Below are 144,179 nucleotides of genomic sequence, written 5' to 3'. Positions count from 1 at the left end.
TCAACAGAATATATGACACCCCTTTCTTACTCTGGGTGATACTTCCAAAGCAGCCAACACATCACACCCCAACAACAACACACCCTGAACCCAGCACTGCACACAAAAAACGCTGAAATTTAAGTTTGGTAAAGAGGAATGAATATAATTAACATTAGTAATTGCCTTTGTTTGAAGTGAGAGCTTTCCTACTGCTCATACTGTGATGATGGCTGTGTAGTCATTCATCTGTTGTAATGTGTTTCGCTAGTGTGTACTCTTGAAAAACAAATCTACATATAGCCTGACATATTGTAGGAACAAATAGCACTGTTGATCAATGCCTTTGTCCAGGGGGATCAATGGCAACCATGCTGGGTGATTTGCACTGGCTGTGTTTCCCATTTTTATTTCCGGCATATAAAGCTTACAGCCACATAAACATACCAGAGGGGAGGACTGCCTGCTGTATCGTCTACAGCAGATGGGTTTAGCTGACTGGCCTTGATGACTCTCCTGCAACATAACTATTACTCCGTACAACTCTAAAATGCAGAGGAGTAAGCAACATTTTAGATTATTAACCGGCATATTGGCTTTCTAAATCCCCTGGTCTGTGCTGGGCCCTCTGTGTCAGCTCTCTGAGAAGAACCCCACTTGAAAGTGGAGAAATCTCACATCCAGTGCTGGCCAGGAGCAGATATGAGGGAATACAGGGTAGCGTACAAACACAGACTAAAAAATAATGGCACACAACACTAGTGACTTATGTTACAGTGGTTCAAGCTGCAAATACCAGGAATTCTAAGAGGACAACTCAAAGACACCTACCTGCCTCCTTAGAAGAATGAGTCAGTGGAGGAGTGAATCCAAAGTATAAAAACTGCAACTACTGTGCACCACTGAAGAGGAAGAAAAGCCCCTGAGAAATTTGAGTGTGTTTGTGGGGAATAATCACTGACCTCCAAGAAGTCAGAGCTAGATCTGGGATGGAAAGATGAGTCAAACTGAAAAGTACATTTCCACTGAGAAGGACAATCTGATGTACTGCTGTAGCTGGAAGGTAAATGGTGTATCTGTGCACTCTGGCACTCATCACAGTGTCCAGTTGCGCAGGAAGCGGTTTAGTCATTCTGGCCACATGACCCAGAAAGCTATCTGGAGACAAACACCAGCTCCTTCAGCCTGAAACGAAATGAGCACCACAACCCATAGTCAAGTATTAAGGTAAAGGTAAAGGACTCTGCCCAGGAATCCTTTACCTTTACCTTCATAATTATACGGTACTGCACATTTTCTCTAAAGAGCTCAGTGTGATTTATATGGTTCTCTTCCTCTGTTTTATCTTCATAACAGCCCTTTGAGGTAGGCTAGACTCTCATGGTGTTTCATGACCATGTGGGAACTTGAACCGTGGGCTCTCAGTCATGGTTGGACACTCAGCACCACTGCCCCTGAGATGCTACAGCAACCAGCTCTTTCTGAATAGCTTATACACATAAGAGGACAAAACTACTATAACACTGAACTATTGGAAAGAGACATTTTGACATCAATGTTTTTGTCCCGAAAGGGATCTAACACATGACAGCAATTTACTCACACCAGCTCTGTTACAAAAGGGAGCCATTCAACATTACTTGGGTGACTTGGGCATACTCAAATTTCCAGAGGGATGGCCTTTTTAGTCTTTCACAGGAAAATCAGCCAAGAGTTAGTGTCATATTAAAGACTAACAAACTGTGTTATGGCAGCTCATGAAGTTAACTGTAGTCCATGAAATCTCATATCATAATCAAATTTGTTAGTTTTTAAGATGCCACAACAAGGCTGTTTTGTTGATTTTTGGTATATCTAGAGATGGGGTACATCTCTAGATCCATGAATTTCAGCACCCAGTGTTGGACAAACAGGCAATGAGACAATAATGGTCACTTTCTAAGCCCTTGATATTATGATATGTAAACACAGCTGTATATATTCTGAAATTATCTGCTAGCCTGCACACTGTTCATGTTTTTGAAGGCACATTTCTAGTTCATTTCATTTCTATTTGTAAAGACTACCTGAAGAATATGGGCAAGCTTGGCATAAAATTTAAATATGTTTTTGCCACAATGCATGCATCGTCCTGTCTATAGCTGCAGTGAAATCCCTAAAGCACCTGTAGAGTTATTTCCTGCGGAAATAATATTTATTAGTTTGGGACTACCTCTCATGTCCAGGGTAGTATGCATTTGATTACCAGTTGCTGGGGAGAGTGTTGTTTTGCTCATCTCTTGCTTGTAGGCTTCCCATGGGCATCTGGTTGGCCATTGTGAGAACTGGACTAGGTGGGCCTTTGGAGAGGTCCAGCAAGACACTTCTTATGTTCCTATGACTAATTCAGAGTGAGTGGTTTCAGGAATAAATCCTACATGTGCAAATAAAATATTTGATTCCCTCTCTATCTCCCCCCCCTTTAAAGTAGCTAGAATAAGTGGCAATTTAGTGCTTAACCCTTTTCTGCTCAAAAATTCTCTGCTCCCCTGTCCTTCCCACCACTGTATTTTGTATTTTGAATGCCAATGGAAGAAAATGCATGGAGGGGAAGTTGGGGTAGCCAAGCAGCAGATGTGGAAAGGATTGGAGATCTCTATGTGCTTTAATTTCCTCTTACTGCCTTTCCTTTTTTAAAAAACAACGGAGCACCACATGTAGTTAACTCCTAAGAATTCAACAAAAGGATAACCAACTGGGCTTAACTTTTAAGTAAGCCCTATTACTGAAAACACAGGCTGATTGACTGTTTAACATTCTGTGTAGGCAAGTTCTTAAGCATTGTTAATTTGTATATCAATGTGATCTCTAGGAGGCCCTTGTATTATTGATTATCTCCACAGGAAGCTTGCTCAGATTGGAGCCTGCTCCACTACCTGGTTGGCTTTTGGATGAATCTGGTTTGTGCTGAAAATATAGGCTTTTACTGTGAGAGATTATGAAAGAATTTGAGGCAGAGATAGACAGAGGGAGGGAGGGAGGGAGGGAGGGAGGGAGGGAGGGAGAGAGAGAGAGAGAGAGAGAGAGAGAGAGAGAGAGAGAGAGATTGATTCAGTTAATTCTCCAGAAATTCTGTTTCAGCATTCTGGATATTTTTTCCATCTCTAGTTAGTTCAGCTCCTACCCCTGACCATTTGACGAAGTCCCTGGTGCAAGAGACAGGCGTTATTGTTATGATGTCTTAGCTTGCCCATTCCTGAAAGTTATCAAACGCTAACATTGATGGTGGTTATGAAAAAGTTAGCTGCAAAAACAAGCAAACAAACAAACAAAATAAACCCCAGAACAAAATAATGACCCTCAATCTAAAGTCCCAGGTGAAAATCCCACCAATTTCACTTTAAAACTTTTAATCCAAAATGGGAAGAGGTGCTGAGTTCATCCAACGTGATTTGCAAGCAGAACATTCACACGAGAAACAACCATAATCTGGGATCTACTCCTGACTCCGCAGAAAAAGTCTCTCGTCCAAGTGCTACTTGAGGATGCTGGAAATGGACCATGGGACCTTCTGCCTGCAAAGCACATGGTCTACCAATGGGCTGCATCTCCTTTTCATACCTGCATATCTGAACTATCTCTGTCTCCAGTATCCCTGCATTGAGCACAGATGTATGAAAAGGAACCCAAACATGCAAGCAGCTGTTCATGCATGGGTGTTTCTTTGCATAGGTCCATGCTCAAGGTGAAACATCAGGAACTGGTGGTAGTCCAGGGATGAGATGTCAGGGACAGAACCACCTTACAGCCCCACTCCTGATTCACAAACAAGCAACCTACATGTGAGTAATGTGTCAATAGGGCTTGACTCATCACTCTTCCAAGAGGGCTCTAGCCCTCCTGGTCATGCCTTTGTCCACCCCCCTGCCTTTCCTTACTCACAGTTATGATGCCTATAAATCAAACCCAGTGTCTCATTCCTGTCACCCTCAATTAAGCTCTCCACACTTACTAGTTATTAAGAACTTGGCATGAAAGCAAGGTGAACGGGGTGGCTAGGCCACTTTTTTGTCTAGTCAATGGCATCCCTGGAAGGTAAACAACCCTATGACCTCAGATATTTTTACCCATGCTTGCCCAGGATCGATCACTGTATTTTAAAAAATGGAAACCATGTGCTCTAGCACCGTGCAATTGACCCTCATCAAAGGCAAGTCTTGGCATGGGTTGTGAAGATGCCGTTCCATCAACCAGACCGCTAAAGGCCACATACACGACATGACCTGTATACCCTGTGGTAGCCAGGGACTCTGCATGATTGCACCTCTTTGAGCATGAGTTAATGAATGGCTGTCTTCATCCAGTGCTAGCTGGGCCAAACTACATGTTACATTACATGTGTGGCTTGGATTTGCATTTTTAAAGAAAATAGGAGTGGAGGGTCTAACTATCGGGCATCTTCCTATGATTTTTTGATTTCCTTCTGATTCTTTGTCTTTTCTCATGCTTCAGTGCATTTGTCTCTTATCTGTCCCAATGACAACACCATTCTCTGGCAGTGCTAAGCACCTTCCTTTTAAAACACCAACAGCAGCAGCAGCAACAACAACAACAACAACAACAACAACAACAACAACAACCCAGCAGAAGTTCAGGCCAGAGAGCCAGCGTGGTGTAGTGGTTAAGAGTGGTGGACTCGTAATCTGGTGAACAAGGTTCGTTTCCCCGCTCCTCCACATGCAGCTGCTGGGTGACCTTGGGCCAGTCACACTTCTCTTAAGTCTCTCAGCCCCACTCACCTCACAGAGTGTTTGTTGTGGGGGAGGAAGGGAAAGGAGATTGTTAGCTGCTTTGAGACTCCTTAAGGGGAGTGAAAGGTGGGATATCAAATCCAAACTCTTCTTCTTCTTCTTCTTCTCATTCTTCCTTCGCTCTGAACCTCACTGATCTGATGAACATTTTGTTGTCAGCCAACGGGCATAAGGGAAGGCTGTGCTCCTGTCGGCGTCTCTCCTTTGAAGCGAAATTAAATCCTAAATCTTTCATTTAGCTAGTGAAAACCTCTGCTAAAAAGGTCCCCTATGGCTTATTCCATATGGAGCATCATCATCGAGGTTTTGGTTTGGGACACCAGATGCTGGCTCGGCATGAAAGTACTCATCCAAATTTGGATCCAGTGCTAATTATCGGGAAGGAAAATAGCTGCTTAGTCCAAAAAGAATTTTCCTGCTCTCATTAGGTATCATCAAGGTATAGGTTGTCACTGTAGCCTACTGATACAGGAAGGGTCCTATATTCCCATCACTACTCCCATTTGGCAAGAGTGAACATTTTGCAAGTCCCTAATTGTCAAGAAAAAAGTCACTTTTATTTTCTTCTTTTTGCATATTTTATCATGAAACAAAAGCCCAGTCCCCCTTTTTTGGGATGCAAATTCTTTAAACAATTACAAGCTGAGCAAGGACAAGAAGGCATGGGTAGGATCACCACAGTTACTTATTTTTTAATTACTGAGACCAGGTGATGGTATGAATTTTAAGGTTAAATGGCAGCTGTAAAAAACAACAGGGGGGGGCTAGCTTATCCAATGAACCACTTTCTCTCATATCATCCTGTTTAAACCTTTAGTTCACAAGTGAGAAGCACTCCAGAATTTTGTTTATGGAGTATCCAGGTCAGAACTTTTAGTGTGGTTACACTCATACTTTAAAATGTACATTCCCACTCCCCCCCCCATCCCCAGAAATTAGGATGGTACTAACAATTTGTTCATTTGGGTACCTCTTTAAGATTTTTTAAAAAAAACTTTAACCTGCGTGTTTGTATAGATGGATTTAATCTACTATTGTTTTAAGTTTGTAGATGATTTTCAATTCTTTATTCGTACACCACTACCCTATTTTTGAATAGTGAAGTGTTTAAACATTTTATATGTTGTTGTTTAGTCTTCTAAGTTGTGTTCGACTCTCTGTGACCCCATGAACCAGAGCATGCCTTGGAAACTCTCACTTTCTTCTCAAAGATTCTCCTTTTTTATGTCCATAGAGTTTTCTTGGCAAAATACTGGAGTGGTTTGCCAGTTCCTTCTTCATGTGGATCACATTTAGTCTAAACTCTCAGCTATGACCTGTCCATCTTGGGTGGCCCTGCATGGCATAGCTCATAGGTTCTTGGAGATATTCAAGCCCCTTCGCCATGACAAGGCAGTGATCCATGAAGGGGAAACATTTTATAAATGAAATGAAATACATAGCATCGATCTGTTTTCACATTTCTGGCCTTGACATGAATCCAGATGCCTTTCGTTCTTTTGTGCATGTATACATTTTTATCTCATTAAACAAAATAAATAAGGTTCTGAGCTATATGCTACACTTTTTTCAGGCACTCTTGTCCCCTCTGGTTATGTAATGCTGGGGCCTGAAAGTACCATTTGTAGCTGGCCAGACACGTTGGTGCAAGGAGGACGTTTGCATCTGTGTTGGTGTGTGTAGCTGTAGAGTTTATAAGCACAAGACATGCCCCCACTGACCTTTTAGGCTCACTTAAGGCACCCCTATTGAGATTAGCACCCCACACTGTGCATTCTTCCTACAGAAGTTGTGTTGATAAAAGTGGGTGTACTTCAACACATTTTACATGTCTTGTCTATTTAACTCTGGATCCGCTCACAGTATAAACCATTCCAGGTGGCAATGCCTTTTGTGTGTAAATGTGCCCTTTGTAAATGTGCAGAATGGCTGGGTTCAGGGTCAGAAGGTAGAGGAGGACGTTTTTCAAATGCCACCATGTTAACAAAAAGCCTTTAAATAAACACCATGCCAGCAGGAATGAAGAAATCATGCCACTAAGGCAAGGATTTAAGTAAATTTGCACACAAGCTCTGCGTGAGAGTGAGGATTGCAGCGGGAAACGAAGGTTAGTGTCAAAGAAGAAATGTGTAGTATGCAAATTATGATGGCATAAGAGAGTGTCTAATTTTTAGGTTTTTTCAATAAATTTGGGTGGGGGGGGCACAGAAGCAGAAAGGGCAGTGAGTATATTTGGATCATAACAACATAAAGAAGTCCTGCTACAGAAATACTCAGAAGTAGGTCCCATTTAGTTCTATGGGGCTTACTGCTTGGTCAGTGCATCTAGGATTTTAGCCATACTAACCTTGAAATAATGAATATTCTTCTCTACAGTCAGCTATGTATAAACTTTGGTTAGATAATTTCTCCTGGCTGTAGCACAACTTGTTATATTTTTGCTTTTCTTCTGCCCATACTGTATATCTTTGGGGTATATAAATTTTTGTTATATGTGTGCACACACACACACAGAGAGAGAGAGAGAGAGAGAGAGAGAGAGAGAGAGAGAGAGAGAGAGAGAAATTCTCAGCTACAAAATATCCAGAGCTCTTCAGTGCTTTGCAGGCAACATTTCTGACAGTCTCATTTCTTGCAAAGGCCATGGACCTCGAGAAACACAGACAGAGATATTATATATTGCTGTGTTTGTATTTATTTATATCCTGCAGTACAGAAACAGAACACTCTGTGGCTCTGTGAGGCCCCTGATTCAAGTCGGGATGTTTATTGACATAGCACTTTGATTGGGTGTGAGAAGATTCCCTAAAACAACCTGATTTGCCTTGTCATTCAGTCTCCACACCAAACCAATGCATGCTTCTAGAGTTTAGTGTGCTGCTCTTTTTCCCTCTGCAGAAAAAATATTTCTGCCCTCTGCCTGATTTTGGATGTTCTCCAATGTTCATTTTCCATGTGTGTGTTTTAAGTAATAAATATTACTTAACTATTACGGTTTCAACCTGATATTTCTGGAACACTGTATTTGAGTCAGTCTTCACAAAGAGAAAGCAGGTCTTCGGCAATAAGGATGCCCCATTTAGATCTAATGGTGTCCTTTATCAAAGGCTAGCACTAGTGTTTCAGTAGACTGTGGCAGAGGATGGATTTCTGATGTCCCTGAACAGTCATGACCAATTTACAATGTGTGTTTAAAACATACATATACCTCTCACCCACTCTGATGGGCACACATATATAAAATTAAGCATTCACCCATTTCAGAAGCATCATAGTGGGAGGGTTATTCTTCCATGGCTACCACTTCACAGCCTTTTAAAGAGATGTGTGCCAAATTTCACACATGTAACCCTTCCAATCTGACAAGAGGTGTATATATTTAGTACTTAGGTATCCATTCCTGAAAGGAAATTTTGGCACGAGCGTCTCAGTCCTCAGCTGGCTACTACAGGAATCATAGAGCTCTGTGCTGATTGTGCTCAAGCACTGGGTAATGTCACCATGGCAATCAACTCTGAAGAAAGGAAAAGAACCAATTCTGATGCAAAAAGAAGGGGAAAGGAGCCCAGCTAATCCTTGTAGCATCCATTAGCTGAGTTTTTTTGGAACAAGTATAAATGAGTGAAAAGGAGAAGAAACCACCCTCTTATCAACTGTTGTTCTCAGCCTGTTTTAATAATTTCATTCTTTGTTATTGCATACACAACATCAATTATGCATATGAAGTGGATATAATTGTCTGCTTATAGGTCTTGCCTAAGGGAAGTTTAATATTATCTCTAAGCTACTGCAGAATTCAATTGATGCAGTACAAATTAATGGTCAATACTAATAATACCATGTTTATGAGATTTGGCTGCAAGACAAAGGCTTTTGCAAGCAGCATCCAGCTATTAGTTGAGATATTTTTGTGAGTGCTTCTGGTGATCTTTAATAAACACAAATAGGATTATAATGAGTAATTCTACAAGCTGATGATTTCTTGCTCAAGAAAAACAACAACTCTCCAACAGCACTGAGGTTGTTCTAATGTCGTTTATTGATGGCCGTCTAAAGAACTTGCACCGCACACTCTCCGAATTTAATTTAATAGGTTACACATTTCAAATTACACTGGACAAAGGCTATGAGGATGTGCAGAATGATTTATTCAGGCAGCTAAATAAATACTATACAGAACCTAGTTGGGCTGCAATCATTAGGTGCTAAATTAAATTAAATAAATTAAATACTTCCAGTGTGAAAGGGCCCCTTCTCACAATCACTTCTGCATCTCTAATATAGCAGTGACTCACGAGACCGTTCAACCGGAGGACACCAGCATCCTCTCCTGAATGCTGATGCACAAAGAAGGAGACTAAGTATGCTTTTCAGATAGCATCGCAAGAGACCTGGGAGCTATTTGCTGAGCGCTGTGCAGGTGCAGGACTGGCGAGTGGCAAAAGGTGTCCAGTGAAGGTGTGCTCCTTGATATAATAACCCATGCTGGCATCTCCTAGCCATTCAGAACCCACATACCAGCATGAAGAGGCCTCTGTGATCAATCTTTGACATCTCCAGATAAAGCTTGGAGAGAGCCTTAGCTGAAACTCCACAGAGCCACTGACAGTCCAGGTAGACAATATTGAGCTCCATTCTCCCATGGATATTTGTATTGCTCTGATGGAAGTGGTGTATTGTGTATTGCAGTTATGGCTGTGGGTTAAACCACAGAGCCTAGAACTTGCCAATCAGAAGGTCAGCGGTTTGAATCCCCCACAACGGGGTGAGCTCCCGTTGCTCTGTCCCTGCTCCTGCCAACCTAGCAGTTCGAAAGCACATCAAAGTGCAAGTAGATAAATAGGTACCGCTCCGGCGGGAAGGTAAACGGCATTTCCGTGCACTGCTCTGGTTCACCAGAAGCAGCTTAGTCATGCTGGCCACATGACCCGGAAGCTGTACGCCGGCTCCCTCGGTCAATAAAGCGAGATGAGCACCGCAACCGCAAAGTCGGCCACGACTGGACCTAATAGTCAGGGGTCCCTTTACCTTTACATTGATGTTGTAATTGTAAACCGGTTAGAAGCCATTTGGCAGGTAAGCAGTATATTATTTCTTTGTTTTATTAAATTTACATATGGCCCTTTGTCAAAACATCACAGAATAAAATATAAGATAAAACACAAGTGAAACAATGAAACCCAAACAATAACCTCCCCTTCCCACAGGGACATTTAAAAGGCTGTAGGATATTAATCAGCCAAAGGCCTGGTTGAAGAGGAATGTTTTCACCTGGTGCCTAAAATAAATATAATAAAAGCACCAGGTGAACCTCTCTGGGGAGAGCATTCCATCTCCACTACAGAGAAGGCCTGTTCTCATGTTGTCATGCTTCAGACGTGGAGAAGGCACACAAAAAAGGCCACAGATGATGAATGCAAAGTCTGGGATAGTTAATAATAATAATTTATTATTTGTACCCCGCCCATCTGGCTGGGTTTCCCCAGCCACTCTGGGTGGCTTCCAACAAAGATTAAAAATACATTAAAATGTCACACATTAAAAACTTCCCTCGACAGGGCTGCCTTCAGATGTCTTCTAAATGTCAGGTAGTTGTTTATCTCTTTGACATCTGATGGGAGGGTGTTCCACAGGGTGGGCGCCACTACCGAGAAGCCCCTCTGCCTGGTTCTCTGCAACTTTGCTTCTCACAGTGAGGGAACTGCCAGAAGGCCCTTGGCGCTGGACCTCAGCATCTGGGCAGAATGATGGGGGTGGAGACGCTCCTTCAGGTATATTGGGCCAAGGCTGTTTAGGGCTTCAAAGCTCAGCACCAACACATTGAATTGTGCTCAGAAACGTACTGGGAGCCTTGTAGGTCTTTCAAGACTGGTGTTATGTGGTCTTGGCGGCCACCCCCTGTCACCAGTCTAGCTGCCGCATTCTGGATTAATTGTAGTTTCCGGGTCACCTTCAAAGGTAGCCCCACGTAGAGCGCATTGCAGTAGTCCAAGCAGGAGATAACTAGAGCATGCACCACTCTGGCGAGACAGTCTGCAGGCAGGTAGGGTCTCAGCCTGCATACCAGATGGAGCTGGTAGACAGCTGCCCTGGATACAGAATTGACCTAAATATGGGCTATTTAAATTAATTTTAAAACTATGACAATGGTAATGTAAATGAAAATGCCAGGTGATGAGCAGGGACCATAGTTCATTGGCAGGGCATCTGGTAAGCATGCAGAAAGTCTCAAGTTCAATCCCAAATATCTGAAAGTAGCTCTGTAGACGTTCCTGCCTTGAAGCCCTGGAGAAGCACCACCAGTCAGTGAAGACAATACAGTAGTACCTCGGGTTACATACGCTTCAGGTTACATACGCTTCAGGTTACAGAGTCCGCTAACCCAGAAATAGTGCTTCAGGTTAAGAACTTTGCTTCAGGATGAGAACAGAAATTGTGCTCCAGCGGCACAGCAGCAGCGGGAGGCCCCATTAGCTAAAGTGGTGCTTCAGGTTAAGTACAGTTTCAGGTTAAGAACGGACCTCCAGAATGAATTAAGTACTTAACCTGAGGTACCACTGTACTGGGCTAGAAGGACCACTAGCCTGACTGCATAAGTCAGTTTCCTATGATCCTATGATTTTGCTACCTTGTGCCTTAAAATCAGAAGAGCAATGAGGGAATAATGGCCTTTTTTTCTGACCAACATCTTTATTTCCCCTCAAGCCTCTTCTCCTGCAGTTAAAACGTTTGGCTTATTTCTAAGGGGTTCTTTTTTTCTTATTATTTATATGTCATTGTACCTCTGACTGAGCTTAATACTTCCTGACCTCGTAACAGTGAAATAAAGCAGTTTATTACAAATCTCATAGTCAGGGTTTATAGCACAAGGAAAACGTTCCATCGAACTGGCAGGAGTTAAGAAGGTCGGCTGCAGGTAATGTTTAATTTTCAGTCACAGATTTATCATTTGTTAACAAATGAGTTTTAACAACGCAGAATGTTCGGATCTATTATTATGTTAAATTAATTTATGCTGGGCCACTGAGGATTTTATCATTCTGATCCTACGTCCAAAATCACGTTTGGAAAGAGAATAACTCTGGAGCCAGAAAATTAGATCAGCAGACTCCATTGCTGTTTTGAATGGTTTCAGGGGGACTTCTGAAATAAGTGATTTGATATTTCTCGCCACCGCTGCCATTTGAATATGAAGGTGTCTCTTGCATGTGCAGCAGTGAGTCACCCACATCACGGTGTTTTGATAAGTGCCATCATTTTCAAGACATGTTTCCTCAAGACTCTGCTCAAAAAGGTGAAGGCAAAATGATAGGCTTATATTAGCAGGCATTTGAGGAAGATGTGCCTGTAGATAAGATTGCTAAATTTCTTTAGATGACACTGAGGTGTGACATTTGGAACGGAACGATTAATTCTACTTTGCAGCATGCCTGTTCTATTTTCATCATTCCCTTTTCATGTCATATTGACTTTCATATGATTGCGTATTATTCCTAACAGATACAGATATTTATAATACCACAAGGCTGCCTGCCCACTGTGGTCACAAAAATGAGATGAAGCTATCCAGAGATGAAGCTATTCAGCTTACTTAAAACACACACACACACGAGTCAGAAGGACCTAAGTAGGATGTCACACTAGAGATGGGGAAACAATCCCACCAGTTTCAGCCAGCATGGACCTAGGAGATCAGTGTTCGAATCCCCACTCGGTCCTGAAGCTCACTGGGTGACCTTGGGACAGTCACCATCTGTTAGCCTAAGCTACCTCACAGTGCTGTTGTGAGGATGAAATGCGGGGGGGGGGGGGGGAAGAACCATGTACACAACCTTAAGATCCTTGGAAGATAAAGGTAGCATATAACTGTAGTAAAGGTAAAGGTGAAGGGACCCCTGACCATTAGGTCCAGTGGTGGCTGACTCTAGGGTTGTAGCGCTCATCTCGCTTTATTGGCCGAGGGAGCTGGCGTACAGCTTCCAGGTCATGTGGCCAGCATGACTAAGCCGCTTCTGGCGAACCAGAGCAGCGCACGGAAACGCCTTTTACCTTCCCGCCGGAGCGGTACCTATTTATCTACTTGCACTTTGACGTGCTTTCGAACTGCTAGGTTGGCAGGAGCAGGAACCAAGCAACGGGAGCTCACCCCGTTGCGGGGATTCGAACCGCCGACCTTCTGATCGGCAAGTCCTAGGCTCTGTGGTTTAACCCACAGTGCCATCCGCGTCCATAACTGTAGTAAAAATAAATAAATCAATATCAAGGGCGACAGATTTCCCATTCCTCTGTTATGTCCTAACTAGTTTCAGATTCAGTTAGACAAGTTACACCGGGAAGTTTGTTACAAAACTCCAAAAGTTTGAAAAAATAAAATGCGGGGGGCAGGGTGGGGAATACAGAAGATGATGATGATGATGATGATGATGATGATGATTTTAGTATTTATACCCTGCCTATCTGTGAGGTCTTGTGAAGCTTTGTGGACTGGGCTTTGCAAACTCTGAGGATCAGTTGATTGTCAGCACTTTGAAGGTTGAGCTTTGGCCCTTGCAATTGGATTCTTATCTGGCCCCTCTCGCCTGGCAAACTTGGTTTGTGAGGGAGATGAAGTTCCACTCCACCAGCTGGATCCCCTGGTTTTAGGGAGAGCGTGAACTCTGGTCTTTGCAAAGGAATATTTGTTTGTGGATTGAGGGCCCGACCCCCGCTATGTGAAATAAACACACAAGGACACGTGATATAAGGTTAATGGGCAAGAAAAGGCCACAACTTTATTGATTACAGCAGTGAAAAGGTATTGGCTTAGGCATTGGATGACTATAGGAGGTGGGTTTATTCAACAGTAGGTGGAGCCTGTTGATGCTAATCCAACTATAGGCTCACCCCTGATGTCACCGAGGGTCGTGCCATGGCCTCCCGCCAAGCAGGCATCGGACGGAATACACGACCACCAGATTCCTTTAACGGAATAACCCACGGTAGATAGCATAGGCGATGGCCACACCTAGCCCTTGACACACATGAATCCAATGCCTAACCGCCACCCGAGCCGCAAAGGGGCTCGCCGCCAATACCCTCACAGCTGCAACCAATCCCTAATGCTACTAATGATGCTATCCAAGCAGATGTCATTCCCAATGTCTGTTAGATGAACTCCGTCATTCCGGTACATGGCTTGGTCGCCGATCCGGATACAGTCATGATAAATGACTCGGACAGACTGAGGAGGAGGCGGAGCTGGAGCCGCAGCATTAACCTGCTAAACACGCCCCCCGTGGACACCTGGTTGGCTGCCTCCGGTGGGCGTGGGCGCCAGCCACGTGAGGAGGGGCGGGGGCTAAGGCCCCCGGCCAGGGGCGGAGCTCGGGCTCCCGCCCACAACCACTCCCCTCTCTTCCAGGGAGGAGAGTCTTTCTCTGAGAGAACCTGGTATTTTAGGGATATGGCTGGTAAAAAAAAAATAACAACGTAAGAAAAAAAGTTAAACTATGCACAAAACAAAATTACTCTTGTTCCCTCCTATGAACTAGATATACGATACTTTTGCTTGTTTGCTTTTGCTTATGTTAATATGGAAATGTGTCATTGTTTTACTCTGATGCTGTTGAGAATATCTAATCTTCTTTGTTTAGTGATGCTAGCATTTGTATTAGCCGTGCAATGTCCAAGCTTCCATTTCACTTGCTCCTAATAAGATCCTGGAAGCAGAAAATTGTAACAGCTATTATTATTTTTTCCTATGGGAGATTTTTCACATTAGTATTATGGGCAGGTTATATCAGCCATCATCACAATCTTATTATCCATACATACCTCTCTTATCTTTTTTTGTATAGAGTTCCTTGCTCCTTTCCCCATCATTCTGTTTCTTTGTGGAGCTCTGTGGCATTGATCCTATTACAGTCCTTTAATCCCACGGTCTACTAACAGGGGTTTTAAAGGGATGCTATTCTCAAAATGGTTCTGAGCCTAACACTGCCTAATTTATTTTATCTGGCAGAAAACTGTGAAACTTAGCCTACATTTTAACTGTGCACTATAACACAATATCAAAGCAGATAAGGATATCATTTCATCCAAGTTTTAATTATCAACATGTTTTAAATGTCCATTAGTGAATTATAAACAAGCTACAATTATCTTTGTTTCCTTGGATGAAGCAATTGTATTTTGTGAACTTTTCAAATGTATCCAACTGAAATTTAGCTATTAGTGCTTCCAGAATATTAGGTAAGTGTGTTAGTAAGCAGGGATGCACATCAACCACAAAGATTTAGATTCCAATTCCATACTTTGGAAAGAAGCCCACATTGGTCCAAAGTCCTTTGGATGCTGCCCAGTTTGGCCCATTATTTCATTTTGGGGAAATGAATGGAATTGTTATAACTAGGGCTTTTCCCCCCAGCCGGATCTCACCAAAACTCAGTTCTGGCATGACTCAGGTGGGCACAATAGCCATTAATATAAGAGGACAAGGGAGGAGTTTATGATGGGTTCCAGCACCTCTTTTTCTAGAAAAATAGCCTGGGTTATAACTTTTTCCTTTTGACAGAATTGGATGAAATGAGCATGGGTATTGGCACCTTCATAATGGATAAAGCTCACTAAATTACAGGCAGATAATTTTTTATTTTTTTACTTTAGAGTTTTATTATTAAAATTGTTCCTTCATTTTAAAAAGGGAACCACTTTCCCCTGTTTTGGCCATTTTTCCTGATTTGCAGGCACGGTCCTTTTTGAGGAAAGAAAGACTGCCAAATTTCAGAAGTTGCTCCCTCATCTAATGCATTGAGATTGGAGTCATTCCCTTTGGTTACAAGCTAGACTCGGCAGAAACAATGAGAGTGTTTCCATTGTACCCTCTCCCTACTCTGGTTTTGCTTTTCTGTCCCGCCTCTTCCCACGCTGGCATTATAGCAAACGCAACACCATTTTTCATCAGACGCTTGTCGGTAGCATTATTTTGAGGACTGGGTTGCCGAGATACCACCATCTGTTTCTGAGATCATGTTGCGTCCTGCTTAACCTCTAATAAACCCAACATAATTCTGAGGCATCCTGCTTTGACTTGGGATTCATCAGATGTGATGCACATCCTGAAAGCAAACGTGCCTAAACCATAACATCTGAAGGTCTAGTACGTGAAGAAAGGTAATATAAAAAGACACAGGTATGCCTTCATAAAGCAAACATCAGAAGAGACTGCTGCATCAGGTCAATGGCCACTTGAGTTCAGCATCTTATTCTCGGCCAGACACCTGTGGGAAACCTACAAGCAGGACCTCAGAAGCAGAGTCCTCATCCCCTCCTATCGTTTCCAGCAACCAGTATCCAGGAGAATCCTATCTCCAACTGTGGAGGCAGAGTGTAACCATTATGGCTACTAGCCATGGATAGACATACCCTCCATGAATTCACGCTGCAAAGTTACACCGCGTTGAGGAAGGTTTCTCACCTCAGGTCAGTAATTCACACAACTCCGTAGAATTACAAGGACTCAAAACAAGTCCTAAGGCTGGCAATTATAACTGGAAGAAATTTAAAAGATTAAACACCACCCAGAGCACTTCTACATGTGTTCCCCAAGTCATAGGATCATAGAATCATAAAGTTGGAAGGAAACCTGAGGAACATCTAGCCTAAGTCCCTGAAATGTAGGAATATGCAGCTGTCCCATACAGGGACCTTGGCATTATCAGCACCATGCTTTAACCAACTGAGCTACAAGGCTTTTAACAACGGAATCTTCCATTCAATTTTTCCCTCACCCCACTGAATGAAATATTTTTTTACCACCACCCCAAGCCTGAAATGGCACCCATGGATTTGCATCCCTTCGACACTATTGCAACCCTTGTTTTGTTCAGTGAGTCTATTGTTGAAGTAAGTCTGTGAAATATTCACGTAGCCTCAAGTTGGGAGGGAACAATAACGAATGCAATTATTTCTCCCCCCTCCCCACATCTCCATTCAGACAGACACAGGGAGTAGCCTTGCTTTCCTGATTGTAACAGTCTTCCCTATTAACCAGTTGTCTATAGCAATATCACAGCTGAGCATAGTACAGAATAGCTCACTGACCATTTTACAGAGGGTGTTCATTCATTATTTCATGTATTTTTTTTAAAAAAGGATCCATTGTCTAGAATGTGGGGGTGGAGTAGGGAGGATACTATCATGACCAGTATATAAGCATTATTAATTTTTTGCAAGATGTCTCACATATTCTGAAGTCTGAATTTCCCATTATTCTACTCCTGAGATATTACTTCAGCAATTACCTCAATAATGTATTAAGAGGGAAATTCTACAATGACTATTATCTTGTCTACCAAAGATAAGTGCTACTCATCTCTTTCTCTTTAATTAGTGTTATAGCAGGCATTCCAACCAAGTAAAATCTGCCAGTTGGTAGTGAAGTGGGTTTGGGGTTGTTGTTGTTTTGTCTTTTTGAAACACACACACACACACACACACACACACACACACACACATATATAGCCTTAAACGGATCAGGACCGCAATACCTCAAGGACTGCCTCTTTCCATATGAACCTACCCAGACCCTGAGATCATCTTCTGAGCTCCTTCTTCTCAAGAGGTCCAGAGGGTGGCAACACGAGAACGGGTCTTCTCTGCAGTGTCTCCCCATCTGTGGAATGCTCTCCCCAGGGAAGTTCGCCTGGCGCCTTCATTATACAACTTTAGGCACCAGGCAAAAACGTTCCATAAAAAAAGGTTATGAAGGTGGTGGATGAAACCACTCCAAACTGCACCGATTTGGTCACCTGTGAAGATACCGTCACCAAATTTAGCATGATGGTTCCTAAGATTGAAGAGCAGGTTTTCATCTATGCTTGGATACCATTGGACACAATTTTGAATCAAGATGGCCGACTGAACCTTTCAAAACTGCACTGGTTTTAAGCACTTACTTCAAAACTGTGCTGATTTTCTTGGTTTTATTTATTTATTTATTTTTACAATTAATGAGCAATGCCAAGTATGAGGCTGCCAAAATAGATAATTAGATAGATATGGTAGTGAGGTGCACCACAAAGCTCAGTACTGGAGAAACCCCACTCAACACCATCATCATAATTTCCTACAGGCACTGATACCTAACAATTATCCTATTCAGATTTGTGTCATGAGCCTATAGCCTAACTCCTTTAAGTAGCTAGTAATGCCTCAGCAAAATGGACTGCATCATGTCTACATACTTCCTCTCAGTGAAGGTTTGTGGGAAAAACAGTGGGCTTCCACCAGCCAAAATTAAAGTTACATTCAGATTAATGGGCAATTTAAGAGGATGTGTAAGTATTTCCTGTTGAATTGGACTCAAAAGCACTTAATGTTGGCTGCCTCTTGCCCATGCTGTTTACAATATGCACTGGAAAGGATGGAAAGCCTTGCTGAGCATTTAAAACAGAGTAGGAAAAAGAAGAAGAAGAAGAAGCCTTCTGTGCCATGAATATTGATTTTCATTTTTAAATAGAGAACCAAGTTGAGGCAAGATTAGAAAAGCACACTTTTAATAATGAGGAAGTGACTCAGTCAGCACACCAGCAGCTGCACAAACTTCATAAATTTCATTTGGGGTTAAATGGAAGGTGTTCCGTGAAGCTGCTGAGTTATTGAGAGTCATCATTCTGGGGATGGCAATAATCAGTTTCATCTGACCCACCACTTCAGAGGGCTGGAAATTGAGATCCTCAGTAAACAAAGCCTGTCAGTACATTCCTTGGAGATAATTCACAAGAGAACAGCAATTCACAAACTCCCCCACCCCCCACCCCTTAGTGGTGACAACATCTTCATAAAAAAAAGTTGCCCCATGGATATGTACCTTCTGGTTCAGAGGAATACTGCCAAGACATTTATAACAAGGGTTTCTGAGGGAAGTCAATATATGCTACACAGGAGGGGCTATTAAACAGATACCATCCTCTTATCATGGGGATAGAGAAAGGGGGAAATCATAACCATCTCTTCCTCAAATGTCATAGGAGAAAGATAGAGTGAAGGTTTCTGGCATGTTGGACACCAGGAACTAGGCCTGGCCATTTAGCTTTAGATTTTGCTATGCAAGTCGAAAAATCTACACCTCAGTTCCTTTTACCCTGATCTAACTGTCTTCACAGTTTGGAAATAATGCACAGGTGTTCAGTGGGTGTTGAAGAAGTACAGTGGTGCCCCGCAAGACGAATGCCTCGCAAGACGGAAAACTCGCTAGACGAAAGAGTTTTCCGTTTTGGAGGTGCTTCGCAAAACGAATTTCCTATGGGCATGCTTCGCAAGATGAAAATGTCTTGCGAGTTCCTGCGGGTTTTTTCCCCTCCCCCCTTTTTCTAAGCCGCTAAGCCGCTTATCCGCTAAGCCGCTAAGCCGCTAAAAGCCGCTAAAAGCCACTAAAAGCCGCTAATAGCGCTAATAGCGCTAATCCGCTAATCCGTCAATGGGCTTGCTTCGCAAGACGAAAAAACCGCTAGACAAAGAGACTCGCAGAACGGATTCTTTTCGTCTTGCGAGGCACCACTGTACTGCCTACCATAATACAACATTACAGAACTATCCTAGTTAGTGAGTATGAAAATCTCTAAATCTGACACATTAGGACTTAATGTGAACTTAATGTGAACTTAATGTGAACTTTCTGGGTGCTGACAAGCAGACCCCCATTATCCATGCATTGAAATACACACAGAGGTGCCAGCTTCTTCAGAGGATTGAGGGGGCCCAACACGATGTTGTGAGGGGCCAAGGGGTGGAGCCGAACACCCTCTGAAAATTGAGGTGGGCCAGCCCCTTCAAAAATGCATTGGGGGTGCCAAAACTGCCTCAGCCCCTAGGAGTCGATGTCTGTAAACACTCATTTGCTACATGCATCCTGGCACACAAATATCCACATGTAAGTAGGACTCAAAGTGACTGAGATGCTGGCTCTTTCATTGGAAGCATGAAGAAGCATCCCATCATGAAGAGGGTATCCCAGGGTTTCCCAAACCTGGGTCTCCAGCTTTTGCTGGACTTCAACTCCCATCATCACTAGTTAGCAGGACCAGTAGTCAGGGATGATGGGAGTTGTAGTCCAGCAATAGCTGGAGACCTAAGTTTCAGGAACCCTGAGGTACACAGATAGTGTGTTTCTTTTCTCCTATACGATGAGCCTTGATTCCTCTTGCTTTTGCACTGCTAAGATTCGGTATGTCCACTTCCAAATTTGATTAAGCCTTCAAAATTCTACTCCTTTGTAGCATACTATTTTTGCTATGTCACAGATAGTCTATCTCCTGTTTCTGCCATTGAAAACACCAACTGTACATTTTTGCATTGAAAAGTTCATTAGCAGAACATGTGAGGTTTTTTTCAGGGGGGACCCAATTTGTAAATCAGTTTACAATTCAAAAACCTTCCACTGGTTAGTGGAAACAACTAACAAAGTAATGTAGAGTAGTCAAGGGCACCATGATAAGCAGTGCAAATTAAAAACACCACTGCCTTAGCTATGGAAAGGATTTGTGAGACCATCATATATTGAACTTCGTCAGCAAAAATTGGGTGTTGTCTTATACATGGATAGTAAATGCAGAGAGGGGACGTGCGATTAATGGCAGCAGCAAGCAGGAGATTGGCAGCGGCAATTGGCTGGGTGATTGGCGGCTCTGGCAAATGGGCATGTGGGCTGTTGGTGGCGGTTGAGCGGGCAGACAATTGGTGGCTGCAGTGAGGTATGCGATTGGCAGTGGCTGTGGCAAGCGATTGGCAGTGACGGGCAGGTGGGTGAGCGATTGGCGGAAGTGACATCCCCCCCAAAGCTAAATAACTTAATTTCTTAATTTTGGGTTAAAAAAATAGGGGTTGTCTTATACATGGGGGCGTCTTATACACGGAAAAATACGGTAAACACATACTTATTCAGTTCTTTTCAGTTCTGCCTTAACTACCACTATTACTCAGTGTGATATCTCTTTTGAGGTTCTCTAGTTTATATGCTACAGATAGGGAATCTGTGGCTCTCCAGATGTTACCACAGGTTTCTCCTCCTCCTCCTCTCCTCCTCGTCCTCCTCACTTTGGGAAAGCTGGTTGCCATTAACATCTCTTGTTTGATTCACTGTAAAACTAGGCCAAGGTCTTTGGGTCTTTTCACAGCAGGTCTCATCATTGATGTGCTGTGGTTTCCTCCTGCTATTAGAAGGGACGTTTCTCTAGTGGTAGCACACACAGATCTGCTCAATTATCACAGGAATGTACTTGTCCTTCCACTGAATGCCTTCTCCATTTCGCCAAAGCCTATGAGTTGAAGAGTCTTTCTAAGAGTGCTGGCACAATTATGGGAGAATAGTATTCCCGAAAGAAAGAGACTCTAGAATTGTGTTTACAGCTCTCTAGATTCTTCCTCTTTCTCACACACATGCACACAAAGCACTTGGTGTGCAATATGACAATACATCAGAATCTGTTCCCTTTGTATTCTCACAGTAAATAAATGTTTAGTTCAGAATGGAAATACCTCTTGCGTATCAATGATTTAATATTTAGTAGCAACATACATGATATTTCAGCGTAATACAAAGTGTTTATGTTTCACTTAAATGTCAGTGTTTGAAATGCAAGAACTAGGATGTGACAGTCATGTTTTTAAAAGAACCAGACACATGTCTTCAGATGAACAATTTATGTATTTTTTATTTATTAGATTTATATATCGCCCTTCGTCATAAGATCTCAGGATGGTTCACAGAATAAAATACAGGATAAAAACAAGTAAATAAGTAAAACTAAACAGCAAAACAATAAGCCCCCCTCCCCACAGACACATTTAAAAGGCTGTAGAATATGAAGCTGAGGCTCCAGTACTTTGGCCACCTCATGAGAAGAGAAGACTCCCTGGAGAAGACACTGATGCTGGGAAAGATGGAGGGCACAAGGAGAAGGGGGTGACAGAGGACGAGATGGTTGGATAGTGTTTTCAAGGTTACCAGCATGAGTTTGACCAAACTGCGGGAGGCAGTGGAGGACAGAGGTGCCTGGCGTGCTCTGGTCCATGGGGTTACGAAGAGTCGGACACAACTAAACGACTAAACAACAACAGAATATTAATCAGTTGAAGGTCTGCTTTAAGAGGAACATTTTCTATTGGCATCTAAAATAGTGAAGGTGCCAAGCGAACCTCCCTGGGGAGAGCATTCCACAAACAGGGAGCCACTACAGAGAAGTCCTGTTCTTGTGTTGCCACGTGGAACAGGCACACAAAGAAGGGCCTCGGATGATGAAGACAGAGTCTGGGACAGTTTATATGTGGAGAGGTGGTCCTTGAGGTATTGCGGTCCTGAGCCATTTAAGACTTTATAGATCAAAACCAGCATTTCGAATTGAGCCCCAAAACTGGCAGCCAGCACAGTCAGGCCAGGATTACTGTAATATGCTCAAACTATTCAGAAAGCCTTCATATAGTGGGGTATTGTTTATTTATTGTATTTGTAGCCCATCTTTTTGTCAAAAGAACTCAAGGTGGCATACACAGTTCTCCCACCTCCTTCACTGAAGAATAGTGACTGGCCCAAGCTCATCCACTGAACTCTGGTCTCCAACACTCTAACCACTAGTCTAGCTATGAAACCACTATACCGCACTGACCTCAGTATTGGAACTGTGTCTTTGAAATACGTGGGCAATTAAGCATTTCCTGTTTTGTTCCTATTGAACAATTTACTAGTCTATGAATATCAGTATAAGACATAGTCTGGTTTGGGACCAACTGTAGCACAGGAAAAATAAAATATTATTAAGAAGCACAGATATTGCTTGCATGATTTTTTTTAAAATAACTACTTAACTATACGTATATTTTAATCAGTTTATTTGGAAGATTAATCAGCCAGTTTTAATGGGTGGGGGACATATTCTAATTTTAGTCTTTATTTTTCGCAAGCTTGAACAACCCGTGACCCATCAGGCTGAACACAGTCTGTCAGTCATGCATGTTAGATTTTATGGGTTCAGTATAATGACTGTTGCTTGTTGCCCATCTGGGGCTGTAGTCTGTTTCAGTATAAGGCAGTTTTATGTGTACTTGTGACTTCAAAAATGAAGGGGTTGTCAATGTCTTGCTAGGTCCTTATTCCTGGTTGTTGGGTGACAAGTTAGACGGGGCTGTTTTAATCAATTATATTCCACTTGCTTCCGTATCTCCCAAAAAACCTGTATTAAGTTTTTTGTAACTATTGTTCAATTTAAGCAATTATTGATTCGTTAACTTGTTAGCAGAAAACAGAATAGCAACTGCATGTTCTCAAATAGTTGGCAACCCCATGCATGATAATTTTATGATTCTAACGGAGTCAGATCAACACAAATAAACAACTAAATTGCTTCAGTTCTGCCTGATGTGAGGCTTTGTTTTCTTTGAGAGAGGGTTTGCCAATTTTCCAAACTGTTCTGTTGACTGAAAATGTGCATCCATTCTTAGCATCACAGTATTAAGGCGCAATTTTGAAACTCGGATCATACGATGACTTGCATTAAGTAATTAAAGAAATTGTGCATCGTCTCACTTGGGTTTATACCCAGAGTACATATGTATTGCATGTACTGTATACCAGATATCGGAATCTATTTTTGTATTCCCCCAGCTCAGAAATGCAAACGATGGGTTCATTTTGTACGTGAGTAGTAATGGTGAGGTTCTTCCCTCGCCCAGGATATTTTTTTGTCAAGCTTTGTCCAGTGGTATGAATGGCAAGCAGTGGCATTGCAATGCATACGGTGCCTGGGAGAAAAAATGGGACTGTGTCCAGTTGTGTCCCTTATGCCCCAGTTGCGTACATAGAAAGGTTGTGGCAGGGATGTGCACCCCAACCCCTTTACTCTTTAATCTTGTACGTTTCCTTTTTAACCCCAGATTTGCTCTGAAAGCCTGAAGAAGGCTCATGCCTGTTTTATAAATGAAACCATTTGTGTTCATACTTTTCCTGTTTCTCACAGTACAAATTATAATGACACGTTGCTGTGTGAACAATGATGCTTATCTAAAGATGTGAATTTTGCATTCAGAAACCATGCTATACCTTTGTTGCTCCTGTTATGCCCTCGCCTTACCTCAGCCTTGGAACAGATTTTTTTATATTCCTCCAGCTCATAACAACGAGCCAGAGAATTCTTCTATGAGTAATTTTGCTGACATCAAGGAGACTGCTTGTGGAGTAAGGTGTTGTTTTATCTATAGCTTGGCTCGGCTGTGGGCTTCGAGCATATGACTATCTCTGGGTTACCCAAGTGGTCCAGCTGATTTCACAGCTGTCTCGTATTTGCACCTCGAACATCTTGGAGGAGGAGGAGGAGGAGAAAGTTGCCCTTAAACTTCTGTACAAGACATAGCAAGACGAAAACAAAATCTTTGTGCGGGCATCAAGGATGTCACTTTATATTCACTGTTACATTGTTATTTTCCTGTGTTGCCCTTTGGCTCATGCCGCTGTGTCTGTGGCATTATCATAACAACTGTTATTCGTTGTTCAAGGTGATTCGTGTAAAAAAACAAAGCAGCAGTAGCAGCAGCGATGATGCATTCTCACTACATAGCAGCTGGATCTTAATAACCGCCATCTTAAAGGGTGATTGAAGGGGGATTTTCCTTTAAAGTTCAGCTATGTACACTCAAATCTAGTCTCAACCTGAGGCTTAGAAGAGGAGGCCCGTAAATTTCAGTTAGAAGGAAATTAATTAAGGACCTTTCTTGGTGTTAGCTGCTATTTTACCAAGCTAAATGTGCAAGGACCCCAGACATCTTCTACCTCAGGGGAATCACATTTTCACCGCACTCAAGAACATCAAGCAATTCTTCTCTGGCTTTGTTGGGGCAGGAACTGAGCCAACATTTATTAGAAAACATTTGTTCTTTGTTCCCTCCCCTTAGGGGGAAAAAAGGAGACTACTTATCTTAATATTCTCCACTGCTTTATGTGTGGCAGCTGCCATCTTACCCCCTTCCCCCCTGCCACATAGTGCTAAATCCAAGGGATTGTGGAAGATACAAAATGGCGGTTAGGGTGCTGTGCCGTTTGCTGCTGCCACTGTCATTTCTGGTCAGAGGAGCAGGAAGCCCTTGAGAAAAATGAAAGAAGCTATTCTACTACCATTGCTAATGGTGAGCCCCAGCCCTCAGAAACTTTTGGAGAAATTATTCTCTGCACACCGAGGAGCAATTCAGAGAAATGGTCTCCCCAGTTTCTCTGCTGACAAATGGGGTGGATATTTTTGAGATGCCATTTGTTCACAGTTCTAGTCAGGAAATGATGGGGTGAGCACAGCTTCATGGAAGTCCACTCCTGTGTTACTTCAGAGGAATAACTTGGTGGTTAATAGAATGTCCAAATTGTCCAGGCTAATCTCACTTAAGCACTCTTTCTTCAGGCAGCAGGCCCAGGTTTCTCCTTGTTTTATGCCACAGCTATGGAATAGGAAGATGCCAAGCAGAAAAAGCTTGATTGCTGATGGAGAGAAAATAAGACTGAATCTGTCCAAAATAGTTTAAACAAATGCTGTTTTGCATTCATTTTAAACATAATGAGGGCAACGAAGAATCCATTGTTTCCTCCCCTAGATAATATCTGCTGGATGCTATCTAGGAAAGGTTTTATTTTTTTAATGTGAAAGGGTAGTTCCACCCCAGTTTCAGAAATTTATGTCCCCCATGACCCACCCCCATGACTAAGTTGCTAAACATTTTGCAGATAAAATCTTGCAGCCATTTCAACATGGATTCCTCAGTTTTTGCAGATCAAGAAAGGATTCCAAAACGTTTGCTTGTTCTGTTTTGTGTCCTCAGGATACATTTAAATTGTTGTTGCTGGAGGCTATGTGGACAAAATCCTTGAATATTTGAAACCCACCCCTTGCTGCCTCTATCCTTGCCTTGGAAAGTCTCCTTCTTTTAGTGATGGATATTTACCATGGCTGTTAACAGCAATTCAACTTAGGCTGAGTTGTTTTAACAATGCCATGGCTGCTTGTTAAAACAACTCAGGCTAAGTTGAATTTGTTGTTAACAGCCTGGGTAAATAAGTCACTGGAGGAAGGGGCACTTGCTGGTAATTTAAAGGAAGCTGTGATCCAACCATTTCTCTTTTAAAAATAGCTCTCGTGTGACCTACTGACTTAAATAAAGCAGGGTAATTTCACATCTTCCTTCTGGGGTCAAAAACAAACAAACCAACCCAGAGAGGCCAGTGATGTGGCAGCTTCAGGTATTCTTGGGTGAGATGGAAGTTATGGACACATGCTAATCAGAATTTAGGGAAGGTTTTGGCACTGAAACCATCTTGATTGCCTGCTCAGCAATCTTCATCTAGGAAAGAGAGTGAACTGCGGCTCATTCTTCTACACCTCTTGAAGACATTTAGCAGTAAAGACCAACAAATTCTTCTCTGTCACCTGAGATCAATGGGTATTGGAGGGACAGAGTGGGAGCGATCCTATTTTTACTTGACTCATTGATGCCAAAGTGGATGGCTGAATGAACTTTGAGGTATGGCAAGAGTCTTTCTTCTCTCCAGTGCATTTTAACTATCTATATTTAATAGCCGAGAGAGATCGTTTGGCATTAAGGAATGCGGTATCAGCCCTATTTGTTATGTGCACCCACCTCAGGAACAGCGGTTTAGACCTTGGATGCTTGGAGATGGTTACAGGTTAGATATGGGAAGCTAGTGGTACTTAATCCAGACAAGACAGAGGTTATGATAGTAGGGTGATTTAAAACTGGAGGACAAGGAGGACAACTTGGAGGAAGGCGTGATGCTAGATCCTGCTCTAGTCCATGCTGGGATCTGCAATTTGTTCACAGGGTCCTGAGTAGCCGGAGTGTACTCGCATCTAGTATTACTTTGGATGGTGATGGAGAGGAGAGAGGGAAAGAGACAGAAGGAGCGGGGAATCCCTTTTGCCACTCTGATCTTGTTGCTACTTCTAAGAAAATAAAATGGAAGGGAAATGACCAATACTTTGGTCACCTCATGAGAAGAGAAGACTCCCTGGAAAAGACCCTTCTCCTTGTGCCTTTCACAACATCAGGGTCTTTTCCAGGGAGTCTTCTCTTCTCATGAGGTGACCAAAGTATTGGAGCCTCAGCTTCACTGAGAGCCAGTGTGGTGTAGTGGTTAAGAGCGGTAGTCACGTAATCTGGGGAACCGGGTTCGCGTCTCTGCTCCTCCACATGCAGCTGCTGGGTGACCTTGGGCCAGTCACACTTCTTTGAAGTCTCTCAGCCCCACTCACCTCACAGAGTGTTTGTTGTGGGGGAGGAAGGGAAAGGAGATTGTTAGCCGCTTTGAGACTCCTGAAGGGGAGTGAAAGGCGGGATATTAAATCCAAACTCCTCCTCTTCTTCTTCTTCTTCTTCTTCTTCTTCTTCTTCTTCTTCTTCTTCTTCTGGACCTGTCCTTCCAGTGAGCACTCACAGCTGATTTCCTTCAGAATGGAGAGGTTTGATCTTCTTGCAGTCCATGGGACTCTCAAGAGTCTCCTCCAACACCATAATTCAAAAGCATCTAGCATTCAGTTCCTTTTGTGGGTTTTTTGATTTTTTTCTTTTGGTGGTGGTGGGTGGGGAACTCGGGAAAAGTCCAAGCCAGATCTTAGGAGAGTCAGCCATCCCTAGGTCAATCAGCTGGTTGAACAGTGAGCACATGGGGATGAATAATCTCTTGGGGAGAAATCCTGTACATTTGAAACTAGCATATCCAAGAGAATAGGAGTCTAGCAACGTTATCTTTCTTTTCTTTTTGATATGAAAGGGCATTCAGTCATGGGATCCCATACCTGCAAACTGAAATTGTACAATGACCAAACAGTTTTACCACTTCATCTGTTGCTTTAGAACATGGCTGATATCAGCTATAGCTCAGTCAGTAGAGCATGAGACTCTTAATCTGAGGGTCCTGTGTTTGAGCCCCATGTTGAGCAAGAGATTCCTGCATTGCAGGGGGTTGAACTAGATGATCTTCACGGTCCCTTTCCGCTCTGAAATTCTATGATTCTCCTGTTCCTTTCCTCCTGGCATTCTCTGCAGGCATAATAAGGGGCCCTTCCACTCTCCTTCTCTTGCATCAAGAAAGGCCTTTCATCTTCTACTTCTTTAATCACAGTTGTCTCTGGCACTAATGCTTCTATCTTTGTCTTATCACTTTGTGGGCTGGTGGATAAGCCCTTGTTTAATAGAAGAAAGGGTTAATCAGGCCAGGCAAAAAGTAAGCTACTGGCAACTGAGTTATTGAATAGCTGTTGTTTTCAATAATGTATGAACTGGCAGAGTTGTGTCAAGCATGCACATCTTCAATACTTGGTGTAGCTACTTTAGAAGTACAGAATGTGTTCTTTTGAAATACATAATGAACAAAGGAGAGAGCAAACTAAAGCTGTGGTTTGCACCCTAAGTTCCCATGAGTGGAAAATTCCACCTCCACGCTGCAGGGATGTGGAAGATCTCAGCTTGTTGCACATAACACCAGTTCTGAGAGATCTGCATTGGCTCCCAGTACGTTTCCGAGCACAATTCAAAGTGTTGGTGCTGACCTTTAAAGTCCTAAACGGCCTCGGTCCAGTATACCTGAAGGAGCGTCTCCACCCCCATCGTTCAGCCCGGACACTGAGATCCAGCGCTGAGGGCCTTCTTGCAGTTTCCTCATTGCAAGAAGTGAGGTTACCAGACAGAGGGCCTTCTCGGTAGTGGCACCCACCCTGTGGAACACCCTCCCTTCAGATGTGAAGGAAATAAGCAGCTATCCTATCTTTAAAAGACATCTGAAGGCAGCCCTATGCAGGGAAGTTTTTAATATTTAACGCTGTGTTGTTTTTAACACTTGATTGGGAGCCACCTAGAGTGGCTGGGGAAACTCAGCCAGATGGGCGGGGTATAAATTAATAATAATAATAATAATAATAATAATAATAATAATAATAATAATAATTCATGAGTGCTCTGCCAAAAATCATGTAGGATTGGGGGTGCTGCACGCGTGCATGCAAAGGGCACCCTCAATTTGATGTGGAGAGCAGTCATTGTGGCATAAGCTCTACAGACTAGAGACCACTACAGTTATAAACCTTATATTACAATTGCAAAAGGCCAATACCAGCCTGGTTCTGTAACTAAGGGGAGTAAAGCATTCTGCCCAGAAAATATTTGTAAAAGGAATGCAGTAATATGAGTTAGTGAAGTGGGGTTGGTGATGCGAGACTGGGTTCTCTGGCATTTAGCAGATAACTAGAACAGTCAGTTTCATTCACCTTTCTTTTCTCTGTCTTCATTTTTCATTCATTTTCCCACGAGAAATACAGCACCTACACACCCTTCAACATGCCAAAGAGGAAAATCGGGATGCACATCTTTTGGGGTCATGCTCCTGCACAAGTCACATGACTGGTGGGAGAACACAATCTCATGGGAGCCAAAGCAGGACATCCCGGGATCCAATCAGAAGCCAGAATTGCTTCTATAATTCTGGGAAGTACCCAGTATTTTAGAAGTACCCAAAGCAGTGTGCACAAAGTGAAGCCTGACATACAGCAGGGGAGTGTACAAAGCACGTATTACTTTCTGCTGAAACGGGTAGTGCTAGATGTTTCCAGCACTTCTGTAGACCAATTTCTGGCACAACGTCCAACAACCTCTGTTCAGCGCTGACATTCTTACAAAGTAGTTGTTATAAGGCTCACACTAATGCAAGCACTCTTCCTACTGCAACGACTTGGGAACCACGTATAGTGTCTTTGCCTTAGCAGGATTCAGCTTCAGTCTATTGACCATCACTTATAAAAACTTATTGTCTAGCAGCATTCTCTGGAATTAATCTCTGCCTTGTAAACTCTAGATCTGCACTTCCCTGATGCTTTGATAGGCCCTGAACACCCCTGCAAGCATTTGCAAACACCGGTCTAAATGCTCTTACTCAGTTTTCTATTTCCATTCAAAGAGCTTTAATCCCTGCCCATTAAATTCGTTTGTATGAGGCTCATCATTCCTCACAGGCACTGTGTCACTCATAAAAGGATGAATGCTGCAGTGTGCTCCTTGCATGACAGAGCTTAAAAATGACACTCAACAGACTACTACTGACCCAGCAGAATAGGGGGGGAACATTGATCTGGCAACCTCTGGCCGTTCCGCCAAGCAATAAACATTTTCTAGCTTCTTGCAGTGACTTGCACACAACACTGTTTTCTATATTAAATTTAGCTTTGGGGCATTATTACTTTGAAAGCAATCCAAATATTGTGTTTATATTGGAAGATCTAAATGAGGCACAGTCAGCTGTGCACAGAATTCAAAACAATAACCCTGGGAAAAGAACATTCTCTTTGGTTGCAACCTCATGGGCTATTGTATCAATGGGTATATCAAATCACCCAAGGAATCTGGTTCTCTGAATTCAAACTGATGAAGAAGATGAAGAGTTTGGATTTGATATCCCGCTTTATCACTACCTGAAGGAGTCTCAAAGCGGCTAACATTCTCCTTTCCCTTCCTCCCCCACAACAAACACTTTGTGAGGTGAGAGACTTCAAAGAAGTGTGACTAGCCCAAGGTCACCCAGCAGCTGCATGTGGAGGAGTGGGGAATCCAGTGTGGAGACTTCTGTCTGTTGTTGGCACATACTGGCCAGTGCCAAAGGGCTTCTTTTCAGTGGTGATTACCAGTTTGTGGGCAGTAGTGGAAGAAAGATTTTCATTAGGTATGGCTGCTACTGCTTTCCAAAAAGTTCTGAAGCTGTGCTTCCCTATTTTCCCCCTTTTCTATTTCATTAAGCCCCACTAAACCCCAGGGGACTTCCTTCTGAATAAATGTATTCACAGCAAGGCATGGATGAGTCTGTCAATTTCAGTTTCTGTTTCTCACTTTTCTAGACTTAAATTCAGTTATCCATATTTCCACAACAGTTTGTGAATTTGCTTTTAAGGATCCTCATAAAAATTCATCAGCAATTTACCATGCATTAACACCTTTCTGCAGGCAATTTAACCCACTAGATTTTTTTTGGTAAAGTCTAATTTCCTCTAATATATTTTTGTATGCTGTCTTCACTAATATATGCATTTTAATGCACACCTTACCTTATTATGTGCATTTTTGGTACACGTGACTTGTCTGGCTGGACAACTGTGTTGAAAGATTCAAAACTGTAAATTTCAAAGGATGTCTGCCTTATGGTTCATATATTGTCTTGGAAAGTGCCAATTAGTTACATTTGCCTTTAAATGTGTATGGAATTCAATTTCTCCTCCCTCCCTATTTATGGCACAGCTAGGGATGGAGGAGAAATACAATTTAGTATACATTTAATGCTGAATCTATCAATTCCACACTTTTCAAAACAATACACAAACCATAACACAGCCTTCGAAATTCACACTTCTCTGAACATTGCAATGGAGTTCTCCAACTGAATTGAGTTTAGAAAACTACATGTATTAAGAGAAAGTGTCCAAAAAAATGAAGTTATTGGTGTAACTAAGCAGAAATGCATTCTATTATGAACACTGCTCGCAGAAATGTGCGCAATAGTCGAAACTGCATATGAAATAAATTTTATAAATTTCTGCAAAATGTGGAAAACTGAATTTAAGACTGGAAAAGTAAGAACCCGAGAGAACCAAAATTGACATTTCCTTCCATCACTGAGCACAACCCACCTCTGCACTGACTGCCTTGCCAGTTTTTCTGTCGCTCCCGCAGATGATTCACCAACTTTTCAACCCCAAAGACACACTTTACACAAGCACTTTGAAAAGGGGTCTTAGTATGTCTTATCAACTCATTAAAAAAATGTGGCATTGGAAAAAGGAAAACCAGGTATTTTGAACTTTGGGAAATAAGGAGAGACTGTAACAAACTTAGATCCCATCCCTCAGAGCTGTAGGTTTCAGCTGCCTTCTCCGGCATATGTTGATGTAAAAGAGATGGTTGCACTTTTAGCTTTGAATATTTCTCACCAATTGATTCCCCCTGGCTGCATGCCCAGAGTCTCTGAGTATCATACTCTCCTAATGAAGGCTATAGAGCATTTCTTTGAATAGACTCCTGCCAATATCAAAGTGGGGAAGCAAAAACAAAAATGCTACTGTGATGTGCAATTGTTAACTTTGAAAAGGAACCTTGGTATGCAGGTTAGAACAATATTCAAGGAGGAGATGGAGAAAATCATGGCAAACCCCAGTAACAAATGCAATGGTCACTGGGGAGTCAAAACCTTTATGCTTCAGGCCCTATTTAGACAGCAGAGAATGGTTTTCAATGCAAGAATGTTGTATTTAATAGCATTTGCTCCATGCTGAGGCAGGATGTAGAAATAGCCAAGGAAAGAGACGAGTTTTAAATACATACTTGGTGAGCCAGGCGGTTATTTCACCAAATGAGTAGTGCCGCAGCTGGGACCACACTGTGACAAAATTTAAAAAAGCAAGGGGGAAGAAATGGACTCTCTTTTCTCGAAGGGAAAATGTTTCACCACCGGCTAGACAAAATGTTGTGCCGCTGTATATAGCTTTAGCTTCCTCATTGTCTCAGCAGTGTTTCCAAATACTGTTTAAGCCATGGAAAGAGAACCCATAGCCTGTTGTTGGGGTAGATGTTACTGAACCAGAAGTTCCATCAGCATTAGCTGGCATGCCCAATGTTCAGCAATGATCAGCACTGTAGTCCGCTGACATATAAAATATTAAAAGTTCCCCATCCCTGGTTCAACAAGATCTCAAGATTTTGATTATATTTGGAATTGGAGGCATTAAGGCTTGGTATATAAAACAAAGACCAGCAGGGACTTCTTTCTGCAGCTATCTGCAAACAATGAGTGGTCCATAGTCCAAAATGAGTGGTCCACAGTCTGAAGCAGAAGCAGGAGAGGAGGGAGGCCAAGAGGCAGAGATGAGTCAGGCTGGTGAAGAAGCCCCTCCTGCTGTGACAAGCTCCTCTTCCCCCCAGTCTTTCATAACCAGAAGAGGTATGAAGAGGGGTCAGCAAAGACAGGCACACAAACATAGTCTCTGATTGCTTGGGAAGGACCTGGGAGAGGAGACGGCTTAGGTAGCTATGGGAAGATGGAGGCCAACTGCCTCATATGGGCAAGATCTACCAAGAAGAATTGCTGTACTCACTGGGCCTTCCCCCCTGAGCAGGCCTTGTTTCTTCACTTACTCCATGTGGTTTATTGCTGGCCTGTTCCTGTCAGTAGATGACCCTTTGAGTCCCTTCCATCTCTACAATGCTGTTCTCAGACCTGAATTTCCTCACCCCACCACATAGTCTCGTGTTAAACTCATGAATAGATCTAGCATTGGATTTTCTCCTGACATCTGTAAACTCCCTGACACTTGATATGATCACATATATCAATTCTAGACCTTTACAGGTCCCAGTCCAACAGTTTGGATTGTGTTGCCTCTCCAATTTAAGTATTCCAGTTCAATGGGGACTCCCTTCATGTCTTGTTCCACATACTTGCTTCAGAAGCCTTCATTTCTGGAATCTTGTTTTTAGGCCCCGTTGATGTCATTTTATCATCATAAAAAATATCCATGTCCTTTAAAGTTTGCCATTTGCCTGATTATTCTACCACACACAGAATGCCACTTAATTCAGGGAAAGTTGTTTTGGACGTGCAATTTCAAGAGGCAAGAAACAGAACAGGCTTTCTTTTCTGCAGTGCGGTGGTGGGGGAGCAGTTAAATTATTCGAGGACCTTCAATAGGGTAAATGTAAATGTAAATCCTATGGGCAAGCTAAACAAGCACCACTTGGATGCTTATTCACTTCAGTCTTTTGGCGTTCACTCTGCTGGGTTTGTACTATGAAATGGCTCCTGTGGCTTTGATGTGGAAAATGAGAATGTTCTTTAACAGCTGATGTGGGAATAAAGAAGTAAATACAAGGAAACTCTTACCAGCTCTTTGTATTAAGTGCACTAAGTAAGTGTAACTAACTGCATTATGTTATTGATTTATCAGGATTTGACCAAGAGTATTTCCCTTTGCCCTTTCCTCCCCCCCTTTTTTTGTTTAAGGACAAGGACACACACCACCAAAAGCGCAAAATAAGGGAAACGAGCCAGCCACTAACTGGGTTACTGATAAATGATACTGATTACACTTCCAGCTGTCTCCATGAAGTATCCAAGGAACGCTTAATAATGACCTGAAATTGACTGGGGCTCATTGACCCTAGTGATTTAATTATTAGATATGAAATAAAATATACTTTCCGGGATGAGTCTATAATTTTAAATAAGGCTGTCTACTTAAAGAACCACAACTATAATGAGACCCCAAAATGTGGACCAAATTGCTCAAATAATGGGAATTTAGGCAACTGATTGTGAGAAAATAAGGGAATTACAGGTGATACAATTTTATTTTTATTTTTATTGCATTGCATGGTGATCTAGGCAGCCTGAGAATGCCTTAAGGGATGACAATTGCAACTTATAAAACTGTTTCTTTCATGGAGAGCTCACTGCTTTCAATGGGATTACCCCAGAGTAGCAGCAGCACTCTGGTCTAAATTTTTTTCTTTTCTTCAGGTAGTCCAAAATGAAGAATTGTTTTAAGGGTCCCACATAAAATCCTGGGCAACCTAGTACCTCTTTCTTGATCATCATACTTGCACTATAAGCAATCTGTGAGTGTTCGTCATTGGGCTGCAACCTTGGGTTCTTGAAAATAGTGAGATTTAAACAGAAGAGCATAGCTGAAGTCAGAAGTAACCCATGGTGGGCTGAATGTAGGGAGCTAGAGGGAACGAAACTGCAGCTATCCTTTCAAATGGCTCTGAATTCTGCAGGTTTTGTTTATTTATTGATCTGTCAAGATGTGCATATTGCTTAATCATCAAAACGTCTAAGCCGTTTACATACAGTTTAAAATATACATGAAAATCACTGATAAAATCAGATGTTAAAAATAAGTTCGCCTTAAAAAATGTAACAATAAAATAAAATCATGCATTAAAATAGATGTCAAATTTACACGTCTGTGTAGGCTTGCTTATATTTATTCATTCATTCAGCTGCATTTTTACAATCATGAAATGCATATTTTGGGAGGGAAATAACATTAAAATACGTAGTGTATGCTTATGAAAACAATGAACACTAGGAACACATGAATCACATAACTGTAAAGGTGGAAGGTGTCTGAGGGTCATCTAATCCATACCCCCTGCAATTCACTGAGGTTGGGGTCTAGACTGCAATCCTGTAAACATTACATTAGGGGAAATGGCCTGCACTTCTATGGCAAAAAAGTAACCTCTCTCTCTCTCTCTCTCTCTCTCTCTCTCTCTCTCTCTCTCTCTGTCTCTCTCTCCTTTCCTGTCTCAGCTGCTATAACAATCGCCCTTTGCTGCCTAATCTGTCTTTCCTTGCCCCATCATGCCTACCACATTGCCTGTCTTACACTCACAGAGTCGTCATCCCCCCTCCCCACAACCCGGTTATTATTATCATGCCCATTACTATTATTCAAATCAGGTAGGGGGCATGAGTGATATTAGCTGCTGCAAAAACCTTAATAATGATAGCCAGTCCCCATCTTTCAGCCTTTCCCCCCCCTGTTTTGGTCTGTTGAGGGAAGGCAAGGCAAGGTTTCCAGCTGAGTTGCAATAATAAAACTGTTATCTCAGGCTAGCAAAAAGCATTGACACTCGTCTGTTTATCAGGAGGTTTCCTTTTGATGGATGGCACCTCGGTTGCATCCGGTAGCACTACGGCTCGCCAGGCTGAGGTGTGGCTGCTGTACATAGACCTGTAGAGCATGCAAGACTAGGCCCCAGAGGAGCACCCATGGTCAACTTTCCCCTCTTCTGATTTTCCTTTTTTCATTATGTTTGACATTTCTGAGTATGAGCTTTGTTCCAGGCTATTAGCCTATGGCAGTGGGCTGGTGAGGTGAGACTTGCAACTGACAGAACTAAGAGAGAGGTGAGCTCTTTCTCCTAGTCTCCCTTTTTAAAGAAAGATATTAAATTGGAAGATTGTCTCTCCCCCTCCCTCTTCTAACCTGTGGTGCTGAGAAATGAATTCTGTTTTGCCTAGACAGTAACAACCCTCACAAAACTGAGACTCCCTCTCGTTTTGAATTAACACATATATACGTTTAAAGAGAACATTAATTTGTTCTCAGAGCTTTACACAAAAACAATAAATGTCACCTACCCAAGGCCCAGATTTTCCACTACATTTCTCCGCAAACAGGGAGGGGGGAAATGGGACTCAAACGTATGGCGATCACTTGTAGTATGAAAAAATAGCAAAATAAGGCAGGTTAAATGTTTCCTTTGTCAAATGCTGTGATTTAGCATGTGTGTCAGGGGGTGAGGAATTATGTACTAATAACACTCAGGCCCCCAGCCACCCTCGATTTTCATGTCTCTTTCTCTCCCTTGTTATGCAAACATCACCCCCATCCCCAGTATGAACTTGGAGCAAATAATGTAAATCTATAAAGAGGCACTTAAAATACTTTTCAAGGCATAATATTTTTAAAATATGTGCAATTTTATGACAAAATGGCTGTGCTCTGCCTTGTGTCAACTGTGAAATCAGTATTAAATGTGCAGTACACACTGAAATGCTTTATACATAGGGGAAAAACAACAACAATAACGTCCAACAACGTAGTAGAATGGTTGAGTGGTACTTATAATGACATGATGACATGTAGCAATCCTGAATGTTGCCGGATCATTTACTACCTCGTGTTTGTAGCCGTTCCAGAATTCAGGTGGCTGGCTGGGAGTCATTCTTCAGGAACAGACAGGAAGGATTTCCCCCTCCCTCCCCGTCTTAAATAGTAAGTCTGATCCAAACCATAACCCCCTATAGATATGAGCCTGGATTTGTTTAGGTGAACAAAACAGAGCCTTGTTCGCCAGACCTTGGATCTAACGTACTGCAGCTCTAACATTTACATATCATTTAGTAATACCGTCTGCTTTGAGTAACTTATTGACTGAAGTCAGAAACATATGGGGCAAGGTAATGAAAGACACATAATTGACTCTGAAAGAAGGAAGAGATCATTTCTGCTGATCGGCTATGAAACGGTTTTGTTTTTTTCCAAAATCACAGTTCGTTTTGTCCTGTCTGAAGCGGATTGCTAGCCAGTCGAAAACTGGACTGTTTGGGGAAATTAGTACAGATGTGTAGAATCTAAAATGATTTTAGATATTTCTTAGCAGAACATTTTGGTAAAATACATGCATTAAGTGTGGGGAAATGCTATATGTTCACATTTGAGTCATGTCTTGTAGGGCTTGGGTTTCTCTAGGTAATGGCTGTGTTTTAAATGTGTCAAAGCATTTATGTTGACAGGTTAATGCACAGCTCAGTCAAGACTAGCTGTGATTTGGAAAACATCTCCACTTATTTTTGGCGCTGTCCTAATGAAATGCACGAGTGCCAGTAGTTTTTGGGTTCCGGTCACAACACGGCAGTCTAGAAAAAGGTAGGTGTTTCTTGAAAAGCCACTGGGCCCAAACACACAACGAAGGCTACAGTTCTTATAGCACTCTTCTCCGCTGCAAATTGTATTCAAGCGCAACTTTTCTGGGTGGTGCCATCATTCTGATTCAGGACACACAAAAGAATGGCTGCTCACCCTTCTGAGGTGGGCAGTGGTTGTGGACCTCCGACCCATCAACCACCCCCCAGCAGCAGAAGTCATGTGTTGGTTGGCCATTAAGGGAACTCCCTGGCCAGAATTGAGCAGGATTTCCTGCCAGAAAATCAAGATAAAAATGGGCCAGTCAGGGTCCCCACTGTAGGGGCAATGCCTTGCCGCCTGGCTGGGCATTGTGTCCTGAACCAGCGGCATATACAGGGTACCCTGTTAGAGGGGTCTCGGTGGAAGTCTCTGTCTAGAAACCAAGAGGGAGGCAGATACAACTTCCAGCAGCAACTTTAGGATGACCACCTCCATAGATAAACATCTTGGGGGAGGCTCACATGACCCTGATGCAGCTTCAGTCCTCCAGCTGGAGGCTGGAATGGATATGCACCCAATGCCTGTGCCAAAATTCAACCTACACCTGTAGTCAATAAAGTTGTGGCCATTTTTAATCCAGATCGTTGTCTGTTTGTGTTTGTTCTGTTACACCTATTGGTACTCACTGCCTGGGGGAGGGTTGCACTGCAACTGGTGCCGCGAAGGGGAATTAGACAAATCCATGGCATATAAACCTTTCAATGGCTACCAGCCATGATGTCTACATTCCATTTCCACTGTTGGAAGTAGGGAGGTTGCTGTCATGCTCAGATTCTGCTTGCGGGCTTCCCATGGGCATCTGGTTGGCTACTGTATCTGGTTGACCACTGTTAGACAAGGATGCTGGACTAAATGGGCCTTCGAAGAGAGCTTTTATGTTCCTATGCTTTATCAAATACAGTGGTACCTCGGGTTATAGATGCTTCAGGTTACAGACGCTTCAGGTTACAGACTCCACTAACCCAGAAATAGTACCTCGGGTTAAGAACTTTGTTTCAGGATGAGAACAGAAATCGTGCAGCAGCAGTGGGAGGCCCCATTAGCTAAAGTGGTACGTCAGGTTAAGAACGGACCTCCAGAACGAATTAAGTTCTTAACCAGAGGTACCACTGTATTTGGAAACTCAGGTGGCCAGAAGGAACCGTCAGAAGCAGCTTCTAATTCTATGCCAACAAAACACAACTGAAAAACACAACAGCTCCCCTGCCCAAGGCACATGTTTGGTGCATGCAGCGGCGGGCAAGAAGTCCGCCTTGAGTGATGTTCTAATGCAAACCTATCTAATTGCTGCTCCCAGAAACAATACGCAAAAAGGAGAAACACACAGGAAAGTGCTGATGACTTTCATGAGGTGTTTGCTAAAGGAAAAAAGTACGAACTGATGTAGAAATGTGAAGAGCAGAACTTAAGATTGCAGCCCCTAACGGACTTAGCTGAGATGATGAAATTGACATGTTTAATCAGAGAAAAGTCATTGTTAACATTTGTTAGAGATTGGGAACCTCTTGTGGACTTTTTGCATGAAAAAGAAAAAAATGATATCTGGATTTGAGGATAGAAGATAATGTTTGTTTATAGAAAGTAGCTTTGCTGGGTGTTATGTTGGATTGGACGAAGTGAATATTGTTTTTATACAGCAGACAGATGAAGAATCGGAAGTTCTTTACTTTCTGAATCTTATTTTTTCTATCTCTTTTAACCTTGTTTCTATTCTTCTTTTATTTCTTTTTCTATTTCTTTCTCTCCCTCCTTTGTGTGTTTTTATTGTATCTAGATAAAAGTCTTGGTTTGTTTTAAAAAGGGGAAATATTAAGCTTTATATTTTTCTCTATAAACCTTAATAAAATTTATTTTAAAAATAAAATAAAACTGCAACCCCTAATAGGAGCTACAAAGCCTTCCCTAAGATCTGATGAGTTTGGCAAAACACAGGAAGCTGAGTTAGATAGTAAGCTCACCTAGTTCAGTATGGTTGAAACCAGTTGGCAGTGGCTGTCCAGCAGTTTTCCCCCAGCCCTACCTGGAAATGTCAAGGACTGAACTTGGAACCTCTTGGATGCAAAACATGTGTTCTATGTACCGTTCTTTCCCTCAGACACGGTGCACAAATAAAAGGGGGGGGGGATATTTTGTTACCTAGGTTACAGGCTGCTCACCACCTACTGTCACTTTCTGTATGTTGCAACATTACATACTATTATTTCCACTGCAGCTAGTATGAAACAAACAATACTTTTATTTGCAGTTAAGCTATTGAGGGGGGCGGGGAGTCCACTGACAAAAATAACAAAAATTGAAGTGTCATGTTCTTCCCACACACAACAAACCATTCCATACTTTGAGACTTCTGCATTTAGATTAAGTTGCCGGAGGGGGGGGGGCAAACATGCTGAAAGGAAAATAAGTTCCGTTTCAGGTTGGAGGAAGCCGTCTTGGAACCAAATGCAAAATGACAACAGACTCCAACAGACTAAGGTTATCTGGAACTATAAAAGCAGTATAAACTACAAGGAAACCAAACTAGGCTAGGTGGGCCATTTGAATCCAAACGAGTATTTGGGATGAACTAGTTCATTTGACCAAAGTTCACAAAATGAGTTTTTTTAAAAAAAATCTTTGAACTATACATGACAATCTGTCCCACCATTGAACTCGTTTTGTTTAATTACTTTTGTTCATTTTGGAATAGAACTTGGGACGGCTTCTTGTCTGACTTCACATTCATCTTCCCCACAAAGAATCTTGTCACTCCATGTTGAATTTCATGCAGAATGAGACCCTGGGTGATGGTCACTGAATCATCAGGTATGTGCTGTTTGGGGCCAAGGCAGATAAAATTTTAGGCATCTCAACCTACTCTTTACTCCTTAGCAACACACGGATGGGTATGCAACACTACATTTAAATAATCAGTTTAGGTAAACCTGTGTTTACATATATCCTCTTCTAAAGAAAAGGCAACTTTCGTCAGAGTGATCTGTGTGAACATCTGTAACTGGGATGAGCCACTCACAATGTGCACCAGATAATGTGGGAACCTATCAAGAGTATTTGCACAGCTTATATCTTTGGCACTCTCAGTAATCCCATCTCTGGAATAGCATTTAATTGAAGATAAGTTCAGGTAGCTATAAAATGCTTTCTCGGGTTCTGCAAAACCTCTGGGTCAGGTGTTATTTTATTAGCACTCCAAGCCGTGTCAGGGTCAAATTTGCTCTCCAGAGATTTTCAAATTTCAAAGATATTTCGTGTGGCCCACTAGTTTGGTTCATAATCTATGCTCCTCGATACCACTGCAGCCATTTCGTTGTCCCAGAGTTCTGCTGCCTATAATGGAACAGCCACAGCTAGTATAGGACTATATATATGTGCAGAGAGTGAGCCACCATTTCCATGACTATATCTGCAGCTACAGTCATGGAGATGGTTGCTGGCTCCTGTGGTAAGCACTTGGAGTATTACTTCTTGATAAAGAAGCATGTATTGATTTTAAAAGGTACAGAGTTTCAAAATAATCATACAACATGGTTTACAAAAATATTAAAGGCACTTAGTTACAAACTATATAATACGTAATTATGCAATAAACCAATAAAAGGTCAGGATGGGGAGGGGAAGGGTATCAATTAGTAGCTTATTTATACATTTCTTCACAGTAAATAGAAAAGAAGGTCTACGTTGGTGTAAATACAGAGGATATAGGAAAGGTTGTTATCTATAATTTCCTAAAAGCAACCATAGACTTCTGAATGCTGGATGTGGGTTCAAATTGTGCAAATCACCATGCTTTACATAATAAAATCATGCCTTATTACAGAGAATTTGTTTTTGTTTTGTCCTCTTGCTACTTTTAATCTATAAGTAATTTCCCCCCAATATGGTTGTCTCCCACACTTTGTTGTACCATGCTAAGAGGATAGCTCCATTTAAACCTTTCCAGTGTCTGGTGATAATAGCCCTGGAGGCCAGTAATAAATGGGGCACCATCTCTCTGCCATGCGTAGGTACAACTCCAGTTTCAAATAAATGTATAAGTGACATCTGGGGGAAGGCAGCAATCATACGGTTCTTGAAAAAAATGAGTCCCAGAAGGGTTGTACTTTGGCACTGGAGCAATACTTTTCCATACAGTCATGATGTACCTGCTTCTCTTGTATAGGTGGATTAAGCCCCCCCCCTTATCCCAGAACAATGCTCCCTCCCTAATCACAGGAAGGGGCGATAGGGCAAGGAGGATGTGCTGAACTGAAACCATGCAGACCCTCCAAGTGTCCTTGATTTCCAGGGATGTCCCTGATTTAGAGAAGCCGTCTCGGTTTCTGATTTGATCCTAGAATCTACCCTATTTTCATTGGAGAAATGTTGGAGGGTATGGAGTTATCTGACCCCCGAGCCATCTGAAGGCAATTCTGTATAGGAGAGTTTTATTAAATATTTAATGTTTTATTATGTTTTTATTGTCAGTTTGCATATCTTAGTACAGAAAGTATTGATCTGATGTGTAGAGATCTTTCCAATTCTAATTAATTCAAGAAGGTTCTGGAAGCTTCTCTGTGTGAAAGAAACAAACAGAAGGTTCATGATGTTTGGGTTATTCCTTCAGAGAAGCTGAGTACAGCTGGCTTAAACTGCTTCTCTTATCTCTTCTGTCAAGGTCATGCTGACTATAAAAGTAAGGCCAGAAGGAACCTGGGTTTCACTTTCTCTTTCTATCTCTTTTCCTTCTGGTGTGGTGTTCTGCACATAGTATGCATAGTGTTAAGGTTTGGACTTACTATAAGTTAGTGTAAGTTTAAGTTAAGTCTGCTGCAACTGGGTTTCTTATGGACAGTGCCAATCCTGAATGTATTGGATTTGTGACCATTATGCTCATTTGCCTTCAGTAGCAGTAAAGCTCTGCTGGATGAAATACAATTACCTCTGGTCTATTTTGTGGGAATCCTGCAATGTGTTTCTGTTTGTACTCTGCTAACTATACATTGGAGTTCTGCTCTGGATCAATATTGAATAGAATTTCATGAGTGGCTGGGGCAACCCAGTAAGATGTGTGGGATACAAATAGTAAAATTAGCTTTATGGAATGGGACGTCCCTATTTTCTTTGGAGAAATGTTGGAGGGTATGACCATGCAGCTTCCCGCCTGACCATATTATTACAGCTTCCTATGTGGATGGGGCTAGGTGGGGTGGAGCAGGCAGTAGTGAGATTCAGGCCATTCACAATGTTCACTGGCAGGAACATTGGATCGGCAGTGGGCTAAATCTCAGTCCCACCCCAGCCTTGTCCAGGTAAGCCTGGGAGGGCAGCTGTGCCCCTAACACTGTATCAGTCAGGTGACATTCTGCATTCTCTACCATGTGGAGGAAAAAGCACAACCACAGTATTAGTTACAAAATTCATAATACTGCAATTATCAGGTTTCTGATCCATATGCTTCAGAAGATAGGCTTAAAGGCAAACACAATACCTGTGGACTATCTCGAAACCTTCAAGGTACTCTGGAGGCTGCAGGAGAAAACATAATCAGATAAGCTCATAGCAATGGATTCTTTGCTCCCCTTTCTCTGTGTACAAAGAAAGTAAATTTGTACAACAGTCTCTCTTAGATGCACCATTATATCAATCAGTCAACAGCTTTAGTTTCCATGGTAATCTTCTCTTTTCCCAGATCCAAAACATTTGACACAATCTGATTTGATCACAATGGAATAATTACACATGCAGGAAACCTTTTGCCTGCATATGCAGGGAACTTTTTTCATTCAGCTTACGAAACAAAAAACGGAATGAGTTTCTGACCGTGCCATACATCATAGATTTGTACCTTCTGGATGTTTCATTGTTTGTGGTTGGATACATCAGGACTATTGGCTGTTCTTGGTGGCTAGAAGGCTCAGTAGAAACTGGCCCAGCTTGGTTGTTCCACCTCTCCCAATTTTGTTACTAAAATATTATTTAAAAACCACAGCGATCCATTGTAATGTTCCATACAGTCTTTCAGTACTGAACAAATGCTAGCATTCCTGATTCTGCTGTCATCAATCATGTTGTAAAGTCTCATTTTGAAATAATTACCGTACATAACATATTTTGAACCCTGGCAGCATAGTCTAAATCAGGAGTGGCCTTCCAGATGCTGTTGAACTACAACTCCCATTATCCCTGACCTTTGGCCATGCAGGCTGGGGCTGATGGGAACAACGTCAGAAGGGATCCCATTTACTATACCTGGTCTACATAAACACGCAGGTAGCATTCTTTCTAAAATCTTTATCAAGTTGTGTTGTAAATCAATGAGCCATAATATCATCATACCTATGCTAATACTTGTGGGATTAAAAGATCAATTTGGTGAACAAAAACAATACCAATTAGAAGTTCTTTCTGAAAGTTTAATGTTCATGTTTGTAAATTTTGCTATCATTAAAACTGTTACAAATAATTGGCATTTTGATTATTTCAGATGTTTACTTTCCCTTGACAGACATTGTTTAGTCTGATTGAGCTTTCTTTCTTTCTTTCTTTCTTTCTTTCTTTCTTTCTTTCTTTCTGCTTGAATTTATAAGTTAGCAAAATGCATTTATTTCTTTTCTGGTAAAATTACATTAACCAGATTTTATGAAGGCACCTCTATTCAGCCTCTGCTTTATTAGTAAAATTGGAGCCTTTTCTTTCCCTTTAAAATCCCCATTCCTGGTCAGTAGTAAATAGTTGTGCAGAAGTAAAGACTAAACTCAGATGAAAGATTTGGGCTGCATGTGAGCCAAACCACATGATTATATGGATCATATGATGGCCAACCACACAATCATAATGTTATTTTGAAGGCCCCAATCAGGAATTGGCTGTCAGCAGTCCAAGGATGCATCACACTGGGAAATTTGGTCTGCACCTAAACGCCTTATGACTCAACAGTGCTGAATTGGCATCTCCAGTGCAAAAAAATCTCCAACCACCAGGAGAGCAATTTCTGTTGTTTCAGTGAATGAAGCCGGTTATGTAAATTGCCTTTTTAATTTCTTTTACCAAGGGGCTACAGAATTCCATTCTGGTTGCTTCGTTCCAAAACAGCCACCTTTTCAGCTATTCCTACATGGGTGAATTTCTTTTAGACAACATTTGCAATTAGAGAGCACGTGATGCCATGGAGCCTTCATCACATGCCTGCAGAGTTAATGTACCAATGTTGTTATTTTGTACTGCACAGTGCATTTGAGACAAACTCCATCATTAACTTTATGCATAGTTCATAGTCCATTTGCTGGGTTGCTTTGCCCTTCAAGTCAGTTTCTTTAATATTTTACCACCAGGGTACATAACATCACATTAATTTGCATTAGACACAGTTTTGCACATTGTTCTGCTATGATTTTCAGGAATAACTGCAACGTCTGCATCCATAATTCCATCTACCAGTTTAAAACTAAGTTCTGCAGTAGCTTGAGCACTTATTTTATATACACCGAAGCCCCTCCTGTGATTTCAGAGGAGTTTTTGTTTGTTTGTTCCTTTTCTACTTCTTGTGGTCTGGAATCAAAGCAAATAAGGCGGAATAAGTTACTGTAAGCTTAACAGATGCAGATTTATGGTTTTACATGATAGATAAGATTAGATCAGACTACATTGCCCCATTTAAGAATAATTGGACTGTAAGTCTTAACTACATATTCACACAAATGAAACTTCATCCCCAATTCACTGAGTTTTACTATTCCAACATTTTCTACCTTTAAGTCCTCTAAAATCTGCTTGATTATATTGTTTCACTGCTCCCTTAATGATTATTTGAAACCCACTGCCAGAATTTAGAGCCCTGCAAAGTACTTATCTTGGTAACAAGTCCATTAAAAGAAAGAGATCTGATTGCACTAAAGATGCCATATATCTGTTGGGCAGCTGATATATAAAAGAGCACATATAAAATAATAATTAAGTCCTAGGGACATATATTCCTCATGATACCATATGCCCCAAATATCTTTTAGTACAGTTTAGTCTAGAAAGGGTTCAGATTTTGAGAGTAGAACTGTACCAGCAAGGAATCCAGGCACACTCTATTCAGATTTCAGATGCTGTAAAATGAAAGCCCACATTTGGATTTCATGGCTTGTTCCGTATCTATCTTTAATAACAAAATGTTCCATTACTCACAGTGACAAGTGAATGACAGGAGAATCCACTTTATTAGAATATAGGCTATTTGAGCCCTCTTGATCTCCTTTGCACCAATTCTAAACAAATACAGTAACCTCTGGTTACGTACTTAATTCGTTCAGGAGGTCCGTTCTTAACCTGAAACTGTTCTTAACCTGAAGCACCACTTTAGCTAATAGGGTCTCCTGCTGCTGCTGCGCGATTTCTGTTCTCATCCTGAAGCAAACCTGAGGTACTATTTCTGGGTTAGCGGAATCTGTAACCTGAAGTGTATGTAACCTGAAGCGTATGTAACCTGAGGTACCACTGTACAGTGCTTCATTGTGGGTTTCACTGAGGGCTAGGTCATAATCGCAGCTGTGCTTTTGTGACTCTGGTGTTCTTGACACCATCTTGTAAACTTGGCCCCTACTTCACTCAGTCAAGAAGGACTGAGTGAAGTAATGAGCAATGGTGGAAGTCAAATGGTGGAAGTAATGAGCAACCAAAAAACGGAAAGCCATCAATGGTAAAATTATCCACTCATCAACTGCTGCCCAACATTAGGAAGAAGAAATAATATTCAAATTCTCCACTTTCAAAAGTCCACAAAACATGGTGTAGTAATGGGAGAACTGTAGAATTTTTCAGGGGGGGGGACTATTAAATCTTCTTATAACCCTTCCAGGCAATGCCACTACTTGTCAACTTCCTCCTCGTGTTGCCCTTGTAGAACTTAGCTGGGAGGAAGATGGGCACAAAACTAGGATTTGCTGGCTCTGCCTGTACTTGGCTCGGGCTCCACCTACGGTTGGCCTCCCACCCTACCAGTCCCATGGGTACCAGCCACCATTGCCTGTATTGAGCATCTGTTGGGTTAGAATCATAGAATCATAGAATCATAGAGTTGGAAGAGACCACAAGGGCCATCGAGTCCAACCCCCTGCCAAGCAGGAAACACCATCAGCGCACTCCTGACATATGGTTGTCAAGCCTCTGCTTAAAGACCTCCAAAGAAGGAGACTCCACCACACTCCTTGGCAGCAAATTCCACTGTCGAACAGCTCTTACTGTCAGGAAGTTCTTCCTAATGTTTAGGTGGAATCTTCTTTCCTGCAGTTTGGATCCATTGCTCCTTGTCCGCTTCTCTGGAGCAGCAGAAAACAACCTTTCTCCCTCCTCTATGTGACATCCTTTTATATATTTGAACATGGCTATCATATCACCCCTTTACCTCCTCTTCTCCAGGCTAAACATGCCCAGCTCCCTTAGCCGTTCCTCATAAGGCATCGTTTCCAGGCCTTTGACCATTTTGGTTGCCCTCCTCTGGACACGTTCCAGTTTCTCAGTGTCCTTCTTGAACTGTGGTGCCCAGAACTGGACACAGTACTCCAGGTGAGGTCTGACCAGAGCAGAATACAGTGGCACTATTACTTCCCTTGATCTAGATGCTATACTCCTATTGATGCAGCCCAGAATTGCATTGGCTTTTTTAGCTGCCACGTCACACTGTTGGCTCATGTCAAGTTTGTGGTCAACCAAGACTCCTAGATCCTTTTCACATGTACTGCTCTCAAGCCAGGTGTCACCCATCTTGTATTTGTGCCTCTCATTTTTTTTTGCCCAAGTGCAATACTTTACATTTCTCCCTGTTAAAATTCATCTTGTTTGTTTTGGCCCAGTTCTCTAATCTGTCAAGGTCATTTTGAAGTGTGATCCTGTTCTCTGGGGTGTTAGCCACCCCTCCCAGTTTGGTGTCATCTGCAAATTTGATCAGGATGCCCTTGAGTCCATCATCCAAGTCGTTGATAAAGATGTTGAATAAGACCGGGCCCAAGACAGAACCCTGTGGCACCCCACTAGTCACTCTTCACATTTCACAGGCCCATTGTTCTATATTCAGCAGGATCAAGTGCTAAAGGCTTTCTAGGACTGGTTTTCCTGAGGTATGAGGCAGGGGCCACCTGTCTGAATGCTCCCCCAAAGAAAAAAAATGCTTCACAAACCAAACTGGCAAGTCAAGCGGCAGAGTTCATCCTATCTTTGTTCCCAACCATGCTGAGCATTTATTTTATTTTGCAGGGAGGTCTTTCTGATTGTATGAGCATATATTCCGATGTGAAATGTCCACAGATATATGTTCCAGGTAAATATTTACAGCTTAACAGAGCAATCTTATATATGTCTACTCAGGTGTAAGGATCAGTGAATTCTAGGGTTGTCATATTTCAAACAGTGAAAATCTGATCAGAAAAGTTGTTGAGCTTTTTTCGGCAAATTCACAAAAAGGAAAATAAAATGAAGTTTTTGAGCTATTCTTAAGGAAAATTGCCAAAAATGACACTGCCAACATGGGTTGCCATATGTCCAGATTTTGTTGGACATTTTAGCGATTTCCGCCTGGACACTGCTTTTGATGGCAGTATTCTGGATATATTCGGGAAATTACGGATATATGGCAACCCTACAAATTCAATCAAACTTACTCCAGAGCCTAATGTTGCAATCCTATTCCCATTTACCTGGGGGACAGTCCCATTGAGTACACATGCATAGGACTGCAGTGTAAATCGGTCAATGAGTTGCTCTGTTTTTAGAAACTGAAAAATAAAGTTAAGAAGAGCCCAGGCTGCTTTGAACACCTTGCTGAAACCATCGTATCTAACAACGCTCATGTTCATGGAGAACATATGTCTTGCATCTACTTGTTTATTTCTCCATAAACTGATTAAGTCTGTCAATCATTTCAAAGTGTAATGATAAATATAGAGTATAAAGTGCATTATTCACCCACCTGTAATACTTTGATAGCTGCTTGGCACTCTTGACGCTCTTTCCTACTTAAAGTCCTTTTCAAATCCATGTTATAGAAGCATCCTACATTTGGCAAAAAAAAAAAAAAAATCCCCTCCTCTCTTTTTTAATTAAAGGCATTCTGAAAAAGCAAATGCTTTGAGTAATAAACTTGGCAACAAGGATTCATATAGTGCTGATATATTGGGGGTTATTTTTAAATTTATATATTAAAAAGCTTAATGGATAAAATACAGTCTCCTAACAAGAACCTCAGTCTTATGCAAGACTGGAAACCAGATGAAGTCATGATTTTGCAGCTGGCTAGGCTATTCATCTGGAAGTTGAGACCAGCTGCAGTTGGTAAGGCCGCCCCCCCCCACAATAGTTGTTGGAAAGCAACAAAGGAGTCATGATGGGGGGGAAGTATTTTTTCCCTATAACATAAGTCTGAGTTACTGCTTTTTCCTTTTAGATGGTGTATCTCTCTTTGTGTGTGTTCACAAGTATAGATACACTGTATCGAGACAAAGATGCATCTGTCATGTAAAGTCACAGGCAAAATGTAAGTTTCCAACAACTTTATTAACTTGGCTCCATATGTACATAAAGTTACAAAGAGGGGAATGGAAAACCAATTCATTTTAGAATTGACAAAGTTACTTTTTTCCTGCAATTATGAACTATTCAGAAGGCAGCCTTTGCTTTAGTGGAGAGAAGAATGGCTGTGTCTGGATATATATTTGCTGTGTACTGCTAGTTGTTTCTACCAGGCCTAAGATACTTGATGCAAACTTCTGAAACTGCTTTATACAAGTCATAACATTAGCTTATCCTGCTGAATGCTGCCTTTGCTGTCAAGAGTGTGTCTCCCAGGGCTCATGGAAGAGCTTTTGCCTGAGCTCTCGGTTTTAAACCGGGTCCTTGCGCATTCAAAGCACAAATTCTGCCACTAAGTTTGGTGCCCTCACCTCTTTTTCTAATAATGTGTAATAATTATAATTATTCAACTCTTTGTGGAGTTCCAGCTCTACTCATATATAAACCAACATCCCCTTTCCATTATATAAATAGCCATTAGGCTGTGGTTGGTTCGACCTCCATTTAGGCATTCACTATTCAAGTATTGGCTCTGGGAAAACTTAACCAAGGTTTAGTTCATCCATGATGTGAGCATCTTAACCAGGTATAGGCAAACTCGACCCTCCAGATGTTTTGGGACTACAATTCCCATCATCCCTGACCACCAGTCCTGTTAGCTAGGGATCATGGGAGTTGTAGTCCCAAAACATCTGGAGGGCCGAGTTTGCCTATGCCTGATCTTAACTGTTTGATAATAAAGAGGATAACTATTTCTTAGTATTGTTGCTCATAATGGATCCAGTAAAGATTCAAAACACTGGGATTAAGCCAAACGCACAGGGTAATTATTGAGGAACTTTTGGAAGCTCATCAATATATATTTGCAAGGTATGAGTCACTATGAAAAATCTGCTCTTGTATCTCCTTGCTGATAATTCACAAGCCACTGGAATGTGTCAAAATATGTTGGCCAATGTGACTGTAAAATTATCTGCTAACTTCCCCAAGTTCCTTATTAGATTGGTAAGATTCGCCGCCCCGTAAATTTGATGGTCTCCATTTCCCCTTACAAGCTGCTGTCAAGTGGTATTGGCAATTAGTGAGAAAATTCTATGGCATTCTATCCTTATTCGACAAGCAGTGTGCATCTATCTTCTCTGAGAGCCTTTATAGACCATAGGAACCCTGCTTTTTAGACATATGGTTACTGTACCACAATGAAGTTATTCCTTATTTCCTCGTCTTGCCAGGGATGGCTGACCCAAGACATTTACCTGCCTAAAGCAAAGCAACAAATGGCCTTCCCTCCCATCCAAGTCGAGGAACACAGTTCTCCAACAAGTGGCTTTCCCTCTCTTTGGCAGTAAAATACAGTGCTAATAAATTGAATAATTAACCATCTGCTGCCCTTTCATGGTGCTAAAAATCAGCTGCCCCGAAGTGCTGCCTCACTCTGGCCAAACCCTAGAAGTCATAGACAGTGCAGATCTTCTTCATCAGAAGCCACCATATCCCAACACGTGTTCTGCCTCTTGCAACCAAAATATCAATTCAGTCAATAAGGGTTCAAAGCAGTTCAATGCTGAAAAATAGTTTGAGCTTTCTCTGTTGAACACAAATGGAAACATCTTATGCAACTTCTTGAGGAGATAAAGAATGGGAAATATCAAAGCACAAAGAGTTACCCCATTTTAAGATCAACTGAAAAGAGCGGACCCTAATATTTACATAAACTAGCACAGTTGGCTGCTAGACTGCGGAAGATGATGGAAACCTTCCTTTTCTCTTTTGCCTGTCGCTCCAGGTACCTTTGACTGTCAATATTACTGTTCTCCAACACTTTAGAAAACGATCCAGCAGGAGAGCAAGTTTTTTCCCCCAGATTCATTTTTATAAGCATATGAATCATTAAAGTTTCTTTATATTCCAGCTTTTAAAAAGACTTAGTCGTGAAAATCAATAGCACCATTGTAAGGCTGTTCTGAATGCATCCTTGTTAAGGGACAGCTGAGGCACTTAATAGTGTGAGCTGGACGCTAGGTCATCAGTCCAGTAATCACTTGATCTTCCTTTAGTTCCCAGATCCCTGCAAGAGAGCCACAAGGTCACCCATTTTGGTTTCCTGCAGGAGACAGAAAACAATAGAGCTAGCACATAATCCCTTCTATAGGCTATCGTATATTTTTAAGTAGCACCCTCTGAGCACACAACAAGGCTAAATTAATTAATGCTTTGTACATACTCGCAGTTCAAAAGAGCTGTTAAACCGAGTTGCCATTTAGTTATAGTTAAAAGACTGCTACATAAGAGCTCGTTTTAATTTCAGGGTTTGGGACTGATTGTTATAGTTATTATTTATTAAATTGTCCTGAACACCCAAAAGAAAGCTTGGGAGATAGGCAATTTGGAATTAAGATTATTTTTATTAATATAACAATAAGGATTTGCAGCCAGTCATCCTAGATCTAATACGTGGGCAGGTGTGCCAATGTCAAACCAAAATGGAGCGTCCTTTTCCCCACCCAGGGCAAAGTGACCCAATTTGGACTCACCACAGCTATCATACAATGGGAGGCAAGATTCCCTTCTCCACCTAGAGGAGAAGGGTATAGGTTCCAAACCTGTGCACTTCACTCCTGATCTGCACCATTTAGCAGAATACACAGGAGAGACCCTAAGAACACAAACCCAAGGTCCTGCCAAACTGGTTGGCAGGTGAAAATGGTAGGTCACATGCCCTTCACTGCCCAGTGTCAAGGTGTTTAACCTTGGCTCTGTGGGCTATTACCTGCCCACAGAAAATGCCAGCCAATAAAACAATTACCAGTTAACAGCCCACCACCTTAAGACAGTCAAATCAAAACTCAGGACAGCATGAAGCAGGGGGGAAAGGTCCCCTGAATGCCAACTGAGGGCACCCAAAAAAATTCCAACTCATTCTACTGAGTATGGGCGAAGCCCGTATTGCCAAAAGGTGGGATGCAGCAAAGGAATGGAATAAGGTTCTTAGGATGGTGCCCTCCTTATGAGTCAGAGTGTCAGGACCATACTGATCAGCGTACCCAGACCACAGAAGTGTCACACTCAGCATCCAGAAGAGGTATCTCAAGATGTTCTTCAGAAACGGAGTGAGGCAAATCCACCTCACCCTAATGACGATTCGTTTCATTTCAATCCCACTGTTCACTACTAAGGCTGCCAGAGAAATAACCTGCAGAAAGTGTATGAGGTGGAGGGGGTCAAAAGATACAACAGCAGCTGATGAAAGAAGGTTCCAGAAGAGGTGTGATTCAGGAAGCAGGCAGGTTTAGGAAGCTGGCAGCTATGGATCTAAAGCCAGGTTCTTCGGGATGTTGGTCCTGCTAACTCAAGTGAAAACGTCTCTTCAGAAAGACATTTTCATTGTTGCTGAACATCCCATCAGGCTGACATCTGGACCTGAAAGAAGACTTCATCCTATGAATAAGTCCTGTTCTGCGAATGCTGGAAGGGATGGAGGGAGATGAAAGAGGGATTTAACTAGATGGTGACTTCCATATTCTGAGCAACTATACCAAGTTTTAAACAGGACATAACGTCTGAAAATGCAACATTTTCTTCTATCAATATATTACGCTTCAATCTTCAAAATTAATCCCATTTATACATATATTATCCCTACGTGTGTATCTTTCTGGTTCTTTATTTCGGCAGGGGATCAATCTCAAGCTTATGCTATTTTCACTAGGCTACTATAAAAAGAAGTGAAATTATGGTTCTTTATAAGGAATTTATTAGTAGGTTTAAGTTATATATGTTTTCCACAGAGCTATAAATCAGAGATGTGGAACCCATGGCCCTGCTGGCTGGGTCTTCTGGGAGTTGGAGTCCAATAACATTTGTAGGGCCATGGCTTTCCCTTCCTTGCTCCAGGCGAGCAACTGGCAGAAGAACACCATTGCACTAAAAATTTGCTCCAGAGGGTTGGGGGGGACACTCTAGAGCCAGCAGACGAGGGGTGAGGGGTGGGGTGCTGCAAGTAGGGAACTCCACTCATGCAGCCTTAGATACAACCTTAAAGATCCAATCACATTTTGATATAAACGCATACCTTTTTAAAGCAGTAAATCTGCTTGCAAGGCCCCTTACTTTGTAGTCTGCCCTGCACCCACATTTGTCTTTGAGAAGCAGAAAGAATAAATAGCAGCAAAATCCAATGCAGGTTCGCCACATAAGGAGTGTCTCCATCCCTGTTGTTCAGCCCAGACCCTGAGATCTAGCTCCAAGGGCCTTCTGGTGATTCCCTCGCTGCAAGAAATGAAGTTACATGGAACCAGGCAGAGGGCCTTCTCAGTAGTGGTGCCCTCCCTGTGAAATGCCTTCCCACTAGATGTCAAGGAAATAAATAACTATACAACCTTTGGAAGACATCTGAAGGCAGCCCTTTATTGGGAAGTTTTTAATGTTTAATGTTTTATTATGTTTTTGTATATGCTGGAAGCCGCCCCGAGTGGCTGGGGGAACCAAGTCAGATGGGCGGGGTATTATTATTATTATTATTATTATTATTATTATTATTATTATTATTATTATCAATATCCAGGCAACTAGAACACAAACAAATGAGATGGAATGAAATTTTTGAGCTAACTTTCATTGGCAGGGGGTTAGCCAGTCCGTTTAGTACCTATAGCCTAAGCTTGTTGTCTCATTCATTCTCTCAATCCAGAAGAAGGGGATGATTGATCTGTTCCCATGTGAGTTCACCAAGAGCTTTTATTTTGATAAGAAAAAGAGGGCCTCAGCTCTGTAAAAGTAAAGAGAGTAAGGTTCTTAATAAGTAACTCAGAAAATTGAAGCCAGATAATATATTTTGGAAGGAGGAGGTCTAGTCTCCCAATGCACTTTTCAGCTGAATTCCCCCCCCCCCCCCGCCGCCCTCAGATAGCGGGAAATGTTTTGAGTTATATCACTGATGGGCATATGAAAGTTTACAGACACGAAGGCAGGAATATTTGTATCCAAATAACTTATAAGCAAATAGAGCTCGTAACTCCGTGATCTACTAGTAATAATTTATAGACAGATGGAATATCTTTCAAGAAGGGTACTGAAATGCTGATAAACAGTAACTCTGATAGTTAAGCTTCCACCCTAGACATAAGAAGAATGCCAGGAGTGAAGATAATAATCTCCCGGGGCATTAAATATTATTAATTTTTCTTAAAGTTCAGTATGAAGTCGATATCCCCAAACACTTCACACTTTGGAGTGACAGGCCTGCTCAAATTAGCTGATCTGAAATATAATGAACATTTGGACCATATGTTATCACAGGAAGCCAATCCCCCCCTCCCTATAACACATGGAAGAGATATGCTTATTAAAGCTGAAGTAGAACAGGCTGAAATTTGAAAAACAAATCTAAGAAACAAACTCGATGCTAAGTTCTCTTTTCAATCTGCACCTGAAGTGCTTTAAATGTATGGTGCTTTAAATGCATGGGTGTGGGTGCGATCTAAGGCTTTTTGCATCTACCATTCCTTGCTTATGCAGTTAGAATAGTGATATGCAACATTTGATATAGGAATTGTCACATGCAAGGAATTCACTGCTTTTTCATTGCTTTCCAGAATAAAGGATGCTTTTATTAATTTCTTTCCTTATAAAGGTCAAAAGGCCTCAAGAACACAGACCCTCCAAATGTCCCTATTTTCCAGGGACAGTCCCGGATTTACAGAAGCCATCAAGGTTTCTGATTTGATCCCGGAATGTCCTTAGGGCATTTCTATTTTCATTGGATAAATGTTAGAGAGTATGGAGTTATGAGACTCTTTTTTCTTCTTCTTTTCATTCACTTTTTCCAATCAGTATAAAACCAAACTAAAAAGACACGTAGAACAAAAAACCATAATAACAATAATAACACAAATTGACAACACAAAGTTAGATACAGTAATATCCCTATGCATACTCCTTGTTTTTCACCACTCTCTCCCCCCTCTATTTCCCACTGTTATCCGCCTTGTCACTTAGATATTCGTTCCAAATTTCTTCGTATTTATCCATTCTTTTTTTGCGTCGACAAGCAATTTTCCCCCCGTATGTAGCTAATCTATCCAGATTATCAATCCATTGGAGAAATGTTAGAGGGTATGGAGTTATGAGACTCTTGAGCCAAGGAAATAAGTAACTATACAACCTTTAGAAGATATCTGAAGGCAGCCCTGTATAGGGAAGTTTTTAATGTTTAATGTTTAATGTTTTATTCTATTTTTTTATATGTTGTAAGCAACCCAAAGCAGCTGGGGCAACCCAGTCAGATGCGTGGAGTTTTATTATTATCAGTGTGTGTGTTTTCTCCAGGGGGTATTCAAGGGTACACAGTACCAGCACCTCGTTTTGTTGTTAAAAAGTGTGGCACTTACTGTAACAACTTCATGGTGAGTTCTGGCACCTCTTTTTTGCTGTTAAAAAGTGTGGAACAACTTCATGGTGAGTACCTGCACCCATTTTTCGGGGGGGGGGGGAGCACTGATGATGATGATTGAATAGGATATCCCTATTTTCATCAAAGAAATGTTGGAGGATATGCTCACATCAAACTGTATTGATGCCAAGAGATTTGGTCGGTATGAAGGCTGAACAGAATATACGCCAGCAGAACATTTTGGTACAGAAGGAGGTTGTCTAGGTTGGAAAATGTTCCCTGAAAAGACCTTTGGGGGTTGTTTCCAGGGGTCCAAAGTCCCCATCAGCTGCTGTTTCAGCACATTTTTTAAAAAAATAGGTTGTGTTTCTGCTTCCTAGTAATAGTGGCTTAATCACACATCCAATCAGATTTTAGGCAATTTCCCCAATATTTACTGAGTCGTCCCATACACCAGGGCACATTAGGGTCTTTCAAAGACTCTTTGAAGGATGCAGAGGGGAAGATGGGATGTGCAACTTTTATTTGATAAACCTCCTTAAGTTCACTTCCCTTAGGATGCAAGTCAATGTATATTTTAATAGCAGGAGGGGAAATACATCTACTTTTGCTAGTAACTTTAGTCTACACTGCCTTACTTCTGCTCAGTTGATAAGTCAAATTATGTTTGTTGTGGGAAAAGCGGCCCTTACACATTTCCCCCTTAAATACTTTGTCCTTCCTGATGTGGGTGCATACAAGATGATCTTTCAAATACCGCAGGTGCAGATCTAATCCAACTGAAGAACATTCACTGCGTCCCTTGCTCTTATTTGATAAAAGCAAAGTGCCACTTCCGTGCTGCTTCTACAATAGAAAAATACACACTACAGCATTCGCAAATTGTGTATCCTGTCAGACTCAGGAAATGCTAGTGATGCACTTTATAAGTGACAATCTTTCAGGGCCTGTCAGTCAACAAGGAAATGTATTTTCTAGGTGGTGAGGTACAATTAAGTGGGACATCTTGTGATATCAGATGAAAAGTTGAAGATCTCCAGAATTGCAAGTTTAGGGGAGGAAACTGTAGAGTTCTGAAGCAGTTACAGGAAGTAGTAGCTAGTGTTTTTTAGTTTTTAGTTTTAACTATTCAAGAACAACAGTAGATTATAGAAGGAAAGAACTGGAGCAATTATAGGAAGCCATGGGTGTAGACCCTCCAAGCATCCCTATTTTCCAGGGACATCCCTGATTTAGAGAAACCATCCTAGTTTCTGATTTGAATCTGGAATGTCCCACTTTTCCTTAGGATGTACCTATTTTCATTGGAGAAATGTTTGAGGGTATGAAGTTATTCGACTCCCGAGCTGTCTGAAGGCAATTCTGTATAGGGAAGTGTTGTGGTGTTTTTTTTTTAATGTTTAATGTTTAATGATGTTTTTATATATGTTGGAAGCTGAGCAGAGTGGCTGGGGCAACCCACTAAGATGTGTGAACTGCTAGATTGGCAGGAGCTGGGACCGAGCAACAGGAGCTCACCCCATTGCGGGGATTCGAACCGCCAACCTTCTGATCGGCAAGCTCTAGGCTCAGTGGTTTAGACCACAGCACTACCTGTGTCCCTGTATGTTGGACTGTATGTGGGTGCAATTTTAAAAAACAAATTATATCAGACCAAAAACTGACTTTTATCCAGAGGTGACATTTAAGGAAGTAGAAATTTCCAGCATCAGTTCCCACCCAGTTATTTTGTAACAGTACAGGCAAGTCCCTGTTTACATTCCCTCTCTTTGTGTGCAACCATGCAAATGTGCAATGCTGGGATCCCAGAAATGGATGCTGGAAATGGGGAGCACCTTGGAGAGGAATCCTGGCTAGTGAGAAAATCCTTCCAAGAGACCAAAGAGGACGTCCTCTTGAGGCTCCGGGAAGGGTCTCCTTGCAAGCAGGAGGCCTCCCTGCCTAACAGCTGACATGCGGGGCAGTGCAGCAGCAGCAGCAGCCGCTTCCTCACCCATTAGCTGTGTGATAGTCAGGTTGTCCCTCTGCTCACATGCATGCGCCAGAGGAACAGCGCAGCTCTGTGGACCAGCACAGCTGATGGGCAGGCAGGAGCCTTTCCCGAGGGCTGTCCCTTTTCTTGTGCATGTGAACAGAGGGACAGTGTTGTTCTCACACAGTTGACAGATGGGGAAGGTTCTTTCCCGCACATCCACTGAGCTGATACAGGCGACTCCCGATTTTATACGATTTTGCATATGCATGCAGGGGTTCAGAATGTAACCCCCATGGAGAGTTTCTTGCTCTTACTTTTAGAGACTGCTTGGGAATCAGGTAGTCCACTCTGCTGCACCTAGGCTACCAGCTGGAAAAGGCCATTGGGAACACATTTTTCTGGTTCCCCAGCTGTTTCTTTGGCTGCTGCTTCACATCTGGGCACAAGTCAAAACACAGGTGCTGACATTTGTTGATTGAGATCTGTGTTCCTGAAGGACCACATGGACCCAATGAACCTCAAGCCTTCACATTGATCACTTGGAGCCTTCTGAAATAACACTGGTGCTGACGAGGGAAATTAGAACTAGGCTGAAATATATCTCCACCACCATCAATCACGTCTCAGAACAATGCAAAGTCTTGGGCATTGCAGAGGATGCAAAGTAGTGGTTGGGCTGACAGCACAGTTGCTGCAGCAGTGGCAGAACAACAACAACAAAAAACAACAACAACAGTGTAGGGAAGGCTGTGCTATGGGGAAGTGTTTTAGCTCAAGGGTAGAATTGTGCATGTGGAAGGTCCCAGGAACAGGAGCAGCCCCAGACTCTCCCACCTCATCAGGTGGGGGGAGGGGGCTTTGTCGAGAGGGTCTTGCTGCATGGTCTCATCCTGTCCTTCCTCCCATTCCTCAAGTGCCTCCCACTCGTGGTCTAAATCAGTGCAGAGGGAGCCATGACAACAAGGACTGTATGCACTGTGTTACCATGTTATAAATTATATGGCCCATGAGAGTTATACAATGCTTTCCTCCCATTGATCTTTGCCTCTGAGGCAAAGAATGGAAGGAAGAAAGGAAGGAAGGAAGAAGTTAGTATTTAGGACGGCTGAACCTCCACTTCCTTTAATTTACAGCTGGGGTTGCCGCAAAAACCAAGTGTTTTGCAATACTCATTTTTCACTACTGAAAATATTGAGGCATTTATCAGCTGAAAATATAAAATGGGGATCAAACATTTACAGTCATTTATTATTACTATTACTTAGCTGACATGATTGAGGTTGTCATAGCTAGTTAAAATTTGAAAGTCTGTGTGGGATTAATTCCAGCATGTACATCTTCCAAAATCACTACTTGCGTGTTGAGGTCCCCAATCCACCCCCCAAAATAACTCACAACGGACACGTAATTTTTTGTTTAAGATTTTTGGCATGATTTTGGCCACAACTTTATTAAAATACAAACTGTGAGTGGTTGTTTAGGCATTGGTTAAGACTATCTGTCCCCCCGCCTGGGGACAGAACTGACTTCCGGGCACCACCGAAAGACAGTGCGGGGGAAAGCAAGTCGGGAAGAATTGGAGCTGAGACACAGACCCTCAACTCTCACCCGCCTGCTCCCCGAAGGCTTGCCGGCCCTAGTCCCATTCCAGGGATTGGACGAAAAGATGGCAAGCCCCAGGATTCCTTTAACGGAATTCCCTTTCCGCAGCAACCATGGAGGGGCAGGCCCAGCCTATCCTAACCCCTCCTCCACCAGATTTATAACCAATGCCTAACCACAACCTTACAAGTTGTGACGATTTGCTACGCAGTAGGCAAAAACCACCCAGCCAGCCAATTTGCCAGGTGGAAAAATTCCTACCAGGCCCCTGCTCAAAGGCAGACGACCCCATGACAGGCATAGCAAGGTCAACGCAACAACCCCTTATTCTAGGGCGGGTGGGCGGGTGATCCGTTGCACGCAGCAAAAGAGAAAGTAGAAGGCTGCGTGCAGAGTATTTAAACCTTTTACCCCTCCCACCAAAATTGCAACATAACTTTTCCCCCAGCAACTCGGCAATCCAATCAATGCCCCCTGGCCATCTTGGAGAACTTACCCAGCAACAAAGGGGGTGGCTCAGTAGACCCCACCGCAACACGTGCTCTCCCTGACGGAGAACACGCTTTACAGGAATCATTTGCAAAATTGATATACCATCCATCCAATCAAGTAGCTTAGGCAATGTGGAAAGTGTGCAGTAGCAGGTTGAGATATCTGCTTGGGGGGGGGGGAGAGAGAAGAGGTTATCACAAAACTGACTGAAACATACAGGAGCAGAGAAAGGTAATTAGTGAAGTGCCAGAAAAAATCAATATCATTAAAGTACTTTTGTTCAATTTATTTATCACTCACTAGAATGAGAGAGGCTGCTATGAAGTTATTTAATTTGTCAGAGATGCAAAATAAGGTCTGCTTAGATGTCACCTTGATTCACAACACAGGCAGGTTCTTCATGTTGCTGTCTAAATATGTTGGAAAGCAATGAAAGGAAGCTTTTCCAAGGTGTTGTGAAAAGGCCATCAAACAGGAGCTCACATTCAGTCACATCTTCTGGAGAGATATGTTCGCGCATTTCAGTGTACAATCTGTTCACAAATGTACACAAATAGTTGGGCAGTACACTTGTAGAGTTATTCACATGCAGGGTTCAACAAATGTATAGTCTGTGTACACAGCAGCTGAGCTGCACAAATCTACAAGTTTACACCCACACAAAAGCTTGTACATGCACAGAGACATATAGAGGCATTCAGCCAGGCGCACCAACTCTTGGGGGTGCAGCATTAGGCATAAAACTTTGTACTCCATTTCTGAAATCACAAAGCTTGAAAAAACCTATTGCCATACATTTTAATTTAGATGGCCCAAACCTTTTGTTACTGAATGTAGAGGATGAACAACCCATGCTATTGACTTGGAAGATAAAACTTAAACTTTTATTCATGTTGTGTGTATAAGGGAAGAAGTGCATCTTGGAGTAACTAGCAGAGGAAGAGGGGGGTGGGGGGAACGCACTGCCCCTGGCACCACAATCCTGGTGAGGTGCCATCGTGGCTGCCCCCCCTGCACTGGGCGCCACGCCCCTGCAAGTGGCTCACCATGCCCCTGTGAGTTATCTGTTCTGGGCATATATCATTATTTCCTGCTGGGCTGATTGTGGCACTGCAGGGGTAAGGGGTCCCCAAACTATGGTCCAGGGACCACCAGTGATCTTCAAGCTTCACTCAGGTGCTCCACAATGTGTTTGTGGATTTGTGGTTGCATACAGGAGCTAGCAAGGGATGCAGGGGGGGCGCTGTGGTCTAAACCACTAAACCTTGGGCTTGCTGATCAAAAGGTCGGTGGTTCGAATCTCCGCGACAGAGTGAGCTCCCATTGCTCGATCCCAGCTCCTGCCAACCTAGCAGTTCAAAAGCACGCCAAAAGTGGAAGTAGATGAATAGGTACCACTCTGGTGGGAAGGTAAACGGCGTTACTGTGTGCTGCTCCGGTTCGCCAGAAGCGGCTTAGTCATGCTGGCCACATGACCCGGAAAAACTGTCTGCGGAGCGGACAAATGCCGGCTCCCTCGGCCTGTAAAGCGAGATGAGCACCGCAACCCCAGAGTCGTTCGCGACTGGACCTAACTGTCAGGGGTCCCTTTACCTTTTTACAGGAGCAGGCACATCCATTGCATGACCTATTTGTATAGATTTTTCACCTTATTTTTATTACTTCTTTCATTTATTGTGTTGCAGTTATGAAGCTTATTTTAAAATATTTTATTTAGGATTTTCTTGTTTTACAGAAGTGTAATGCCTCGTATTCCCCCCCCCCCATGTAACATTTTTACAAATCCGTTTCATTTGTTGAGGCATTAGGGGGAGAAGAAAAAAAAAAGGAAAAAGAAAGGGGGTGGAGGGAGGGAAGATGGATGGGGGTGGGGTCAGGTGGTGGTGTTTCTATTATGCTTAGTGTATGTAGAGTTTGGTGTCAGCGTTGTTTGTGTTGTTCACTTGTGTTCCTTTGGTGGTGAGAGAGTTTGGGGTTGGCGTAGGGTGTGATTGTTTGTTTGTGATTGGCTTTGGTGATCTTTGTTTTCGTGTGTGAGACAACAACGCCCATTTATGAAGCTTATTTTAAAACGTAACGCTGTGCACCTGAGGTTTCTGATTTTGGCTTTACAGCTTGCCCAGGGTGGTGGTGTTGATGCTGGCTGGCGAAGCCTTGAGGAGGGGCTTGAGGAGGAAATCAGACACATACATTCAAACTGCAGGTGGTGAATTCCAAACAGAAGAAACCGTAGCTATCATAAAGGGTGATATTAATCTTCTATTTAAATTTCATCTGCAGCATGCTCCACATATTGATCCCTAGTAAGTTATTTTACGGCATGAACCCAGTTAAACTTAGTCTGGTGTTTCCAGGAGCTGGATATAATATACCCACTTGGGCCAAAGCATGTTTTAGTATTTTGTCTATCTCCAATAGAAAACACATTCATGTGGCGGAGCAGCCTATGATTCTGAGCATTCTAGGGGTAGTTCAAAGATTGATCATTATAGATTTGAAGCAGCATGTTCAGGTTAGATAGATTAATTAAAACAGCCAGGTACACGCTGTTATCATACCAAATTTACATCTAGTGTTAAGGTTGCTTTAGTGCAATAAAATGAGGTATTACTCCTGAGCTGTGCTAATTAAATCTGAATAAAGGCCACTGTGAACTTTTCCACAGGAGCTTGAAAATGATGCACATGCCAAACAAATTCTGTCCATCACTGATAATGGAGCTTGATTTTTTTAACAGATAAATGCTAATATAAAGCTAGTGAGTAAACAAAGACCCCCCAACCCCCCCCCAAATTAATTGCTTATTATTTTGAGCAGCAAATAATTCATTTTTTGGGATTTAAGGAATGCATTTGCTATTTGCCTGTGCTATATCATTTATTAAACTGGATGCAAAGTTATGTGCGTGCAAGCCCCTTTCAGAAGTGCAGGCAGTGGAGAATGGCCTAGTAGACTGCATGCGGTACTGCCCCACCAACCTACATTTGCTCACTAGCAGACCCCACCTGCCTGCCTTCCTGTTTACAACACAGGTACTCAGCCTGCGTTATCATTGTTGAGCTCAGCAAGGAGGAAGATGGTGGCAAAACTAGAATCAGATAGTTTGGGCTGCATCAATAGGAGTATAGCATCTAGATCAAGGGAAGTAATAGTGCCACTGTATTCTGCTCTGGTCAGACCTCACCTGGAGTACTGTGTCCAGTTCTGGGCACCACAGTTCAAGAAGGACACTGACAAACTGGAACGTGTCCAGAGGAGGGCAACCAAAATGGTCAAAGGCCTGGAAACGATGCCTTATGAGGAACGGCTAAGGGAGCTGGGCATGTTTAGCCTGGAGAAGAGGAGGTAAAGGGGTGATATGATAGCCATGTTCAAATATATAAAAGGATGTCACATAGAGGAGGGAGAAAGGTTGTTTTCTGCTGCTCCAGAGAAGCGGACACGGAGCAATGGATCCAAACTACAAGAAAGAAGATTCCACCTAAACATTAGGAAGAACTTCCTGACAGTAAGAGCTGTTCGACAGTGGAATTTGCTGCCAAGGAGTGTGGTGGAGTCTCCTTCTTTGGAGGTCTTTGAGCAGAGGCTTGACAACCATATGTCAGGAGTGCTCTGATGGTGTTTCCTGCTTGGCAGGGGGTTGGACTCGATGGCCCTTGTGGTCTCTTCCAACTCTATGATTCTATGATTCTATGAGTTTTGTTTCTAATTGACTCTGGTTCCACATACTGTTGGCCTCCCCACCTTCTGCCCTACTAGCCTCAATGGGTCCTTGCATTTTTATGAATGGGCATAGGACACATTGCTACCTGTCATTTCTGTACACATTTCAGCTGCAACCAATGGGCTGGGGCAGGGGAACAATAGGGGCATCTTATGCCCCTAGGATTGACCCAGGAGCCACCCGCCTCTTGGCACAACTATTGCAATCGTGGCCAGAGAACACATATTGTAGCCACCTTAGTGGGACTAAGATTTAGGGTGAGTGTTGGTTAGGTTGAGAGACCTTGGGTTCCATGCATGCACTAAAATGAACTAGCCCTTGAATTGGCAGCAGTAGACTGTTGAGTAGAGTATAAGAGAGCAAACAAACTGTTTGATCTGAGTTTTATATCTCAAATGTTCTAATAATAATAATAATAATAATAATAATAATAATAAATAATATTATTTATATCCTACCCTCCCCAGCTGAAGCTGGGCTCAGAGCGGCTAACAACAGTAAAAGTAACACAGTTTACATAAAATCACAATCAATTAATTAAAAGACATTCTAAAATCAATTCATTCTAAAATAATAATAATACAAAATTGTTCCATCAACAAATGAAGAAAATCATGCATTTCCCAACATTTCTTCCTCTCTGGTACAGGTTTCGCTTGGACTCTCCTGGAACAAGGCCGTTTTCAGTGCAAGCCATGGTAACAATTGGATTTGAGTCAGCAAGGCATCCTCTTGTTCAGCTTGCAGTAGAAAGAAACATGAATCCCCTTGCAGATATTGTACATCTCGAATGAGCCTAGGGCACATGGAAATAACGATAGATGGCGGGAGCCAGTGCCAGCCATAATGGAGGCAGGCGAGGAAAGAGCAGCTTCTCTCAACGCTGCCAATGAATCACAGCCTTGACCTGCAACCTCTTCTGCTGTTCTGGAGCTTGCCCTAGCTTGAGCAGACATTGCCAGGCATGCTGAACTGTGCCAGACTTGGATGGGAACAAAAACCCAGTAGGCTTGAGGATGGACTTTGAGTTAAATATTATTTATGGCTTAGTAATACTGACAGTGAGGAAAGCTCATAATATCCCACTTGGCTAGCAGGCAGGTACTCTCTCCCATGGCGTCTAAATGGAGTGTAGTATTTTTAAAAAGCTATTGTGTACTAGCACAGTTAGTAGACAAATGTTTGTTTGGACACCATTGCTAAATCCAGCTGATGCTCCCATTTTGAGCTTCCCTCGAGAGGCTTTCACATTAACCGAGAGCAGATTTTTGGAAGAATTTATTGGAAAGGAACGGACGCTGCAGAGTGTCTCAAAATACATATTTCATTTAGGTGGCAGAGCTTCTGCCTAGTGCTGTCATTTCAGAAATGTGCTCGCATGCTTGCTTCCACTTCAATCGTTCTTGGAGAGCCTCTCTTTCCAGAACTGGTCAGAAACAAAGCAGGAGAAAGAAAATTAAGTGATGACTTCAAAGTACTTAAGTACAAATCAAAACAACTAGAGATATAGATATATAGATGTGCTTGTCCTCTTCTTCTTCTTCTTCTTCTTCTTCTTCTTCTTCTTCTTCTTCTTCTTCTTCTTCTTCTTCTTCTTAAAAAGCTTCCCCAAAACGGATAATCCACGATAGCTACATCACACAACTAAACTATCCTTTAATGGTTGAAATAGCAGTAGGGTTGAACCAGTTACTTAGCATTTTTTGATCATTTCTAAAAGTACCTCCTTTGTTCAGGACTAGTTTCAGATACTTGTTATGACCGTGTCCATGCTATTATTAATAATAATTATTATTTATTAAATTTGTATACCAACTTATGCGCATAGATCTCAGGGCTGATCACCACATAAAATTACAGTATAAAAACAAAAAACAAAATACATAACAAAAACAAGGGAAATCAATAATCTCCCCTTCCACAACACATTTTAAATGGGCATGGGATGTCAATCAGCCAAAAGCATGCATAGCTGTCAAGTGTCCCTTATTTGAAGGGACAGTCCCTTATTCCAGGGCCGTGTCCCGCTGCTGTCCCTTATTGATGGATGTCCCTTAAATGTCCCTTAAATGATGTCTCTTAAATTTCAAAGGAGGCAGCTCCTCTCCCTCCCTCCCTGCCGGCCAGGGAGGAGGGAGGCTCCAACTGTGTTGCTTGGCTGTGTTGCTCACCCACTAAGAAGTCTAAGAATGACTGGGGGGGTGGAGATTGCATGCCTTGTGTGTGGCTAGTTAATGCAAGCTGAGGGGTTTTTTGAATGCTGGATGCCATTTTGTTGCATGTGCTGCTGCAAACTTTGCAGTGCAAAGCCAGGCCAGGGAGCCATCTTAAGTTGAGGCTGCATAGGCCTTGTGGTGCATGTGATTCAGATTCTATTCAGTTGAACCTCTGGTTACAAAGTTGGTTGGACAGTGTTCTTGGAGCTACCAGCATGAGTTTGACCAGACTGCAGGAGGACAGGAAGACTGGAGTGCCTGGAACAGGTGAGGCTGCAGGTCCCTTATTTTGGCTGCTAGTCCCTTATTTTCAAGGCGGCTGGTCCCTTATTTTCAAATCTGTAAGTTGACAGCTATGAGCATGGTTAAAGAAGAATGTTTTTGCCTGGCGCCTAAAGGTGTATAATGAAGGCACCAGCTGAACCTCCCTGGGGAGATCATTCCACAAGTGGGAAGTCACTGCATAAAAGGCCCATTCTCGTGTTGTCACTCTCCATGCATGATGGGAGTTGTAGTCCAACAGCAACATGTTGGCTATTCCTGAATTGCAACATGAATCCAGACATGTAATTTGAATTAACAGACATTTTGGCTGCATTCACACATCATCCCCCCCCCCCCCAATTCCCATGACTGTTAATTTCTGCATTATATTTGAGCTTCCCTAACTGTTAATTTCTGCATTATATTTGAGCTTTCTCTTGATATATAAAAGCCTCTTCTGGAAATATAGTAGAATATAGCATAAGGTTAGTACTCTTTTCTGTGTTATTTGAGAACAGGTTTCTTTTCCTGGATGTGGACATTAACAATTAGTGAAACATCAGGGAAATGGAAATAGGCTGCTGTTTAAATGCAGCCATTAAGATAACGTACCTTCATTGGGTTTTATTTTTCATATGGATTACAAACTGAAAAGCAAAATGAACAATAAGCCCAAATGTTCCATTACTGTGTGTATTTTCAGAATTGGCCAGCTTATATCCTTAATTGCTCTCTCTTAGCAACTATGATAACCCTTCTACAAGGCAGAAAGTTTAAATATCATTTCTGTGGTGGGTGTCATTCAGTGGTATATCTTGGCTTTCCTTGCAAGGGTTTGTTTGGAGAATTTGACATTTGAATAAAGTTTTTCAATTTGTACAAGCAGTAAAAAATAAAAGTAAAGGTTACATATCTTAGTGTTGTCAAGATTTATAACAATAGCACGTCTTAACTGTGTTTTATAGGTTGCTCGAGCCATTCAAATTAAACCGCGACCTACATGAAAGATGTGATCTTCAGAAAACAGGAGAGTTGTTTGTGAAATTTTGAGAAGCCTGGTGGCATTTTGAATGCCTTGAGAGTCTTGTAAAAGGTAAAGGTTGGCTCAGGTTCTGATTTGCTATACAATTTTTGGTAACATTTTGCATGCAAAACGTAGGACTTGGAAACATTACTCTTGAGCGTCTAGGATCAGGGTTAAAAAAGGGGTTCCTGACAGTTGCCTGCACAATGCCATTATTGGCCGTATTGTGCTTGTGAACAAGATGTCCCTTCAATACAATACTGTACTGTAAAGTGCAGTAGTGGACAGTCACACTGTACTGATATGGGCAGGGAAGAGACAGCATAGTAGGGAAATCTGCTATTTCTGGATCTTCTGATCCTCATTTATCCAACCTTCAGTTCTCCACATTTCTACACAGGGTGTCCCACCCAAAAAAAGCCATTCTGAAAATTAAGCAACATTTTAGTGCACATTTCTTCTTATACACACATGGACGACTCTGGGGTTGCGGTGCTCATCTCGCTTTACTGGCTGAGGGAGCCGGCGTACAGCTTCCGGCCAGCATGACTAAGCCACTTCTGGTGAACCAGAGCAGTGCACAAAAATGCCATTTACCTTCCCGCCAGAGTGGTACCTGTTATGTACTGAAGTTCTCACCCTGGGCCAGCAGGGGGATACTGTAGATAGTTATGCAAATGAAGGATCAAAAGTGACATTCAGTGATTGGATAGTTTGTATGCAAATGAAGGATCGAAAGTGATGTTCAGTGATTGGATAGTTTTAGAAAGTTGCTACAGTTACGTTGTTCTGGACTTCTATATAAGCAGGCTGACTGAGCTCTTCAGTTCAGTTCTGTTCCAGGTAACAAATAAAGAGGTGCTTTGAAGAATCGCTGCGTCATCTGATATGTTCACCCACAACTTAACAGTACCTATTTATCTACTTGCACTTTGACGTGCTTTTGAACTGCTAGGTGGGCAGGAGCAGGGACCGAGCAATGGGAGCTCAACCTGTCGCGGGGATTTAAACCACCGACCTTCTGATCGGCAAGCCCTAGGCTCTGTGGTTTAAACCACAGTGTCACTCCTTAATTAACTGTCTCTCCTCAAATCCTCTCCTTTTAAACTCTCCCTCCTGGAACCACGGCCAATTAGAGGCTGCCATTCATTAACCATTTGCGGGCAGGGAAAGGAAGGAAAAAGAAACACTTGTTCCAACCTGTCCAGCAAAACCAACTTTTTTGTCACAGATGCCAGGGCCAGCACCTGAGATGAAAAGGATGTACTCTACCACTGAACTATATAGATTAAAAAAAAATAATGCAGGTGGCTTAGAACCTTTCAACTCTGAGTCACCACTGCTGGCTGGGTAGCTACTGTTGAAAGCCCCCGATTGCTTTGACATGGAAGTAATCATTCCAGAATGCAAATTTCTGTTCATTCCGATTTGGAGAGATCAATTCCCTCCCCCTCCAGGCTTTAGTGACAGATTTAATTTCTGCTTTTCCTTCCTGTAAGAGTAAATGCATCTTGCAGATATGTTTTCTATCCCTTTCTAAAATGAAAGACATTTCCACTTCCATTGGTCATTCAGGTTTAATTGGCCAATTTCTACTCAGGGTCCAAGTTGCCTGTTTCCTGTGCAAGAGATAATTCAGCTGAATTCCTCTTACTCCCCCCCCCCCGTCCCTTCAGTGTCTCATTGTATTAAAATGCATTTGTGAACTTTGCAAAACATTCCCGCATATGATCCACAGACGTTGATCTAGAAAGACGCAGCCTCCCATGGTTGCCACCGTTGCTCCCACTTTGTGTTGCTAAGGAATTCACAATGGAATAGGAAATGAAATACCTTGAAAAGCCAGCAGGGATGTTCTCACCCCTCCTCTTAAATCTAGAATTAAGCGTACTTCTAAAAGTCTCAAAAAGAGAAAGAAGTGGAACAAATGTAGGCATTGTTCATAATTCAGGAAAAGGCATATTTCTTCCACACACAGACAAAAAAAAGTGTTTTCAAACAAAGATCTGCAGAAAGGCTTTTAAAGAGATTTTCTCCACACATACCATCACGCCCACCCTCCAAACCCCAGCAAAACAGCACTTTGTAGTACCAAGCTGTGTCTGTGCTCTGTAGCATTCAAAAGCAATGTGAGGGGGGGGGTATGTCTGGCATAAGAGAAAGGAAATAAAATAGATTTAATTTTTAATCCAGTGCCAAAATCCATTTGACAATCGCTTGGCCTTTGGCCATTCACAGTTGAGGCTGACATGAAGATTTGTCAAACTAGATTAGCATTAAGGCTACTCTAAACTGTGTATGAATTGGAATCTTTATTTTTTTGGAGAGCAATGGGGGGGCCGGGAGAGAAAGAGACAAGGAAATGTTCCCATTAAAATACTGGCATTTAAGTGGAGTGTAGGTGAAATGCAAATGGTACATCAGGAGACTAAAACTATCCACTTAGAAGGCACCACAGCAAATGCATGTATATATTATGATATTAAGTTAAATTAGCATGTTATGTAAGCATTCTCCCATTGTGCCGGAAGAAGGAAATGATTGTTCCTACACAATTTGGATCTGGGTTCTCCCTTTTGCACAGCGCATTGTAGCATATTTTCAGAATAATGAGCCAAGCATTTTGCATAGACTTTAGCTGAGCTTTTATATTCTACTTATGGTAATGCGAGAAGTATGAGGGTTGCAGATTTGAAAACCCTGTAACTTTTTGGTTGTTCAAAAAGGCTATGCCTGTCTTGGAAGGCCTTTTAGCCATGTCGCCTGATGCAACCAGCTCTACAGTTTGCATGAAGCATGTTCCACAATTGCACAGAACTGTAGTGCTGGAAGGGATCCCAATGGTAATCTAGTCTGACACTTGCAATGCAGGAATTGCAACTGAAGAATTCCTGACAGATGGCCATCCAACCTCTGTTTGAAAACCTCCGATGAACCTACCTTTCAAAGTAGCCTATTGCACTGTTGAACAGCTCTTACTGCTAGAAAGTTCTTCCTAATGTTCATTTAGAATCTCCTTTCTTGTAATTTGAATCCACTGGTTTGGGTCCTACCCTTCTGGAGAAGAAGGAAACAAGCTTGCTCTGCCTTCCATGTAACAGCCCTTTGGATATTTGAAGATGGCTATCATATCACGTCTTGTGTTGGTGGCTGAGGAGGAGGGGGAGCCATGACATCATTGCAGTGATACTGTGCTCTTCTGAACACGGATGAGGCAGGACAGGGTGGGCAGCAGAGAAGTCAGGCAAGATCTGAGCTGGCAGCAGTGGCTTACAGGTGTGCACACACGCCGAGGGCCTTCTGGCAGTTCTCTCATTGTGAGAAGCAAAGCCACAGGGAACCAGGCAGAGGGCCTTCTTGGTAGTGGCGCCCGCCCTGTGGAATGCCCTCCCATCAGATGTCAAGGAAATAAACAACTACCTGACATTCAGAAGACATCTTAAGGCAGCCCTGTTCAGGGAAGTTTTTAATGTATGACATATTAGTGTATTTTTGGCCTTTGTGGAAGCTGCCCAGAGTGTGGCTGGGGAAACCCAGCCAGATGGGCGGGGTACAAATAATAAATTATTATTATTATTATTATTATTATTATTATTATTATTATTATTATTACCTTTCTCCTCAGAGTTTGCACAATTGCTGGGATCAGCCAGTTTCCAGAATTCTGCCAGTGCAAAACGGGAAAGGTGAATCAGTACTCCAATTCAATTTACATATGCAGAAAAACCCACATCGGTACATTTGTGATGCAGCTCTCTTGGGAATATGCCACATTGCCTAGACAGGAAGGGAGTGGAGCAAAAGAATTTGGGAAGAATCACAACTGTTTCAGTATGCTGCACTTCAGCAGTCTTTTAAAACGTCACATGAATGTGGTACTCTCCTGTGGCTCTAATGTTTTTCTTGCCCCTGCTGGCTTTGACATATTTTTTTTAGCAGTTGTTTTGATATGCTGTTTTATTGTTTTTAATTATTCATTGTTATTTGGTAGACACCCTGGGAGCAGAAATCCTGAAAGGCAGAGCATGCATTTTGTAAATGACAGACTAATAAATAGGTAATAAAATTCAAGGAAAACGTGGCAGCCTTAGATTCAAGTTCAGCAGTCTTACAGAGAGAGATTCTAACCCTTTTTTCTACCTCAGTCCGAGCTAAGTGGCAAGAGATTTGGTGGTGTTGTCAGATCCACGAAATAAATCAGAACAGGGTTATTTGTTTCTCTCTGTGTGTGTTTCTCCTTGCCTTTCACACTGTAATCCAGAATCCATTAGAGTATATTTCACATACTTCTAAATGACTCTTTAAAAAAAAGTTTAGATTAGTGCTATGCCAAAAATTCGTCAACGGTTAATGCAAAAAGGGGGCGTGTTAGAAATTCATCAAAGTGAAGAGAAAATGTTGAGGCAGTGCAGGGTAATCATTCTTACCTTACTTTTGAGGTGGCAGAGAGATATTAGTGAGTGTCCTTTCTTTTCATATCCAAATCCTCTCTTCTGTGGTCTGCAGCCTACAGCCATCCCAAGTCCTTCCCTCCCACTACAATTAAAGTGTGGGGAGCATGACTGGTAACTCCTCTCATGGCTTTTTCAGATCAGGAAGTGTGGGCAGCTGGGGAGGCTGCAGAATGCAGGAGAAATGTTAATTTAATTGTCTTCCATAAATTTTCTTCCTTATTTTCCAACCATTTCTCATAAGCACCGATCCAATGATCTACCGACTCTTCCTTTTCCCTATCTCTGCAGGCTATTTCTGAACCAACAAATAAGGTTCCTAGCATCATCGTATATGATATCAGCTTGAGCCATTTTTGCTTAAGCACAGCAATACCTGTGACCACCTATGGTTAGCAAATGCTTGCAAAGGTGAGTCAATAATGGGAATCAGAGTTAGTATATTGATATACTAAGGGCCATATCATTTTTTAAAAAAGACAACTACTGGAGAAACAAAGTGTACAAGTGTATTTCTAGTCAAGATCACATAGTACCTTTTTATTTGTATGTTGTTGTGGTTGTTTTTTTTTAAACTATCTTTAAAACTCACTTCAGAAGAATGCTAACCTTTCTGCCAACATTGGTCATTTACCATGTTGGCATTTAAAGTATTAGATTGGTCATAGCTGAAAGAAGAAAGGTCAACAGAAAGCGAAGAGAAATCTGAGTTCTGACTCACTCGGTTATTCTTCCTGACAACTGGGGTGTGAGACAAGTGAAAGAATGGATAGTTCCACAGCAGGAACCTTAATTTTATGGGGTTCCAAATGTGTGAGGAGATTCTATGCCTACAAGAGCCTCCTTGCTGCAGTCAATTGTCCTGCATCTTCTGGAAGGTGGCAGAAAATGTGATGGAGGTTAAAAGGTAAAGGTACCCCTGCCCGTACGGGCCAGTCTTGCCAGACTCTAGGGTTGTGCGCTCATCTCACTCTATAGGCCGGGAGCCAGCGCTGTCTGCAGACACTTCCGGGTCACGTGGCCAGCGTGACAAGCTGCATCTGGCGAGCCAGCGCAGCACACGGAACGCCGTTTACCTTCCCGCTGGTAAGCGGTCCCTATTTATCTACTTGCACCCAGGGGTGCTTTCGAACTGCTAGGTTGGCAGGCGCTGGGACCGAACGACGGGAGCGCACCCCACCGCGGGGATTCGAACCGCCGACCATGCGATCAGCAAGTCCTAGGCGCTGAGGTTTTACCCACAGTGCCACCCGCGTGCGATGGAGGTTAGAGTGCATTTAAAACACTCATTCTCACAGCTCCCTTCAGGAGGTAACTAACCCATTAGCATAGCGCCTGAAAAGGACTATAGATTTCCACTCTTCCTTGAATCTCTCTGATGTTAGACGATTGGCATTATTGGATTATTTCCTGTTCAGATTTGGTGAATTTCTACTATTCAGCACCAAGTGTTTCCATGTTCCTAACCTCCAGCACTTAGATGTAATCTCTTGCAGCAGAATTGGAAGGAGACATTTTCCAGGGAAACATTTCTAACATATGGGAAGAGTTTTGCCCTTAGATCTGCTGAAGGTGAAACACGACTGGCTACATTCTCCTGAGGTTGGGCTCAACTTACAAAACTTTGGGAAGTCCTGGCTTAGTAGGTTAAGAACAGGGTCGGTAACACTTCTGGTCTGAAAACCACAAGTTCAGTGCTCAATTATGTCTGCAGAGGTTTGAATCTGTCCAAAATAAACCAGAGTTTCCTGGATGATAGTGTGAAGGGAGACTGGGGTTCTTTTTGGTGCAATTTCCTTTACATAGATATTAAGGTCATTAACTTTTTGAAACAGCCAAGATTTCCCCACAGGTTCTAAACTTCCTGATTGCCAGGCATGCTGTTCAGTTTTGCTGCATTTCTGCTTCTGAAACCAGAACAGGAGGATGTTATAAACCAATGTATTTAATATAAAATTTGCTTTCCCAAAACTAACACACTGACATGACATGAAATTTATTACAGTCAGAGACCAGCTTGTGAAACACAAATGGAACTACAATCCCAAAAGCAAAACAAAAATTTAAAACAATATACAACAATGGATTTGCCCGACTGTTTGGATTTGTCAGCATCTGATTGAGGCAGCTTAACGTTGTCGGCACTGTTAGACTCTGCAGTGCTGGTTTTGGTTTCTGGTCTGGCTGACCTAGGTGCTCCTAGAAGCTGTAGAGTGAACTAACACACTGGATATTGTCTGTTTCAAGACAGTCATACGGGAAACATAGCAATAGCCATAGGACATGAAAAAAATAAATACAAGAAATGCATTACACAAATGTAATCTTCAGGTATTATGCAGAGTTTTATTCTACTCATTTGTAGGTATGTGGCAACTGCTCTAAAAGTATGTTCAATCCTTGGCATCTATAGCTAATAAGATGGGGTAGCAGATCCTTACTGAAGATCTTGGAGAGCTGGTGCCAGAAATAATGACCGCTCCCCACATTAAACAGGGGGCGCCCTTTGCATGGACGTGCGCAGCCCCTGGACCCAGTGTGGCTCCATCAGCATAGGCTTGGCTTCGCCTTCTCCCAGGGAGGTCTCCGCCTACCTCAGTCAGTTGTCCAATCCCGCCTGGGGGAAGCGTTGCCAAGGAGACCAGGCCAGGTAGGGGAGGGACTACCTGCCCACACAATAGAGGGAGGATCTTACCTGGGAATCCTCAGTTGGCTCCAGAGCTTCTCCCACCCAACCCACCCTCATTTAAGCCTTATTTTGCAGGTTAACCTTTTCTTCACAGGTATGCGGGCGCTGCTACGTCAGGGTCGCTGTTGAAGGGTCGGAAAGGAATTCCCCTGCATTGGCAGGTTTTGCCTTTCCCATAGCAAAACGTCACAACTTGGGTGGTATCAGTTCCTTGGGCGGAATCCTTTAGTCTATCTTCCTGAATGGTAGGGGCATGCAGCGGTGACCCACACCCCTTTCCTCCTTGCAGCGGTGATACCAGGGTTCCCCGTTAAAGGGGTTTCTGAGGGGAGGCTTTGACTGTACGCTGAGAGGTCGTCATTGCTCTCCCCTGCAATGGCGGCATAATGGGGGCGGCTATCTCTGCTTGAACATATGTTCTCCAGAGCCGGCCCATCCCCCCACACACACTGGATAACCCTGATCTTCCCTAGATCCCCGGCTGGGGACTGGGGAGGGATAACGCCCAATGCCTGAGCCAAGGTCTACCCACATCTAAAATATAATAAAGTTGTGGCCAATTTGTTCCCATAGCACGTTGTCTTGAGTCGTTATTCCACATGGGGGTTTGGGGGACTCCGCCTGTCCACGCAAAGAGACAACATTGGACTATACAGGCAGGGGGAATGCTATGCAGTTGAAGTGACCTCTCCTGTCTCCTGGCATCAACCTACATCACCACATGCCATGGTGCCCTGAGTTGCATATGAGAATGGTAAATTTCATCTAAATGAAAACATAAGATTCTGTAAATGGAGGTATGTTGGGATGCAATGTGATAAACCAAATGCCACAGGCATATCAGGTGTATTAAAATGTATTTGCTCTACTGCTGGTGAACTAGCAGTTTCGATAGATGTCCAGCAAACCAAGATATTTCATGAAAGTTAGGGATTTTGTTCACTTGGCAGGGTCTCCTGCAGAGTTGTTGTTTTTTTAAAGGTACATGTGTTCATATGGCTTGGCTTTGTGACTATAAGCCTTGTTTATGCTGGAATGTTATGCATCTAGAGGTGGTACATCCGGAGGATCGTGGGCAGAAAACCAGGCCTCATAATCCTCAGCCTTGCTCCAGGATATCTGGACATAATCCAAACAAAAACAAAACATTTGCATTTGAAACAAGCAAAAAGGAAGATGGTAATTCCCAAGAAGCGAGAGTTGTTGTTTTTCTTTAGGAGCATAGCATTGCTATATTTCATTATTCAGATGAACCTTTCTCTTTTTTCCTGCTTTGAGATTTGCTGAAGACATTTCATGGTTTGGAAACTGTTTATTCACATCTTCCATATGGAATTGGGAGAGAGGGGGGAGAGAGAGACATGACATGGTCCCTCCCCTCTTTATAAATTCCTTTCAGACAGTTATTAGCTGTTGTAGCAAGCGAGGCTCCTTTTGATTTTAGTTTCTGTAGTTTACATATGTGGAACATCTGGATGATGTCATCTCACACTTTCTTAGCCCTCCAAGCCTGCAGAGACTTTCCTTGCTCATATCTGCATATTTATTTGTATGTTTCTACCATGTTGCCACCTTACCAGTTCGCTGTGCTCCATCTCAGATCAACACAGATTAAGCATCAATTTCATAATTCACATCCTCCTTGTTTTCATTGTTGTATAGTGTTCAGTAATATCTGTATCTGAATTTCTTCTGAGCTGATATATCACAGTGACAGACATTTACAATGTAAAGAGTTATGGGCCTAACTTTGGATACCATTTGGACCAGCCTTTACCGACCTAGGGTTCTCCAGATGTTTTAGATTGCAACTCTCAACAACCCCAGCCAACATAGATGCACTGGCTAGGACTGATAAGGAGTTGTAGCCTAAAACATCTGGAAGGAACCTGGTTGGTGAAGAAGGATTTAGGCCAGTGTTTCCCAAACTTAGGTCTCCAGCTGTTGTTGGACTACAACTCCCAACATCCCTGACCACTGGTCCTGCAAGCTGGGGACAGTGGGAGTTGTAGTCCAACAATAACTGGAGACCCAAGTCTGGGAAACACTGGTTTAGGCTATTACTCCATCTCTTTGAGGCTTTGAGTATAGATAGCCCAGCCAAGGTAGAGAAAATAGCACAGATCCACAGCCATAGAAACACTTATGTCCCAAATCTGCAATTACAGTTTTACATCCACAGTTGTGCAATTTGTTTGCAATGTTTCCTCTGCAGGAAACATTCAATGTTCCACTATAATTTTTATTATTTTACGTAGCAGAGCAAGGGAGCCCTATTGGGGCAAGCATCTAGTAGCACTGCAGCACTGAAACCTAGTCCTGTGGCTCTGAGCACAGAATGAGATATGGAGTTGCAGTGTTCAGTCTCTTCTCAATTGCCCCCCATTTCCCCTGCAACTTACATTGTCACTCCAAGACATCATCACCCTGTGTTGTTCCGTAATGTCGCTCCTCGTCACTGACTGAAGTTCGTGGAGAAAACAAAACACCAGTCGAGTCCTGAGCATTGCAGCCCAAGTTAAGTGAGGAACGTGTTCCTTTTTACAAGTTTGCAGCAACTTTCCTCCCAGAAGAAGAGATGAAGGGCTGACCTGGAAAAAATTTGAGAAGTACTGTGCAGGGTTTTGATTTTAGAGAAGGGATGGCTGCGGAACAGCCTACATCACTTTTAATCCAACTATGTAAGGAGCCCCAAGTGTATTACACAATGTCACAGATATCTTTGAACTTGGGTTGGAGAAATAAGACTCCTGGTTCTATCCATCCTTTCTACAGGAAATCAGCTGCTCTCAATATCAGCCTTTGCAGCTTTCTATAATTTCAATAATCAAAAGCGACTGGTACATCTTTGGTGGTCATGAAAGTCTTTGCTCTTTTTTGAAACTTCAGAGGCAAGGCTGATCTCAAATGGCAATTGTACAACAGTCTCAAAAGTGGTCTATGACAGACACATACCTGCAATATCTCTTTATCTATGTTAACCTGCAAATATTAGATTTTCTCGCGTGCAAGAGTGTATGGCGTTTTCCTCCATTCCCCCTCCTCCCACGCAACTGCATCTTCACCAAATTATGAAATGATGCATCTTGCCTTTATAGTTCAACTTTTTAAAGTTGTCCAACTATATAAAAAAGGTGGACCGAAACTGACATAGTCACCTTTCAAGAAAAAGGATAATCTCGTGAGAGCTCATGGGATTTTCTATTACTCATTCTCCTTGATTTGATGTCTTAGTTTTATCAGAAGATTCCACAAAGCAAAAAGATGAACTTCGGTGTGTGTGGGAAATCTAATCTTATTAAACTGGGATTGTTGTCATTTGTTGGAAAGCTGAACTGCAAGTTCAGATAAATATAGGATTTGAAGCAGCTCACAAGAAGTTTAGCAGATAGACGGATTTTCAAGTATTGTGACTTTTAAAGAGAATTTTTATTATTATTTATTTATTTATTTATTTATTTAAAGTGTCTGACTTCTAATTAATGTGTCTGATTTTTTTAGGGTAGTGTCTTCACAAAATACAGTGGTACCTCGGGTTACATACACTTCAGGTTACATACGCTTTAGGTTACACACTCCGCTAACCCAGAAATAGTGCTTCAGGTTAAGAACTTTGCTTCAGGATAAGAACAGAAATTGGGCTCCGGTGGCGCAGCAGCAGCAGGAGGCCCCATTAGCTAAAGTGGTGCTTCAGGTTAAGAACAGTTTTAGGTTAAGTACAGACCTCCAGAACTAATTAAGTACTTAACCCGAGGTACCACTGTATGTTAAATGTAAAATAAACAAACCAGGAATAAATATGTAGAACCTGCTTAAGAGCAATGAATGGGAGGGTATCTGATGGCGGTATCTGGAATGGGATTTCTGTAGGTGTGGAGGCACTGCTGAGAAGGCTCTGGGTTCAAGAGCTTCCAATTGGGTCTTTTGTGGCGAGTCAGGCAAGTTCATATGGATGTTGAAAGTTTTTCAATGAAATGGTCCCAAATTATTTAGATAACTTTTTCTATGTCTGTTCAATAACAGCAGTACAACAGCAACATAGACAATGGGGGAAGGGGTAGGACTCAACATTTGTGAAGAGTCCTGCCCTTACACTGGTTCACTACAGATGACCAACTCACCTAGTGGATTTGCTTAGTCCAGTGGATTCTAATGTGTGGTGAAAGTTTGTCTGCCAACTGAGATGAAGAAATGTGTGAATAGCATTTTAAGCATTGATAGCAGCCATTTGTAGAGAAGTGAAATTTGTTGGACACCTGCCCACATCAATATTATTTTTGTATGGTGTCCCTTCCAACTCCACAATTCGATGACTCTGCGAAGACTCTCCTCACTTGAAATTCCCAGCAACTGGTATGTAGGGGCATACTGCCTCCTACAAAACACAGCCACCATGGCTACTAGTCATTGATAATTTTACCCCCAATAGGTAGCACCATCCTAAAAGAAATTTGATAGACTTGGGTATATAATCACTTGTTTTATCAGTGGTTTATGATTGCATACATGGTAACTCAAAGAGGGAGAGGTGCAAATTGGTGCAAGGAAGTAAAGGCTGAAACAAATGGCACATCTTAACCTGTCAGTTTGCATTTCTTGGAACAGAAAGTATTGAACTGATGTGTAGAGATCTTTCCTATTCTAATTAAATCAGGAGGGTTCTGGAAGCTTCTCTGTGTGAAAGAAACAAGCAGAAAGTTCATGATGTTTGGGTTATTCCTTCAGAGAAGCTGAGTACAGCTGCCTTAAACTGATTCTCTTATCTCTTCTGTCAAGGTCCTGCTGACTATAAAAGTAAGGCCAGAAGGAGCCTGGGTTTCACTTTCTCTTTCTATCTCTTTTCCTTCTGGTGTGGTGTTCTGCACGTAGTATGCATAGTGTTAAGGTTTAGAGTCATTATAAGTTATTGTAAGTTTTAAGTTAAGTCTGCTGCAACTGGGTTTCTTATGGACAGTGCCAATTCTGAATGTATTGGATTTGTGACCATTATGCTCATTTGCCTTCAGTAGCAGTAAAGCTCCGCTGGATGAAATATTAATTGCCTATGGTCTATTTTTGGGGAATCCTGCAACGTGTTTAAGTTTTTACTCTGCTAACTATACGTTGCAGTTCTGCTCTGGATCAATATTGAGTAGAATTTCATGACATAACCATGGGATTAATACTAGCTGAACTGAAACTCAGACAAGAGAGGACTACAGGACTGATAAAGCAATAGAAGAGGGAAGATCCTCTTAGTTCTGTTCAAAATCAAGGCGTTGTAGAATGGTTGATGCTTTAAAAGAACAAGCTTGGCCTTCAGGCTCAAAGTCTTAAAAAGAAAGACAAGAGCTGAAGGAAAGGGGAGCGGACAAAAAGACATTAAGGGGAAGGAGATTATAGGTCAAAGACTTGGGGAAAGAGGCAGGTTTTCAAAGACTCTTTAAACACTTGCAAGGAGAGTTCCCACAGATGTCAGGAATTCTAGAGGACTAGAGAAAGGAAGGAAGAGGAAGGAAGCCAAGGTTAGCAAAGAGGAAACTATTGGCAGAGTGAAGATGTGTAGAAGACAAAAAAAAAAAAAAGGAAGTAGCAATGATATATAAGAAGGGGGCATGAGTGAAAATATTTAAAGAAATTGTGTGTATTTGTTGTAGTTTAGTCGTTTAGTCTTCCACTGCCTCCTGCAGTTTAGTCAAACTCATGCTGGTAGCTTCGAGAACACTATCCAACCATCTCGTCCTCTGTTGTCCCCTTCTCCTTGTGCCCTCAATCTTTCCCAGCATCAGGGTCTTTTCCACGGAGTCTTCTCTTCTCATGAGGTGGCCAAAGTATTGGCGTCTCAGCTTCAGGATCTGTCCTTCCAGTGAGCACTCAGGGCTGATTTCCTTAAGAATGGATAGGTTTGATCTTCTTGCAGTCCATGGGACTCTCAAGAGTCTCCTCCAGCACCATAATTCAAAAGCACCAATTCTTCGGCAATCAGCCTTCTTTATGGTCCAGCTCTCACTTCTATACATCACTACTGGGAAAACCATAGCTTTAACTATACGGACCTTTGTTGGCAAGTGTGTGTGTTTAATTCAGCCTTAAAAACATGAGAGATACTTCTGGGGACTGAACATGAGAGGTGTGAGTGCCATTCAAGTGTAACTGAGGGGTAGGGTGGGGTGCTTGTTCAGGACTATTATTTATTATTTATTTTGGAGATTTGCAAACCATTTCACAGCCAGAAGCTACTGAAGCACTGGACATAAAATTAGAAGAAACAGACTTGGTAAACTAAAAGCCATTTCTACAACTGCCCAGTTAATGCGTTATAAAATGACCGGGGGCCGCACCACAAGGAAAGCTTTCTTAAACAAAAACAAAACAAGTCTTTAATAGCTGCCTAAATAATAGTCCCTGCCCCAAAATAAATAAAAAAACTGTTCATATCCCTGGTATAATCATGGGATAGGCAACCCGGGCCTATATGAATTTGATGCTTTTCAAATGTTGCACCCATCTGTGGACATGTCAGAGGTTGGGAAGGAAGGGAAAGAAAGGGGAGCAGCTCTGAGTAAGAGCAGCATCTCATCTTGGCCAAACAGGATTACAGGTATGACTCAAAGACTCAAAAGTTTATTGTTTTCTTTGAATTTTTTTAGAGAGCAAGGTAACAAGTTGGTGGCATTCCGACAGCTTTTAAAAAAGAAGCTCAGTGTTTCAAGCTCATGAGTCAAATCTATAATTCTTGGCGCAGCCTATTTCCATCATTTAGTATTGCCCATTCAAAGTTCTCTGCTGTCTTACGAAGCAAAGAAACCTTGGCTTGATTCAGATTGTCACTTCCCCCGTTCTGCCCATTACACAGTAACTTTGGAAATAGCACATGGGGCAGTTTTCCCATGGGACTGCATTGTCTGAAATGTCTTCTGCACAAGTCTCAGCAGCCACTATGGCCGGATCTAAACACATCAAAGAAGCGATTCAGTTAAACACGTTGTAAACTTCATACAGGGAAATCCTGTTGGAGAAAGGCTGGACTCCACAGCGCCATCTGGTGTCACATTGTTATAAAGCATATAAAACTCTCTATCTTTGCGATAAGTCCAAAGTTTTGAGTTTTGGATCCTGTTATAAAGATCATAGTAAACCTCTCTGCATGGTAGGAAGGGGAAGCATCTGGATTCAGGCATCTGGGAGGGTCCATTGACCAGCGGTAGGGTTTGTGCCTTGCCTCTCCTCAGTCATTCTTTGACATCTCCATCATCTAAGAAAGAAAAGATTGGCAAAAATATTTGTCTCAGTACTTAAAGGGCAGCTGCTAGCCAGACTGGACAGCACTGAGCTTGGCAGGCCAATGATAAGAGTAAAAGGGATCTCTCTATGCTCCTTTGTACACACTTCCATATTTACTTCTTTTTAAAACAGTCATCACTAGTTAAAATCAATCAGATGCACTGCATTATATAGGCTGGCATTTTTCTACCTCAAATGAAGTGCTGCAGCCTAGTATAATTTGTTTCTCCTCTAAAACCTCCCTGCACCTTTGTAGCTCTTCATGGGAATGATTTTATTTGCCTATGTTTTATGAGACACGACATTAGAGAGAAGTGCCAATTTTTAAGGAACTGGGAAGCCAGGAATATTTAGTTTCCCAAATTGGAAGGATGAATAAAAGAAACAATGCACGTTGGGTCGGAATGCACTGAATGCAATCCAAAACCTTTATTGGTGAAAGATCACAGGGCTCTCCTGACTAACAGAAACAGACAAGTCATTCTTTTTGATCCGATGCCCCCGAACTTGTGCTACACAGAAAGCTGCAATTAGTCAGTATTAATTAAGTCATCACTTTAACTCAAGATCTATTTCACCTTTTACTACAAATCCATGAACACAATCTGACGATTGTTCAAGCATATCTATGGCTTGGCATAGGAAAGGGACTGCACTGCTGTTTGTTGTCTTTGATTGTGTGTGTATCTTGAATCTTCACTCTACTGAACATTTGAGAGACTCTGGAAGACCTTGCCAATTTTGCCAGTGTGCAGTACATTTAAGAATCCTTTCCTTTAATCATACGAAGGGGCTGGTGTAAGGCAATGGCTCGGTTTGAAACAGACAGTCGTCTCCAGTTCAAATCCTATCTTGAACCAAGAAGTTACTCTGGTCTTTTGCTTCAGGCCCCTCCCAGTCTTTAAAATGTGGGTGAAAATAATCATGATAAATAATAGTCATCCATTGGATTTTTACCCAGCTCTTCCTTCCGAAGGAGGCCAGGAGGAGCAGACATCAGATTAAAATAATACAAAAATTAAAACAACTACAACTAAGCCAACAGTCTCCAAGGCCGCTAAAAACTTCAGGTCCTTCTAAAAGCTGCTAATGAAAGCTGCTAAGTGACTGCCATGGGATTAAGATCTGCTGTAGTATTGGGTACTAGCTGGGTATTAGTAACATGGAAAGCTAGCTCTGTTGTGTGATAGCTTCAGCTGCATAGTCTCCCTGTGTCTGTTATTGAGCTCCAAGGGAGTGGTGAATCTGGATATAACCGCAGGATAGTGTACTGCACCATATCAATATTGTCTAAAAATCATATTTGTTACGGGTGTGGCCCTTAGCACCTGCAATTTCTTCTAGCACTTTGGAGATTGAAGGAACATGGAAAGGCCTTTGCACAGTCTGTTAAAATGAAAGGTATTTTTGTTGATGGAATTTTATTATTAACCTTGCTTGGAAAGAGGCAGAAAAAACTATTATACACCCACTGCTCTCGTGATCCGATTCTAAGCTGCATTTTAAGTCCAGATTGGGTGCATTTTGTGGCTTTGATTTCCATAAACGCATACCGAATTAGCAATTGAATGCATGTGTCAAAATGGTTCTCTAATTCAAATGAAGAATTCTGGATTGCTCTGCATTCTATTGAGATAGAAGGGGCGACTTAAGGAAATAATATACAGACTTATTCCCTGCTTTGGTTTAGCAGAAGTTATCTTTGTCAGCTTTGGGCAGCATGAACCCCTGTCCTCTCAGTTACAGTTTTGATATCTTCCTGTTGTTGTTGTTGCTGCTGCTGCTGCTGCTGCTACCTGCCTTCACCCTAAGGTCCCAGGGGAGGTCTCAACATTAAAACACAATATTAAAGACAGTTTAAAGCAACTTAGAATGACAGAAATAAATTAGCATGATCAGTTGAGGCAGCAGTAAGTGATGAACCATAATATGTTAAAGAGCCTTGTGCAGTGTCAGGCTAGGACCAGGAAAACCCATGAAGCCACAAAACTCACTGAGTGACCTTAGGCCAGCCCTCTGTCTTTCAACCTAACCTACCTCAGAGGTTTGTTGTGAGAATAACTTGTCATGAGGGAAGCCAATTGGAGCTCCTTGGAGTAAAGCTAGAGTACTGATGGGATATAACTGCGATAAAGAAATTAAATAACTATTTCACACATCCAGCTATTACATGATGAATCCTGAATGCGTGATATCAGTGCTGGATTAGAGATGAACTGCAGGTCTCTTTCTCATCTATCACTCTGCACAGAGGAAATCTTACTTTTGGAGAGTCCCACCTGCATTCCAAGTACGGAGAGTTATGTGCAAGCAATGCCAATGAGAACAGGCAAGTCTTCTTTAAAATATGAAAATGAAATGTAGAGTATCCATCATAGTGAAGGGCATCGTACTTGAGAGTTATGGCTATGTGGCTTTCTGGGAAGCATGGATTGTAACTCATAGCTTACTTGAGTCACAAGGAACATTTCTCAGAGTGATGGTTTTAGCCACTAACCACAGTGTATAAAATTTTTATGTTGTGCAACTGGTGGCAGAAAAGCCCTGCAGTCACTCATCATCCACTCAGACTGACAGGAGTGGAGCCATCATTGCTTCCAGATTCCACCCAGATGACTTTGACTCTCCTTTTGAAGAGAGTGGTCCTTATGGCCGTTCAATGTTCTGTGGTGCCTGATGCCAAGTAAGGCTGCCGATGGACCATGTCCCTTTCTAATATGCCGCTCGGAAACCTGTTCACCAAACCAGTTCCTTTCCCCAAATTAATTTCTCAAGCCAAAGGTTTTGGGATTCTTTCCCAACACTTAGAGGATCCCTGAGATCCTGAAGAAAAAAAATGCCACCCCCAACTGAACACAACTAGCCACAATCCAAACAGTTCCTTTTGGATTTTCGCCTGATACCCCATCTGGCTGTTACGCAACAAGAGCCTTTTGAAGCTTATATGAGGGACTCGTCCTTCCATATTGACAACTTCTTGGAACTCATTGGTCTCTGGACAATTTGTTTGTCATATGCTGCAGTCATATTTTAACGGCATCTATGTTTTCCTTGGCTTGCTCTCAGAGTGAGACAACATCTTGGGAGACATTCTCATACATAATGTGAGCCGTTTCCCCACAAGATTAGCACTCCATGTGCTACTGTTATGCTAAAAGACCTGTAAAACCATGTGGGTAGGGCCAATCACATGGTTTCTTACCATGAAAGGTGTTTTTCTCGTTATAGGCAGGCAATGATATCATAATAGAATCCAGGGCATCACAAATCCCATTAATGATTGTGAACCTCTAAAACTATAATATGGATTATAGAGTGTGTGTGTGGAATCACAAAAAGGAGCTCCAATTGTGATTAAAGGGAATGGGCATACCAAAAGCATGGCCCTGTGGAAAATGACTTGCACCTTGTCTTCATCATATTCTTTGTCAGAACACTATTTAACCCCAGAGTTAGAGGCCACAAGACTTGTTTTTGGCTGTGGAATTCAAAGCAGCACCATATGCAAAGCAAATGAGGCACTGATGTCTTGCTCTTCCTGACCTGACTCAGTGGCTGCTTCCCATGATAGTGCCTACTTAGAGTGAGGGCTGCTATGCTATATGCTAAGAACCATTTTCTATGTAGGGATGGGCCCTTACCAGCATAGGATAGCACTGTGAATGTGCTTAAGCAGAGATAGGCAGAGCAGGCAAAACCAAATCTGAACAGTGTGAGGTTTTGCAGCTTTAAAGATCGGACAACTTGGCTTCCTTAGGCTTGTGGTACAGTATGTAGCATACACTTTCTGTTTCACTTATCACATGCATGATAGGTTGTGATTTAGTTTTATATATTTAAATGGATTTCTTGTTCCACACAGAAGAATTATTGAGTCGCCAGCAGGCATTGTTTCAAGCAGGTGAGGCACACTCAGGATTAGTAAAACAATATATTTATATATGTCAAGTTAAAAATCTTCTGTTAGTTATTCTCCTGTGAAATTTTCTCTCCAAATTACATGATTCAGTGATAAGATGAAATTTGCAGGTGCCAGAGGAAGTTATTAACACAATGGCTAAATGGCCCATTGGTCCCAGAAGCTTGGTTTATAAAGGAATGTAGGAAGTTAGAAAAGAAAAAGAAAAAATCTAGTTACATATAGGAATGCTTGGTGATGGGATTATTGTAGCCTATTATGCATAGATTAAAAAAGGAATAATGAGAAAAAATACGATGGGTATTTTTTAAAAAAATTGTTTACAGTGTTTTTGTAGAATTGCTTCTTTAAAAAAAATTTTGTGAATTACTGCAGGCCATCCTTTAGTATTTTCCTGAGGGTTTATCCATTGCAAAAAAACCCCAACAAACTGTATTAAAGCACCTTAAAGTCAAACAGATCCATAATAACATAGACTTTCACTGACTAGAGTTCACTTTCTGAAATGAAAGACTATGGTCTCTGTGTGTGAGAGTATTAAGGTTGGAGGAGAAATTTGATTCAGAGAGTATCTATAGGCAATCATACCTAATTCACACTTTCTGAAGCAATATGAGAACTGAAGTACAGCCATCCTTCAATATTTGCACATCTCTGAACTTCAAATTGTTGTGAAAATTCACCAGCATTTTCTGTAAATTTATAAAAAAAAACCAACAATTTTTTTGCATGCAGCTTTACCTAATTTGTACATTTCTGCAAGCAATTTTCCATTATGGCATGCATTATTAGGCATACTTAATCTAGCCTATGCATCTTTGCACACATTACTTTCTGGAGAACTGCATTGCAAAAGTTTCAGAAGTACAAATTGGACAACAGGGAGTCAGTGTGATGGGGGTGGCATCCCTCTGTCCCCCCAGCTGGATCACTGAGAGGTCCCGGATACCTGGCCTCAATACCGCCCACCGGGGAAGGTGAGCGGACTTCTCACAGTGGTGGTCCATGAAGAAGGGCCTCAGATTACAATTGCAGACCCCACTTCAATTAATATAGGGAGAGAAGGTCATGGAGGTATTGCAATCCTGAGCCATTTAAGGCAAAACCAGTACTCTGAACTCAGGCCAGAAACTGTCTTGCAGAAGCAGAAGTGCTTTTACCCTCACACAAGACATCCCTGGATGCAAGCCGATAGATGACAACAGCACTGGTGACAACCCTATCTTCACCCACACTGAATGTATGTACAGTGGCAGTAATAGCTCTCCAATCACGCTTCCAAGCCTTTGAGAAGCTGTCATCTCCACAGAACCTTTGATTGCCCATTTAATTTTTTAGAGAGAGGGGCTTTTTTCCTAATGTAAACTCTAAGAAATGTTTAAAGATGATAAATTCTGACCATTTGGCAAGTTGAGGAAGAGCTATCATCGGGAATAAAAATGACTCCAACTCCTGCACAGAAAGAAGCCACTGTCTAGCCTTTTATAGCAACTTGCCATACGACGTTATCTAATGGGATCGCATTTTAAGGGTCAGGCAGCAGGTACTCTCCACATACTAATTCTTACTTATCATTCTGGTACTGTTAGGAACAACCAACGCCTTGCACACCATTATCTCCAAAGGTTACTAAAATGCTGGGCATGCTTAAAACAAGAGCTTTCTCCCCAGCCCCTGGCTCATTTTTATTCCTCCCCCCTCACAGCAAGGAAGTCAGAATCCTGCATATCTGTCATCATTACAATTTCCATTTCAACAGATTAAATACTTCAGGTGGGAGACTTAGAGAGTATCCAAAAGGCTTTAAGGAATAAAAGGAAGGTAATGCGCATGATTTCAAAATCTCTCATTCAGCTGCGGTGAAACTCTATTAGACACATGTTGCAAACTCATGTCTTAGTACCTTTGTCAATGTTTAGAATGGGATTGACTACATTAAAGAGGAATATTACATTGGCTTTTGCGATCCAGGTAGTGACATGGAAATGGCACTTTTAATCACAGTTAGATGATGCACTGGTGTTGCTGTTTGCATTTACGGAGAGTGGAGGGCCCACAGGTAATCAAACACCTACTTGAGTGGTCCATGAAATTCTTCACAAAATTAAAAGTAACATGCGCATATTTTATAATTTCAGCATCTCCGAAGGTACAGTGGTACCTTGGGTTACATACGCTTCAGGTTACAGACTCTGCTAACCCAGAAATAGTACAGTGGTACCTCGGGTTAAGTACTTAATTCGTTCCGGAGGTCCATACCTAACCTGAAACTGTTCTTAACCTGAAGCACCACTTTAGCTAATGGGGCCTCCTGCTGCTGCCGTGCCGCCGGAGCACGATTTCTGTTCTCATCCTGAAGCAAAGTTCTTAACCTGAAGCACTATTTCTGGGTTAGTGGAGTCTGTAACCTGAAGCGTATGTAACCCGAGGTACCACTGTACCTCGGGTTAAGAACTTTGTTTCAGGATGAGAACAAAAACCGTGCTCTGGTGGCGTGGGGGCAGCAGGAGGCCCCATTAGCTAAAGTGGTGCTTCAGGTTAAGAACAGTTTCAGGTTAAGAACGGACCTCTGGAACGAATTAAGTACTTAACCCGAGGTACCACTATATAGGTGATGCCTATGGGGGCCCAATTCACACAGCTGATTGGGAGTTCCTTTCCTGTGGTGATATTTTCCTAGTCTTAAAATACCTGTATAGGTTTTGCCTACAGAGGAACCCCCACATTCACTTTGGCTGAAATGTTGGTGTGCAGTTGTACTGGGGATGACTACACCTGAGTCTAATTAGGAATATAATCAAGCTAACACCAGTCATGTGTGGTATAGAGTATATTCCTTCTTCATATATCACTGACCACAGAAAAGAATGTCCATTAGCACTGCCAGGGTAGTAAACAAGGGCAGCTGATGAAATGGATAGGAAGAGAAGAAAGAAGATTGGATAATCCCCAATTGTAGCCCCTACTTGCTCCAACTGTCATTACAGGGGCTTCTGCAGGTCCATCCCACTCTGAGGAGTATGAAGAAGACAGAGCTGCCACTATACAGCTGCAACAGTGGCCCTTATATGAATTATCAATCCTTATTTATCTAAATTATTCTGAATAAAGGGAAATAAGAGGGGGGAAAGAACCAACTTCAGTTGAAGAGTTTGGATTTGATATCCTGCTTTATCACAACCCGAAGAAGTCTCAAAGCGGCTAACATTCTCCTTTCCCTTCCTCCCCCACAACAAACACTCTGTGAGGTGAGTGGGGCTGAGAGACTTCAAAGAAGTGTGACTAGCCCAAGGTCACCCAGCAGCTGCATGTGGAGGAGCAGGGAATTTAACCCCGTTCACCAGATTACGAGTCCACTGCTCTTAACCACTACACCACACTGGCTGAAGTTTACTTTTACTTCCTTTTTATTATTTGTAAAAATGTAAAAGTCAGATTTACAGCTACGTATTTTATATGGGCCTGTGGATACTATAAAGTATACTATATCTGATAGATTTAGAGACTTCCTCAACCAACAATGAAAGTCTGCATAAATCCTTCTTATTTTGCAAAACAATGTATAGAAATGTTAACTGGTTTGTCTTACTTCTCATTTGCAAGACAGCACGTTTTATTTACATCTTCCTTCTGTCCACCTGGGATCTCACGTTGATGCAAAGAAGCTATGAGGGAGCTACAGAGCTCTAAGCACTCCCTCTTTCAGTGTTTTGTTGAATCTGAATTAAGATTCCCTATGGGAAAAAACACAAAATCGACTCTTGGTATCCTAAGAACCCTAAAGCTTTTCAGGGATTTGTTCAAAACGAAAAACTGAATATCTCCTCTAGGAAAACGACATGTCATATTTTTATTGTAATGTGCTATTTTGTGCTTTTTCCTCTAATTGGTTTGGAATCAAACTACCCAGCACATGTTCCTGATGCATTAGTTTGCAATGATTTGTTCCAAAGACAAAGTATATCAGCAAAATTATGAATTTCAGATAACAAGATAATTATGATAGTTTTCATCCATCATCATTCGCATTGTTTACTCATGGTATTATAGGTCAGGATCCTGAATGAAGTGTTTAGATTGGTGAGAAAATCACACTGCTGTATTAAATGTAATAAAAATGAAGCAAATGAGTTCATTAGTTGCCTTTGATAAATGAGTTTGAAAGCATGTTAATTGTATCATTTTGACAACAGTTTTTCCCTCCCTTACTCTGGTTTGGAAAGGAGGCAGAAACAGAGTCATCCTGATTCATCAGGGGGGTATCCTAGAACAGCCAATGCATACGCAAATTCCAGTCAAGACACATTTTTTGCATCCAGTACACTCACCTTGAACTGACTAGATCCAGCTTTTGAGCCAGATGTGAATATACATTGCCAACGCACCCAGAAAAAGACTCACGCACCAGCAATTTGCAGCAATTTGTTACATTTACTGAAATACAACAAAACCTGAGGATCTGCAAAGCAATAACCTAGTTAACCAAATCAAAATATAGCCTGGGCAGGTAAGCTTCCTAGTTGAAGGTTAAATTCTCTCATGAGTCATGGACAGGTTGACAGGCTTTGCCTGTGTTGTTGGAGGAAAGGATTGGAAGGAACGCTTCCTCCTTGTGCCAAACACCCTGAGAATCTGGTTTTAGCGTACTTACTGGGGCTTTGCAGTTTGGTGTTCACCCCAGGACCACTGAACCTCTTGGGCCTGGAAGTGAGATGAGCACCACACCCCATAGTCACCTTTGACTGGACTTAACCTTCCAGGGGTCCTTTACTTTTTCTAAATAAGATTCCCAGCACTATGAAGTAAGCAAAAAAGAAGAGTCCAAGGCCACTTGACATGGGTCCCAACCAAATTTCTTTTTACCTCCTTGAACAGGTGACTAGCAGGGCCCATACTGCATAGGGAGAGAGGATGAGTGCAGCAGAGATGAAACTGCAACATTTAGAGGGTGGAGTGAGCTTATAAGATGAGCTACCCTCTCTGGTTGGTAGCAGAAGCCAGCTGATGAAAAAGCCATCACCCTAAATCAAACCAAGGAGGAGACGACTTGAAACAGCTGCAGCGTGGTTACTGCTTCATGCAGTGGCCGCAACATGTGGGCCAGTTAGACACTTAGCTCACCCTATTTAACCCTGCACATATCCACAACACAATGGGAATTTTCTTTGTGGCTGCTTAGAATGGGGAAACTCCATCTGTTTGGTTGATCCACATGTCATGTTGCTCTATGCTTTACAGCTGTTGTGTGAAGCAGTGACTTCCCAGGAGATGCTTTGAGTAGCCTTCACAGAGTGAGCCTGATGTGTAGACTGACAATAACTTAATATAGTATGGTGATTTGAAACAAATCAGGTATCCTAGTTTATCAATAAAATTTGAAACACTTCACTCTTTAGGGACATATTGAGCTCCACAAGAACTTCAGCTGATGATTTCTTCTGTCCTGCATTAATTGATTTAGTTTCTAGCAAACTATGAAGGAACTGAAAGCAGATTCCCCCCCAGTACATTTTGTTCAAAACGTTAGCTTTCTAAAGATCTAACTTGGCATTATGGGGCCTGTGTTGAAATACTGAGTATGATACAGATCTTTAAATAGATGCTTCTGAGAAAAAGTAGGATGACAAGGGTCAGTAGCCTTCAAGCATTCCCTGCAAAGTCTATTTAGATCTTAAGCTTCATAATTATGACCCTGAAACCGAAGGAGTTAAATTTTACTCCAGAAATATTTGTTAATATTTTGGTAGAGTTCTATAGAGATTGCAGGTTATTTCTGTGATAAATGGCTACTGTGCTGGAAGGATTCTCCCCCCACCCCATTCCGAAACATTTTTAAAGGAAGTTATTAAATGTTTGTCTTCTCAGTGCCTTCATGACTATTGTGTACCAGGAAACAGATGGTATTTGACTCCATTCCCTCCTAAAAAAGAAGGAAATTACTTCAAATTCCAATCAGTCTCCCTATTTGAATCAAGTAATCTAGTCTAATTCATACGGAATCCGGTCCAATCTTTATTCAACATCTGCAGTTACAGAACACTGATTTCATACACTTGTTTATTGTATATAACATGCAGCCAATAGGGTAAGAATACTTGTTTAATAAACAATTCATATATAAGAAGATAAAATCATATAAGGGTCCATACAAGTGATGGGTTTAGTCTCAGCTTGAGCTGGTATTCAGCTAGAGCATTACTGAAGAAAGCCAAGAATTATTGTTTTAAAGTTCTAGGTGATGTTGGTTGCATTTTAATTTGTATTTTAAAACAGCAGCTGATCACAGCTCACTTTAGATAAGGGCTCTAAAGCTGCATAGCTTTAATTATTGTACAGAACATCTTTCTAGTGCCCTCCAGATTTTTGGACTTCATCTCCCATCATTCCTGTCAAAAACATTTCGAGGTCACTAGGTTGAAGAAGGCATGGTTGTTTGAGAATAATACAGAATGGAGTGTCAATTTTTATTTCAAAATGAGTTTATAAACCTTGTAGTTATCGCTAGCACTAAGACAAATTCCTTCCATGTCCCCCCCTACTGTTCTCCATCAATGAATGAGAAAAGGAATTACCTTTGAAGATTATCAAATGGTAGGGGCAATTTCAATGTTCATGAGATGGGTGCTGGGTTTCTGTTGTGTTTACCTTATTTTCAAGGTGGCTGGGGGACTTTGTGCATGCACTTCATTTCATTCACTCTGTTGGTCCATATTATTCTGCCTTGCTGGGCGCCCACTCTTCCTGAAAACCCCACAATGTCCTCAGCTGAGCTTCACTTTTAAAAGCAAGAATTGGGGTAGCAGATAGCCTACCTAACATGCACTTGGACAGCTGTTTTTTTAAAAAGTGACGTATTTTTGCTTTTTAATGAAATAAATGCAGAATATTTTTTGTAAAAGTTCATAAGAAATACTTCCCTTAAGCAAAAAGAAAGAAAGAAAGAAAGAAAGAAAGAAAGAAAGAAAAGAAAAGAACCAGGGACAGGTCAGGAGAACCCCCAGAACAGCACAGGGGGGTAGGGAGAGGAGTATATTCCATCTGATAAACAGCAATGCTACAATATTGAATTCCACCCAGTGCGTTCATCAGTTCTAAGCTGTTAAAGCAACTTAACAAAACAAAATGACCATACATCAATTTTCACTGCAGAATTTTGGTTTCTGGTTGTAGAAAATGCAAATTGTGGATACAGAGGTGTACATTCCTCATCCTATCTCCAACATGAGTATAAAAAGGAAATGGTTCTTCTTAGGTCATCAGAAAAAAAGAGTTGGCTTGTATCCTGAAGCCTGAAGGTTTATGGCTCTCATAAAAATATTTTAACTGAACTCTGGATGTTCTCATTCACATAAATGTCATATCTATTTAATGTGTTCACACACTTTTCGGTTTCAAATACGGTACAGTACAATAACTAAATTACAGCAGTGGTCAACGGCGAGTAGTAATTCATCCGCAGGTGATGAGAGAGCAAATACAATATACAAATAAGTCAATGCTACTGCACTGAGAAGTAAGGCCTGTATTCCCCAAGCACCACCTGTTTATTTCAGTTGAGGGTTCATGGTACTCTGCCCAAGTCCCACTGAAATAGAAGGTTCTGCCGCATTGTCTAATGCATTACCTTCTAACAAAGCAATCCCAACTATAGGAAGTTAGTGTAATTTATGCTGTGGAAAATTATGCTGGGGTAATTTATCTCTGTTCTAAACTCCTTCCAGGACAGGACCTGACTGAGCTGGGCCAAGTCCAGCAGAGGGAGAACAAGCCTTTAAAATAGTTTGACTTACACCGCCCTTTTCCCACTGGGCTGCTAGTCCATGTGACTGAGCTGAAAAGAGTTGGCAAAAGGAATGAATCTTCCCTGCCCTGTCCCACTCACTCCGCACCTCTGGAAAGCCCAATTTTGGGGACTTGTCTTCGTGTCTCTCCAGCTGTGTCAAGATGGGGGAACTTCAGTTAATGCAGTTCCAGCTTAGCCTTTGCTCAGCCAGATCAGCTGGAGATGCACCTATTTTAACGCCTTCCCCATCCCAGAGGACCTTGGGCTTGGATTGTTCTCTAAAGTGCAACCCAACCTTGCATTTCCCACCTGCATTTGCCATATATCTGGCAGCTGATTTTTTTTAACCCATCTGATCAAGTTCACATCTAACATATTTGCAAAAGAATTTACAAAAGCAACTTGATATATATAAAATGAGACATGTGCTTGCTTTTTAATAAAATGAAATGGAATAAATATAGCTATGTGAACACAGTCTGACCCACTCAAACAATGACTGGGGAATATTGTGGTCCTCTTATCCGCTTGATTGAAGGCCGTTGCATGTAAGTTACAACTTGTTCTTAAGACACAAAGGGATATTAATCTTTTTTTTTAAGGGCTCATAAATAGAAGGAAGTTTATATTTTGTGTAGCCGGTTAGGAAGAAGACATTGTTCTTTATTGTGACTCAGGGCCAGGAATCTAAAACCAATTCCTGTTAAAATGTACATTTGAGTCATCTCCTCTCTCAAGACCTAGTATGGAAAAAAATATTCTTCTGGGAAAGACTAATTTGGAAACTCACCTTCAAATGCAGATTTTTTTATTTTAGCCTTGGTTGTACTTGAATTCTGCAACCCAGAGGCAGAGCACACACTTTGCATGCAGAAGTTCCCAAGTTCAATGCCTGGTAGCCCATTAATAGGATAAGTTAGCAGATGGTAGGAAAGACCACCGAATGAGACTCCAGGGAGAACAGACAATACCAGACTAGATGGACAAACAGCCTGTCTGATAGGAGGCAGCTTCCTATGTTCCCATCTTAAGAGTTAGGAAACCTCTGCCCAGATTCCCACCGAGTTGTTGTGAGTCAGAGTAGTGAGCCAGGTGGGCAAATACTTTGATAAGGCAGCTTCCTATATTCAGATCTATGGCATGATAAATTCTTCCATGTCCTGTAGAATAAGCCGCTCTCGCGCTTCATAGAAGATTGTGAGCTGTATTTGACTAAGTCGTACTCAGAATCAACCCATTCAAATCAATGGACAATCATTAACTAAGGCCACACCTGCACTATAAATTTAAAGCACTTTGACAGTCATGGCTTTCCCCAAAGATTCCTGGGAACTGTTATGGGAGCTGAGAGTTGTTTACAGTCCCCCTGAAGAGCTGCAGTTCCCAGAGTTCCCTGAAAAGAGGAATCGATTGTTACACCACTCTGGAAATTGTAGCTCTGTGAGAGGAATAGGGGTCTCCTAACAACTCTGAGCACCCATAGCAATCTAAAGCTCCCAGGATTCTTTGAGGGGAGCCATTGTTAGCATGGTATCATAGTGTTTAAAATTTATAGTGGGGTTGTGGCCTAAGTCATACTCAGAGTGGACCATTGCAATCAATAAAGTCAATAATGGCTAAATTAAGTTATTTGACTTCAGTGGGTGTATTGTGAGTAAGGCTTTGATTCGGGTTCATGCATACAATAATCTTTCATGAAGTTAGCTCCATAATATACATTATTGCTCCCTCCCCCCCCACACACATTTTCACCTTCTTTGCTCTAATACAAAACTCAAATGCAGTTAGACAGGCCAACTCTCATGGACGAAGCCTGCTTAGTCTCAGAAATCTCACTGGAGTCTGAGTTACAGTTCCATTACTCCAAGGTAAACTGACACCCGAATGCTCTGCTTCTGGTGAAATGCAACCCCTTCTTAATTTGTGCAGTAACTATGATAGAATGGAAAGGAGAAGGTCTCAGAGGGTACGGGAAGCAACTGTTTTACACATTGCTTTAACTACACTTCTGATATCGTTGAATGCTACAAAGCCATTAAGGCAAGGCAAGGCAAGGCAAGGCTTCCCTTCGTTTCCCTTTTCCCTTTCCTTTTACAAAACCATTCTGCACAAGTGTCTATTGGTGGTTAATCCGAAGGCTAATGCCTTTCTCTCTCCATCTAATCAAGTAACTAGGTAGTATGGCTTTGAACTCCTCCTCTTGTGTGTGTATAAGCTAGGAGAGGTCAAACCAATTGATTAAAATACCAACTAGCAGAGTCTATATAATGTGGTTACAAGGTAGCCCCAGTTGTTTCCATATGCACCTCATTAGATCTAATTGCATTGAAGTGAGCTGTAATTCTTTGTTAATCTAAACCAGCTGAGAGACGAGAGTTCTTCACACCAAGCACAGTCAGGTAAGGAACTTCAAGGACTCTTTGTCACCAACTGTACAATCAAGAAGGTTCTGTGCCCAACCCTGCCTTTCAGTTCTAAAAGGAAGCAAAATCATTGATTGCCTTACACCAGAGTTTCAAGGCAATTTAGCAGGCAACACACTTCAATAAAAAGTATATATGTGATGATCAGTTTAAGCACTACAAGTGATCACACAATAATCAAACCTGCCTTCCCCAACAACCTAAACATCATAACTTGCAAAAATGAAGCAGCTCAATGACACATGTGGTTTTGAACAGAGATTTCTGTATCACCCACAGATTACATGCTGAGAAAAATATACTTGGACATGTAATCATGGGTTGATCAATTCTAAGTGTGTTTGTTCATTGGTTCCAAAGAAGACCCAGAATGCAACATCACCACCACTCCCAGCAATGGCTTAGGGGAAAATGCCTTTCACTGTGCCATATATATCCTAGCCTGGTGCAACAAAGAGGCCTGGGTTGGGCCTAATTCTGTCACAAGATGGTAGCCAGGTTGGCATAGGATCCAGGAAATCCTGTCCTGGCCCAGACACCCCCTTCCCCAGCACAGAAACCCAATTTCAAAAATCCAGTTTTGAGGTTTATTATCCTGCCTGCAATTTCATTTGTCTATAATACTACGGAAACCCAGTTTTGGAGGTTTCCCCTGGCTACTGGTGGTGGAGATGCTGCCCACAGTAGATTCTCCCTGCCCACAATTTGGGTGGATGAACTGGGGTGCTCCACACCAGCAGGTCTTCCGCAATGGAGAAGGATGGTGGAACCAGGCTTGGATGGGCAGAGGGACACTTCTGTCACATCCCAAACCCCTCTAGCATGATGGGTTGGGGGTCTGGATTGTTCTATAACCACGTTGTTCATCTAAAAGGAAGGAAAAGGGCAAAGGCAATATTCATCAATTAAATTTCACAACCACAATAATTAAGGGGAGTACAGTGTAGAACTGATGTCTTCCAGTGAGTTTAATTACTTCCCTGATGGCTTTAAGTTGAGGGTGACTTCAAAATAAGGACTCATTCTATTAAACTGAATTACTTTTGTGGCAGTTTAGATGGCAGTCAGGTTTTCTATAGGAGGGGAACAGCTTCCAGACAAATATACAGGACGTGTAAATAAATGCTAATCAACTGCATTCATTAAATGAAAAGACCACATAAAGTTTTACTAGCTCTACATACCTTTGAGTTATGGAATAAGTTTCTTTTTCCCCTTCCCCTTAAATCAAGACTCAACACTTAGGTCATTAACTCTGCAGTGAGAAGCATGTCTGCTCTGAGTAGATGCTAAGGCTACCATCCTCTGACCTTCCGAATGACAATACTTAATGGCTGGACAATGAAACTTACACTTAGAGTACCTTCATGTTAACTAAAGTCATATTCAGGTACCACCTCTAACTGACTATCACATGTGGTGGCAGGGGGAACAAGGCTGTCTCCCACCCTGTATAGAGAGAACATCCACAAAGGACTACAGTGATAGGACTATCTTATCCCCTTGCCTCCCTGGTAACATGGTGGGAGCAATTGTGCATGTTTCTTCTATGCAGGAGCTCCTGTCCCTTCCCAATTAGGTAATAAGGCTACATGCGAGTGAGGAAGGGACCATATTATGAGCCAAGTTCCATGTCATCCTGGCCATTCAAGCATTAAGCCTATATATATATAGCTCTGCAGTTTTAATTCTATCAATGCTCAGTTATTTTTTAATGATTGATTTTCCAATCTTTTTAGTTATTGTTTAGTCATTATTGTTTCTATCTGTAAGCCACCTTGAGTCTGGTATGGAAAAAAGGTGGGGTATAAATAAACAACAGCAGCTGCAGCAACAACAACCCTACAGAATGAGATGAAGCAGGGAAGGATAGAGTGAAGAGTGACAATTTAAAGAAAATGACCACCAAAAAGTCCTGTTTGGCCATCAGAAAGAAAAACTTGTTAGCCAAACATTTTCTCCTCAGAACGTCCACTATTCAAATACGTGAATTTCCCTTTTGAAGAAGCACTGAATGAGTCACCTTGTCTTGAAGAAGAAAGTCTGTTATCTGTCCAGTTAATGTTTTGGTAAGATGCACTATCTCCTATATTAAAAAGGGAGCCTAGAAGTTGTGGTAAGATAAGTTTAAGTTGTCATTATTAATTTTGTAGTGCAATATTTCTACAAAAAAACAAAAAACCCTCCACACCTTTCTGTTTAAGTGATTTTTCAATTACAGTCAAACAGCAGCTCATGGGGAAAAGAGACTTGATAACCTCTAGAAAAAGTTACAAACTGGCTATAACCATCATTTTTATCTGTATGAGCCCATCTCGCCTACTCGCTTAATGCACGGCACAAGAGTTCCTCTATAAATTCCACATGCTGTGGACTTTTAGATACAGATGCATTAATTGATAAATGCCCCCAAATATATTGGTAGTTAAATAGCTAAATATATAAATAGACATTTAGGTACTCCCTGGAAAGAAACTTGACAGCCATAGAGAGCTGCTCCTGTTTCCCTGTCATTAGCAATTTGGTCTAGTCACTGAACATAAGCATTTAATAAATGCTGACGATGGCCGTAATAATGAAGCACAGAGAAAGGCTGAATGCCTTCATCCTTTCAGATGTCCTTGTCCATACTTTTGTTGCCCTATGGTATCCCTCTTTAAGACAGAAAAGGGGGATTTTGCTGCTTTACAGTAACTATCCCATGGCCCATCCTCAAAATTAAAAGTATTTGCTTAGTAAACTGCACTGGCACAATCAAGATGGTTCACAACTTGTGACATTCAAGTAGCTATATTTTGTGTGCGTGTGTGCGCACGTATACACACATAGACACACATATCTAGGCTGTGCATTGGATTCAGCTGAATCCCAAACCAAAATAGAACAAATTGGATTGATTGGTGTCCTGCCCAGATTGGGTTGAAGCATGACTTTCTTTCAGCCGGAACTCACGGGAACTCAGTTCCGGCACCTCTCAGGTGGGCACCTGTGCTAAGAGAACAAGGGAAGCTTTCATGGTGAGTTCTGGCACTTCTTTTAATAGAAAAATAGTACAGGGTTGATGTAGCTACAAATCGCTACAGAGCAGATCAGGTTGTCCTGGATCAATCTATAGATATTTGTGCCTATCTCAGCTCAGAAATGTCTCTCAGAAAGCAAGATAGAGTGTCCCCAAATTGTTGTATTTATTAATTACAGCACCATATCTGGAGAACACCAAGGCGGGGCATGGAGAGATGAAGACTAGAATGATCTCAACACTCTCCAATAACGGTGCTTCTAGGGATTCTTTTGTAAGTTCTGCTTCTTAGAAAGCATTTAGTGTGGTTCACTGAATTTTGTTCAACTTGTGTTTGTTTTCTGTCCTTTCCCCATCAATCCTGGCCCCATGCCAGCTTATGCTTTGCAGCCTAGTGGAATCACACAAGTTTATTTTCTTTTTTATTAGTCAGCCAAACCTTGTGGCCACAGCCTTCTGAAATGATTGTTAGTAGTGGTTGCCAGTTGCCAGTAGTGGTTGCCAGTTGCCAAAAGAGATTATTATTAATATACTGTCCGACAGATTTTTTTCTGTGATACCAGTGAATAAGTTACTTTTTTCTCATTACTAACACTCTGCCCCTCAAAAGCCTCCTGCATCTGTATTATCAACCCCCATGCATAGCTTCGTGCTGCTGCTCACCAGTGTCTACCTGATGATGACTAGTATCTGAAGCCTAATTTCTAAAACCCCTCAGATGTTTTCAAAACCTTGTTGGAAGGAACACTGCAAAGCACGGGAGCATGAGAATGTGCATATCAGAGCACTCAGTCTTTTTAAAAAATATATTTATTCTCATTTTGAGGAATAGCAAAATTTACAGGTGGCTCTCATGAAACCCCCTGAGGCTACCCACCTGAAATTTGGCCATATTAATTCTCTCCCCCCCACACATTGCAGGGGTTACCACATTTCCAAAGTTCATGTCCCTTTGTGAAAAAAATAGAGATGTTGTGTCCATTTTAATTTTAAAACATTTTAAACTTCAAAGGTGGCTAACATGAAAATCCCCGGGGCTACCCATCCTAAATTTGGCAGGGTTAATCCCCTCTGTAGGGGCTACTATGGGAAAGTGTTGAACTTCATCTTATGCTAACTCTCCATTTTGTCTACAATAAGGCAGGAAGGAAGCTTTATCTCTTCCCCTCTCCAGTTGTGGTCCATTGGAAAATTAGCTTCTTCTCCAATGGGAAGTTTTCAAACTAATCCCTATAGTCATGTGAGTAGCGGCAGGGAGTTTTCAGGCAAGTCTTGGCTGGTAAGGGAATAAGCCTCCCCTCTCCGATATGCTGCAGGTGTACTATACACTCAGTGTAATGTATAGTTAGACCCTGGTATACACAGATTTTGCAGAATGGAAAACCAAATTCTACATTGCTTCTCACCTTCACGTAACATTTTTTTTAAAAAAGATTGTTTTTCTTTTAAAGGAAAAACTAAGATGAGAAATCATTGGACGGGGGGAGGCCACCTCTCGCTGAGCCCTCATCTGCCAAATTCCATCCCTGAAGAATTTTTACAGCCAGCTGTAAATCCTTAAAACAAGGGATTTGCAGTATAAACACTTACACAAGCTGAACCTTGATGGTTGCAGTAGTATGATTCCTCAGGATTCAGTATGTTTGGCCTTTACAAACGTCTTTGTAATTAACTGATTTATGTTTAATACACACAAAGTAGGCCACCGACAAGGGACAAATTAGCTCTTGCTTGAGCAAACTCTAAGCAGTTGGGAGGACAAATTGGACACTGAATTCAGAGAATACGAGAGAGTTGGCTTTCAAGCCCCTTTCCCATGATGCCCTTGTGTGTGTGTGTGCACGTTGGCCCAGAATCTATGGTGGTGTGCAATTTTGCCTTTATTATCAAAAAGTGCAAAAGTCACAGGCTTCCCCCTGTTTCTAGGAAGTACCATCTGCGAAGAAAATCCCTCTCAGAGAGAGAAATTTGGGAAAGAAGCAGACCACCCAAATGCTCTAACTCTGTTACCAATGCCCTATTCTCACAGCCTAAACTCAAAAAATGACTGACCCACATCTTTAAGGGATTAAGCTCTCCCGAAAATCAGTGTGATTGGAGTTCACTGGAAAATAATTCACAGTGATTTAAATATAGACCTGCCCATTACAATGAAAAATTCTGCCAGTCTTCTGCCACTGCCCTTACAATCCTTTCCCTCTCAAAACTATGGATATTTTCCCAGTCAATTTGCTTTTTTTTCTCAGAAAAGAGAAGGATCAGGAAAGGCCATCATGGAAAAACTGGAGAAAGCTACTCAGAAGCCTGGAAGTTCCCTGATCCACCTTGACACACCTTGTTAATGGTGCTATCTGACTCAGTAATGTGAAAGATGTATAAACAGACCTATGTACAGTGGTACCCCGGGTTAAGAACTTAATTCGTTCTGGAGGTCCGTTCTTAACCTGAAACTGTTCTTAACCTGAGGTACCACTTTAGCTAATGGGGCTTCCCGCTGCCACCACACTGCCAGAGCACGATTTCTGTTCTCATCCTGAAGCAAAGTTCTTAACCCGAGGTACTATTTCTGAGTTAGCGGAGTCTGTAGCCTGAAGCGTCTGTAACCCGAGGTAGCACTATATATCCATAATATCCAGTGTACTCTGAGGCATGCTTTTGAAGGGTTCAAAGCGTAATAGAATCTTCTGAGCCCTTTTCAGGCAATCATTTGATTACAACTGCATGGGCAGAAATTCTCTGTCTTTGTTCTTCTAGATTGTGGGGTTAGACTTTTTATGTATTGTTTTTAATATGTTAATTTGTAATAGTATTGTATTTGTATTAACGCAAGCTGAGAGCTCTTGGAGCAATCAGTAAGCGATTTTTACCCTTCGGTTCCTCCTACTTCTATTTCCTACTTATTCCACCCATCCCAAGCTCAGCTGCCCACACCAGACCCCTCCCCTTTTGGTTCCTCAATACCTTTATTGTGTGCCACTCTAGCTATTCCTCTGCTGCCATTTGCTACCCTACTTTGTTTCTTTCCTTCTTCCCCTGTTAAACCTTTTCTACTCTTCTTGCCACCTTAAGTTCCAGTTTATATTAGATCTACTGAAAGCTCAACGTCCAAATGTCAGGAAATCCTTTTGTTACAGAATGCTTCTTTAGCACTCACGAAGCAGATCACTGATATTGCAAGCTGATCACTGATAAGCAGAGAAAAATTGTCCATTCTGTTTAATGTTTTGGACTTTTCGCTTTCATTCTATCCCTTGTGATGCTCACAGATGACTCTCATTCAATTCAGTTGGTCTTGAGCATTATTTAATGTTGAGACCACCAACTATGATGGTGGTTTTGCAGGTTTCTAACACTTGCTTAGATCATTATGAGACTTAGATCATCAACACATTTTACAAGGCCAGCTGAAACCTCTCAATCTAAACAATCACAGCCCTGATCAGTTTGGGCAGAATTTGAACTGGTGAACCACAGGTGGAATCACTTTTGTTTCCTATTATGAGCCCCTTCGGCTAGTTCCCATAACCATCTGTAACCTTTTCAACTACTTAGTGTAAATCTGAATGTTTTCTCCATGTTAGTCTTCTTTCCTCCTTAGTTAGTTGCTGTTTTCCTGAACCCCCCCCCCCTGGTTTTCTTGCAAAACGTGGGTCACACCTTCCTAAAAACAGTACATTGCAATCTGTGGCCTCCAGCGTGTTGTTTTCTCCACGAAGAATACTGGTTGTCTTCATAAATAGTTAATTCCCACACTGCCAGCCAATTCTGACTCTTCCAAGAAGGCCTGAGGATGAGTAGAACACGTGGAAATAACCCAAATACATGATGAATGGCTGAAAAGCAGAGAAAGCAGCCGAAAACTCCTGCAGAGCCAAAACAATCCAGCCAAAGCCAAATAAACAACTGTCAACACACGCAGCACCAGCTGTGGAAAAAGACTAGCGAAAACCCAACTGTGAACAAGTGTTAGCCAGCTCACAGCATTAATCTTGCAGCAACAACGGAAGCTGAGACAAGTAGTACTAGCTAATCTGCCTATCAACGTCTTCCTGTTCCTCTTTCCACTCAAGCTGACTTCTTCATCTTGGGTTTATATCTCCCATATTGCCAGCCAGCTACTCAAGACACACGGAGGAAAAATTATGCTGATCTGCAATCATCACAGCCTTTCCCCCCAGAGCCTGACAAATTGTACGATAAACGTTTTGCAGAGATGCATGCAATGGGACTCTTCTGTTGGATCTCTTTTGATTGGTCCTACTATAACAGAGGCACCACCCCTGCACATGAGGGAAATTGCATATTGAACAGGTTTTGCCAGCACAAAGTAGGAGCTGTGGATGTGCAGTGGACCTATTTTTTATTTTCAAGCAAAGTTAACAGCGGAAAATATGAGGAGCCCTGCTAGATCAAATGCCCATCTAGTGGCTAACCAGATACATAGGGAAAACCCACAAACAGGACATGAGCACACTAATTATTCCTTCACTGTTGTTCTCTGGCAACTGGTATTCAAGAGTGTGGTGACTATGATCCTCAAGGTGACAACTGATAGCTTGTTGTTGTTGTTTAGTCGTTTAGTCGTGTCCGACTCTTCGTGACCCCATGGACCAGAGCACGCCAGGCACTTCTGTCTTCCACTGCCTCCTGCAGTTTGGTCAAACTCATGCTGGTAGCTTCGAGAACACTATCCAACCATCTCATCCTCTGTCATCACCTTCTCCTTGTGCCCTCCATCTTTCCCAACATCAAGGTCTTTTCCAGGGAGTCTTCTCTTCTCATGAGGTGGCCAAAGTATTGGAGCCTCAGCTTCAAGATCTGTCCTTCCAGTGAGCACTCAGGGCTGATTTCCTTCAGAATGGATAGGTTTGATCTTCTTGCAGTCCATGGGACTCTCAAGAGTCTCCTCCAGCACCATAATTCAAAAGCATCAATTCTTCGGTGATCAGCCTTCTTTATGGTCCAGCTTTCACTTCCATACATCACTACTGGGAAAACCATAGCTTTTACTATACGGACCTTACTGATAGCTTAATGGTCTATGAATTTATAGAATCCCCTTTTAAAGCCATTTAAGTTGGTGCCCACCACCATTTATGGAAGCAAATTCTATCATTTAACCCCCTGAGCCGTGTGAGGAAGGAGTTCCTTTTGCTTGTCCTGAATCTCTCACTGTTCATTGGATAATCCCAGGTTCTAGTATAATGAGAGAGGGAGAAACTTTCTACACCCCATGTATGGTTTTATAAATATCCAGCATGTTGCCAGACATTGGGACCATTCCTCGTAGGGGAGCAACTCCAGGTCCTAGATCATTTTGGTTCCCATTTTCCTACACAATTTCCAGCTCAACAGTGTTCTTTCTGGGATGCAACTACCACAACAGCACATTGTTCCATGTATGGCTGCACCACAGTTTTGTATAAAAAAGCATTATGACATTGGTGGTTTTATTTCCAATCCCTTTCCTCATGACCCCAAACATGGATTTTACTTTTTCCACAGCTGCTACAGTCTGGGTTAACATTTTCACTGGTGTGACCCATGCCCCCAAGATCCCTTTCCTTGTCAGTCACTGCCAGCTCAGACCCCATCAATGTAATATGTGAAGCTTGGATTGTTTGACATGCATGTCTTTCACTGTGCCATGAGAATATCTCCTTCAGCTTGGAGCATTGAGCCTGTCCTTTAACTATGTCTCTGGATTTTTTCTCTTTATTTTCTCTTCCTGCTGTATGTAGTCTCAAACTCGAGTCGCTTAGGGTGCTGGAATCTCATTGCAAGAGAAAGGTGCTAAATGCAGTGACAACTTTTTAAAATGTCTTTTAAAAATATGTGTTTAGAATAAAAATTATGCACATTTCACACTCGCTATATATGTTTACAATGGTGGGAAGTGCAGTAGGGGTTAAGCATAGACATTATGCAAATTTCTCATAAAATTAAGACATTCGTTTTAGCATTTACTTAATGTATTTTACATTACATGTTAACACATGCAATGTGCCAGGATATTAGAGTAACTATTAATCTCTTCAACCAATTAACTCAGCCCAGAACAGTCAATCTCCAGCAAATGGGTCCCTCTGCAGCCCTTATATACTGTATCTAAAGAAATGGCATTAACACAAGACTCTTTTTTTTAGATTTCCCAGCAATGAAGGAAAACAGATAGCCTGGACATGTTTATTTATTTATATTTATTTATCAAGTATACTGATAGCCTGACCTTCACCAATGGTCCCACGGCGGGTTATGTAGAAATATTACAATTCAAAACAGTAAATGAACTTCAATTAAAATAGACATTAGCATCACATCCGTAACAGCAACAACATTAATGATACAACAGAAAGGAGAGCATCTCAGTCCGCCCTCCCAAAAAGCCTGGACGAAGTTGTGTTTCTTAATGCTGGTGATGAAATGCATTCAACAAGAATGCCAGATGTTGCACCACAGAGTGAATCTTCCCCAACATGGGCATCACTGCAGGGAAGGCCGTCTCATGTTCCACTGCCCCTTGAAGCTCACAGGGTGGCAGCACTGTTTACAGGGCCTGGTCTACCTATCTTAACACTTGATAGGTCGATCTGAGCAGATGCTCCTACAATTATCTGGGAATCAAGTTGCTAAGGCTCTATACATTAGTGTAAGTGCCTGGAATTGAGTTTGGTAGAGAACTGGTCAACTGTTCAGATCTTTTAGGACTGACATGATAGGAGTCTAGTCAGAGACACTCATGAGCACCCTGGCTGCTACATTCTGCACCAGCTGCTCCTTCCAAACCATATTTAAGGGCAGCCCCATGTAGAGTGCAATACCACAATCCAATCTGGAGGATAGCAAAGGATGAATCACTGTAGCCAAACTGTATCCAGAAAGGCCCATAGCTAAAGAATGAGCCACAGCTGGAAATAGGCAAACCTGGATCCCGAGGTCACTTGGGCCTCAAGTGACATCGCTGGATCAAAAAGTCCCCTCATGGTCCGCATCTATTCCTTGCATCTTTTTTTACACAATAATGCTTTCCCCATGTGGAAGTCTTAATTCAGGCATAGGCAAGCTCAGCCCTCCAGATGTTTTGGGACTGCAACTCCCATCATCCCTGACCACTGGTCCTGTTAGCTAGGGATTATGGGAGTTGTAGTCCCAAAACATCTGGAGGGCTGAGCTTGCCTATGCCTGCCTTAATTTGTTTTCCCTTTCATCCCGGTGGTTATCCTCTTCCCCTCCCTTGAATGCTCTAAGTGAGAGATGGAGGCATTATCTCCACTCTGACTGATTTTGTGACACTGCAACATCATCATGTAGCATTGATGCACATGCTTCCATCACCCAACGTGGAGGTGTATTGCAGGTTTGGAAGGCATTTCACTCAGCTGAACATGTAAACATAAAAATACAGAAAGAGCCCTTCCGAAACAGGACAAATGCCCGTTTAACTCAGCATCCAGTTCTCACATCGGCCAACCAGATGCCTATGGGAAGACCCCAAATGACATGAATACAGCAGCACTCCCTCCACTTGTAGTTCCCAGCATCTTGGTGTTCAGAGACGTACTGTTTCTGACATGGGAGGTGAAACATAGCTATCATGGCTGCTAACCATCCTTTGTGAATTTGTCTGATCCTGTTTTAAAGCCATTCAGGCTGGTGGACCAAATCTGACACTGAACTATGCACTGTGCGAAAAAGTACAGTATTTTGTCTGTCCAGAATCTGACAGCATTCTACTTCATTGGATAGCCCTGTGGGAGAGGGAGAAAAGCTTCTACTTAATTTCTCTACACATACAAATCTTATTAGGTACAGTCGTACCTTAAAAGTCAAATGGAATCCGTTCCGGAAGTCGGTTCGATTGCCAAAATGTTCAGAAACCAAAGTGCGGATTCAGATTGGCCGAAGGAACGTTGGACGGTTGACTTCCAAAAAATAGCTCACAAACCGGAACAGTCACTTCCGGGTTTGTGGTATTCCAAAACATTCAAGAACTATGCTGTTTGAAAACCGAGGTATTCTGCATTTTTCAGGGTGTGCCTGGCATGTGCAGGGACATTGAGGTAGGACAGGTGTTCGTGTACCTGCTCCCCATCAAACTTTAGTCCTCCCACATTCTTTCAGATGCATGAATATGCAATAGGGGCAGCAAAGGAGACAGGAGAAAGCGAACGTTCTGTGGAAAAATTCTCCCCCAACTGCTAATTTACTTTTATCTACACACGAAACATTCCTGATAGTTAAAGAGAGTTGCCCCAATCATATACACTGCAGCTGAGTATTTTGGTGGCTATCCGTGAAGCCTGGAGAGCGAAAGCAACGCGAAGCCTCTGGAGCACGGAGGGAGCGCTCCCTCTGCGCTTTGGAGGCTTCACGTTGCTATCGCTGAAGCCAAGGAGCCTGCATTCGCTCCATAGGATGCACACACATTTCCCCTTAATTTTTGGAGGGGAAAAAGTGCATCCTATAGAGCAAAAAATACGGTAATATCTGCAGGGCTGTTGTTGTTGTTGTTTACAAAAGAATCCACCTAGCCAATATGTTTGCATGTTGCACAAACCAACCTAGAGATACAGGTGAAACACTCTCTTGGACTGAAATTCAACCAGATACTAACTGTAGCTTTTATTTTTGCTAGGGGGGAAATATGCAAAGGGCATGACCTCCCGCTCTGTGAAACAAACACTTCCCATTTTCTTTTTCTCAATAGTTTCAATTACCTCATTAATATTTGTTGTCATGCTAAACAGAATATACTTTGGAACAGCTGTTGAGCTGGGTTTCAGGGAATGACAATTGGCTACTAATAGCTACAACAAAGAAAATTATGAGAAGATTGTTTCTGAAGCACAAATGTTTTCTGTTGCCATTTTCCAGCCGTGAATATGATTTGGGAGGGGTAGGAGAGAGAGAAAAAGAAATAAACATTAAGATGTGAAGTACTGAGGTCTCCCTGCTGTCTGCATTGCATATTCCATGAATGGAACATCATTTCGTTACTGGGTAGCTAAACAACTGCTTAAGTGATCGATAAAGGCCATTATCTTAAATCATAGCATGAATTCCCAATATCATACATAAAATCAATAAAACACATGAAGAACACGATGGAAATTTCCCACTAAAAACAAAGCCTGCTGCTTTGGAAATAATATTTAGTAGGCTGGATTTTTTTTGTTTTGCTAATTATGAGCTCAGTGGCAGTTTATTCTGCAGTAAATCTGCTGGTGTGAGATTAAACCTGTTATTGAACAGAGTTTTGAATCTACTGCAAGGCACTCATCACCGCTGGAGAGTGAACATTGCTGTTATCTCATTTAAAAGTTGGCCAGCAAAGCAGCCCATTTGTTTAAAATGCAATTAAGCTGGTGTCTTGAAGAGAAATTAGCAAGGAGTACTTCATTCTGAAGGCATAACAGGTCTGTTCATAGTCACATTCGCCCTGCAATTGGGGACACTTGGGGCAACCTAGGACCTCTTTCTGAAAGGATGGGCATGGTGCAGAAGCCCACAGAGAAAGGTGCTGCACAGTGAGATGGGTAAATGTTTTTTTAAAAATCATTATTGCTGCTCAGAATTATTCCCAATGCATCGTGTCATAGGCTTGCAAACAGAATGGACGAGTCAAGGTAAGTGGGGTCAGGTAGTTGAATAGAAAAAAAAATGTTTGCTTAGAATCTGGATCCAAGTCTGACCTCTACATAGACTGAGATTGTGTGATTTGTGGCCAGCCATTCTCTCTCGACCACTGTTTACCCACTGCACAATGGGAGTAATATTGCCCGTCCCCAGAAGGTTATTTGAAGATGGACACGAAAATGGTACATTTTTGGCACTTTGAAAGTCTGAAGATAAGGTGGTTGTCCTGTAATTTTCTGAATCAGTAAGTAAGTGAATCCTCACTTACAAGACCACTGGATTGCTTTGCGCTGTGGCAGGGAAGTGCATATTCTGCTACTAGAAGAGGACTTTTGCCTCAGCTATCATTGGTTGTGATTTGGTACCAGTGTCCTATGAAGAACCTTGGTGATCTTGAAGGATGAGCTAATGAAAGAAGGGGTAACTTCTTCAGTGGCATCCTTCAACTGAAGTTGAATGTTGGAAGATTTAGGACAGATTAAAGAAGGTACTTCTTCATGCAGCGCAAAGTCAAAATTGTGGAACTTGCTCCCTAGGAGGAAGTGATGGCCACCAGCTTAGATGGCTTTAGAAGACGATTAGACAAATTCATGGAGGAGAGGGCTATTGATGGCTATGAGCTATGATGGCTATGCTCTAACTTCATAGTTGGAGGCAGCGATGCTGCCGAATACCAGTTGCTGGAAGCCATGGAAGGGAAGAAGGCACTTGTGTGCATATTCTGCTCCCTGGTTTTCCCACAGGCCATTGTGAGAGCAGGATGCTGGACTAGATAGGCCTGATCCAGCAGTCTGTTCTTAACCAAAGAGCCAAGCATACACATCACTGACAAGGACAGATTTATTTATTTTTTAATCACCCTTGGTATTCTGGAATTCTTTGTTTTGCCAGTAAAAAAAATCAGACTCTTTCTGTCCTGATTATAACCTCAGCCATGTTGGCTAACCCCATAACTTCCTTCAAGACCATCTGCCATTCTCACTTTCCTCAGAAGACAGTCAGCTTTCTCTGGTCTATCTGAAGTGGTGTGAGACAGGTGTCACTCCGTCAGACCATTTCCACCACTCACGCCCTAACATACTGCACAGTAGAATGACACCCAGCATCTTCCACACTGTGGTGGGATCATACCAGATCTTTCTTCAAATGTCACATAGTTTGTGATAGAAAAATTGGCCCTGCACCTACATTATTTCGAATATCTGTGGAGAAACAATAGTGCCTTGTGAAACCATGAGGGCATGAGAGCTCTGCAAAAGCCATGCCTGGAAGGGACCATAGTTTCATTACCAGGACACTGTAGGGGGAGAAAAGACAGCATGGGCACAGTCATCTTTTTTCCTTATAGTGACTGGGTGATGACACTATGTCATCATATGTCATGTGTTCAAGTTCCCGGCTTGATAACACAGCAAGTGTCATTAATTAAAAAGGAGGATTTATTGCAAAAACAAACATATACGTATTTTTCGCTCTATAACACGCACCTGACCATAACACGCACATCGTTTTTAGAGGAGGAAAACAGGGGGGGGGATTCTGAATGAAACAGTGAATGTATCATTTTTGTGCCTCATGCTGTGGCCACAGACATGTGATCTGATGGTGAATTTGGGGTGACCCAATGCAAAGATCCTGAGGATCCATGTGGATCCATGCTTTGTAACCACGTTTTTGCACCATTGCAGCCCCAGGCAACAGTGGGTGCGTGATTTTTTTGGTGCAGGCTGTAGCCATGGACATGCTATGTGATCTGATGGTGAATTTGGGGTGACCCAATGCAAAGATCCTGAGGATCCATGTGGATCCGTGCTTTGTAAACACATTTTAAGTGGGGAGGGAAGGAAAAACACAGAAGGGACAAGGAGCACGAGAGGGGTGTGCAGAGAAGCAGCTGGCTAAGAATGCAGGAGAGGGGTTTAACGGGAGGGAGGAAAGGAAGGCAAAAGTTTTCCCACACACACACACCCAAGCCAGCCCTCTCTCTCTCTCCCTCTCCCACCTGCATGTTTTCCGGCTGCCTGCGAGTCCCTAAAATGCTACCCTGGACGCAGCAGCTACCCTGGACGCAGCAGCACCGGAGCACGGAGAGGAATTAAAAGGAAGGACGCGATCCTTTCCTTTCCCCTCTGCTTGCCTGGAGGGGAGGGGATTTGCCTGCTCTTTGTTCCGTTTGAGCAAACAGGAACCGAAACAGAACAGGGTGGGCAGTAAGACCCTGAGGCAGAATGCAGGAAAGCAACAGCTTCCTCTCTCACGGAGCTCCGTCCTCCCTGACGCGCGCAATTGGATTTTTGCTGGATTTTTGCCCCTGCGCTCCGGCCAGTCGGCTCCAGGGACCACACATTCGCTCAATAACACGCACAGACATTTCCCCTTACTTTTTAGGAGAAAAAATCTGCATGTTATAGAGAGAAAAGTACGGTAGCTCTGGACACCTGTAACCTAGCCTCCAACATCATCAATCAAGATGACCCTTCTGAAGACGGTTTCTGGGTTCTACAGAAGATATTGAATTTTTGAACCTTGTGTCTCTTGCTTTATTTTTGGTCTAACAGCCCACCCCTTAGCCGACTCTTAGGAGAGATTGGATCAGCTCCAACCTCTTCCCTGTCTGGTAAATTACTTCATTCTCTGTTCCCGACTGACTGAACTTCCTGAGAGCTTTGGCTGGGTTGCAGCCCGCTCGCAGTCAACTGGCATTCCAAGGGGTGGGGGAATTGGCTCTCTCTGCTGTTCATCCTGCAAGGGGTGGGGGAATTGGCTCTCTCTGCTGTACATCCTGCATGAAAGTTAACCCTCTCTGTTCCTGGCTGCTTTCTTCAGTTGGCTGCAAACCTTCACTGGGAGCTGGCTCATTCCTGACACCATATAGAGACATTCCCAGGGTTTTTAGGGCCCCACTAGCCAAATACTTCACAGGCGTACTGCTGAGTGCTTTGCTGATGAGTTTCAGCTTCATTTTAAAATACAATGAAGTCATACCAGCCCTCAGATTACCTTGTGAAACAGTTAGCCAGCAATGCATTCACCCTGATCAAAATAATTGCCCCCCAGCTAACTGCAGCCTCCTCTTCCTCCTGAACTTTGGGAGGCTATATCTCCCAGCCCAAAGTCCCTAAGAATGTATGCTAATATGTTTGAATATAAACATTTGTGCACTTAGCCGGATTCTCTGCCCACGCTTGCTTACCTTGGCCCTGATGTCTAAGTGTTTGTAGATTCTTTGTGGACAGCAGCAATCTGCTTACTAGTTGTGCGATTGATCTGGTCCTGTGATCCGAAAGAGACAGCCAAAGCACACCTAAATTGCAGACATGTGGTCTCTGTTTGCAGAGGATCTATGAAAGCATAAACTCTCTGTGTGTTTCCAGAAAGACTCAGAATTGTAAGTTTATTTATGTTTTTGCATAATCTGTAAATTATGTGCATTTTATTTATTTTAACTTTTGTTAATTTTATATATGCAGCTCCATTTGTTTGTTAAATTCTTGCTTTGTGATAGTCTGATGACTAGATTCAAATAAACAAATCAAAATCCTTGTACCCTTGCATTTTGGCTGTGTGAACAAAAGTTATGTTGCATTTCTTCCAATTTGGGCATTTATTTGTATGCATTCTGTGTGTGTGTGTGTGTGTGTGTGTGTGTGTGTGTGTGTGTTTGTGTTTGTGTGTGTATCCACCCAGGAAAAAACCTCACATTTCCTCCAAGAAGTTCAAGGTGGTATACGTGGTTCTCTTTTCCGTTCCACTGTATACTCACAACAACCCTGTGAGGCAGGTTAGTCTGAGAGAGAGAGAGAGAGAGAGAGAGAGAGAGAGAGAGAGAGAGAGACTGGCCAAGGCTGAGTGAGGATTTCAAACCTGGTCTCCCAGGTGGCTTATGAACGTATAACAATGAAAACCACCAGTCCAATAATATAAATAATACTTTAGCAACTAAATAATATAGCACAGAAAAGTAATAATGAAGCAGCCAAATGCCAAGAAGCCAATGGGTAGTAAGTTTTAAAGCAATGTTCATCCCAACATGAAAGTGACCAAAATTCAGTAAACACCAGTTAAACAATATTCTAGAAACCTGCATCAACTTTAATTTCCAACTGGAAGAGATGGATCTTCCAAATCGATTTGGAGGCCTGCATAGGTGGCACATCGCATACATTGCACATCACTCAGAAAAGAATTCCGCAAGTTAGGGGCCACCACTGAAAAGACCTTCTCTCTAATACATGCAATTCCAGTTGTACACCTATGTCAGGGAGAATTCAGAGGAGGTAGTGACAGAAGAGGTGGCGCAGGGGCTCGGGGATGCTGTGGAGCCCTTCCACCGCCCAGGGACAGAGGAAGTGGAAGAGCGGGCGGAGATTAGCCACAAGGAGGAAGGGTTCAAGGATGTTACAGACCCCTTCCACCGCCTAGAGGCCTGGGAAGGGAGCTCAGACTCTGGAAGGGAGGGGGCTTTCAAATCAACACAGACAAGGAGGAAATGAAACGTAAGGGTCAAAGACGTCTCGCACGATTTCCCCACCTCCTTTGTTGGCGTAGGAATTGAAGGAAGCCACTCCCCGAATTTGACTCAACGGGTTCGGACACATAATCCTGAACTGTAGCTGTTTTTTGTACATATGTAATAAAAACTGTAAATATCAAGCTGACTGTGCCGGAGTGTTAATGCGAAGGGGAGACACCACCTTTACAACCTATTACAAGCTACAGCCATTGAATAGCTTGTCTTACGTTTTGAGGTTAAACTCCACACATCTCATTTTGACCCTTGTTTCAAGCCCAAAGTGAAAAGTCAAACTGCAGTCCTTAAATCGACTTACTTGTGTGTGTGTGTGTGTGTGTGTGTTTTCTGTTAAAGAGAAAACGGGGGCCAAAGGTTAATTTGGAGGCTAGTTTTCGAACCCTAGGAATTCCCTTTGTTGAAGTGAGCTCCCAAGGGGATTCTTCAAAGATTTCAAAAGGCACAAGAAATAGCAGAGTAGTTGGCAGCATCCCTTTTCCCCAAGAAGGATCCAAAGAATCCACTTTCAAGAGAGAAACCTGTGGGTTTAAACAGTGCACTTTAATTCACTTGCAGGCGGAAGTGAATTTATAGTGGCAGCATGGAAGTCTGCAGAATTAAAATCTTTTAACAGTTTTATTATCTTTTTCCCCCCCTCTCTGCCAAAGGCAGCTTCAGCCCCAGCTGTATTTAGTTCAAAGACAAAAGAAGCTGTAGCTAGTGTTTCAATGGAGAATGTTACTTTCAGATAACACTAGAGATTTTAGATCCCCAGGGCATTTTATTCATTTATCTGAATAAATAACCCAAAAGCAGATCTTCTTCTTCTTCTTTTTTAACTCTTATGGTTCCTTTGGACATATTCTATCAGGATATTGGAGGTGTTGTGGTTAGTGTGACAGAGAAGAAAGACTGACCCTGGATTCTCCCAAAATGGGACTCATTCCTTCTCCACCCACACTCCAGTCCATGAGACAGAATCCCCATTTTTCTTTCATTTTGAACCAGTCTACAGTATTAGAATAATAACATGGGGTCGTAGCCCTTCAATCTGCAAAGCAACGGATCACATGCTTGAATATTTATTTATTTATTCAAATTATACCCTGGTCTTCCTCCCAAAGCAATAAAGACATATTAAAATCAAGTCCAATACAGATGCGGAACACGTGACCCGGAAGTGTCTGCGGACAGCGCTGGCTCCTGGCCTATAGAGTGAGATGAGCGCACAACCCTAGAGTCTGGCAAGACTGGCCCGAACGGGCAGGGGTACCTTTACCTTTACCTTTACTAACCTTACATAGCTGGCACCAAATGGGAAATTCCCAACCCTGATACACTAAGGAGTGGCAGAAGGCAAGAGAACTCCAGTACCACTGTGCCAACCTTTTCTTCTACAATTATTTTTCCTTGCCACTTTCCCTCCTCAACTACATGCCATTTTTCAGCTCAAAAAATCAAAACAAACAAACAAACTGGTCAGAAATAACACGTCCTTGCCTGTTTCTCCGCCTGTTACTTTTTCTCTGCTGCTGTTTTTGCTAGTGGGAGGCAGGGATCCATAATCTGAAGTGATGGAGTCTCAACACATGATGGGGATGGAAGTGTTGGAGGCGGTTCTGAGGTGGCCAGCTGGGTTCAACCGTATCCACATAAAGTCTGTTACAGAACCAAATCCCTCCCTTTTTAAACCTGGGAAACGTGGCCTCTCACAAACAAATCACCTGCCTTTTTTGTTTGGATGGAACAAATGCCATTCTGTTTGTAACAGTTTAAAGAAGATTTCTCACTTGCCGGGGAAAATGTTAGATGCCTCGGGAAGCCTTTCACACAGCCCACAGAAATGGGAGTTAAAAGTAAAGCAAAGTTAATTTCTTTTTAATTATCTTTTCTTTCTTTTTAATTATCTTTTGATCACAGATAAAAGGAACAAATTACAAGTGTTTCTTCATTATCGGCAGAGCTTGATGATGTCTGGTATAACACATTGGTAATGTTTCCTATTTTCTTCAAGATGCTCTGACAAAATTGGCAGTGCAGAGGTAGGGGGGGGCGTGATATAGATTTTGTGGCTTGGAAGGTGGGGGGAAGTAGCTTAGGAAATTCCAAAGCTAATTACACCTGCAAATTGCCAGATACCTCCCACCCCCTTCCTTTTCTGTTTTGCCCCCCCCCCTTTAATTCGAAGCAGGTTAACCTATCATAGTTAATGAATAGTGGCCACTAGCATTAATGGCTTTTTAAAAAGAGCAGACAAATTGTATCATGTAGGAAGCTTATCAGAGGCTATTAGCCAGAACAGCCAGAAGTGCAACCTCTGTGTTTTAAGTTGAGACAGGGCTGTCTTAAGCATACGCAGCGCCGGGATGCAAAGATCTGCCTGGTGCCCCCCCTCCAGGTTGCCCAGTCCCAGGTGCACAGGAGGGCGGAGCCGGCCAGCCGCCTCAGCGTCTTGCTGGCTGGGTTGCCCCCGAACTCACGCGCAGAGCCACTCGCAGCAGAAGAGACCGCCACGGCACTCCAACCAACGGGCAGGCTCTTCCCCAAACTCAACTCTTGGGCCCCGGGCTCTCGGCCTGGCGCCCCTGAGAGCCCGGCGCTTGGGTGCCCTGCACCCCTAGCACCTGTGGGTAAGACGGCCCTGAGTAAAGGCACCATGCCCCTAGCTGCCTAATGCTAGGGAAAGTACCTCACTATTTTGCTCAGTTTCAGCAGTGAGGAGGATAGACCTCAAGCTCAGGGGCCATATGTCGCCCCCCAGGCTTCTCTATCTGGCCTTTGAGACTCCTCCTCCACAGCCACCTCACTCCTCCCCCTCCAGGCTACACCCTTCACCACCCATCCTTTATACCCTACTTGAATGTTTTCTGCCAGGACGAAATGTGCCATTGAATTCTGATGGCGCTTCTTGCTTCCCTGGTTAGAGTGGCATATGTGTGTTGACACTACCCAGCATGCATTGCTCCACCCACTTATGGTTATGGCTACACCCAATGCTAGTATGAAGCCCCCAGAAGGTTGCTCAGAAGGCAATGTGGCCCTTCCCTACCCCTGCTCTATTTACAAAAATGAAATAATCCAGGGTAGGAAAGGTCTTGCTGGATCAGACCAATCTATCCCCCCCCCAATTATATTTTATTAAGTTTGAACATTTTCAACATATACAGCCAAAACACAATCTCATCTTTTCTCTTGTCTTTGTTGACTTCCCACCTCTTTTTCCATGGAGTTGTTGTTTCTCTCCTTCTGCTGTGCCTTCCCTTCTATCTATCAAGTCAAAACCACAATATTATATCGTAATTTAATTACTTCCGTTGCTCATGGCTCAAATCCTGCTCTCAAGTTCATCATACTATAGTATTTCTTTACATTGTCTGAAAAAGGCAACCATTCTTCCATAAAACACAAAACATTAGATTCTCTTAATTTTGCTGTTCGTTTTGCCAATTCTGCATAGTCCATCATCTTACTTATCATCTTACTTATGTTATCCATTCTTCTTTGGTTGGAAGTTTTTCTTCCTTCCATTTCTGCATGGATCAGACCTATCTAGTTTGACATTCAGTTCCCACAGTAGCCAACCAGATGCCTCTGGACATGCAATCAGGACATGAGTGGTGGTGTGCTCTCCTGCTCCTCTTCTCCAGCTACTGGTATTCAGAGGTCTCTGACACAGGAGATAATATATAACCATCATGACTAGGAGAACAATAGTTCTTTGAACACACCACAGTTCCCAGGATTCTTTGGGGAAAGCTGTGTGCTTTAAATGTATGGTGTGTCCACAGCCTCTGAGCCTAATTGATCAGTTGGGGCATTTAGTTTCCATAGGCAACAGCCTCCTTCATCAGATGAATGTCAACCACTGAGAAAGAGAAGGATACATTGGAGGATGGAAACTAAGTCAGGATAGAACAAGAATAAAGATGTATGAACAATGTGACTAGGGCTGTGCTTGCCACAATTCTACAAGCTGGCAGCACCACCGCCCACTTTTCCTGCCCAGAAGAGCATCTGGGGACATGACAAGAGAAGGTAACAATGTGGTGAGGGCTCCCAGACTTGGAAGCACCAAGGATGAATTTGAATACAGTGAGCATCATTTGCAGAGTGTGCATCCACTCTCGTGTAGCCCATCCTTATGGTTAGATTTTCTGGCTATGTTCCCGCTATTGATTTTTAAGCCTTTGTTTCTTTTCCTTCTCTGCAAACAAGCACAATGGAAGTGCAACTTCAAATGCTCATTATGCAAGGCAGCATTCTCCCAAAGTTACCCCTTAGGAGCATATCCTCCAGCATCTGAGAGATGAAACCAGGTACACTTGTTTAACGTCAGATGAATGATTCACAGCGCCTTTTGCTGAACTAGTGGATCAAGCGCTTCCCAGGGAATCTGGTGGCATTCCCTTCCAAAGCATTTCTTTTTTGAAATGTCAATCTCATCAAGCAACACATTTCCCTACAATCTGGAAAGCACATGTTAATGCATGGAAACCAGATCTGTAGAAACATCGCTGCCATACAAAATCTCAAACAATGATTTTCGTCAGACTCGCAGTACTGAGACCAACTGGTGTGCGTGTGCGTATTTGTGTGTGGATCTAGATCTAGATCAATATGCTGTATACCAAGGAAGAAGACTGAAATTTAGAAGATGCACCACCAGAGTGGTTGCATCTTTCCAGCTTTTTGTGGGAACAACTAAAACTTAGTTTTAGGGAATATACTTTGCATGCAGAATCTTTCCACCCCTGGCATTTCCAGGTTGGGCTGATATAGCTTTATTAGACAGATATGAGAAAATGTTTGGTTTTTTTAATCATTGTTTGTTTAATTCATATCCTAAACAGGGTGGATTCCCTTTAGTTACACGTTCTAACACTTTGTCCAGTCTTGTTTCAAAAGCGCCAAGCAATTTGGCATCCACTGCTGCCTCTGGGAGACTATCCCACAATTTAATAGATCTTGGTGTCAGGAAAATTTCCTCTGTATTGCCAGTTTATTCCCCTGGGTGCATATTTTAGCTAAAGGAAAGAAGCCACATTCTGGATGCTTCTACTGGTATTTCAGACATTGGGTTATGGTAGCCAAACACCATCTGGTTCCCAGCTGGTACTTTCTATTTCAAGACACCTAAAACCCTTCCAACCCTCTTTGGCTCATCTCTGCTTTTGAAAAACAGCTCCTTAATCATTTTTAATCACTGTATTGTTTTGCTATCTGGAACATTCCTTTGTATATATACAATTATTGGAAGGAAGAATTTAATTATAGTTCAGAACCTGTTATTATTATGAACAAAGCAGTGGAGCAGCTTTTTCCCTCTCCATTTCAATCTAATTATCTTTAACAAGTTTTAATTGTATATCTTCTCCTCCCCCACCCCTTCCACCACAATAGACTGCAGCATGCAGCACTGTCTTGGGAGATGTACAGATCTTTTTGGATAGGGAATGAGAATGGTGGCTGTGCTTGTACATCCCAGCATACACACAAAATCATGGAAAGGAAAAAATGAACTCTAAGACATTAAGATAATCTAATGTTGATTATCCAAATAAATTGTTTGGCTGGGGAAACTGCAAGGGAAGGGTAGCTATCCTGCACTTCAAGAGCCTGATCCAACTTCCCAATACATTTTTTCTGGTTCACAAAGACCCTGAAATAATTGTAACAGAGAAACTTTGTGTAATGGATAAAGATAGATGCAGTAGAAAAGATTTGAGTAAAAACACTGTGGAATTGGGCATGGGAAGCCAATGTATGGCACAATGTAACTATTTGATATGAAGATTATTCTGAAAATGTTTGAATAATCAATAAATACAGTGGTACCTCAGGTTACATACGCTTCAGGTTACAGACTCCACTAACCCAGAAATAGTGCTTCAGGTTAAGAACTTTGCTTCAGGATGAGAACAGAAATTGTGCTCCGGCGGTGCAGCAGCAGCAGGAGGTCCCATTAGCTAAAGTGGTGCTTCAGGTTAAGAACAGTTTCAAGTTAAGAACGGACCTCCAGAACGAATTAAGTACTTAACCCAAGGTACCACTATATATATATATATATATATATATCACACAAAGAGCACAATGATTTTGGTGGTGGTATTATGCAGTATGTGTTGAGGTGGGTAGAGCCCAGCACTCTAATGTGGAGCCAAGTCACCCATTCCCCATAAACAATATCCTGCTGAATGACTGCTGGAGGGGAAACCCAGAAAACTGGGGGGGTGGGGCAGGGGATGGAATGGAGTGTCCTGGCAGGGAGCATGGCAGAGTAGGCTAGAGGCTTGAATTAGAGCACTCCAGGCTGCAAATTGTGTTGCTTCATGTCATGCTAGCACTCATGGCCAAGTGAAGCTGACCAACAATTCATTCAGCTTCGGCAAAAGGAAATGTTCATAATTTACTTATGGAATTCTTTACTACTTTGACATGGTGATGACCAGTAGATTAGATTTCTTTGAAAAGTATTGGGCAAACTCATGGAAAGTAGGTCTGTCAGAAGGTATTAGCCAATGGAACCTCTATCAGCAGAAGTGGTTTTACTCTGAGTACTGAGGACAGTCAACAGAAGAAGGCTCACAACAACCTTTTGGGTATTTAGATTGGCTTACTGGAAAAGAAGAATGAGTAACTGGGATTATTGATCCTCAGTCTGGTCCAGCAAGGCATATCTGATATCTTTCAAGAAAAAATGCAGCCTGACAGTGGATAGAACTTGTGAATGGAATGTCTGAAAGTGCCCAACAATGACTGCAGAATTACTTATTTGAATGAAAGTTGACGTGGGAATCACAAAAATGGTAAATTTTGTGTTCGGTTCTTAATTCAGCTGTGCATGTGAATTCCTGGGCAGATGATACCAAGTATATATGTTAGGTCACTCTAGCGACTCTATACAATTGAGGCCACCTGAGCCTTGAGGGACAGCAAAGAATCCAGAAAGACCCTTCAGAGGGCATGTAATCCCATCAAGAGCAGGGAACCTCCCATCCATCTGATCTAGGGAACCACCCACTAACAGTACCTCAGTTTCACAAAGCAGGTGTGCACATGTCAATGGCCTGAGCCATCCAGATGTTCCAGCTAGGGCTTTGACAGAAGCGCCAGTCATATCAGCTGGAAAATCCTCCAGAACCATCTGGAAACCCACTGGATCCATTGGCCTCCATTGGTGGACCATCCTCTTAGGTCCCGCAACTCTGCAGTGGGGAAAAGGTGCCGAAAGCCTGCATTCCGTCAGGAAGGGATCAAAAAGGAGCTTTCTTAAACACAGGTGTGCAGCAGCACATGAATTGATGCAGCATTTGTGCTGATGGAAAGGGAGCAGAGAAAGAGAGAGAAAGCCAGACCTCATCCATGCAGAACTGTAAATCAAATGGCAACAGCAAAACTCTGTGACAGCTGCCACTTTTAGTGTTGTCATGAGACAGCTGTCTTTATCCTCTTCCCTCCTTCTCTCCTCCTTGTTAAAAAATTAGTCCAATTCAATAACACAATTTAGCCAATATAAAACAAATAGGCAGGCAAAACATACAGTAAAAAGCTGATGGCGTAATGGCTGGGTGACAGATGATCGCTCCTCCGACTTCATTGCCATGCTTATTTCTATTACATATTGCAGGCCTTGTCACTCTGCAAAACCTCCTGCCAGGCCCAGCAGCAGTTAAATTAAGGAAAAACTTGTTCATCCTCCTGCATGGAAGGATGGCTTTCCAAGAGGCACACACACAAAACCTGGAGTGATGTCACATTCAGGTGGTATTAACACATTCATAGTGGGCTGCAAAAGGCAGACAGAATGGGAGAAAGAAAAATCTTTCCCTGTATATTTCTCCTGATGTAATTCTAAAATGCCTGGGGTCAAATGATGGCACTTTCCACCTAGGCGCCCATCCAACTTCAGGTCAGATTAGTTGACCTTTGAGCATAGTATTTGTCTGCTGTGTCTCTGCTCTACAGGTCCTCAGGAAGAGATCTTTCCCATTACCTACTTACCTGGTCATTTTCTCTGAAGAAGCTGGAGATTTAATTGCAGAGACCTGGCTGGGTATCTGTTGCTTCTCACCTGGGAGCCTTGAAACCCAACTCTCAGCTGCATAAGCCACTGCTGACCCCTGGCCACAGGACTGAAGGAAGAGTTTTATGAAGCCCCATGACAGTGAACTGAGGCTAGGGGTAGGGGGAAAATCCAGTTCAGTTTGCATTCAGAGGTGAGCCCACCTAATTCTCACTTTCCGAGACAAATACATTAAGTGAACCACAACTATCTTTCAAAATCTGCACTTTTCCAAAGTTTGCAGTGCAGCTCTCCAGCCACAAACTGCACAAAAATGCATATACTAGGGTAAAATATGTACATGTTACAGAAAATAGCATGCAATCTGTTAGGGAAAATTGCTTTTTAAAAAGGTCTAAATTAGGGGAAATTGCATACAAAGAGGAATTTGCAAAAAAAAATTGATGAATTTTCATGAGTACTGTACTTAGACACACACACACACACACACTGATGTGGAAATATGGAAAACTGAATTTAAGATTGGAAAAAAATGAGAAACTGAGAGAAATCGAAATTGACAGATTCACCTGTCCCTAACATAGATTAGTACATAAAGGTAGTACTAATCTAGGCCCTGTGTCACCCTAGCTTCTTCAAAAGTATAGCACAATACAACTTTGTTTTCAATTCCTCCTTGGGATTCTGGGAACCTCAGCAAGAGCAATTTCACTCTTTCCAAACCATATTGACCTCACTGCACATCTTCTGAATCCTCCTTCGTTTTCCCCCTTCCAACCTCCTCTTCCCCCTCCCAAGTCACCAGCTTCAGAATTCTTAAATTGTCCTGCTGTTTCCAACCTCAGGCAGATGCAAAGAACTCCTGCTGTGCCTCTTGCCCACATCACTGTAATGACAGGCAGCTTTGGGGCTTCCTCAAACAGCAGGGGTAACTTTTCCAACCTGTCAAAATCCATTCTGTCAATAGGATTCTCAATGGGGGTGGTGCTGCCCCCTTGCTTCATCCAGATGGTGGTGCACTTCTCACCTCATTGCTGCTACCTTGAATTCTGAAAAGTGCTCCCAGGGGCAACTTTAAACGGGTCTCTGGGCCGTGTCAGCTTCTTGAGTGTGGGCATGGATGCTGTTATTTCTTCCCCTTCTAAACATGGATGCCACTGTTTTTGTAGAATAGAGGGAAAAGGCCTCTGAACCAGATGGGCCGTCAATGGCTCAAACACTATGTTTGCTTCTGATTTCTGGTTAATCGCCCAGGGCCATGCCACTAGTTTATCAACTCTGCTTGCACAAAATAGTAGCTCAAGTTTTTTTCCCCTTGTGGTGAAAGGTATCTACTTTCAGTCTTTCATGGATGAGGTTTCATGGATTGGTGAGGGCTGCAGAGAACACACAACCACCCAGCTCTCTTTGCCATATAACGTTTGCAGTTTCTGTGTTAATGTATACAGTGGTGCCTCAGGTTACATATGCTTCAGGTTACATACGCTTCAGGTTACAGACTCTGCTAACCCAGAAATAGTGCTTCAGGTTAAGAACTTTGCTTCAGGATAAGAACAGAAATCGTGTTCTGGCGGCGTGGCAGCAGCAGGAAGCCCCACTAGCTAAAGTGGTGCTTCAAGTTAAGAACAGTTTCAGGTTAAGAACAGACCTCCGGAACGAATTAAGTACTAAACCTGAGGTACCACTGTACTGTTCTGGCACTATCAGTGTGAAAGAATAAAAGAGCAAACCAGCCACCAATTTTCAAAAGGTGGTATACATTCTTGTATGCTCAGTAGAGGCATGTTGCATTAGTTTATCCCATTACCTCTCAAATGATCAAATATCATTGTTGTATGGCAAAATGAGCCTGGATATCTGAACTGGTCAGTAAAGCAAGAAAGCTGTTCTTCCATGAATCCTAAATATTCTCAGCTGGTAAAAGGCACTCAAAGTCACCTGTCACCTGAGCAGCACAACAAATCATGGATTAACCACAAAGTGTGAATCTATATCTTAAGAGAAAACCTGACTCTATCCAAGTCAGGTTGTACACCAATCACCAGATAGGGCCCTTCAATACAAAAAAAAGGGACTGGGCTTTTAGAAGGGGGCATGTATTCTCAGTTGGAGAAGGCAATACATTGTCGGCTTTGCAACTGATGGTACTTTTAGCTATGTTTGCCTTCAATGCCACAATGGGTGGCTAAGAACTGGGAAACAGGCAGGGCCAGTTAGACAGGACCAGTAAGCAGGGCAGACCAATGGGGAATGTTTTGTGCATACTTATTTATTTATGACATCTATTTCTGACCAATGATCTCTTTGGTGTGGATTGCAAATTTAAGGAAGTAAAATGTTGCTGGAAGCCATCAATAAGAAAACAAAACACCCCAAACACAACAGAACTATTGTGGATAAAGCAACTGGAAACCACCACAGAGCATCATAAAATCAAAACAGGCAAACACGGCTAAGGGGATCAGAAAGGTCATTCAAGGCACTTAATGTCCTAAGCCCACATCAAGGCAGCTAATGTCCTAAAACCACAGGCCTAAGGGAATAAAGAGAGCTTCACAGAATTGTAGAGTTGGAAGGAATCCCACGGGTCATCTTGTCCTGTAATGCAGCAAACTTAACTAAAGCCTCCATGACAGGTGGTTATCCAACCTCTGCTTAAACTCCTCCAAGGAAGAAGAGTCCACCACTCCTTGAAGGAGTCTGTCAGAGAGAGAGCTATTGCTGATGTTTAGTTGGAGACTCCGCTCATACAGCTTGAAGCCATTGGTTCATGTCCTACCCTCCCAAAGAGGAGAAAACAAGCTTGCTTGACACTCCACGTGACTGCCCTTTAAATATTTGAAGATGACTACGGTATCTCCTCTCAGTCTCCTCTTTACCAGGCTTAAACATACCCAAATCAACCATTCCTCATAAGGCTTGGATTCCAGACAATGAGTAAAATGGTTCAAAAACAAGAGCAAATGTAGGCAAAGGCTACATTGATATGGCAATTAATTGAACATTTCAGAGTGCAAAGAAGCATCAACAAGAATTACCCACCTGGTCAAAATGATAACTCTCCTAAAGCTTGCTGGAACAGAAATATCTTCACTGGTTGCTAGTTAGTGAGGAGGTTATTAGCCTGGTGGGATTCCCTGAGAAGGCATGAATTCTAACTTGGACTGGTTGCAAACAATTTTATGCACCTAGTGCTCAACAAACATGTCACAGCGTGCCTTCATAGGCTTAGCTTGCTCATAATTAAGGCCATTTAACAAGGAAAAAAACCTCTGCTGGGTGTCAACACCTGGATGCAATGGCAAGAGAGATGTATGGCCTTTTGTTGCTGTTGCCTTCACTGCTGCAGTGGATGCTCACCTCTTCTCAGTCAGATTTATCCTGAGTATCCCACCGCCTTTGCTCATGCTGTTGTTCTCTGCCAATACAGTGCCTGCAGTGACCCAGAGTCCTAGGGAGAGAGAGATGAACTCATGCCCATGGGAGAGGGCTCCTTGCAGCTGCACAGACCTCGTATTTGGCACATTCTGCTCATTGTGAAAGCAGGCGCCACTGTGCTAAGCTGATGAGTGAGATTCACACTGCATGAAACATTAACTTAGCAAGTGATTTACATATCTAATTTATTAATGTGTGTGCACGCCACATGTGTGCCCAAACTAGGCATTTGCAACACAGGCACACTGAGAAAATTTATGAAAGTTGGGGAATTACGTCTCCTTCACATGGATTTATATGTACACTCAGGGCCATTTTGACACAATACAATTTTTTCCCTGACAGATTCCGTTTCTCTTCGAGGAGAGCTACATGCGCACCATAACATTTGACAAAGGGGAAATGCCTGTTCTGCTGTGCGAGCACGCGGTAGGAGCCCCGCTCTAACGGCAGCTTCCAACCATGTGTTCATGTGGCAAAATAGGTAATAAAAGTTATAATTGATGGCACTTTAGAACGTTCAAGGCAACTGATAAACACCGTCTCAGCAATCTACACAACCAACCTGGAAGGAAAGGCACCTCCGATATGTACATTTTGCAGATGGGACACTATAGATTGCTCTTCATATCCTATCTCAGGAATGCCTGAAGGCAGATCAGTATCATTTATTAGGGCTGCATGTGGGGAAAAATATATTTGCCTTGGAACATGACTCATGGGTTTGTTGGGTTGCTTTAGCTAAATGGTATGGACACAGATGGTGCTGTGGTCTAAACTACTGAGCCTCTTGGGCTTGCTGATCAGAAGGTTGGCGGTTCAAATCCCACAACGGGGTGAGCTCCCATTGCTCGGTCCCAGCTCCTGCCAACCTAGCAGTTTGAAAGCACACCAGTGCAATTAGATAAATAGGTACCACTGTGGCAGGAAGGTAAATGGCATTTCCGTGCGCTCTGGTTTCCATCACGGTGTACCGTTGCACCAGAAGTGGTTTAGTCATGCTGGCCACATGACCTGGAAAGCTGTCTGTGGACAAACACCAGCTCCCTCGGCCTGAAAGTGAGATGAGCGTCGCAACCCCATAGTTTCCTTTGACTGGACTTAACCATCCAGGGGTCCTTTACCTTTGATTTTTAATGGTTTGCCATGGATTCAAAGCAGAGGGTTGCTTTACCTCATTGTCTGAAGCCTTGGGTGGCTTCCTTAGGACCACATGGGCAAAATCAACAAATGCTTATAACTCTCTCTTTTTTTGGCAGAATGGGAAGAAATATACAGTCTCAGAACTACATCCTTAGAAAGCTTCCCAATACTTAGAGCCAGTTTGTTTTATTTTAGCGCAGCCATCTCTGTGGTGGAGGATCCTGACCCTGGACTAGGAATGGGAAAACATGCAAATTTGGATTTTTCTCCATTTATCATTTTTTCCAATCTTATGTTTGGTTCTCTGCATTTGCACATCAGTTGGTGATTTAGTTTTTTATTTATTTTTAAAAAAAACATAGTCCACATGAAAATTCAGCAACAGTTTGCTGTGATTTCCCCCCTAATATACACATTTTTGCAAATCAATTTCTTCCAGCAATCCATTTATAGTGACACTTTGCCCTAGTATATTACTTAACTGGAGTATTGCAAAGTTCAGAAAAGTCTGGATTTTGAAAGATGGTTCTGTTCCAGTTTGCATATTGATATGGAAAGTGTGAATTAGGTAACTTTGTTTTCAAATGAGAGCTGAATCAATTTTCTTTGCCATTCCTACCTCAGACACATTCCAAGGTGGATGTGCAGCCCTATTCTTTTGCTCATGTTGCAGAGAGAGAGAGAGAGAGAGAAAGAAAGATTGAGGCTGTGTTACTGAGGCACGTCTAATGCTACCCAATGAATTCCTGGGTGAACTGAAACTTGTACTAGAAATTTCTTGGCTCACAGCCCACACATTTAAGCCAGCCCACTAACAGCTCTCTCTGTATGTTTGTCACACATTGCAGTATACACATATATATTTTTTCTCACTCTGGAAGTGATACCTGTGCAGAAAATCATCTTGTGTGCAGTGACCCTTGAATTTCAATTTGTCATTCAGTGCCATATTCAGAATATGTTTAACAATAAAATAATATTAGTCTTTAGCTATCTCCTCCTGAGTGACACACAAGTTCCAGTTTCTCTGAGAGGGTTCTTCCACCTGCTCATTAAATTATTTTTCTATACCCATTTGCAAACAGCCTAGCAATACACCCCTTTTCCATTTATTTTTAAATGTGATATGTCAAGATATATATATATATATATATATATATATATATATATATATGCCTGTATTAGAGCTAAAAAAAATCCAAAGAACATGTTCTCTGCTTGCCACTTCAGTCCAACACTCCTTCCTTTAAAAATAACAATAATACCTCAATGGGCGCATTATAACTTGTAATAACATTGCTTCTGTTTCCCAGCTGGGTTTAGGGATGGAGAACATTTTGGATTCAGATTTCATTTAAAGGCAAATCTACCTAATTTGCACTTTGAGAACAATACAAAAGATAAAAACTGAAGCATACCTATTCTTCAAAGTTTGCACTCTGTAAATTTTGGGAGGAAGTTCTCTACCCAATGTACATAGCAGGATAAAACATACAGAAAATGAATATATTAGTGAATTACATACATATGTATTACATACATAAATGCATGATGTCAGGCAAAATTGTATACAGAAATTCGTGATTTAGAAAAAATTCACACTAAAGTGCTGATGCTTTCTCATGGCTTTTTTAAAGCAGAAAAACAGCAAACTGATGTAGAAATGTGAAGAGCTGAACACAAGACTGGAAACACGTGATTTGCAAATAGCAACTACCCAATTAAAATATTGTGCAAACATGCCTACATTTTGGATAGTGTTTTCTTTTGTGTGCGTACGTGCATTACTTACATCGTTCCATATACTGGGAGGAGTTTAAGGACCAACAGAGATATGCATACCAGAAATGGTGAGCCCCCTGTGGATATTAAAATCAACCCTTTTGTTCAGACAGATTACAAACCTCCAAATTAAATCAAGTAAAAACAACAATTCATTAATCTTGTGGGCAGAAAAAAAGCTGGTTTTGCAGATTGAGGATTGGCTGCCCTCTGTGACAATCTCTTTCTAAACTTAGTATCTGGGCTGAGTCCTTATTTATTGCCTCTCATGAGATCCACAAGGCCACACCCCCTTTCATCCATAGTAATGCTTTTTGAAAGTATACTTTGCTGCCTCTATTGACTCATCATTGTTCCGTCAGACAGAGCTTTTCCAGGTAGTTCAGGGCCTTTTACGGTCTGGCCTGAAGGAGTTGACAGAACCAATGGTAGCTCACTGTGACTTGTTTGCAAAGCATTTTGAGGCTGAATTACTACCCAGCTGCCAACCTCCCTTTCTTGGGCAAGGTTCTTTAGCAGGAGGTCACAGACCAGATCCAGTTTCTTGGAGGAAACTGGTTTTTTAGATTTTAGATTTCATTTGGGGATTAGGCCCAATTCTCCTTAACCTCTCAGTGGCTTTTGAGGCCATTGACCATGGTATCCTTCTGGAGTGGCTGTCCTAGTTAGGGATGGGTGGCACTGCTATGTGGTGGTTCTGGTGCTACTTGGAAGGACATTTCCAGAGGGTAATGCTTGGGGAGTGCTTTTTGGCTATTTGGAGCCTTCAGTATGGTGTTCTTCAAGGTTCAGTTTTACCCCCATGTAGATAGGATAGGCCCAAAGCTTGCAATCACCATCTGAGGCTCTTTTTCATGTACCTCCTCTGTGAGAGGTCTGGAGGCCAGCAACACCAGAATGGACCTTTTCTTCAGTGGCTCTCTGCTTGTGGAATGTTCTCCCCAGGGAGGCTTGCCTGGTGCCTTCATTGCATATATTTTCATATCTTTAGGCGCTAGGCAAAAACATATGTCTTCTCCTAGGCCTTTGGCTAATTAAGCAATTTATGGCCTTTCAGACCCTCCAAGTGTCTCTATTTTCTAGGAACAGTACCAGATTTACAGAAGCCATTTCGATTTCTGATTTGATGCCAGAATGTCCCATATTTCCTTAGGAAGTCCCTATTTTCATTGGAGAAATGTTGGTTGGGTATGGGTTTCTTAAATTTGCAGTGTATTGTTTTTGTATTTGGGGTGTGGCATGTATTGTAAACTGCCCTGTAAACCTTGGGTGAAGGAATGTAATAGATAAATAAAATAAATAAATAACAGATATGCAACTACATCTATGCACTGTGCCCATAAATATCACGCTGAAAAATGCACATTATGCCTATACAGTGGTACCTCAGGTTAAGTACTTAATTCGTTCCGGAGGTCTGTTCTTAACCTGAAACTGTTCTTAACCTGGAGCACCACTTTAGCTAATGGGGCCTCCCGCTGCTGCCGCACCGCCAGAGCACGATTTCTGTTCTCATCCTGAAGCAAAGTTCTTAACCCAAGGTACTATTTCTGCGTTAGTGGAGTCTGTAACCTGAAGCGTCTGTAAGCTGAAGCATATGTAACCTGAGACACTACTGTATATAGCTGTGGCCGTGTTTAATGCACAACTACAAGGGATGCATGAGTCACAGGAGGAGAGCAAAAAACAAGCTAATACAGATTTCATTTGAAGTCAAGCACCTACTGTAAAAAGTGGTATTGGCAGGCAGAAAACAGGAAGAGTGGACAAGTCCATTGGCAGGCAGAAAACAGGAAGAGTGGACAAGTCCATTTCTCAAGCTGTAAAATAGCACAGAGGCAAAGGCTTCTGCCTTTCCTAGTTAAGGCATGTGTCCTGCAAACTGACAGCCTCCCTGTTCAGAAATATGCATTGCTGTTATTACATGTTTGCTATTACGAAACATCATACCTCTCTTAATAGACTTGGCACATGTCTGTCTCAGATTGCAGTTTGCTTTCATTGGGGGGTAGACTAAAGCTAATTAGACAGGCAGGCTTCCAATGGTCTCTTTACTAGGAAGAGCATTTTTCATTAACTGAATTCTCTCCTTGCCTTAAGCCTTACCTTCCACCTGGGGTTTTTTTCTGGGTGCAGAGGGGAAGAGATGACTTTTTTGTGTGTGAAACGTGCTGAAATTGAAATGTTCCATTTGCTGCAGAAATAGAAGTTGTTCTCGTTGTCTGGTCAAATTAATTGGTTTAATTATTAATTTATAATTGTCTTTATTGCTGTTTTAATATGGGTATTGTAAACCAACCTGTGATTCTGATGGATGAAGAGCAGTCTAGAAATAGAGCAAACAAACCAAACTTTTTTCTATTCTACAGTATGTAGATCTGTTTTATCATTTTGCCCCCCTCCTGTTGTGGACAGAGTATTAGACTGGGATTCAGGAGAGTACTATTAAAATTCCTTATCAACTATGAGGCTCATTAAGTAGTCTTTGGATGAGTCTCTGGCCAATTTTGGATATAACTCTAAACTGTGGTTTGCTTGGCTTAACTCTGGGTTGTTTATACATCTGAATCTGCCCCAGCCAATTAACCATGGCTTAACTGGGGCCAGAAAACTGCAGTCTGAAAGGACACTTTCCATCTGGCTTGTGATTCACAGCTGATGTTAACTGTGGTTTGTTGATACGTTTGAACTTGGTATCCTGGTTTAATCCTAGTTTATTGCATTGGCCTGGCCAGGACGGCTTCCCTTTTATATCTTGCATGTTCTTTGCAGCATCTGGACTTGGCGAGGCGTGTGACCTGTCCTGAGCACCTACTCCAGCTGAGGAATCACACCCCTCCTCCCCGAGTTGCCAGCCCCACCTGGGCTGTGGGTCCTTGCCTGCCTTAGTCTCCTAATCCTGCCTGTACCTCCTACAATCCCGCAATCAGAATAATTCCACCAAAATAACCAAAACCAATGAGGTCAATGCCGTGAAGTGAATTGATGGGGGGATTTCAACTCTCCCATCTCCTGCGCCAGCTGCCAGCCACACACTGTGATCGTGCCACAAGCTAGGGTGGCAGTATTTTGAAGAGCAGAAAAGAAGACACATCTGGCATTTTTCCGATCTTAAATTCAGTGTGCTCTTCCTCCTCCCCTCCCTGCCTCATTCTGCTCTTCTTTATCCCCCCCCCCCAAATATTTTCCTCCTCTTTTCTTTTAAACCATTGGCTTTCCCAGAGGTTTTTGTGGTGATGCAGCAACAGTTCCAGAGCTCTGGCTGTCGCCACCTTTCCTTTCCATCGAAAAGTTTATTAAGTTCTATTCCCCATTTGCTGTTGTTGTTTTGGATAGGTGGCTGATATGGCCTTGCAATAAAATAACCAAAATATTAGCTAGAAACAATTTCTGTAATGCCATGGCCATGGAAGAGAGGAGACTTGTGTTGCTCAGTTCTAGTGACGTCATGGGCACTGTGCAATAGGTGCTAGTTCTATTTGTACAGCCACTGTCCACACATAACTCACCATAACACGAAAACCATTAGCAAGAAATGAGGTGAAAGGCAAATTTCAATTCCCCAGTGACACAGATTAGTGTTTTGAGTACAGGGGTGAATTATATTTCCCCACAATAACAGTGCTTGCTGGAGGTAGGACATCTGGGTTTTTGCACAGTCAGCGCTCGCAAAGACTGATCACTTCAATAAGCCCCAAGAGGCACAAGGCTACATCCTCCAGCAGTTTGTTGTGTGCCATCTGCATGCATTTGCTCATTCATTGGCACAGATTCAATCTGTAGTATTTCCTGGCCCTCCCAAAATGTTGGAGGGTATGAAAAGATGCAGGACTTTATCATTAGAGGTTGGCATTTGACTTAAGTTTTACTCAGAGTAGACCCACTGAAATGAATGACCTAACAGTCGTGATTTCAGTGGGTTCACTCTGAGCAACACCCCCCTCATTGGCCATGGCACAACCCACCAGGAAATACTGGCTCCAAATTTTGCATACAATGCATAAGCATTTTTCAAACTGCGAAATACTCGCCCAGAAAGTGCCTTAAAATCGGAAATGTCAGGTAGGGATTATACAGTCAGTTTTAAGGGCTGTCTGCTTGCCCCCCTCCCTCACCTACATTTGAACAGTTTTCCTTCTTGGGAGATCAGGAGATGTGGTGGAGGCCAGTGGAAAACAGTAAAACTTTTCCCAAAGTTTGGCATCGGTTTGGAGCGAATCGGATAACGTTGTATTTCAGGGTATTAACTATGAACTCAGGTTTTCTGTATCAATTACTCCATTTGTGGGGCACTGCAAAATGTGGGCATTTTTGCTGCAAAATGCTGCAAAACAACTGCAAAACTTTGACACAGTTTCAAGGGGATCCCAGATTTTGGGGTTTGTAAATTTGGGACCCAAACCCTAGCGATCTATCCACTATATTAGAAATCAAGTTTATATAGTGTTGAAAGATGATGACTTTCTATAAAGGAGCAATAACTTTATTATGATACCTTGGTCAGAAGCACAGTGATGAACTTCAGAGGAAAGGGGAAAGGCAAGGCAAGATAGCACAAAACCAGGAACAGCTTCAGATGATTTTGCATTCTTCTAAAAATGCAAAACTATATCATGTTGTCCTTAAGGAACCAAGGCCAACATGATTCATTTGATTTTGAATTCCTTTAATGTAGCTGAGCACATGGTATACAGTGTATATACTGCAGATTATCTATTGCACACTAGGATTAATGATGGGGGGGAGAGAGAGAGAGAGAATTCATGAATCTAGATGAGTTTTCAAAGTCATCTTGCTAAGATTTCCCAGCAAATATTCCTCCCCCACCCCCGTCCTTTCCTCCTTTCTGCTTTTGTGCACCTTTCAGTTACCCAGGAATTTTGAAAACCTCTCTTTCTGACACAGATCATCCTGCATTCTGCAAGGAACTGGACATCCCCCCCAAAAAAAAAACAAATTTGCAAACAGTGAAAAATGCTCCAAACTTTTAAACAGCGGTTGGAAGATGCCTGAACTTTGCTTCAGGCAATTTCCTGAGAAGCTCAGCTATTTCAGACCCAATAAAATGTCTATTATGCAGACAGATTCAGAGTCGGCAGTTTGTTTTTTGCATGGGTTACATGTTTCACTTGTCATGTGGCAGCAGATTAACAGACATCAAGAACTGAAGAATGGTCTTAAATGCGGGAATGGAGAAAGCACCCTTCCATATTGCTTTTAGTTGTGCCCCAAGCAACGTCTATTCCAGAGTGATGTGCTGATAATGAGCAATTCTTGCGTGATGTAGGTCTTTTCCCTCCCTTGCTTTGTAGGTGATGGGACTCACCTGAAAACTGGGGCCTCTGAGAAGAAAGCCTGTCATTTTTTCTCCTGTGCTTCAGGGAGCTGATCAGCCCTTAAAACTGACTGTATAATCTCTACCTGACATTTTCGATTTGAAGGTACTTTCTGGGCGAGTATTTCGCAGTTTGGAAAACGCTTATGCATTGTATGCAAAATTTGGAGCCAGAATTAGTTTTTTCTTCTTCCCTTCCATCAATAAAATATTATATTGTGAAGACAAGGTTTATAAATGAAAACACAGGTGTACTCTTCCTAATGGAATAATGCTGCTCTTGTAAGGCATTAAGCAGTGATTTTTTAAAAAAAGAAGAAGAGGAAAAAGCTCAAAGTGATGGGAAAGGGAGCATATGCAAAAAGCATAGTACAAAAAAGAACTGAATGGATCTTGGACTTTCAGAGGAAAACAGGGCAGAATCAAAGCATCTTGGTGGAAGGAAGGCCCTAGAAAAGACTTTTAAAAAACCGAGTACCTTCCCTCCCCTTTTAGAGACGCAGGTGGCGCTGTGGTCTAAACCACTGAGCCTAGGGCTTGCCAATCGGAAGGTCGGTGGTTCGAATCCACGCAACGGGGTGAGCTCGGTTTGGTCCCAGTTGCTTGGTCCCAGCTCCTGCCAACCTAGTAGTTTGAAAGCACGTCAAAGTGCAAATAGATAAATGGGTACCACTCCAGCAAGAAGGTAAACAGTGTTTCCGTGAACTGCTCTGGTTTCGCCAGAAGTGGCTTAGTCATGGTGGCCACATGACCCGGAAAAACTGTCTGCAGACAAATGTTGGCTCCCTCAGCCAGTAAAAGCAAGATGAGCGCTGCAAACCCAGAGTCATTCGCGACTGGACTTAACTTTCAGGGGTCCTTTACCTTTACCTTTTATCTTTTTTTTCATCTTCAAAACCACAACAAAGTAGGTAGCAAGAGAACATCAACAGCTCACACCTTTAGTCTAAACCATAGTCGTTTGGGTGACAGTGAAGTGCATTTTGTTGAAATAGGGTTTGAGGGTCTCTAGTTGAAGTTCCATGATATTTCTGTATAAACTTATCTTTATTGGTTTGGCTGTAGCACTCCCTCTCCCTCTCTCTCCCCCCTCTCTCTCCATACACACACACAAATACACACACAAAAGAGCACTTGTGATTACTTTTTAAAAACATAATAAATTACAGTAGCCATTCCATTTAAGAAGAATGCGCAGGGCTTTGGCTGCAATCCCAAACTTACTTACTAGGGAGTGAGCCCGATGGAATACTTCTGAATATACATGCAGCGATTAGTTGCACACTAATCAAGTTTCAGTGATGAGATTTGTTTTGAATTCAGGGTATATATCTGGAATATGCAGAACGGTTTAAAATAGATTATCTGGGCATGTACAGAGTGCATTCCTGTCAGTATGAATACCTATGCCAGCCCTAGGTGATTGTGAATAGAGAACCAGGTAATTCTAGTTATCTTTCATTTCATTTTTAATTTGTATTTCACTTTTCCAAATTACTGTTCTCAAGGTGGCTCCCAAACCACGGGGCAGCAAAATATATAAAGTAATCTCATTGTAGTCCTGTAACATATCAAAATATAGATTAAAAACAAATTAAGAAATTCCAAGGAACCCTGGTAATATTTATAATGCAATATAGTATTGACAAAATGTCACCAAGCGATGAAACAAGGCCACCAGTTGCAACAAATATAAAAATAACAAACCATCATGACAATAACAGCAAAAATACAATGCACAAAATGTCCAAGATCACCCCAAAAGGACAACTGAGCAGCCAAGGAACATCTCTTTTTACAGGTCCTGCTGGAATTTTTATTCTGTATATGCAGGACCAAAATGATTTTGAATTAGCCCTGCAGATCTCAGTGCCTTAGAATCAAGTTCTCTAGTCTTTTGTCACAGGCTCTGTACCATAGGCAAAGAGCCACAGAACAAGAGACTGTTTTTATTGGTGATATAGAGATATTTATTCCAGATTCATCATTTTATTTTAATGCCCTGTGAAGATTAAATGCCAACTGCAGCTTTGATGTAAAAGCCTTAAGGTTCCGTCAAGATTTATTTATTTTTCTGATTGGTTGTTTTCGTACTTGAAAGTAGATAAACTTCAAATACAACGATTTTCAGGCACTAAGAGTGATATGATATAGCCATTATTGTCCCATGTAGACATGTTCATATTTTTCTCTCACATTACAGTCTGGACAAGCAGAGTTAAACAGGCAATAATGGGACAAAGAAAATGCCTATAGCAAGGAATAATGGTTCTATCAATGTTGGAAAAACAATGCTCATATGCAACCAAGGTCAACATGAATATGCTGGTGCTAAGTTGTATTTTTATTTTAAGGCTAAGCTGAGATGTCCCTGTTTCCTCCCCAAAATCATCTCCATCCACCCTGCAAAAACGGGGACTGGATTTCTGCTGTTTTCTTGGGGGATTAATTTCTCTGAAATGTTCAGGTGTCAATGTTGCTTACCTTCCATAACCTTAAGATATGGCCAAGGGTCTTTCATTTCCCCCACCATTTTTTAAAAAGCCTAACTCTGCTCCTGGGGCTCTCTCCAGAATTGCCCAGAAGCTCACTTCCTGTAACTCCTTGAAAGCAATGCCACCTTATGTGGCATGAATGTGGTGTAGCTCCCAATGCATTCTGGGAAGAGATAGCCTCATGCCCTTGGCAGCAGTGTGAGGCTTTTTCTTTGTTTTTAGCTTAATCACAGCTGTTTAATTTATATGCTGCTTTAATCTTAAATTCCTTTCACCACATTCCCACTTTAGTTTGGGAAGTTTATTTTTGAGTCTGTATGAAAATAGAAAACTTTTTTTGTGCATTTCTTGCAATAAATGCATTTCACATTAATATTTTTTATTTAATTTTGTGCTTCATACAGACATTTGCAAGCATTTTTTCCTCCAATGAAAAGCATTTTCTACATTAGCTTCAGGGAAAAAAATTGTGTGTGTGTGTGCACTTTCCCAAAATGTACACAATTTTGGGGCATAGGAGCCAACTCCTAGGGGCTGTGGAGACTTCAGCCCCCACAATAAAATATTTGATAGGGCAGGACCCCCACAAAATTTTATTCGAGTTGGTATCCCTATTTTGGGGTGGTGGTAGTGAAGAACTGCATCTCAAAATTCAGAGAAGTGTGGCTCTTGGAAAAAAAACTGTTTCTGAACCAGTTGGTTCAGAAAGTTAAAATTACAAAGATTTATTTTAAAATTAGAACCGAAAAACTTTTTTTCCATCCCTGATTCCTATGCACACTTGTTGTTGTTGTTTAGTCGTTTAGTCGTGTCCGACTCTTCGTGACCCCATGGACCAGAGCACACCAGGTACACCTATCTTCCACTGCCTCCCGCAGTTTGGTCAGACTCATGTTTGTAGCTTCGAGAACACTGTCCAACCATCTCGTCCTCTGTCGTCCCCTTCTTCTTGTGCCCTCAATCTTTCCCAACATCAGGGTCTTGTGCACACTTACCTGGACACAAATCTATGGAACTTACTTTGAGTAGACAGGTATATAGACTTGCACTGTTAATCTTCTTTAATCTTTCTTTCTGACTGTAAAAAAAAGTTGTCCCTTTACCTTTTTAAAAATAGCTACTTACCTTCATCTGCAAAAATCTGGACTCAGGCACAGCATTGTCACCATTTCTTTCATGTATCAAAGTTTGTCTGGGCTTTTTGAAAACTTGCCTCAATTGAACATCCTGGATATATATATATATATATATATATATATATATATATAAATGTTTCATATAAAATAGCATTAAAATGGCAGCCTCCTACTGCTCAAAGAAACAATTAAACAATCCTGAATAGGGAGCCGCAAAGAATGTTGACTCATGAAATTTCAATGTCAATTTTTCTTATTTCCTGCAATCTGTACATATTTTGTTTAATTATTTTGGGAAGTACATCTGCTTCGACACCTGCAGAATTACTGCAAGCTGTCATTTTCATTCTGGGGAGGAAAAAAACATATTTAAATTTTAGATTTGGCACCTGTCAGAAAACAAAACACAACACAAAACAAAACAGAACAAAAAGAGGGGGGAAGGAGAATTCATAGAGGTGGATATATTATTATACAACGGCTAATAACCGCCAAGTTTCAACTAGTCACACAGAATGACAGACGGTGCTTCCGAAGTAGAAGTCAATGTCAGCAGGACCAAAGGAGAAACACGTGCTCAAAGTAAAATCTCCTCACATCTTAAATTTTATTCCGATTAGCCTGTGTAAAATGGACTGCTCCAGAAATATAACTTATAAACACTTGACAATGCTTTCCCCCAAAAGTCCTGTCAGAAACTTTCGCACTGGTCCCAGTAACACGAGTCTCGGTTACAGGCCCTGTTTGACAGACTAGGATGTAGGGACCTGTCAGACAAAGAGCAGACGAAGATTATTGTTAAGGGGATTTGGTACTTTGTGTATTTTGCCTAATAGGAGAGCTTGTGCTCAGCATTTCCTGAAGCAAAATAAGACAGATGAAATCTCTGGGCACTTCATTGCTGCTGCCTCTCAAAGATTTCCTGTCAAAATGGGCCTATGAGGGGAGAAAGGTTTTCAATAACAGTTTTATTTTTTTTAACCTGGCAGAATTTCCAAGTCTTGCTATGAAGAGAGTTTGAAGGCACTGTCTTTGTAAAAACCTCTGCTGCCAAGCTACCAGATGTAGTTGTGTTTAAAAATAAAAAAGCAATATGATTCGCATTACCATAGCGTACACTAGAAAACTGGTTTTGATTGACAGCTTATCCATATTTTATATAGTGCTGCCTACTCCCAACCCCCACCGCCCCCTCAAACACAGCAAGGGACTTTGATGCTAGCGCAGTTCGCAACTTAAATAAGCCAGTAGTTGCCAACTATTTTAGTGGCGGGGTTTCAGCTGAGCATGAAGGGAATGTGCTGTACCTTCTCAAGACGGAAAGTTGTTTCTTTAGTTCTTTGCTCCCCAAAACACTGGCTTCACCAAGGCTTGGAGGCAAGCCAGCCCTTGTAGAATGTAGAATTGCGGTGGAGTACAATGGGAATTGACCTCAAAACTGGTTCCACGGCATAGTAGCAGTGTCAGACGATATATCTATCAAAAGTTCTGCACGGATAGAAATTTCAAATGCCTTGTGGGATCAGATCTTGGGCCGGAAACAACTTGCTGTTCTTGAAAAAGAGTTGCACATGTAGGAAAAATGCAGCCAAAAAGAAAAAAAAGAAAAAGAAAGAGATGAATGTGTTGATAATGTTGCATCTGTCTTGTTATGAACTGAAGCTGAATCCTGGAAAGACGAAGGCACTGTTAGTGGGTGGTTCCTATGCCTGGAAAGTTGGGAGCTCTCACTCCCCTTGAAGAAGCAGGTGCATAGTCTGTGGGAAGTCCTGGATCTAGCTTTGACACTAGATGCCCCTGTGGTTTATCAGCTACAGCTGTTCCTAAAGTGAGATAGCCTAGTAACCCACATCTAGATGAATGGAATGTGTTCTACATGGGCCACCACTATCAGTGAAACTGGTCTGGAAACTGCAACTGGTGTAGAATGCTGCCACATGGTTATTGAAAGCCATAGCCATTGTCCACCTATTCTCCATGAGCAGCTCTGGCTGCCTATTCCTGGATTCAATTTGTAAGAAGAAGAAGAGTTTGGATTTGATATCCCACTTTATCACTACCCGAAGGAGTCTCAAAGTGGCTAACAATCTCCTTTCCCTTCCTCCCCCACAACAAACACTCTGTGAGGTGAGTGAGACTGAGAGACTTCAGAGAAGTGTGACTAGCCCAAGGTCACCCAGCAGCTGCATGTGGAGGAGCAGGGAAGCGAATCTGGTTCACCAGATTACGAGTCTACCACTCTTAACCACTACACCACACTTAAATGGATTGGAGATAGGGATGGAAGAATATGTCCTTTCAATTTTCTCAGTTTTTCATTTTATGCTATCTTAAATTCAGTTATCCATATTTTGCAGCATTATTTTAAAAAAATCCTCTGGAAAATTCACCAGCATTTCAGTGCAAATTCATTCTAGTAAACACAAGTTTATATGCAGTTTTGACTAATGCACACATTTTTTTGCAAGCAATTTTTCCTAATAGAATGCCTTTTGTATGTAATTTTCACGAATGTTTTCATTTTTATGCACGCTTTTCCCTGCTATGAACATGTCAACATTGTTTGGCTGGAGAAACACTTTTGTGAACATTGTTCTGCGAATTAGACCACAAATTTCAGAGAAGTGCAATTCTGAACTGTAGCTGTGTTTTGGTTCACATGTTCTTTCATAAAGGGTAAATTTGATAGATTCAGTTTTAAATGCATACCAAATTGAATTTCTCCTCCATCCCTTACTTGGAGCCCAAACTCTTGATGGAGCACTTTTCTTGGCATATGCCAACCAGGACACTGAAATCTTTGGAGAGGGCCCTACTTCCTCTCCAACCATTGAGTGAGGCTGGTGAGCAGTTACCCATGCAAGAGTCTCCTCGATTGAATCAGGCTTCATCAGCACTTCAATTTTGTCATTTACTCATATCTTCACCCAGGTTTTGAATCATCCTTATGTCATTGGAACCATCTGAGTTGCTGAACAATCTATTAGAATGTATTCTCTTGCTGTTATTTTGAAGTTGTGAAAGATTTGTTCTTTAACATATTATTCATTGTTTGCTGTTGTGCATTTATACTCCCATCTGTGAGCCATTCTTTGATTTGGAATGAAGTATATAAATGGAAATAATAAATCACTACTGCAAAAATAATGAGTGAGTAAAATTGTTGGAGAATGGCCTATTTTCCTTATTTGAAGACTCATAGGTTTTGAATCAAAGATACTCAACCATTTTGCTATGTGTCTCCATTACACATCTCCCCTTCTCAATTCTGCCTGGAGAAGAACACTATGAAGTTAATGAAATGGGAGCTTATATCCAAGTATAGTCTATGCCATCCATATTCAATACCAGGAAAGGCAAGCCTGTCACCCTCCAGATGTTGAAGACTATAAATCCCATCATCCCTGGCCATTATGGGAGTTGATTTTATTTATTTAGCTAGTTATTGTATTTCTATGACGCTTTTCATTCAAGCAAATCCCAAATCGACTTCAAACAATGAATAACAATACTACAATAAAACAGGATAGAACATCACAAATACAGCATAAATCATATAGAAGAATGAACAAATCATCAGTAAAACAGTACAGTCTATAAAACACTATTAACAAAGCAGAAACTATAAATGCTAAACAATACAATTACAGCAGTCATATTATAATTATTTATAAATTTATAAATGTTATATTTATAGCATTTATAAAAAATGATAACAACATAACCAAAAATAGCACTTAAAAACAAAAGAAAACTAGACATTGTTGAGTTTAAAGAGTCCAATGGTATTTGGAGGGCCTCAGGTTCCTTATTCCTGGCTTATGGTTAAGAATAGAATAAATATAATTCAGTGCAAAATACCAGAATAGCACATTGTGTGCAAAGGGTGCAGGAACATATAAGTCATCTGTTTTCTATTGCCTGTCAAAAGGATACATTCAGAAGCAGAGCACATACTTTTCCTACTTTAGTACAATCCTCAGCACTTCCTGTTAAAGTGACTTCAGCTAAGAGGGCTCAGAAGACCTACGACTGAGTCCTGGGAGAGCTGCTGCCAGTTTGGGCTGCCTTTACAATTAGGCAGGTTTCAGCCTCATGCATGTCATGTAAAGACAGCAAACTATTGGTTATTATAATTTATTTTATTGTCATTGGGTTTTTTACTGTCTAGGAGAGACAGTACCTCAGGTGCCAAAATAAATGGGGCGCCCTTGGGTAGGATGAACCTAGACTTGGAGGAGGGATATTTGCTGTTCTGCTCTTTCAGCAAAATGTCTGAGGCTGGTCCTGGCAATCAGACTGGACAATAAATTGGTCAGTGGTCTGTCCTGGGATATGGCAGTTCCCTGTATTTTGACATGTACCTTCTACATTGATGGGATTTTGCAATCGACCCAAAATATTGGTCAAGCTAATTGGTCCGGCAAATAAATATTGGTCCGGATGACTGAGATGTGGGCAGCATAAATGGATGGAGGAAAAACCAAGGGCAAAAACATGAAGAATCAGGGCAGAAGACTGGTCTGAGCCAAAGCCAAGGAAATCAAAGCAGGAGCAAGGGGGCATTTTGCTTTCTTCCAGGGTTTGCGGGGAGCCAGACCGAGCAATGAATAGTGTGAGATTGGTATAAGGTAATCAAGACAGCCATCTCCAGCCAGCCCTTGTTGTTGTTGTTGTTTAGTCGTTTAGTCGTGTCCGACTTTTCATGACCCCATGGACCAGAGCACGCCAGGCACTCCTGTCTTCCACTGCCTCCTGCAGGTTGGTCAAATTCATGCTGGTACACTTCAAGAACACTATCCAACCATCTTGTCCTCTGTCGTCCCCTTCTCCTTGTGCCCTCCATCTTTCCCAACATCAGGGTCTTTTCCAGGGAGTCTTCTCTTCTCATCAGGTGGCCAAAGTATTGGAGCCTCAGCTTCAGGATCTGTCCTTCCAGTGAGCACTCAGGGCTGATTTCCTTAAGAATGGATAGGTTTGATCTTCTTGTAGTCCATGGGACTCTCAGGAGTCTCCTCCAGCACCATAATTCAAAAGCATCAATTCTTCGGGGATCAGCCTTTTTTATGGTCCAGCTCTCACGTCCATACATCACTACTGGGAAAACCATAGCTTTCACTATACGGACCTTAGCCAGCCCTTAGCTTAAAGCAATTTTGTTTTAAAAAACAATACTTTGTTTCTGCTACGTGTTATGGGATTTGAATAGGATACATTTGAAATTACAAGCAAATACAGATGAAATATCTGTCAGATCTTTTAAATCCCACCATTTAAATATTAATTCAGAGCAAATGTTACCTTGCAGGATTGCAATGATGAAATCTACTATCTGTTAATAATGGGAGGGGGGTGGGGAGCCTTTTAGTATTTTCCGAGACTTGTAACTCTTAGGAAATCAGAACGTGGTTATTCTCTACTTCAGCCTACCTTCATCAGTGCAGCAATTGTGCGAACCGCAATCAATTTTATCCTTTAATAAACATCTCCCCACCACCACCTGGGACTGACATCATGCTGAGGAACTTTCACAATTAACACTTCCTCTGGTTGACAACGTTTGGCTTTCAGCAGCTATTACTGCCACTCCATTATCCCCAATTGCACATATTCTCAGACAGATCAAGAAACAAATCTAATCATCTCCATTTCCCACTTGTTTATTGTAAGAACAAGACCACAGACAGACCAGGTTATAGCTATCTGTCTATCAATCCATCCATCTTGATAGGAGACCTATTCAGTAATAAATAGGCATCTGAAACATGGAACAATGGAATTGCTATATGTTTAAATGGCAAACAATATACTGCACACTTTAAAAACAAAATTCTGAAGAAGATTCAACGTAATGAAACATTGCCACAGATATATATATTTAAAACACCTTGCTTGTTTGTAAGGTGACAAAGGTGACTGAGCTCAAGATACTGACATTCTGGTTGCCATTGAGAAAAAACACACTAGCTGCGTCATCCTAGACATGTCTGGCTTACTCCTAGATTGCTGGATATAGGCCTGCAGACTTAAGTCCCTTCCTGTCATTCACTGCCCAAAAAATGCTAGTAGACAAATTATGTTAATTCTTAACAATGTACAGTGGTACCTCGGGTTACAGATGCTTCAGGTTACAGGCGCTTCAGGTTACAGACTCCGCTAACCCAGAAATAGTACCTCGGGTTAAGAACTTTGCTTCAGGATGAGAACAGAAATCGGGCAGCGGCGGGAGGCCCCATTAGTTAAAGTGGTGCTTCAGGTTAAGAACAGTTTCAGGTTAAGAACAGACCTCCAGAACAAATTAAGTTCTTAATCTGAGGTACCACTGTATCTATTACACATTTCAGGAAGTTGTTTATTTGTTCACTATGCATTTGGTCACCTCGTAAATATTGTAGCCAAATTGTGCATGATGGTTCCTGCGATCATAGAATCGTAGAATTGGAAGGGACCCCAAGGGTCATCTAGTCCAACCCTCTGCAATGCAGGAATCTCAGCTAAAGCATCCCTGACAGATGGCCATCCAACCTCTGCTTAAAAACCTCCAAGGAAGGAGAGTCCACAACTCCCACAATAGAGGGAGACTATTCCACTGCCAAAAAGCTCTTGCTGTTAGAAGGTTTTTCCTGATGTTTAGTCAGAACCTTCTTCCTTGTAACTTGAAGCCATTGGTTCAAGTCCAAGAAGCAAGTTTTCACCTATGTTTTGATAAATTGGATGCCATTTTGTATCAAGTTGGAGGAGTGCACTTTTCAAAACTGCACTGAGTTTTTTGTTTATTAGAATTCCCGAACAATGCTGGGCATGAGGGTGATAGTAATAAATAATTCTGCATTGGTAAGCTATTTGTGTGAAACAGCTGTTGTGCAACTTGGGCTGATAGTTTCATTGTTTCATTGCCAGAATCAAAATAATCCAAAGCTATATAGGAGCAGCTTTATAAATATAGGATTGTATTCAATAAAGTTATATTCTGGACCATTTATTATTATTATTATTATTATTATTATTATTATTATTTAATTAATTAATTAAATTGATATACCACCCTTCATCAAGAGACTAAAACTTTTGTGTCTGCCCTGATTTTGAAGCAAAATTGAATCAAGCAAACTAAGTTCAGCTGTTGTGCTGAGGATTCAAAACTGTTAAAAAATACGTTACAAACAGAAGCAATGCTGTTTCCTAAAAGCTTAATCTGCATGATTGCTAATAGGAAATTATCTCCTGGCACACAACATTGCAGGAAATGGGAGACAGAAAAACACTGGGATATTCTATTGGCAAGACTGCATCAGATTTAACAGCCTTTGGAACACTCTGTATATCATATCAGTAAAAACCAGACGGCTATCAGTCATATAATCCCTCTCATCAGACTTCTGAGACGCACGCAGAAACCTTAAGACACGATTTTAGGGAAAGGATACTTCTAGTTTAGTTCTCAATTGGGCAGATGACTGACATTACGTTTAACAATGGCTTACGAATTTTCAACATGAAAGCGTGCTCTCTGTTCATTCTGACTCCTTTATTTGATCCCAGGTTGACAGAGACCTACAAACTGACCTCCCTTTAAAATTTTATAATCTCAGGAAGAGCGTGCCTCAGATTCCAAATGCTGATATAAAAAATACATTAAAAAAGGAACCCTACCACTACCACAACCACATGAGTCTTTCAATCTGCTCTTTATGCCGGGTGGGGTGGGGAGGGCGAAAGCTCAGTGGCTCGAACAGATCCTTTGCCTGCACAAGATCCAAGGTTCAATCCCAGGCATCTCTCAGTAGAGTTGAAAGAGACACCGGTCTGAAACTCAGGAGCTAGATGGACTAGAGGTATAACAGGCAGCTTCTTGTGGGCTTTGGAGGTGAACGTTCCATTAGCAGAAAGGTTTTCCTTACAAGATGATACATTCTCCCCCTTCCTTCATGCACATGCACCCTAAATCTGTTCTAGGGTGCCCCCAACCCTCTGGTGCAGATGTGGGGATAGTGTTGGGCATGAAGGTGGTGGAATTCCCTGGTGTTCCTACACAGGGCTTGAAGAATCTAATCCAGACACATAGCTAGGAAGACTTTAAGTGGCGAGTAGAGCTGATGATGGGAGAACAATGCCTGTACAGTGGTCTTTTCTCCTTCAACTCCTGAGCTGAGTTCTCAGGCTCAGTATGCAACTATAGTTTGTGTTGATCACCCGCTGAAAGCAAGGGGGGGAAAGAACACAACTTCTGAACCCTGGAGTCATCCATGAAAATTCTAGCTATACAGCTAAAGTCTCTAAGGCCCTTAAGGGGACTTGCAGTATTTGTATGAGTCCCTTCCCTGTGGGGACAGCCATGCCTCTAGCAAATAGAGCCTCTGAAATGTCCATTTTGAAGACCAAAAATACTGTTATTTTGAGGGCAATCTTACTTGACATATTGGTGTCCTTGCCACTCAGAGGTTAGTTGAGCCGAGAAAAAGTTATTTTTTTCGGGACTAGCGAAGCACCCTGTGATCAAGCAAGAATCCATACCTCCAAATAAAAACGTAACACACTTTCCATCAGATCCTACTGCCTCTTTGTGGTCAAAGGCTAGACCTGGGAAGTATAGTGGTGATCTGCCACTCAGCCA

The sequence above is a fragment of the Podarcis raffonei genome, chromosome 6, assembly GCF_027172205.1.
Source record: "Podarcis raffonei isolate rPodRaf1 chromosome 6, rPodRaf1.pri, whole genome shotgun sequence".
NCBI classification, from domain to species: domain Eukaryota; kingdom Metazoa; phylum Chordata; class Lepidosauria; order Squamata; family Lacertidae; genus Podarcis; species Podarcis raffonei.
The sequence above is the reverse complement of the archived record's forward strand: the minus strand, read 5'-3'. Positions refer to the sequence as shown.